Source organism: Osmerus mordax, chromosome 20 (genome assembly GCF_038355195.1).
Source record: "Osmerus mordax isolate fOsmMor3 chromosome 20, fOsmMor3.pri, whole genome shotgun sequence".
Lineage (NCBI taxonomy): Eukaryota > Metazoa > Chordata > Actinopteri > Osmeriformes > Osmeridae > Osmerus > Osmerus mordax.
The window spans coordinates 3,504,578-3,643,676 of record NC_090069.1 but is presented as its reverse complement, the minus strand read 5'-3'; the positions used below and the strand labels follow the sequence as shown (position 1 = coordinate 3,643,676).

At 46.5% G+C, this 139,099-nt stretch overlaps 12 protein-coding genes across 23 annotated transcripts; 5 read left to right on the top strand and 7 right to left on the bottom strand.

Moving 5' to 3' along the window:
* Positions 1–163: 163 nt before the first annotated feature.
* Positions 164–30,095, bottom strand: LOC136964236 (electrogenic sodium bicarbonate cotransporter 1-like). Of its 4 annotated transcripts, none has more exons than XM_067258252.1 (26): positions 29,676–30,095; positions 24,185–24,258; positions 22,354–22,533; positions 20,014–20,149; positions 18,219–18,379; positions 17,879–18,058; positions 16,329–16,405; positions 14,789–14,946; positions 14,455–14,542; positions 13,389–13,543; positions 12,971–13,087; positions 12,650–12,824; positions 11,121–11,254; positions 9,126–9,397; positions 8,424–8,518; positions 8,062–8,247; positions 6,854–6,967; positions 5,838–5,999; positions 5,324–5,502; positions 5,140–5,212; positions 4,115–4,183; positions 3,832–4,005; positions 3,267–3,428; positions 2,953–3,061; positions 2,413–2,486; positions 164–2,306 (listed from the first exon to the last, which is right to left on the bottom strand). In XM_067258252.1, exons 1-25 carry the CDS (start codon positions 29,693–29,695, stop codon positions 2,443–2,445), a joined length of 3,294 nt encoding a protein of 1,097 aa, XP_067114353.1. In that variant the 5' UTR covers positions 29,696–30,095; the 3' UTR covers positions 164–2,306; positions 2,413–2,442. The 4 variants fall into 4 exon arrangements, with proteins under 4 accessions (XP_067114353.1, XP_067114356.1, XP_067114355.1 ...); XM_067258255.1 differs by having other exon boundaries at positions 9,126–9,307; XM_067258254.1 differs by having other exon boundaries at positions 17,906–18,058.
* Positions 30,096–31,462: 1,367 nt separating this feature from the next.
* On the bottom strand, positions 31,463–35,476 carry dck (deoxycytidine kinase). 2 transcript variants are annotated; one of them, XM_067258263.1, is made up of 7 exons: positions 35,337–35,476; positions 34,722–34,837; positions 33,311–33,504; positions 32,996–33,143; positions 32,750–32,865; positions 32,334–32,433; positions 31,463–31,743 (listed from the first exon to the last, which is right to left on the bottom strand). In XM_067258263.1, the coding sequence occupies exons 1-7, from the start codon at positions 35,425–35,427 to the stop codon at positions 31,717–31,719; spliced, it is 792 nt and encodes a 263-aa protein (XP_067114364.1). In that variant the 5' UTR covers positions 35,428–35,476; the 3' UTR covers positions 31,463–31,716. The 2 variants fall into 2 exon arrangements, with proteins under 2 accessions (XP_067114364.1, XP_067114365.1); XM_067258264.1 differs by lacking the exon at positions 35,337–35,476 and having other exon boundaries at positions 34,733–34,742.
* A 922-nt stretch (positions 35,477–36,398) lies between these two features.
* On the bottom strand, positions 36,399–40,203 carry LOC136964170 (MOB kinase activator 1B-like). Its single transcript, XM_067258157.1, has 6 exons — positions 39,932–40,203; positions 38,961–39,127; positions 38,253–38,346; positions 37,836–37,969; positions 37,547–37,710; positions 36,399–37,389 (listed from the first exon to the last, which is right to left on the bottom strand). The coding sequence occupies exons 1-6, from the start codon at positions 39,943–39,945 to the stop codon at positions 37,312–37,314; spliced, it is 651 nt and encodes a 216-aa protein (XP_067114258.1). The 5' UTR covers positions 39,946–40,203; the 3' UTR covers positions 36,399–37,311.
* A 107-nt stretch (positions 40,204–40,310) lies between these two features.
* pus1 (pseudouridine synthase 1) lies at positions 40,311–42,881 on the top strand. Of its 4 annotated transcripts, XM_067258394.1 has the most exons (7): positions 40,601–40,662; positions 40,811–40,963; positions 41,070–41,305; positions 41,396–41,533; positions 41,686–41,788; positions 41,895–42,595; positions 42,698–42,881. In XM_067258394.1, exons 2-7 carry the CDS (start codon positions 40,894–40,896, stop codon positions 42,725–42,727), a joined length of 1,278 nt encoding a protein of 425 aa, XP_067114495.1. In that variant the 5' UTR covers positions 40,601–40,662; positions 40,811–40,893; the 3' UTR covers positions 42,728–42,881. The 4 variants fall into 4 exon arrangements, with proteins under 4 accessions (XP_067114497.1, XP_067114496.1, XP_067114495.1 ...); XM_067258396.1 differs by lacking the exons at positions 40,601–40,662; positions 40,811–40,963 and adding an exon at positions 40,311–40,414; XM_067258395.1 differs by lacking the exon at positions 40,811–40,963 and having other exon boundaries at positions 40,311–40,662.
* A 391-nt stretch (positions 42,882–43,272) lies between these two features.
* noc4l (nucleolar complex associated 4 homolog) lies at positions 43,273–47,129 on the top strand. Its single transcript, XM_067258318.1, has 14 exons — positions 43,273–43,425; positions 43,560–43,680; positions 43,870–43,976; positions 44,168–44,425; positions 44,659–44,761; positions 44,867–44,901; positions 44,979–45,029; positions 45,158–45,269; positions 45,437–45,497; positions 45,662–45,772; positions 45,984–46,147; positions 46,249–46,331; positions 46,431–46,544; positions 46,898–47,129. The coding sequence occupies exons 1-14, from the start codon at positions 43,273–43,275 to the stop codon at positions 47,015–47,017; spliced, it is 1,593 nt and encodes a 530-aa protein (XP_067114419.1). The 3' UTR covers positions 47,018–47,129.
* A 232-nt stretch (positions 47,130–47,361) lies between these two features.
* On the top strand, positions 47,362–50,306 carry vps29 (VPS29 retromer complex component). 2 transcript variants are annotated; one of them, XM_067258158.1, is made up of 5 exons: positions 47,369–47,413; positions 48,261–48,272; positions 49,111–49,302; positions 49,526–49,761; positions 49,882–50,306. In XM_067258158.1, the coding sequence occupies exons 1-5, from the start codon at positions 47,411–47,413 to the stop codon at positions 49,997–49,999; spliced, it is 561 nt and encodes a 186-aa protein (XP_067114259.1). In that variant the 5' UTR covers positions 47,369–47,410; the 3' UTR covers positions 50,000–50,306. The 2 variants fall into 2 exon arrangements, with proteins under 2 accessions (XP_067114260.1, XP_067114259.1); XM_067258159.1 differs by lacking the exon at positions 48,261–48,272 and having other exon boundaries at positions 47,362–47,413.
* Positions 50,302–52,276, bottom strand: LOC136964169 (protein FAM216A). Its single transcript, XM_067258156.1, has 7 exons — positions 52,194–52,276; positions 51,899–51,927; positions 51,465–51,580; positions 51,249–51,375; positions 50,914–51,082; positions 50,746–50,837; positions 50,302–50,622 (listed from the first exon to the last, which is right to left on the bottom strand). Exons 1-7 carry the CDS (start codon positions 52,274–52,276, stop codon positions 50,474–50,476), a joined length of 765 nt encoding a protein of 254 aa, XP_067114257.1. The 3' UTR covers positions 50,302–50,473.
* Positions 52,277–52,470: 194 nt separating this feature from the next.
* gpn3 (GPN-loop GTPase 3) lies at positions 52,471–54,872 on the top strand. Its single transcript, XM_067258245.1, has 8 exons — positions 52,471–52,677; positions 52,990–53,098; positions 53,175–53,342; positions 53,464–53,588; positions 53,750–53,865; positions 53,984–54,080; positions 54,251–54,379; positions 54,535–54,872. The coding sequence occupies exons 1-8, from the start codon at positions 52,630–52,632 to the stop codon at positions 54,598–54,600; spliced, it is 858 nt and encodes a 285-aa protein (XP_067114346.1). The 5' UTR covers positions 52,471–52,629; the 3' UTR covers positions 54,601–54,872.
* Positions 54,873–55,197: 325 nt separating this feature from the next.
* On the top strand, positions 55,198–57,714 carry arpc3 (actin related protein 2/3 complex, subunit 3). The gene is made up of 7 exons (XM_067258667.1): positions 55,198–55,288; positions 55,825–55,924; positions 56,235–56,311; positions 56,679–56,747; positions 56,869–56,995; positions 57,248–57,342; positions 57,517–57,714. The coding sequence occupies exons 1-7, from the start codon at positions 55,283–55,285 to the stop codon at positions 57,577–57,579; spliced, it is 537 nt and encodes a 178-aa protein (XP_067114768.1). The 5' UTR covers positions 55,198–55,282; the 3' UTR covers positions 57,580–57,714.
* Positions 57,715–59,111: 1,397 nt separating this feature from the next.
* On the bottom strand, positions 59,112–61,934 carry ube2g1b (ubiquitin-conjugating enzyme E2G 1b (UBC7 homolog, yeast)). Of its 2 annotated transcripts, none has more exons than XM_067258668.1 (6): positions 61,721–61,934; positions 61,213–61,315; positions 61,033–61,130; positions 60,745–60,923; positions 60,378–60,479; positions 59,112–60,264 (listed from the first exon to the last, which is right to left on the bottom strand). In XM_067258668.1, exons 1-5 carry the CDS (start codon positions 61,761–61,763, stop codon positions 60,393–60,395), a joined length of 510 nt encoding a protein of 169 aa, XP_067114769.1. In that variant the 5' UTR covers positions 61,764–61,934; the 3' UTR covers positions 59,112–60,264; positions 60,378–60,392. The 2 variants fall into 2 exon arrangements, with proteins under 2 accessions (XP_067114769.1, XP_067114770.1); XM_067258669.1 differs by having other exon boundaries at positions 61,033–61,076.
* A 288-nt stretch (positions 61,935–62,222) lies between these two features.
* Positions 62,223–81,000, bottom strand: ulk1b (unc-51 like autophagy activating kinase 1). 3 transcript variants are annotated; one of them, XM_067258663.1, is made up of 29 exons: positions 80,444–81,000; positions 79,747–79,839; positions 79,621–79,662; positions 76,049–76,081; positions 75,404–75,440; positions 74,378–74,551; positions 73,698–73,771; positions 73,497–73,598; positions 72,999–73,057; positions 72,500–72,582; positions 72,266–72,316; positions 71,991–72,082; positions 70,886–71,048; positions 70,650–70,713; positions 70,475–70,561; positions 69,816–69,956; positions 69,446–69,600; positions 69,248–69,325; positions 68,738–68,985; positions 68,240–68,430; positions 67,990–68,105; positions 67,202–67,327; positions 66,567–66,751; positions 66,165–66,355; positions 65,887–66,005; positions 65,594–65,751; positions 65,264–65,399; positions 62,896–65,125; positions 62,223–62,612 (listed from the first exon to the last, which is right to left on the bottom strand). In XM_067258663.1, the coding sequence occupies exons 1-28, from the start codon at positions 80,531–80,533 to the stop codon at positions 65,070–65,072; spliced, it is 3,144 nt and encodes a 1,047-aa protein (XP_067114764.1). In that variant the 5' UTR covers positions 80,534–81,000; the 3' UTR covers positions 62,223–62,612; positions 62,896–65,069. The 3 variants fall into 3 exon arrangements, with proteins under 3 accessions (XP_067114764.1, XP_067114765.1, XP_067114766.1); XM_067258664.1 differs by having other exon boundaries at positions 69,446–69,546; XM_067258665.1 differs by lacking the exon at positions 69,248–69,325 and having other exon boundaries at positions 69,446–69,546.
* A 3,939-nt stretch (positions 81,001–84,939) lies between these two features.
* mmp17a (matrix metallopeptidase 17a) lies at positions 84,940–130,764 on the bottom strand. Its single transcript, XM_067258300.1, is given in 11 exon segments — positions 84,940–86,414; positions 88,169–88,426; positions 88,966–89,118; positions 90,156–90,238; positions 91,682–91,784; positions 92,649–92,825; positions 96,984–97,270; positions 106,049–106,184; positions 106,360–106,492; positions 130,521–130,667; positions 130,669–130,764. Coding segments are annotated over 11 exon segments (1,908 nt in total). The 3' UTR covers positions 84,940–86,079.
* Between the last annotated feature and the right edge of the window lie 8,335 nt (positions 130,765–139,099).

Below are 139,099 nucleotides of genomic sequence, written 5' to 3'. Positions count from 1 at the left end.
TAACATGACCTATTTCTTAAGTTTTCTAAAACATGGTTTGCACAAGATTACTATTCTAAGGATATGCGTTTTTGATAAGATATGATATTCCAAGAAAACATAACATTGAATCTGTAAAAGGCAGATAAATATGCAACTGAAATATTTGATTTAAAACTGACTTTTCAAATATGTTTATTGTACTTCATAGTTTACAGTATACTTCATTGGAAAAAATAAATCATTTGTGTGTCGTATAATTTTCAGAGAATATATGATGGAGCATTCTAGAAGTCTAGGAGTGCTAAGAATTTTGTATCACTGCAAAGACTGCTACTCCACCAAGAAATAAGATCTATGGACACATGCACATCTGACATATGCTTGTTGAATATTTACCAAGTTTGTTTATATTTGTTTTACAGGTGCATCACATTCTGTAAAAGTCAAAGAGAATTAAATGAATCTGATTAACAAAACCAGTACAGTCAAGATATACATACATTAAACATTATGTCCCAAAACAGGAACAAAGTGGAACAATTCTCCAGAATAGGCCTGCAAATACTGTGTAAGCCAGCTGCATTTTAACAGCCAAACTAAAAGGGTGCTCTTTTACATACTCACAATCTTCCACACCACTCCCAACTTCCAACTTCTACAATTTGTATGTGGAATTACCTAAAAACTGCAGCTCATACCATATTCCTGACATTGCATTAGAGTTTTGAATTTCAATGTGCCCCTGTATTAATGTCTTACAGAAAACAAAAATATACAGTTTTTAACCACATTTGGACATATGTACATATTTTGCCTCCTGTGTAGAGTAATCTCTTATATAATTAAGATGAATGATATCTTTGGCTATATTACAGTTTTGATCCTTTTGAAACCATATAAGCCAAATATACATTTTGAATAATCTCGAGCCTTTTTAAGTATTGCAACTGGTCAATTTCTTTTAACAGTGCTGATGACAGATTTGTCTTTATAGTTAAACCAACAAAAATAAAGCTTTATCGCTACAATTGAAAGAAAAATACAAATACAGTATATCTGTAAATGGCAGTGTTTAAAGTACATGTATCTTCTGTTTTTAATCATCCTAGCCCTTTGCATAGAGTACAGACGACAGACCAGTCTTTCTTGCAGGAATGCAAGACACAAGAGTACATCTCAACATTGCATTAACTCACAGTGATTATTCATTGATTTATATCACTTAAAAAAACAACAGTTCTACTAAATCATCACTTCATTAAAAAATATATGATAAAAATGTGTTTACTGAAGATTTCAAAATCTTCAGTAGACAGCTTAAGTAAATACATATTTTTACACCGAAATCTCTTACGTTACCGTTATTGCATTTTCCACTTCAAAATACAGATTTAAAAAAATCTCTGATGAAATTGTGACAGAGCAGAAGCAACATAAGAGAGTGATAGAGCTTGAGATCCTATGCTGTGCCCTTTCAATAATTAAATCAGCATTAGTGATCACAAGTAACTGCATAGCATGCCTTCACCATACTCCTAATACCTGGCACCTACATATAAAGAGGTAGACCTACAAACACAGTTTCATCTGTTTATCCCTACTTCAGGAAAGTGTAGGTGGAAGGTTCATTCAACTTGTGGGAATGATAAAAAAAAAAACATTAGAAAAGAGGTTGCCTTTAAGATTCACACACAGTAGGAAATAGAATAAAATCAAATCATAATTTAGGTACAATAGCTCAACATCTTGCATATTCTTCACAAATATTAAAATGCATCTGTGACGAGGGTATGGAATAAAATAAGAATGAATGATGTGAACATCTTTAACATTCACAGCTCTTTATCTTTATAAAGTATTACTCTATAATACATATAATATGGCCATATGGGGACACTGTAGATTATGAATGTATAAAGTTCACAATTAGCATATGAAAGCTTTATGAATCATTCATAACACCCATCTGAGTATGTGGAGGGTGACATTGTTTGGTGTATCAACAAATTAAGAACTGCCAAAAAAAACTCCCCTCTTTGTCTCTTCCCTCCTTTCCTCTCATTCATAGGGGAAATCATTTTATGAATTGACTTTAAAACTATTACTCAAGAACGATGGAAGGGGGGGGGGGGGGGGGGTGCTGCATTATGAGAGAGAAGGATCTGTGCCGGGCAGGGCTTGTTGAGCTGAGTCTAGTTGGGTTCGTGGAAATGATGGGTTACAGTGACGTTTCTGAGCTCGGAGTCTTCCAGAACCCATTTTCTTCTGGCTCCAGATCTATTCTAATCTGAGGCACCGATATCTTGAAGGGTTTTTTGTCCAGACTGAGAAAGATGAGTTGAAAAAAGACAAACAACATTTAGTTGAAGGAAAAAATCCATACCTACACATTAGCACGTGACTACTCTGGAAACTTGTGCGGGTACTTACCTCGCGACAGTCGGGGTCTCGAAGTAACGCTCAGCACTGCGAGTGTGGGTCAAGGAAAGATGAGGGTTTACCTCCTAGAAAAGAGCACACATATCAACTTGAGACGGCCTTCTTTCTCATAAGCATTCAATTCCACCACAAAAGGACAAAGCAGCAACGAATCGGAAGAGCACACTTTATGAGCAGCTTTCAGAAGGGCTATTTGGGAAGCTGGACAACAAGAAAAATGATTAAGAGAAAAGAAAGTTCAGTGATTTGTCAGAACACAAAATTAGAGATGGGGAAAACCACAGAACAAGGCTAAAGATCAAACATGAGATTAGAAAGGAGTGCGCAAAGCATAGAGAGAAGCAGGCATAGAAATAGACACACCCTCTGCCAAACTCAGCCTTCAAACAGTAACACTCTCTCGAAACTTAGAAAGGCTACCAGGTAGCAAAAAAGTAGAGACTGTAGTATTAAAATACTTTTGAAAGAAGTGAGCATGAGGACAAGGTCTAAGCATTCAGAAATGCCCCTGTGATGGAGGGCGACAGATACCTGGCTGGTACTCACTGACAGAGGACTTATCTCCCAACATGGCCTCTTGTTCCATTATGTCCATAGAGATTTTTATACTGGGGACATTTTCATGGTAGGGGTACTCAGACTGTGGGGGAGGAAGAAACAAATCCTCATTTGGGGATCATGGTATAAAAAAACTAAACAACTGAATGGATGTTCTACAGCGAGGAGAACGTGGCTGGGGACGAAACGAGACTAAACAACGACTTCATCGATAAAGACACCAACAGAGTGATGGAGTGGGGGGGTGGGGTGGGGGAAAGAACAACTTCAACAAAAGAAACGCTTACAAAATCAATTTCGCTGTCGATACTGCCTTTCTTCTTCTTCTTCTTCTTCTCGTCCTCCTTCTTCTTCTTGTCTTTCTCGGGGATGACATCATCCAGGTAGCTGAGATCGTGCTGGGAGAAGAGATAGTCCATGGCCTTCCTCACAGCCACCAAGGCTAAAATCTGAAAGGAAAATACATGTATTATGCCTGTGTGTGTGCGCCTGTGTGCCTGTGTGTGTGCGCCTGTGTGCGTCTGTGTGTGTGCGTGTGCGCCTGTGTGCGCCTGTGTGCGCCTGTGTGCGCCTGTGTGCGTCTGTGTGCGTCTGTGTGTGTGCGCCTGTGTGCGCCTGTGTGCGCCTGTGTGCGCTTGTGTGCGCGTCTGTGTGTGTGTCTGTGTGTGTGCGCCTGTGTGCGTCTGTGTGTGCGCGCGTGTGCGCCTGTGTGTGCGCGCGTGTGCGCCTGTGTGCGCCTGTGTGCGCCTGTGTGCGCCTGTGTGCGCCTGTGTGCGCCTGTGTGCGCCTGTGTGCGCCTGTGTGCGCCTGTGTGCGCCTGTGTGCGCCTGTGTGCGTCTGTGTGCGTCTCACCATGACAGGGAAGACGATGGCGGCCACCGTGGACTTGAGGATCCAGAGCAGGGCCAGGCAGAGCGCCTGGATGAAGGTGAACAAGTGGATCCTCCGCTGGGGAACGTGGCGGAGGTAGATCAGGTCAGGCTGGTGCTTGGCAGGCATCAGGAGCAACTGCAGGCGGTCCATGAACTGACGGACACACACACACACACACAGGGGTTAAAAATGGGACAGGCGTATCGACGACTTTGCGGCACTGCTGCAAACCTTTCTTCCAAGTTGGATCACTGTAGCTCACCTGGACGCCATTGAGAGATGCTACTCCCATGTAGAGGAATACGCCATACAGCACAGGCATGGGGATGAACTGATGGAGAGAGAGAGAGAGAGAGATGGCGTGAGAGTGAAAAAGACTACAAGTCTATATTCTGTGTTTTTCGATTGCCAAAGCGCCTTCTATAACATTACTAGAAAGTCGAGTTACTAGAATGGATGCGTTTAGCTGCTTGACTCTTGGCTGCCCTTTGAGCAGATTAGATTACCAGAAAGTATAACAACTGTTAGCATTTAAGGGTCTGAGCTTTAAGGGTTCTACCCCCCCCCCCCCCCCCCAACTCAAATAAGGGAAACTAACAGGAATTCAAGATCAAGATCAAGACACACTGACGGGAAATAACAGAAACCCTCTTGGCAATTCTGCTCGGAGCTGCAAAAGCCTGATATATTATTCACATAATGAACATCTGAAGACATAATGATAACCCTATTTTAAGAGTAACATCTTGAGGCGAGCTTTTCTATGGAGACAATCACAGATGCGGCGACAGCAACTTGTCACAACCCATTATTACCTCAACCTTCCACAAGGGGGAGGTTCGTTAACCTCAACCTCATCACTACAGTTCTTGCGGATGCTGAGACCATGTAAAACAGTACAGGCTCTGCCGGACAAGAGCCATTTCCCTTTCCGCCTTCAGGAACCTTTTGACCAGGCTTTCTCCTTGAGACATGAGAAAGCCTGGGAACAAGGTTACTTGAAACTCATGTTGATGACTTGGCAGCACTGTGATAGGTAGATTAACGAAGGAATGGAAACTGGAGAAGTGACTGAACTGCAACCTGAAACTACACCCGGGTGAGCATGCTTATTTCACATCGCATTACCTCAACGATGGGCCGAACAAATTGGATTACCGCGAGATTTCCAATGATTTTACATTTATATAGAAGGAGGATTTTCCCCCCCTTAAAAGAAGAAGACAGTAATCTCAAACATGCGTGCGGGAAGCTCTCATGAGAGCTGAGAAGTGGTTAACAAGCTACCTTGAGGATTGGAGCCATGAAGACCGAGAGGCCGGTGAGAATGAAAACAAAGATACCGGTGACCCTTTGCTCCCTGTGAGAGAAAACAAAAAAAACATTAGCACGTATCACACACCAGATGTCTCTCGGGAAATTTCAAAAGGACCATCAGGTGTCATCGGTGGCGCTGCCTGCGTCTTCTCACCTGACGCCCAGGAACTTGGGCTGCTCGCCGGGGGCCGAGGTCTGAGTCTCCATCTTCAGAGAGTCGATGTGGGCGATGGAGATGACCGTCGCCGCCACGTACCACGGCAGGCCCATGAAGGAACACACGATCAACAGCACGGCCACCCAGAACAGGTCCAAGTGGTAGCCTGCTCCTTTCTGGGGAGGGAGGGGGGGGGGGGAGGGAGGGAGGTGTTGAGAAGGAGAACGTTTTTTTTAATGGTGAGATTACAAACCACAAAGAGTGGGAGTTTAGTGGTTTAACAGTTGACCGACCGCTGACACAGGGTTAAGTGCAGGTCAGAGCGTGCGGTTGGAACCCACACATGCAGTTGAGAGAGGGAGACAGACAGAGAGAGAGCGAGAGAGAGCGAGAGAAAGTGAGAAAAAGAAAGAAAGGGAGAACGAGAGAGCTAGTGGGAGAATGAGAAGCTGAAAACACCGAGATCTCACACAAACACACACACACACACACACAAAGAGAGTCCCCTCACCTTGAGTTTGTGCTCCTTCCTGTTGACGATAACGGCCGTGATCTGCTGGTCCATGAACACGAGGATGGTGACCAGCAGCGCGGGGAGCAGCGCAGCGAGGCACACCCACCAGGGGTTGCCTCCGAACGGAGGCACAAACCAGCCACGGTGTGGACTGGTGGGCTGCGGATCAGAGGCACGCACGCAGTCAAGACGCACTCAGACACGAGTCAGATACAAGTGAGTGTACAAACACACAAGCAGTGTACATCCGGATATTCTTAGAAAGAACTGTAGGTGTTTCGCGTAACCGAACAAAGGCAACCTTGAGCAAAGGAGAACGATTTGGTTCGCGCTCATGCCCCCCCATTCTGCCCATATTCTGCCCTCATGAGACGGATCGACCGATAGCCTGGGAGTCAAAGGAGTCGTACATCATTCCATGACAAGCGAAGGGGAAAGAAGGGAAGTATTCGCTGTGGGACCGCACAAAGCTCAGTCTGTCCCTGCAGCAATAAGGCTGGCAGTGTTCTCCACAGCTCCCTTTAATCACCCGGTTATTTGATTCACCCACCCTGGCCTCCCCCCCGCTCCCCACACCCTGGCCCCCCTCTCCCCACCCCCGAGGTGTACCCATCCACCCCTGCCCTCATCCACCCCCTCCCCCTAGCCCTGAGGGCTGAGTAAGGTAAGACAATCATCAGACAGGTTCCTGGGTCTGAGTGCAGGGGGATATCACGTGTCGCTTCTTGCCATTATCTCCAAGGATTACAGAGAAACGGTCCGCACCGCAAAATTGAGCGTCGTTTCCGTGGAGATGAAATGCCCGTGCACCCGCAGAAGCTTTTATCACAATATTTGGAAACCATTTCAAATCCTTAAATGAATCCATTTGTATTGGCTTGCCTGCTTGCCAGAGTGTAATTCACTCCTATTAAAAAGGTTCAGTTGTGTTGGTGTCAAGTGCCGTCGACATCGTTACAGTTGTAGCACATTAGCTCATTGATTGGGTTGTATTATGGAGCACAGGTACTCACCTTGAATTCACTTGGCACTATGAGCTTGGGCGTGTCCACACCGACCAAGGCGTCCACACCGCAGAAGATGAGAATGGCCAGGATGATGGCAAAATCACTGATAAGCTTCCTCACCTAGAGAACAAAGTACCAGGGTCAGCTTTGGCCAAACCTTTGACTGTGAGCGCCTTGGTCCTGTTTACTAGAACTACCCTTGTACCCTTAGTATAGATAGTCCACATATTTAAATTTGAGGTATATGTTTATTGTATGCACCTTCCTGCCAGAGCAAATTCCTTGTCTGTGCAAACTTTCATGGCGAATAAATCCCATTCTGATTCTGATTCTGAACTAACACATCCACATGATCCTCGAGGCTTGGTTCACATCGTGAGATGTAACTCCAACCATGTACATGGGCCGGTTAGGAGACCGTAGCCTTTACAGTTTTGATAGAACTTGATATAAAATGTTTGATCTTTGTTGGGATGGGTCAGAGTGTGTTTTCTGAGGATGTTCACCAGGCTCCTGTAGAGAGGTGTGCGTGTGTGTGTGTGTGTAGGGAAGGGGGGGAGCGGTGTGTGTGTGTGTGTGTGTGTAGGGGAAGAGGAGGGGGTGGCGGTGTGTGTGTGTAGAGAAGGAGAGGTGTGTGTGTAGGGAAGGGGGGGCAGTGTGTGGGTGTGTCTGAGTAGGGTGCGTTTGTGTGCATGTGTGAGGCCCTCTCCCACCCTAGGTCACGCTAGCTAAGCACGGGATGTGCTTTTGGATGTTCCAGTTCTTCCCCATCCCCACACAGATACACCTCTTACACACTCTTTCACGTGAGCCGGCAGACAGACCCGAGCTTTGACCGCCACAGGGTGGTGGTGGTGAGGGCAGGTACAACATGACCGCCACACTCTGACAAGGACCCCAGAGATCACCCGGTGCCGTCAGCAGCAACGACACCTGCCAGCCTCCCGTGACCTCATCAAGAGGACGACAATGGAAAACTGATTCTCCATTGTTAGCAGCTGCCGTCACAGGCCCCCGTGATTGGCTGTGTGTGTGTGGGGGGAGGGGGGAGAGGGGGTGACGTCAAAGGCCCCCGTGATTGGCTGTGTGTGTGTGTGTGGGGGGAGGGGGTGACGACAAAGCCCCCCGTGATTGGCTGTGGGGGGCGGGGGTGACGTCAAAGCCCCCCGTGATTGGCTGTGGGAGGGGGGGGGGGGGAGGCGGCGTCTACTCACGGTGGTGGGGAAGAAGCGGCTGAACTTGAACTGCTTCAGACACATGGAGCACGTGTAGGTGCCCAGGAACAGGACGAAGGACATGAGCGTGATGTCGGGCACGTAGCCACACGCCGAGCCCACCAGCTGCCCGCCGTACGTGCCACACTGCGTCCTGGTGAGGGAAGCCCAGGTCGTGTTCACCGTCTGCAGAACACACACGCACACGCACACAATTACACCGCGTGACCACGGCAACGATCCTCAGGAGATCTTCGGGGATGCGCGACGACGTCCTATCTAAGAGTGGTATTGGTTTGATTGATTAGGTCTGGCCCCATCGACATCTCCCACTAAAACAGCCCATTCCTAGGGCAGCTCACCAGGTCGGTGTTGTTGGCCCAGGGCGCCTCTCCGTCGTAGAGCCCCGTGCCGTTGGCCCAGGGAGACTCTTCGTTGTAGAGACCCGTCATGTTACCTGTTTGGACCGAAACAACAGAGGGGAAACTCGTCACTATAGAAAACCACATCAGTGAGAGAGAGACACAGAGAGAAGGGGAGAGAGAGAGATTTAAAGAGACAGACACAGAAGGAGAGACATAGAGAGACACAAAGAGAGAGATACAAAGAGAGAGAGACAGACAGATGGCATGCAGTATGACTCAAGGTCACCACAGATACATCCTTGACTTGCTTTGGCTAAATGGTAACATATCTCATCTGACCCATGACTCTGCCAGAACACACACTTCACAGGAACAGATAGTGGCAGAGTCAACAGCTTTATCTCCATGACGACACCGACTGCTATGAATTGGCATTTGCAGTGTAAACAACACAAAATAGTCCTACTGTGCTAGGGGGGGGGAAAGGTCAATATTGTCCTGCCTGGAGGAAAAACGGTGGCATGACTTCCTTTGTACGATCTACCTCTGGGGGGCGGATACCGACAAGTCCGAATGAGAACTTGAGAAAGAGGTGACGCAACACGTCCTGCTACTTGTGCTCTAGCCCTCCACTGCGCCTCCTTCTGGCAGAGCCGGGTAAGGGGAGGAGGGGGGGGGGGGGGTCAGGGAGCGCCGTACCGTCCGCGGGGGGCATGCAGACGCAGCTGTACTGCGTGACGAGGTCGGGGTCGTAGTGGGAGTCGATGGGGTTGTGGTGGGCCAGCTTCAGCATCTTCTTGAAGGCGTCGTAGATGAAGATGAAGCTGATCAGGGCCGAGAAGCCCTCCTCGGTGAACCGCGTGAAGTACTGGACCAGGAAGCTGGCGTCCGTGGCCACCAGCACCAGGCAGAGGAAGGCCGACCACAGGCCGATCCAGAGGCGGAACTCCAGGTAGTCGATGGCGTTGTCCCTGGTTGGTTTTTGGGAGAGGGAGGGAGAGAGGGAGGGGGCCGACAAAGGGAGGGAGAGCGATAGGGGCAGAGGGAGGGGCGGAGGGAGGGAACAGAGAACATGAACACGACGTACAACGCGACATCATGTGACAGTGTGCGAGGACAAAGTGAGCTACAAACGCGAAAAAAAAAACAAAGCCTGGAGGCTGCTTGTGTTGAACGTTAGTTTTGTATCAACAGCGATCCTTAGATCACAAGGGCCGGTGCGGTTCAGGGTGTTCCTGGGGGATGTTTGTAAGTTGGAAGCAAACAAAAACGTTACGATAACCACTAATTCCAGGAGACCGACACCCCCCCCCCCGGGACTGATTTCGGGGGAAAAGGTCAATTTTCTCTATCTAAGAAGATTATCTTGTACAGTACAGCGTAGTGACGCATGTACATTTTACCTATCTATATAGACTTTAATGTGGTTCGTTTCGCCTGTGGTTGTCTGCTTGGAGGGTTTGAGTAATCTGATTGGTTGACAAGTCTGAAGGACTCGTCCGGACGGACTGACTGAGAGAGGCAGCCAGTGACTCTCACCATGGAAACCCCCTGAGGACATTGTGGCCTTAGCAGGCTCCATTCACAGTGTGAAATTAATTGAAAGTGAATTATTCATAATGGAACATAACCAGTTGAGTATCCGGTAATGCTAGAAGACTCTCAGAGCACGAACAAAGACTGAGATAAGACAGAATGGGGTCTTCACTTATTAGTATTTGTCTAACGGCCAAAAATGTATCTTCTTTATTGAAGTTGCTAAAGCACAAAGCTAGCGTCTGTACTATGGCAACACTGGGTCTACCTCAGGCTGAAAGACAAATCAATTATGTACATGTCAGGCCCTGAACATTGTGAGTACAATCAGCTTTTGTCGTGTGGCATTTAACCAGGCCGACATAGTTCTGCTGCAGGTTCAACTGAAGCGGGAGCACTCCTGAACAAGAGTCACATGACCCATTGAGAGCAGGAAGAAACTGGTAGACAATGATGCTGCAGTTGTGGGCAGCTGATTGGCAGTTTGTTATTCCAGAAGTAGAATTTGTTTCAGCCAACAGCCAGTCTTTGACTTAATGAAATTCAAGTCGTTTATTTCTTTTTTTTCCCCCCGATTATTTGTTTGCTTCCTTGTTTTCTTTTAAAACGGAGGACAGAGGCAGCATGTGAAAGTATTAAAAGAATATGCGAGTCTAAACAAATATGATAGGCTGGCTACCAAGGGGACTTTATCCTCCGCATCGCTGATGCGGTAACCTCCAGAACAACTGTCACCCCTGATAAACAAACAACCTAACAGGACTAGAACCCAGGACCCTGCTGTTATTTGTTGAGTCTGTTCACATCACTCTGGTGGAGTCTTGTGCCCATGTACCAAGGGTTACATCATCGAGTGCAGACACAGAGCTTGGGAGAAAGACATAAATGTTGTGTTTGGGTGCGAGTTTGAGAGAAAAATAGAGAGCAAGTAAGGTAGAGGGAGAGAGTGAAAGACAGAAAATAGACGGAGAGAGAGATGTAACGTGGCATAATTCCAACCGTTTGTTTGTGACTGATGATAATAATTAAAGTTCTCTGACATGTTCATAATAACGTGAGTTGTCCCCTCACTGTGAACTGTCTTGACAACTTAACCTGAACATTCATGCCGATGATGCATAGCGAATTGAATAGAGAGAGACAGAGAGATACACCCACTTGCTGAAGTTGAACAGGAGCCTTTCGAAGACAAGAACTGGGCCAGTGCTGCTGAGAATGGTGAGGGGCTGGCCAGCCAGCAAACAGAAGATAACCCCCGTCACTGCTGTGCCTAGAAAGCTCTCCAACACCCCCTGGACACACACACACACACAGAGAGAGAAGGACGGTCAGCCATTGTTCAAGATCAAGTTCAAGTTGGTATGCATGTATGGTCATCGAGGGCTGTATGACAGTTTTAACCACTTTTGTTTGAACCACTTTGACTGCCCACAAAGCAGTTCTGGTTTGAGCCGTTCTGAGTTTCCCGAAAATAAACACAGTTACTCCAAGCCTTTGTGATATGAATCAGCTTATTCGGCAAGTATCCGAATGCCAATCCTGAACCGGACAAGCCTGTTCAAGTAGACATTGTGTCATGCATTTACACAAGGGTGTCTGTTTCGAAGCCCGAGGTCTGACGGTGTCACTGTCACTGGGGTGGGGGGGGTGGGGCAGGGGGGTGAAGTGCACCTTTGGTCAAACTCGGTTGCGCTGAGGCTTCTAGGAGAGGTCAGAGGTCAGGTATTCCCCGTTACCTCTTCATCCTCCCACGTGATCGGGGTAAGGACAGGGCCGGGGGGGGGGGGGCGGGGGGGGCGACGACACACAAAGTCATAGTTGTGACTAGGCTAGCTGAGTAATCTGGATCTGTGGTTATTTCAGGCCACAGGCAAATCCCTTGATGCCTGGGAAGAGGGGGGGGGGGGCAAGTGGGGCAGGTGGCTGAGCGGTTAGGGAATCGGGCTAGTAATCTGAAGGTTGCCAGTTCGATTCCCGGCCGTGCCAAATGACGTTGTGTCCTTGGGCAACGCACTTCACCCTACTTGCCACGGGGGGGAATGTCCCTGTACTTATTGTAAGTCGCTCTGGATAAGAGCGTCTGCTAAATGACTAAATGTAAATGTAATGTAAGTGGGTTAGCATGTGTCCTGCTAGCTCCCTGGTTAGAGCCCCCCACATTCCGGCTTTCAGCCGGGCACTGATCTGCTCTCGTCCACCTAACCAATCCAGTCCTCTCCACAGCCGGAGCCCGTGCAGGGATACGGACGCTGGGCCGGGACAGTTAAGGTACCCTGGTCCTCGACCTGCCGCCTTAGGCTGGGCGGACAAGCAAGCTGAGCTGGAGCACCACCTGCCAGAATGTCTGTATCTCTGAACTGCAGCAGGTCAGCCCTGCCCAGGCAATTACACACTCCTCAGGGCCAACCATGTTAACACCCCAGGAACGTGACAATAAAAGCCAGGCCAGGCCAGGCTGAAGGCAAGGTAGGGTTCTAGGAGAAGCAATACCAACACCACAACTAAGCCTTGCACCAGGTCAGCCAAGATTACAAAATAATAAGGTTAGAGTCAGCAGCTCAGAACAATGATGTGGCCAGCATTTGTCCTCACAACTTAGTTGACCCCACTTGTTGTATTGACAACACACTACATAACCCATAATGCACATCCAAATGGATCAAACTGTAATTTCCCTGACACCTCACCTGCATGTTATCTGTAGCGTCTCCCAATAACCCTCCAAAGGTGATTGCATTCGTCACGGTCCCAAGGTAGATGAACAAGATGGCCGACAGAGACTGGATGTGCAACCCGTCGTAGAAATCGCTGGCAAAGAAGGGCAGTTTCCGCTTGATGTCCAGAATGAGGCCGCCACAGAACCTTTAGAACACACGGCAGGTACCAAAAGCACATTCTTTATTTTCCCCAGACGTACTCGGTTTAGAAAGACTGTTTCAGCCACTCGGGGAAGCCATGTTATTGCAGCGTCACTGGGAGTGTGAGGTGGTGTGCTGTGGCTTCCTTACTTTCCAGTGTTCTTGAGCTCGTCTCCAACGCTGTGCCCTCCGCCTCCACCCTGACCACCGTCATGTGGCGTGTCCCCGTTCATCTGTAACCCCTCACCTCCAGCATACATGTTCTTCCTACACACAAACACACACCCACACGGTTAAACAAGAAAATTGATGAAAAAAAAAAAAAAAAAAGATCATGAAGGGGAGTCAGGTGGCTGAGCGGTGAGGGAATCGGGCTAGTAATCCGAAGGTTGCCAGTTCGATTCCCGGTCATGCCAACTGACGTTGTGTCCTTGGGCAAGGCACTTCACCCTACTTGCCTCGGGGGAATGTCCCTGTACTTACTGTAAGTCGCTCTGGATAAGAGCGTCTGCTAAATGACTAAATGTAAATGAAGGTATGCTTTTCATATTGCGTGGCAGTGATGTACCTCTTGTCTGAGGAGGGCAGGGACTTGGGGGGCTCTATCCTGATGTCAGGATCCCACTCCCCGGGCGGCAGGACGATGACCTCATCCAGGAACTCCTCAATGCCCGCCAGCAGGTCCTGTCTGTCTTTAGCCTTGTAGGCGATGTCATGGAACACCTGCGTACGCCCACACGAACAAATATCAGCGGATCAGAAACCATGTGTCTGTCTGCAACCGGTCGACACACACACACACTGAAGTCACACAGGGTCTGTAAGCGTGGAAAAACGCTGACTGATCGCTCCCGCTACATTGCATTAGGTCCACGATCGTGGAGACTGGGCATGAAGGCTGGCCTGGGGCCTGAGGGAACGAGCAAGACATGGGTGAGTGGCATGAGGGTGTTTGTAAACATGCTTTAGACAGAGGCTGAAGGGATAGGGGAAGGGGGGTAGAGGGAGGGGGGGGTAGAGGGAGGGGTGGGTAGAGGGAGGGAGGGATTAGGTAGCTAGGCTATTCTCACAGTTGTCAACACACCACCTCCTGTCTCCTAAGGACACTCGATACATCCTGTTATAAAAGTGAAGTGTGGGAGAGCCGAAATGGGACTGAGACGCCTGCCGCCATCTAAAAGCGTTAAAAGCAACCCTGCTTCTTCAGCATTGCAGACTTCCGAGCATTAAACCCAGATTTCAGACTCCACTTCCTTCCAAGTATTCGTCGCCATTACCCAACCCCTATAATCAGTGTCCAGTGTCCATATATAGGAGAAGGCTTCCCTCGGAGCCTTGGTTGACGCCCCCTTCCCTCTCTCCCCATCTACACCACAGCGATCTGTATGCTACCGGGGAGCTCTATGGCATGTGGATTCTCCTTCCTGGGAGACTTCATTCGTTAATATGGTTTAATGTTGATTGAAGTTACGAACGCACCAAGGCCGGGGCACGTGTCTCATGTGACCGTGGGAGCCGTTCAGGAAACATGCACGCGTCACATGAGGCACACGCACGCGTCACGTGACGCACACGCACGCGTCACGTGACGCGCGCGCACGTCCTTCTCAGTCGTAACCGGCGGGCGGCCTTACCTCGTCCGACATCAATGTGGCGATGGCTCTTCCTATCTCATGGTAGGACTTGGCTTTGCCTTTAGGACCCAGCAGGACGAAGAGGAACCTGTTGAACCACAGTTTAAAAGGAGGCTCAGACTCAGCTATTTGATGATATCAGCGTTTGTGCACATTGATGAATTTCTTAGAAGCAGGACTACGAGTTTCCTGGACCTCGAGACTGAGGACTAAGAAGTCATCTCAGTGACTATCGTCAATTAACGTGTCTCTTTTTTTGTTTTCGCATCAGCTGAGGATCTGGCCAATCCTGAACTTCAACAGGGGGGGTCAAGGGGTCAGGGGGCGGGGCTACCTGGTGGGTACGGGCACCTCGGTCAGAGCCCCCAGCATCACCGCATGCTGCAAACGCACAAACGCCACAAAGGGCGAGTCCAGGAAGTCCACCTCGCCGACCAGGACGTTGGACGCCTCGGCGTCGCGAGGGAGCTTCTTCATGAACTTATTCTTCAGCTGGAGAGAGAGAGAGAGAGAGAGAGAGAGAGAGAGAGAGAGAGAGAGAGAGAGAGAGAGAGAGAGAGAGAGAGAGAGAGCGAGAGCGAGAGAGCGAGAGAGAGAGAGAGAGAGAGAGGAAAAGGAGGAAGGCAGGAGGGGCAAACACTGTAACAACAGTCACTGTAAAGACATTAATAGATGAACTGGACTCTCGTCCTTGACATGCGCGGAAGACATAATGACACCTGTGGGCTCACGCCGCCATCTGTGAGACCACACAGAACTGATTACATCAACTCCCATCACAATCTGGTATTGCAGGTTATATATATGCCCGCAACTGATGTCTTCTCCCTGAGTCACTATGTGATGCTAGCGGGGGGAGAAAGCAACAAGAACAGCCGGTTTCAGATGTCTGTAGGTTATTTGGAGACTAACTGACATTAACAATATTCTTCCCTCATTTTCAGGAATAGTCTGTGTGTGGCTTTAGTAGAGGTGGTAAAGGTAAACAATGTTACAGTTGTTCCCTATTTTGCATAAAACGGGTAGGTAGTGAAAAGTAGAACCACATCGAACAGGCAGAGTCCTTGAATGTGAGAGAATAATTAACTGAGGACTTGGTGGCCACAGCAATTCGACAAGGGAACACAGGTCATTAGCGCTGGCTGTCAATGTAATTCCACTAGTTACTATGTAGCTTAGCAGTTCATGCTTTAACTAACTAGGTCTCTATAGGTTGGATGACAGTCAGAGTGTCTAGTGACAGGATAATAAGTATTCTTTATGCTGATTTGTCAATAATTGCTTGGTAGTGACAGATGATTATTAGCCTGTCAATGATTTGTAAATACATAGTGCTCAGTGAAGCGTCGTATGTTGAAGGTGATCTCGGAGTAAAGCCTGAACGCTTAACCTGGCCGGCCGAAAGAACACAAGTCAGCAAGTAGATTTGGGCGCAAATGAGTTTGACATCAATGTCACACGACGCGGGCCTCTCCTTAGTACCGTTTAAATGATTACAATTGTTGATAGGAAGCAAGCATGCGTACCATTTTGTATGTGTCTGATAAAAGATAGGCAATGTCGTTTCCAAAACCAAAAACAAAAAAGACTGGAGAAAAAGTTAACCATGGAAACTTTGTGGGGCTTTGTTCGTAAACACTGAAGTGAGTCAGAGCCCTTATCTGTTAACACCAAGCCCCCGTTTCCATGAGAGGCTCAGATTATTTTGTTCACAGATGAAGGGCACCCTCCCGTTGCCACACATGTACTTTATAAACGTCTGACCCTGTACTGTACAGTGTCAAATCAAGATTGGAATGACATCACATTTTGTACTGAGATGTTCTCAACGAGTACCCCCCCCCCCCCCACACACACACACACACATTCCTTACCTGGTCCTTCTCTGGCTTGTCGGAGAAATCGCTCAGACTGTTGGAGGTAAGGTTCCTGTGGGCTGTGGTGGGGCTACCTACACAGGAGAGGTCACAACACGGTTAGGGGTTTGGGTCAGGGGGGAGGAGCCTGGAATCACTTAATAAGATTAAATAAGAAGAAGAACGATTCTCCAAAAAGAGTCTCAAACTCAATTCAGAGGAGCTCACAGAGAGAAACAGAAAGATCAGGATACCAGACAGCAGTAGAGGGTTTAAGCTTGCCAGCTGTGTTGGATCTAGATACTGGGCTCTGGCAGGCAGTCAGGCTGCCGTCTGATGTGCTGCCAATTTGTCTCTTATGCCACTTACACCTCCTTGGCACACATAGGCCGTACAACTACCTGGTCTCTGCGCCGTGCCAGTGGGAACGCGCATTAGTCGAGCTAAGCTCCACTCACCTGACAGTTTAAGCGAAATAATCTGTCCAAGACAGCATTAGTTGGGTTGTCTATACGTTTTCTCTGTTCCGAGGTTCTGTTTCTCTGGGCCCGAGAGACTGGGTCCAGTTTGATGCAGCCACGTGAAAAATCCTCCCCGCAAAACACTGACCTGATACGATGAGACCCCGCGCTGCGCGAGGGCCAGTCGCTCTTTACGGGTCTGTTGTCAGTCACACCAGTATTAGCATGCTGGCTCTCACGTATTCAATGTTATATATATATATATATATCATATATATATAACTTCTACCATGCTTTCGGAACAGACTATGTCACATCCAGATTTGTCGTTAGAGTGTTATAACCTGTCGTAGGTGCTATGAGCTGACTTACAGAGGTATCCCATGCTTGAGCTCCGGGCAACTTCGTCTAATGGTTCCTCGGAGTCTCGAGGGGTTAAAAAAGGCACGGGGTGGTCTAAAGGGCTGCGTGCTGCAGGGGCCCGGACGCAGACAGGCGGAGACACCCGGAAAGAAGGAAGATAGGGCAGGGGGGAAAAACAGAGACAGAAAAGAAAAGAGGTGATGGGATCGTTCCCAAACTTAGTGTATGAGGTTAGTGATAGGCTGCAGGTGTGAAGACAGTCGTTAGATGACAGGAAGAGGAAGAAGATTAATAAGACACAGATGAAGATTGACGATAACATTTACAGTTACCCGTGAAGAAGAGACTCAGAATACATGCATTTGAATCCATACATTGAAATCAATGTTTGTTTACAATGTTAAGCTGTTGATCCGTTATTGATTGTTAATAATACATTTCTGGGTTCTCAAACACACACACACTGTGCAAGTAATCCCTCAAGGTTACGTGCACATTGTAAAAAAAAAAAAACAGGCATGCCTTTCGAATCTACAGCCACGCAAATCAATGGACCAGTATCCCTCTTAAACCATGCGTACACACAGTTGGTGGATATCTCTAGAGATTGGCCACAGGATGTCCCCCCCCCCCCCCCCCCCCCCCCCCCAGAGGATGAAATCAATCATGGAGGATACAGAGGCGGAAGGCTGCGAGACAAGGAGGAGGTTAAAAGAGGCTGCACCAAACTGGCCTCGGCATTACCGTTCTCCTGGTTGGAAAACAGCCTACTTGCACTGGACACGGTCTTGCCGATGTCGGCAAGGGAGCGCAGGTTGGACTTCTTGGTCTGGTGGCGGTGCTTCCTTAGCAGCGTGAACATCACCTTCTCCTTCAGGTCGGCCTTCAGCTGCCCGCTCTCTATCTGGTTGTCGGTTATCAGCTCTGGGGGAAAGAAAGGAGGTGGGTGGGGTATCGGTACAGTTCCATGAAGAAGAAGAAGAAGAAGAAAACAAATCATTAGTCCGCCGCAAATCCAATTTTGGTCGAAGCAAAATCGTCTGGGTCTGTCTGGGCTGGGAGTAGATGAGGGAAGCTGTCTTACCGACCACCTGCGGGAGGGTGGAGGCCTCAAGGTCCAGCATGATGGTGCCCTTCTCGATGCACTTCTTCAGTTCAAACAGGCTGTGTAAGGACAGGGTGGCCACGTGGGGCTTGCTCCAACGCTCTCCGCCTTCTTCCACTTTCTCCTCAAACTTGATCCACCTGGGGGGACCAACGCACACACACGGACGCTTGAGGGAAAGAACGATGTCTACAAATAGTGGCACTTTCGGCCCCGTGAGGTGTTGGGACTGTTTCTACTGCAAACACAGAATGCGCTCAGTGTTGTGGGGCGAGTCAAAGGTCGACAGGGAGGAGAAATGACAACAAACAAAAGGCTTGTTTGAGCCCATATGCATACCGCAATAGTCGCCGTTTAAAGAAATCGATGCAGGTGATGCGTGCAGCAGTCATTAACATACTGAGCTTCGTGACATGGGAATATTCTCCCCATAAGCACGGGTTCTAGTGGTCCTGAAAGCGGGGCCATGAACCTCTGCTGGGACACCTTGAGGGCGAAACTGGGGAAGGTCTGTGCCTTGCGAATTTCGGTCCTCTCCTCCCTGACAAAGAGCCATTCTCCCGGGCTGCAGGATGGGGTTTCCTCCAGGGATAGGATGTCCCCTCTGGCCAGCCTCCACCCGCTTTTAAGTCAACCCTCCGGAGGAGAGAGGGGTGGGAGACAGGCTGCTTAGGGGACAAGGAGCCGGGGGCAAATCACATGAGAGATTCAGTTACCCTCCCCTCCTGTGGAGACTCCCCCCGACCCCCCCAGGGATGGATTTCTAGCCCTCAGTCAGAGGATTAGCATGGGTTACGTGGGGACGACTGAGTTAGTGTGTTAAGGAGCCTAATGTTTTGTACCTGGGTAAGTCTGTTACTTGAGTGTGCGTGTTTGGAGGTACACAAGTGTCTTGGCATGATAACAAGTGTGTGACGAAAAGGCGTGTCTGCGCGCGTGTACCTGTGTGTATGTGTATAAAAACGTGAACTCAGCAAGAGTGTTAAGCGTTCAGGGGAAACGCATGTCTGCGTCACCCCTTAAGCCTCTTAAAGAGAATGTGCTCTGTCCTGCCAGGGCATTCCCTCCACCTGAACAACCGTCTACCTCAGAGCCACAAACACAGATGACCAAAACCGCAACTGATCCTCCTCATACCATTCTACTGAATAGAGCATTGTTATCAAGACAACATATTTACTTTCAGACAAAAGATTCAATCTTTTGCAAGATTTCAAAATCGTTTCACAATCCTTCAACCTATGAAAACATCATTGTGACTAAGACTTGTTCCCAGACGGAAGGTTAGCAAAAGTTGGTCCTACCCAGTCCTGTCATGGTGATAGGCTGCTCGTTCTGGGTTCACTGAAGGGACAGTGGAGAGCTCCAGAAACAGATAAGACTGACCGGGGACTTTTCAATGATGACATGCAATTAACGCAGACAACACACAATCCCACGCAATTACATCCATGTGGAAGATTTTCTCTTGGTTTGAAACAGGAAACACTTAGCTATAACATCATCTCTGCGTCAGCACCCATGTCTAACTGTCCGTGCGTGCAGCTTTATGGGTTCCTCGAAAAGGGCACGGGGGAACGCTTCGAGCGCACGACTCGGAGAACCCCGCCCTTCGATCGCATCGGCATACCGCGACCGGCCGTTTTCGACAACACGCAAAGAGCGGGGGTGAAGGGGGCGCGCTTTACTTTTTCGTCAGACCGAGACGTCGTAACACAGGGACAGACAGAAGGGGTGGACGACCTTTGACCCACTCTTCCTTCTCCGGGCTCACCTCGCGGTCTCCTTCCACTCCATCTCCTGTCCATCCACGGCCAGGAGCTCGTCCAGCTCGGTGAAGAGCTGGGGGGGGGTGGGCCCGTCGTCCTCCTCCCCCAGCATGAACCGGATACGCTCCGCAGCTGGGGAGACTTTAGGGAAGGGGGGGGGGGCAGAGGAGAGAGAGAGACCAGTCAAATATTTATAATCGTGTCAATAATTACTCTGAAAAGCAAACATGTTCCAGGTGTGACTGTTCTGTCATTGACGGTCGGTTACCACCTTGACTGCTCCCAGATCAAATAAACCGTGTCTCGGGGCATTTCTGTGACACTTCAAAAAAAACAAAGCAAGTCCTAGAAGAAACGGTGTATGCCCAGAAGGAGGCAAATGCCAAGACAGGCCTGGGGCGTGAACTGTATGGAGAAAAAAAACACACCCTCACCTAATGCGAAAGTGGACTCTTCCGCTTGGGTGTGAGAGCCAGTTTCAGGAAACCCGACTTCCTTCTTAGAAGTCATGCTGACCTGGCACAAGCACTCAACCCAGGTGGGAGTGACTACTGCGCTATTACACACAAAGAAGATGGAAGTCTGGACAACCGTAGTTCAGAGGTCGGCCAATGACCCTTGCTCTAAGTATATACCCTACACACCATGAGTTACTGTACTCCTAAGTGTTTTGAACAGGCCTGTTTTCACTTCTAGAGATTTGTGCAACCAAAGTGGCAAAGTTATAAAGTGTCCATTAAGCTGTAAATCAGCTTGGGCCTATTTCTGTGCAGGGAAGGAGAGTGGGAGAGACCTAGAGTGAAGTTTCCACTGCCTCAATAGAGGAGAAGGGAGGTATATCTCACACTTTAAATAAAACACTGCAGACAAGACGAGAGATTGACAGGGTGGGGTGGGGGGGGGGGGGGGGGGTGGGGGGGGGGGGGGGGGGGGCTTCTGTTGGGTCTGGCAATCAGAGCCCAGACATGAAGAATACTGGAGGATCTGTCCCTGGACAGACTAAGTCTAACAGCCTGGACCAAACTTTACAAGCCACTTGATAAGGCCATATTCTGGTGTGAACAACACCAGTAAGTCAAAAACATTGATAACGGGGCTTTCATTGACTTTAAAAGGTTTGCCAAAATCAACAGGATTAGGAGGATTTAGAGGTCAAAATTATGGAAAAACCAACAAGTTCAAGTGTGTGTGAGTGGGTGTGTTGAGTATGTTGGCAGTATATGCAGTAGAAAGCTTTTATACCATTCTACACCTGGAGCCGTGATAGGAGTGTGGGGACTTTATGACAGTCATCCTGCACGTGAAACTTCACAAATGCCCTTGATTCTCACTTCCACTTTGGTGATAAACAGGCAACCAACCAAATGAACCTCCAGCTGCCCCATTCCTTCAAATGAGCTACCAAAGGAGTTGGACTGTATGACATTCTCTTCACTGCTGTTGAGTCATCAACGTTGAGCCCTATTATCAGGTCTGGACTGGAACTGAAAAACGGCATGGGACTTTGGAAACGCAGACAGGCCCACGGCCGTGCATTATTATTATACATTATTTTTGGGGGAGCATTATGCCGCGGCCGTTTGACCGCCCATTCGGGAACTCTCGCGACAGTAATACCAAGCATTCAGGACTAACAACAAGAGGATTACAGGTGCTGACGGCTATAAGATGAAAGGCGTCCCAGTCAGAAGTGACAGGGCTGGGAATCTCCCTTTTGCTACAACACCAAGCGCCATCTGTCTCCTGGGAATTCAGCTGCTAAAACTGCCTGTCTTCTCAGACTGCATTGTCAGACACAGCCACTGCACCAGAGTATCTTTAATGACATGCAAATGACAACGTGCACTAAGAAAGAGCCTTCAGTGCGTGCACAAACTCCTTTTAGTTCGTCTTTGGGCTCTGCATGAGGCTCTGGTTGCCACGTGGCAGGTAGAATGGAGAGGTATGAAGAGAAGGGGGTTCTAAGGTAGGCGAGTTCCTACAAGTTCTTCTTCACCAAGGGGAGTATAACAAGACGACACGGGAGCTGTCTGCTGTGGGAAAAGGCTGTGTATCAAGGAGGCCGATGTGAAACAACACTGTATACTGGACACTGGCCTAAACTCTGGGGTCTTGGACTGGTGTGGACCTTCGACTACAAGTCTGAATGGATCAGATGTCATTTTTGGTGGATATCTTCAATGTCAATTGAGTGTGATGGAGAATTCGGAGCTGGACTAAAAGGTTCGGCATGTTGTGAACACGTGCGCTCAACTGACTGGCTGACGAATGGTTGACTTCATTCACGGGTCATGTCGTCGAAAGATGCTTCGACCTGAAACGGAAGCGATGAGGTTGGTACTTACTGAGGGGCATGAGAATGTTGGGGCAGGCCTCATCTGCATTCTCGCCGTCCGACTTGTCTCCGCCCTCCACATTAAGCTCCACCCTCTCCCTCTTCTCCTTGTGGCCAGACTTGCGTCGGTGACGTCGCCTGCGGTGGTAGCTCTTGGGCACGTGCACGCCGATGTACACAGTGTGGTGACCTGCCATGGCACAGGGGGATGCAGGTCAGATTACGACAACTGTTACCACAGGAAATTACATTAATCCTGCATGTTGGTAATCCACAACAAAACTGAGGAAATGCACATAACAAACAAGGGTGAGCTCACAGATCCTAGCAAGGCCAGCGAGAGACAGGGTTCTGATCTTGTCTGTGGACACTTTCATGTTAACTGACCCATTAAAAAAGAACTGGCAGGCAGGTGTCGGTTGAGCTAAGCCTGTAGTTTATTCTTCAGAACTAACATCACACATGCCTGCCACACACACAGCCTGCCTATGGTCGGCAGTTTCCCCACGGGTCCATCTGGACCGGATTTGTCCTCCTCCTGACACACTCTGAGGATGTAAATAAATACCAACTACTTCCTGTACAGTGCAGCTCATACAGGAAATGGTTGACCATCTCCAGGAAGTCATTTTGTAGGGAACGCAACAGTCCTGTGCCAGATGTAGAGCAGTCCGTACGGCCAAATATTCCACCTTCTATGTCATTCTCCACGACCACTCATGCAATCGGATCTTCCACAACATCAATAACAGTCCAAAAAAGCAATACAAACAGAACAATAAAGTATGGGGACGATAAAATAACTTTAAACTAATGAAACCACACGTTCAAAGTAAACTGAACACGACCACTCATTGAATGATATGAATAGATTTTTTGGTGTATATCATTTTCATTCTCTCTACGTCCCTTTTCCTTGGAAATGGGTTGGTCCATGACCTGGTACCCCCCCCCCCCCCCCCCCCCCACAAACAGCACATGCAGTATGAAGCAGAGAAGAAACCTCTAACTCTCCCTTTCATTGGGTTTCTCACTATGACAGTACTGTGCAGAGTCAATTAACCTTACAATGGCACTTCCCTTGCAAATATGCTGTAAGTTATCGTAAATACGTTTTAAAATGAGTAGATGTGTATATCACTTCCAGAAGGACACACGACACAACATAACCTGCGAGTTAACGATTTATCTGATACCTGACCTCCTTAAATGTTTTCGGGATGAGTTAAACAAGTTGCTATGTTCCCACACGAGGTTAAGACAAAGTTCGGTTTCAACTCCCAACCCTAGGGGACATGCTAGGCCAGAATCTCACAGACAAGTGAAAGAGCTGGCAGCCATTACTATGTACACACGGCCCCGTCGTTCCTCAAACTGTGAGTAAGTTCTTTGTGTGTACACATGCACTGCAGGTCTGAGAAATATCAGCATGTTCCTGTACGAATGTGTCTGTACACAGAGTGTGAGTGAGTAGTGTATGCGGTATGCTTATGTGCAGTTAGCTGATGGCTAGGTCTGTCCTGAAGGATTATGCTAGTAAACATCTTCACAGGGAGAAAAGAGCGGGTGCCTCCTAAACCAGCCTGCTCCACATCTGGATTTTCCATTCTAATCCCTCTTCGATTTCATCCCTATACTAGCGGGAAAACAATACAGCCATCCGAGCCAGCGACCTGGAGACCAAGACCGGCTGAGTATTATGGGATGGGGCTGGTGACGTGGGCAGCTAACAGCGAGAATTGATGCCTGATTGGGGGGGAAAGCAGATATAGAAGAAAAAGGGAGGGAGGAAAAGGGGGAGGGGGATCAAGAAAGAGTGACCAGTGATCCAGTGATCTCACCTTCAACCTCCTCCGCGTCACAGATGTGCTTGACGAAAGCAGCCCCTCGATCCAGGACAGCCTCATCCTCCACCCTGCATGGACAAGCAAGAAGCCCGGTGAGAACAGGCCACACAGCAGAGAGAGCCCTACGTCAGGCGGCACGGCCCGTGAACCGGTCACAGGTTGGTGTCACTACCCCAGCCGAACTTCTGAGACGATGCTCAGTGCACGCGCACGTACGCCCGCACACGCTGGCACAAACTAGTCCCGTTTATCTTCTGCTCTGTCGTCTCCGTAAGGAGACAGTTTCTCCTGAGTGTTTCAGAAGGCTTTTGTTTGCCAGGGTTGGCTTGTTTTGACACACAGAACCCCCCCCACACACACATTTGGCCACATCTGTCCGTTTTAGAGCCTGGAGGTCAGTAATGCGTTCCCATGAAATATAAGCCTGATAATTATCCCTATTCAGGAGTTGTATTCATCTACATACAATGTTGTTCATCATCCAGCTATATCCACCTATTCTTCTACCTGTTAAACTTGTCAAACTCTCATTGTGAAATTACCAAGGGAGAGGATCCACCTACTTCAATAGAATAATCCCACCAGACAATAAAAATGTATATTATGAATTTCATCTTCAGTCGTTTCCTTTCTCTGCTGCCCATTCGGTTCAGCCAAGACAAAATACAAAAATACTTTTATAAAAACAAAACGGGGTTATCTACACACAGACAGTTATAAAGATACAGGAAAGCAGGAAGAGAGAGGGGAAGACATCCAGGAAACGCCACGAGCCGGAATCAAATGTGCACCGCTGGGTTATGGCTGTAGCCTTTGTGACAACCACATTCTACCCAGTGAGCCACCGGCGCACCCAGTCAAAATACATTGTTACGTTGTTAATCATTATTTAATGGAGCTGGGCAGGTAGTGTGCCCACGTCCTGCATTCCACTTTATTAAGACATAGATGTCATAATCCCACACAGCGTATTTTCCACTTTCACTAAACAGGTTTGACCATTCTTTGGCCCGGCTGCTTGAATGAGGGACAAATGAAGTGGAAAAAAAGAACAGCGATGCTCCACTTCCTGCAGTCTATGCATGTCAGCGAACGTATACATTTCTTCATAGCATGTCTATGCATGCATGTCTGAGCTGTGAGCAGATGACGCTTGCACGGGTGTGTGTGTGTGTGTGTGTGTGTGTGTGTGAGAGGGTGGCGCTGTCAACGTTGCATACCCTGACTGACTGTGCATGACAGGCAGTAGTAAACCGTTTTGGCCAGAGCTTGCTGTAGTTTCCTGCTGTATGCGGAAACAGTGGCGTTTCCTGTAGTTCCCGGTACACTCGGCAGCTGTTCCTTGATAAATCTAACCCTAACCCTTCTCTTCCAAGAGGAGGGGGGGGAACAGTGGCTTCTCGTTCAAGGCCACTCCACACCAGGCCAAGCCCGGCCTCATGAGCACATCAGGACAGCATGGGATGCACAGGAAGTGACACTCTAACCTGCATCCGAGATCCCTCTTGGGAGGTCTGATTTACATCAAACAGAAGTTACAGTCTTTCCGTTTTATACCCATCACTTCCCTAATACACAAACGGATTAGTCGGTCAGTCTTAAGACTGAAAACGTGCATGCGGAGGGATTAGCAGAAACACGATCTGCCCATCGGCGCTGGTATGAGAACCATCCAGACTGAAACAAATCCACCTGTGTCGCACAATGAATGTCTGACATTCAGCTGATGAGGCCCATCTCCGGACGACACTGATCCTGTGACAGCAACTGCGCTGTGCGCCTGTGCGGTTTCTTGCCTACCCTCGTCCTCACAAGTCACTGCTCTCAGAAGAGACCCGAACCTTTACCTCGGACAGCATCACCTTCCCTCACAGCTGCACCCCTGGACAATGTCAAAGTTTGAAAGGGAGTTGGGATGGATGGGTGGGTGGGGAGGGGTATGTGTGTGTGTGTGTGTGTGTAGGGGGGGGGGGTTGGTACACAAACTCCTATATAAACAAAGACAGGAAGGATGTGACTTGTTCCTATGATAGCACTGCAGGCTCTTCTGCATGGACCTTATCCTCCCATATCTAGCTTTGGGATTTTGCGGTGGGGGCAGGAGAGGTGCAGCACTGAAGTGCTGCTCACTGATCAAACGAGAGCTCGTCTGGCTTGTTGCCACGGTGCCAAGCGGCGCCAACACCGACTTGGTTCTTCATTGTTGGTGGAGGACAGGACAGGTTCCCACAAGGCGTTTGGTGATGGGAGGGATCAAAGCCTAACCCCCACACAACAGCTTAGAACGTCTTTGCATCTTTCATAATGATAAAGCAGGGAATGAGAACAAACTCAAAGCTGTCGTAAACCGTAATCTCTTCTTCTTCTTGTTCTTCCTCACTGTCTCTTGAACAGTTTGTGCTTTCCTCAAGGCAAGAGAGTATGCAAGAAAGCTCAAGAGCCTCGAGTGGCTTCGTCACCGTGGACGCCTGAGGCCCCCATTAAGTCAGTATCACAGTCCCCGAGGTGTCATTGACAGCGAGGTCAAGTCTTCCTCTGAGGCACCATGTAAGGAAATGGGAAAATGTCTGCCCTGACAGCTGCCGGCACAGGGGGCAAGGGAAAGTGCCACGGGTGCATAAGGTCAGTTGTCAATGCCTTTCCCCATCAAAGATATAGAAAGAGAGGGGAGCTGAATGCATGCTTTAATTAGGTTTGTAGCACAAGGGTCACCCCGTACAGAGGCTTTGAGTAGTGCCGAGTTGCATTGTTTAAGGTCGCACCACTGGACATTTTCGATGATCGGGTTCTGGATGAAACATGATTAGTTCAACCTTACGGAAACATGGATTTGCGTGGCTTCTCCAAATTGTTTGACATAATGTAACAGACCTCTTCACCCTTTCAGTGCACAGGATCGTTTACAATAGAGACACCAAAGAAAGACATCGGAACTTTGAAAGGGCCCAGATACTTGACTCGAGAACTGTCTGTTTAGGAATTTGACCATCCGCCAAGCCTTATTCTTTGTTTCACTAACAGCTTCTTATTTTAGATACAAACCCTCCAGTAGAACCAGACGTGTCACATTTAGCAAGGCCTTTAGTGCAGCCTTTAACGCAGCCCTTTGGCACTATATCAGTGTAGCTGGGGTGAGGAGGTGGTGGTGGTGGGGGGGGGGGTGCGCCGGGGAAGCAGGTCAAGTAACAGGAAGAGGGCCTTCAGTGTTCGGTCTAACCTTAACCACACAAGCCTGTGAATAGGGGGAAAGGAGTGGAGGTCAAGTTGCATGCTCATTGCCAGTGATATCAGGGCTCAGGACCCCAGTTAATCACTCCATACCGAGGGCTCTGACAGGGAGCACCTTATGCGGAATATGTAGCGGAAGGCTCAGAAGAAGTGTGGAGAGTTTGACATCCCCATTTTGGGGGGGGGGGGGGGGGGGGGGGCGAAAATATATTTTTTTAAAGGTAGATGGGAACCTTGGTAACATCCTCCTGAACCATTTGATAAAATAAAAAAAACATAGTTCATAACCCTTAACTTTATTCATTCAAATGGCATTGATTATTACCAGCGGGGAGTGAATCGAAGTAATCGGATTCAGGCAAAAACATATTCTACAAAGCCTCTTAGTGCTCGTGAGGAATTCTGTGTGAACTCTCACCAAAAGGTGTGAGTACATTAACACATCCACACGGAGCTTGATGTTAGAACAGGAGCATTTGACACCTCTTTCCACACCTTTGTGTGCAGCCGATTGTCGTGTCAGGCTTAAGGTCATCATAGCTGTGGTTTGGCCTGTCAGGCCACCAGCTTGATACCGAGGTATATTACACTGGTCTCCAGAGGTCATTTACACCTCCTGGGATTACCTGCAATACAGGTAGCCTACACTCTCTCCTGAGACTCGGGGAAGAATGAGAGGCAGAAGGATGGTGTGTGGCTTCAAACCAGACCGTGCTACGCCCAGACTTCTCACTCAAGGACGTGTTGGTGACCTCCTGTGCTCCAAGATTAGCATGTCAGTGCGTGAGGAACCGGGATCAGCAGCTCAGAATCAGGAATCGGGATGATCCTCAGCTCCTGACAGCCTGACTCACCAAATCCCACCAACCAGGTCCACCCTGAAGGTCTTTATGTAAGCTCAGCAACCTGCTGAGAGGCTATGTGAGAACCCGAAGCGCACACACGCACGCACAGCTAGCAACAAGCACCGCAGCCGGCCATTAATTATTCAAGACCGTTGCATTGAACGTGATTCCTTGAAAAGTTTGGCAAGTATGTTTTGTCTTTAAATCACTTTATGGAATTTCTAGTAAGTGTGACAAAACTGGATGTGTGAGTTTACTAAATCCTGATACTGGATTCCTGCACGTGAGACGTTGACCAAGAAGAAGCAACACATGGATAAATGGATGGCAAGTTAACGAGGCACTGACTTCCCTGTCCTTTGTCAGCAACCACAATACTCACGACAAAAAGACAGAACAATGACGAATCGTTTGTAACTGTTCTTGGCCAACATCTTGTGTGGCCTTACTTTCTTGCCTGACATGAATTGGAATGGCTAAACCTATAACTTGCGTAGTTTACTTGTCTAATCTAGATGGGTGTTGATAAACATTGTCTCTAACAACACACTTTAAATGACTACACAATATATCCATGCTAAACCCCGTCTTGCAGATTAGACCAATGAACGCCATATGGGAAGGAAGTAACGTTGAGAGGTAACTGAGTGCGCGTGCTGTGCGTAATTATTGCGCGCTCCGCAGTCCACGGACAACAGCCGTGTGAATTTACTGTAGCAAGTATTACACACTCCGTGTGATTTTGCTGGCCCAAAAATAAACTATTGTCGTGGCACATCAAGACAGGAACTTTTTAGAACTTGAAACAATGCCTAGAGTTATTCATGGTATATGGATAATTTAAACTTGACTAAAGATAACTATGTCCGTCCCTCCTCGTCTGATTTAGACGAGAATCTAATTGAATGTGACAGGATCTCGGAAAATAGATTACCGTGACCGCTCAAGCCATAGCCTCACACAAGCGGTGGTGGCGGCAACCTGCGACTTATCCAGACCTAGATTGTGTTAAACTATTGGTATTATTGAGGAACTCATTGTTAAACATTTTATGCGGATGCAAATAGATGCAGTGCGTTAATTTCGTGCTATTTTACAAGAAGTGATGTTGCAGATGTGCACAGTTGATAAGTCTCATTAGCTATTATGCAACGTTCATGAGTCTCAGGTTTACGCATAAATTCATTTGCACTAACGATGTAATTAGTCTGAAATTAGAATGCTTTCCACATAGCCTAAACTACATCTGCGGCTCTGTAACTTCACATTATATTCAACGACCTCATCTGATCTACTATTGATCAGATAAGTATAGGCTACGAATTGCGCATTCTACTTCATATCAAGGCATATGTTGCAATGTTGACACCAAAACCAACTGGAAAGTAAACACAAGACTTAAATATACTCACTTGCTTTTTTCGGTACTCATTTTGCCAAAGTTATGTCCAGCTTTTCCTGAAGTTTTACTCCAAAGGAGTAAGCTACTGAAGTCGACGTACCGTCCTGTCCTCTTGCTCAATAAGTGTTGGCAATATATTGGTTTAGCCTACACTAAGCTATCGACCTATCGATACTAAAGAGTACTTGTTTGTTTCACGATTAATTGGTTAACGTGATTAATGATGTAGGCTAAATTCACTCAGTTTCTGTCAATATGAATTAGTGATAATCACGACAAAAGTTGTTTTGAAATGTTGCACTTATCTGTTCGGAATCAAAGTCATGTTATCGATGCTACAAACTAAACATAAAGTAACACCTAGGTAAGTCATGTTGTTAGACCTAATCACTCCATTATTTGTAAATCCTCGAAATTCAGTTGTAGTTTATTACGCTGTTGCCTAAGAATGAAGAAGTACTGCGAGCCCAGCGTGTCTTTTTCCATTTTTAAGTACCTTCCCTCTTGTAACGTCACGCCACGAGTGGGAGGTAGAGGTCAGAAAACTACGCTACGCTGGGTCGCTATCAGCTTTCAGTGTCTCTCCCCTTTAACTCATTGGAGTTCTGGTCTATGGGACTGATTTATGTTTAATAAAACTTTTTTTTTTACATAACTTTTCAGCTCGAGACCATTGGCCGTGGGTCCTTTTCTTGGAAGACTATTAAAAATACAGTTAATTAATGCAGCGCACACAGCACCCCACTTTCAAATGTACTATATGGTATGTCAGGTCCAATGGTAGGCTACGACGGAGCCATGCAGGGGTAATTGCAGTACCAGTATGTGTGTAAGGGACAAAACTACAAAAGAATTCAAATGGTTTGCTATGTGCCTTCACTCTGTCTTTCTCTCTGCTGCTGAACATAGCACCAAGAGCCTGTCTGTCTGCCTGCAAGTCTGAAGGTCTCCTGCTTTTTGCCGCACTTTTTACCGTCTTGTGTGACACTACAAAATGGTCCGACAGAACCAGAACAGTGATATTACAATAAAAAAGTGATACATTATTTTGATACAATGTAAGAAATTTATTGGCAGCTTATTTACAGAAACGATTTTGTCTGTAATCGTTTTAAAACCCCAATAATACTGTGAGTATATCAGACCCGTGAACATTGGGTAAGTAACACATATTAACACACACAACGGTTAAGTTCACTTGACAAGAAGACATCAATGACTTGGCTACATTTCAGGACTGCAAACAGTAAAGTTCTTCAAGTTCAACCTGTATTTAGCGGTAATTTGTATGCTTACTCTTGAGTCACCTTGCAATAATTATACACATCTACAACACAAGGGTTTTGGTAAACCAATAACTGTAATTTAAACATTTAGGTACCTTATTGCATGGTGAACATCTCTGTGAATCGCCTGTCTTTTGCTTATTCAGCAAATCTAAGGTGATGCAGATGTTCTATGCTACAAAACAATATACCACATTACCTTTTTGAGAAGTGGTAAAATACTGCCATTGGCCCTAGATGGCCCTATGGCGTAAATGGCATAATAGATTTAACTGTCAAATACTGTATATATTAACACTTTTATAGTTTAGCCTGCCTAGTTTAATAAATGCCAGGAATATAATGTCAAAGAAATGATATTGACGTTATGACAACCCCACACAAATTCCGTATCATACTGGACCCCAACAGCAGCAGAATATTTGCTCCTCAAAGTTTAATAGAGGAGCCTTCATAAATAAAACAAGTTAGCAAATGTTGCATTGAAACAGTCAGGGAAACCACCATCATATCGCTCTTAAATGTATACTTTTTATTTCCTTTTCCATGTACATTGGTCATTATAAATAAAACACGCATAAGAAAAAATCTTTACAAAAATGGCCTTGAAGGCAAGTACACTTAGCTATAAGGTAAGTACATTTAAAATGCTTTGAGTGAATGTGAGACATTGTTGTAATGAGAAAATATCCTCAATCCCAGTTTAATCATCCCTGTGAATGTAGTGGCTTCTGTCCTCCAGAGTCACTGATCATCTGCTGAGGTCTACAAAGAGCTGAGGAAGTCTTTGACCTGAAATAGGCACAACAGTTAGCACAATATACATACATTTACATGTATGCATTTAGCAGACGCTTTTATCCAAAGCGACTTCCAAAAGAGAGTTTTACAAAAGTGCATAGGTCACTGATCATAACAACGAGATAGCCCCAAACATTGCGGGTAGCCAAAACATGAAGCATACATTGTGAAAACTAAATAAGTCCCAAAGGGAAGAACCATAAGAGCATGTCGTTGAACAAGTTAAAATGAACAATTTAACAACATGAACCTCAAAAGTGCAATTTGTATGTCACATACAGTGACATTATGTGTGTATAAGTTTGAAAAGACATCATGCATAACGCTGGTATTTACCATCGGCATAAAAACGGTTGCATGCTTTTGGTCAGGCTTCAGTTCCATTAGGGAAACTGTGTGTGTTTGTGCACGTGTTGTTGTGAAGTCATAGAACAGGAAGTTTGAAACAGTCAAGCACCATGTTTTCTTGAAACATAAAAAACAAGCTATATATAGTCCCATCCATTCCTTAGTGCTTACTTCACATAAGTGTTACTTATGTTTATCCAAACATATTTAGAATAAGGTGCAACAAGTCTTACCTTTTCCACCATGTCAGCACATTTGACTTTGTCCCCTTTGAAGTCTTCATTCACGTCCAGAGTCAGAACCGGCACGTTGTTTAGATACTCAAACTCCATACTGGTGGTCAAAAGATCAAAATGAGACATGCGTCATTGACTTCCACAATGCTTATGCAAGCATCTATCGGCAGAAATGATTTTCGACGCGAGGAGGAACTCGCGCAATCCATCTTTTTTAGGAAACGTTCGGCTCACAATTGACCTGAGATACAAACCAAACCGATGTCCCAACTCTTTCTTTATCAAAACACATTCCTGCATCATAAATTACCTGTTAAATACCTATGCCTCTAGTTCCGAGTCCACACTGACAACCCCCCTCTCTCACACACAAACATTCTACAACGTAAGCAGGTCGCGTGTCGGCGCCTCACCTCATGGTTTTGTGCTGCAACCAGCTCTCATGTTTGAAGTGGAGCTTCTCCATATACTCCAGGGGGATGCCCTGCTCCTCCTCTCTGCCTCGGAGGTGCAGCCGCTCCAAACATCTCTACACACACACGCGCAAAGGTTTTTCATGGAATAAGTCTTACTGTTCCGCTTTCCTAGACAGCTTCTCAACCAACAGCACAGGATGGGGAAGTGAGAGACAGCGAGAGTGGCTGTGTGCTTGAGGGTACCTCCGGTGCGGCTCTGAGGTAGATGATGCCGTCCAGCTCAATGTGTTTTCCAAACTGATTGTGGAGCCAGCCATGCCAGTCCTGGTAGATAGCCCACTCGGTGTCGTTAAGACACTCACTCTCATACAAGTTGGCGGCAAAGATGTACCTAAACGGACACAACGCCAGAGCCAAAGGTATCATTTTGAAGTTCCGTCACCACAAGTGAGGAAGAGTGAGAAAAACTTTGTAGGACATCATAGGTCACATCCATTACATTACGGGTCACATCCAGTCACGCTCGCTCCAGACAGTCGTCGATGTCGCCGTCCATACCTGTCGCTGTAGACGGAACGCTCAAAGAACTGGACGGGGTTTTCCGCCTCTCGGAGCTTGCCCTGTGTGGATTTGATTTGAGCGCGTACTCTGCTCATACAGGCGTAGGTCTGGAAGGTGTATGCCCACCTCTCGGGCTTCTCATACATCATCTGAAGGACATTGCCGCCGCTCTTCTGAGAGGTGGTGAGCTCCTGCAAGCAGGAGTTGGGTTACTTCTATTGAGTTCTAGTATAAAAAGACAATCATCATTACATTTACATTTAGTCATTTAGCAGACGCTCTTATCCAGAGCGACTTACAGTAACTACAGGGACATTCCCCCGAGGCAAGTAGGGTGAAGTGCCTTGCCCAAGGACACAACGTCAGTTGGCATGACCGGGAATCGAACTGGCAACCTTCGGATTACTAGTCCGACTCCCTCACCGCTCAGCCACCTGACTCCCTCCATCATGCCACTTGAACCGAATGTAGATGGCCTGGTGAATAAAGGTCCCCTAATAAACCACGTGAGAATGGGCTCTGATTGCACACCAGCAGTAGAAGTCAGTGCAACTCCCAATTGCTCAGCATGGTTCACGGTGGGCTTAGAATAATGAGATTGAAAAAGGCTGACGGTGTGAATTGAGGTCTTGCTCGCGTGTCCTTACACGCCTGGGTATTGATAGATAAGGGGGCTCAGGATGAAGGGTTCGAGAGAGTAACGAACGAGATCGAACGGTTCATCTGGATGTTTAGCTGGGGTATTGTGAGCCAGACCATGTGTATAGGAGGGAGAGCGGAGGGTCTGAAGACTATGAACGGACATGCTCAGCTGTTCAGGGCAGCACCATCTGTTCCTCTGGGTGTGTAATCTAACATACTGACGCAGAGTGGACTAGGCCAGGTGGCAGCTGCATTCAAAACTCAGTTAAATACAAGCGCCATACAGGCGCACACACAGATTCTTGAGTCAAATGCAAAGTTTTGAAAACAGATTTAGCTAGGGTGGGGCACCCAATCTGGATGTTGTGATGAGCCCAAATTCTAAGGTAAATTGACAATGCATTAAGGGATTGTAAATGGCCTGCCCATTCATCCTTAACAAAGCTTCATTAACATGACATTCTCCAGTGACAAGATCCAAATTCCCTCATTATCCCAGGGATTAATGACCAATCTCATCTCATTGCAGATCAATTAGAGGTGTCTCCATGCCAGAACACAGGGCAGTCTTGTGATAAAGCTCTACACACCATAATAATCTCATCGAGTTCTCCAAGGGCAGAGACAGTACAGTCATCAGAGATGGATCAACCACTTATTACACCAATACCTTGACTCTAAATTCTTTGAACCACCTTCAATACAAACCCAACCACTCATTGTTGATTTTCACTCAGATTTAAGGTAAAGTGAATGTTTTATTTACCTCAAACTCACCCTTCTGGGTTTGTACATTGCACCACCTAGCGATTGGTTCAGGTACAACTTCCCAGTCATTGCTCTGCTCCTCCAAGAAGCGCACTAATGTCGATTTGCCCGCCGCTGGAGAGGAAATGCGGAAGTAAGACAATGGATGAATTAAGTGTATTAACGTTAAGGTTATGGATTATTTCCGATACATTTAATGTATTTAACACTTGTATTAACAGATGTCCAGGCAGTTCTACAAATAACCCATAATATGGACATGCGCGTGATCATTCGACCTCATGACAGTATACATTTTCAGCGCGGGACTTTTTGGATCTGCATGTATGGACTACAACTAAAAAAAGCTAGTTTAATGTGGGCCTGTTTTAGGCCTATAGACAATTTGACCAGCCATAACTTTTTATGAAATGACAAATACCGACTTAAAAGATGTTCCGACACTTAACTGATTGCACAAATGTGCAGACTACACAGTAAATAATTATGGTAGCTTATAGCCAATTAAATCATACGTAATTAAGTACAGTGTCATCAAATAACATATCAGAACCACGATTGTGTATTTATGTTGTAACATACTGTAGCCAATGTTGCTTTTTACGCTACTTACCAATATTGCCTTCTATTGAAATTCGCATTATTCTTTTCTCCTTACTATCGTTTACTGGACTAAGACAAGCCCTCTTCTGTGTCGACGGCATTGTTTTAAACGATAAATGTAGACGTTGTCAACTGGCAAATAATTTGCGTCTTGAGCGCCCGTGGTTTGAAGCTTTCGCGCCGTAAGGAAACAGCTGCGAAAGATGTGGCAATTGCATAGCTCCGCCCACATAAATGCTTCCTCTGCCTTCACTTGCCCCGACTGCTCACTTATTCACTAAGCTATTCATAGTCTACAGTAGGAGCAAATTGAGTATTAACAATACCAAAATTACTAACGCTTTCAAAGATCCTCTTTATTTGCCTTGTAAACAGCATTCATTCAATTCAGTAGCTTTGAAAACCCCCTCAACCACATTATTTACAAACGATTCACTTGATTATATTACAGCCAGGGGAATATACACTATAGGTACAGTATCAACTTGTGCCATGAGTATTTTCATAGAGCAAAGAGGCATGACAAATAGATGGCTTTGTTACAATTACAACGTTTCAGGTTGTCTGATGAAGAATCACATTCAATATCTAACGCATAAGCTAGACTAAATGACAACAAAGCATTTAGTAGACTTCGGAAAATATCGTGAAGAGGGTAAAGGCTTAAGTCCCCTTTAAAACTGGGCTAAAACCCAAGGATCACACCATGCTTATAAAATATGCTTTCCAAGAAACACCAAACCTTATTGTATATGCTGTGTGGGTTACATCCCATACATTTCACATCTTCCTAATAAAGAAAAGTTTAGAAAATAACATAAAAAAAAAACAATGAAATTCATTGCTTTCAACCCTTACTGCATACTCACTCTTCATTGCTATCACTTTTAGGTAAAACAAAGAGAAAATAGAAGAGCAAAATCAATTGTTCCCACTTGGAAATTTGTTGTTAAATGGTCAGAAGTACATGACTAAAATAAACAATGCTTTTCATCTCCAGTGTAAAACTAGCATAACAGTTTTTGCATAGTACAATCCATTTTCATGTTGGGATGTCCACGCTTCTGCTCTCTGATGCACAGCACTACCAAACGACCATACAAAAGCATAATACATCACATCTTTCATTGGGTAGTTAAGCATTGCATTGACATTCTGTGCGGGCACAAATAACGTTGCATTAACATTCAGGAAAAAATGGGGGCGAGAATTTAAAAACGTTTTACAAAGTGCTTCATGGCTGGTAAGATAATACAAGACAGAGGCATCCTATGGGTTACAAATGTGGAGCTGATAAGATCATAACTAACCATAAAAAACACAGATTTATATATTGCGCGTGAACTGGGAAGGGAGGAAGGGGGAGGTTCTGCATTAATCTGAGTAGGGCTAAAACTGTCTTTTCCTAGACTAAGTGTTAGGTTTATCCTACAGTAAAAGGTCTACGGTACCAGATGGAGAGTGAACATGAGCCATGTTAGGCACTTGGGAATGTGGAGTTACTGGTGGTTTTAAGGGACTCGATAAGTAAAGGTCTTGTAATTCTATAACAGTAGTTTCAAGGCCTAAGCAGAAGATAAGGTTATTCATTGACTAGTCAGGAAATGTAGTTGGGGGGAAAAATGTCACCAACAACCCATTTGTTCACACTGTTGTACCACTCGAACCTTCCTAATATATGTACCTCTTCACTTGTAGTAGGGATATTCCAATAATTTCAAGATAAATGCAAACAGAAAAGGAATACGTTTCTTGAGGTTTGCCGAAACTGTTAATATAGGTTAATAAATGTACCAGCAAAAAGCTAGCGCTAAAGGGTTAGGCTAACTCCATACCTTATCTCCAGGTGCCTAACAGAAGTACAGGCTTCCTCAATCCTGGCCATATCAAGAACACTTCCTCATGTACTGCATACAATAGCTCTCATAGGGTGGGTATCTGTGCAAACTAAGTATAGACCACAGGCTGCAGGAATACCTCACAGCCTATCTGTCCTTGGTTGTCAGTTTCTCAATCAGCTCCTGTAATGGGACCAACTCTTTCCTGTCAATCAAGCCAAACTCCTGTAAAACACAAGAAAATACAACAGTTTACTTAATCACGTTTTCACTTTAGCCTCATCTCCTTTTGTGCCTGGACAACATTTGAAAATCATCTTCCTGACACTCATCGTCCACAGACAAGTACCCGACACCTCTTTGCATGTGCGGTTTACTTTACCTGTACAAAAAAGATGAAGTGTTTGAACGATGTGTTTAAATGAGCCTCCTCTTGCAGCTGCATGACAGAGTCAAAGTGCTGGTGGTAGATGTGGGCGTAAACCCTAAACAGGCGCTTCAGGATGGTCTTGGCCACCGACATGAAGTTCCGCTTGAAGGGCACACCTTGGGTGAAAACGCAAGAGATCACATTGGAGCCACAGAAAACACGGCAGGGTCTGAGAGCGAGAAAACGCAATTGAGTGCAATAAAATCTTTAACCAAAATGGACTGCAAGACACAACTCATACCTATTTTGGATGGGAAAAGCGTCTCATCATCGAGTTGGTCTTGCACCCAGGTCATTAGATAGTCAATGTACTTGGGAGCTGAACATTTAATTGGCTTCTTGATGTTGGTTCCATCTGCCCAATGGTACTCATACCTATACGAGAGAAGTTGCAATAAGTCAGGTGGCTGAGCGGTTAGGGAATCGGGCTAGTAATCCGAAGGTTGCCAGTTCGATGTCCGGCCGTGCAAATTGACGTTGTGTCCTTGGGCAAGGCACTTCACCCTACTTGCCTCGGGGGAATGTCCCTGTACTTACTGTAAGTCGCTCTGGATAAGAGCGTCTGCTAAATGACTAAATGTAAATGCAATAATCGCATTAAAAAAAAACATGCAAACATCCAACCCGTCCTTCAACGTGTATTTATGCAAACCCTTACTTGAGCCCAGCGGACATGACAGGGCAGCTTTCCTCGGTGCAGAAGTCTGTTATGGTGCCATACAGCATGTTGATCTGGTTGAAGAAATCCACAGCTGGAAAAGAAACACTCGTCAAGGACCCTCTTGTGTGCGCTCAAACATTTATACGTGGCTATACAATAAGAAATGCATGGAAATAGCAGTCTCCGTGTAATATACATGTTGTGTCAACTCCCAGTCACATGCAGAATTATAGCACGGTCTCATGTCAAAGAAGAGATTTATCTTCAAGTCTTCTATCGGAATCGTGGGACCTGCAGTCAAAGCTAGGGTCAGTCTGCTGTTTGCTAATCTCACCGCAGAACATCAGACTTTCCAAGAGTGAGGTCACTGCATGTGTGCTAAACAGGAAATAAGACATCCGCTGGCAGAGTCATTTAACTTGATTTAAGACAGCAAACAAAAGAGCTGGCAGTACAAAGAGGTCTGTCTTTCCCCTAGCCAACACAGCACTCCTTGGAGCGAATGTTAATATCCTCTCCTGACAGTTAACTGAGCTGAAAGTTGACTTTACAGAAGTGAAACACTTGAGGTTGCTGACGCATCTCTGATCCATTTGCAATGTGATACGTGGTTGGGCCAGGGAGTCAGGGAGAAATGTCTAGGGAAACTTCGCAAAGGTCATGAAAATGTGTGCAGAAGATGGAGATGTGCAGATAGCCCCTTACTGTTGACTGCAACCCACTCGTTCAGATCCTCTCCCTGTGGAAGCATGACTGCCATTCGGAGGTTCCCACTGCCCAGCGTAGCCTCTGCGTGTTTCAAAAGCTCATATTGATGAGAGCCCTCTGGTATGTTCTTTTTGGGTTTAAAAGTCTTGGACGGGCGATTGCCACTGTGAGACAATATCAGAGGGGGGGGGGGGGGGGGGGGGGACAACAGAGGTAGTGAAATAATGTGTATAAATGGCATATTGTGTGTTGAGAGAGATATTGATCTACCCTAAGACAAGCCACTCCTGTCCATATTCTGGACACAGTGGCTGTCCCCATACCATACAACATATGATTAATACAAGTTTGATACCAGCACATATGCCTTGTCATGCCTTCATTACAGCTTATAAATACACGTTGAAACTTCATCCCATTGGCTACCCGAGCACGCACTTTGAAGCAGTACTAGTGAGGTAGCCAGCAAAAGCGTAGACAGGGCAAATGCGTACAACCTAGCTTGGTCTATTTCTGGTTCAGCTGAACCTTAAACGTTGAAAAGCACCTACAACTACAGTCCAACGAGAATGTATCTGTCAGACGTGTTATTTTGTAGCAGCACTGGCAGCTTTCCATAATCAAGTGACTGCTGAACTAAAACGCAGTTAGGGTTACCCCAAGTTAGGGCTCATAATATTAGTTAATTTGTAGGCTATGTCAGTTCCTGACATAATTAAAATAGGCTACTCTATGGAAAGAAACAGTCATCTACTATAGTAACCGGCTAGCCATTATTCTAAAATCATAAATATTGCTGAAGAAGCAGACAAACAAAAAACAAAATCCCCAGGTCATTTGTATTGCCAGTTGGTGGGCTCGCTAAATGTCGCTCAGTTCACCCAAAACAAATATCAAAACATTGAAAGAAATGGGTATTGAACTTCCAACACAATGATCCACAGTAAATATCTAGCTAACAAACTTACAATAGAAAGCTCATCTTTCTGAGGACGGGGAGAACGAGGCCTCGGTGTTAAAACTGAAGTCAAGCTGCTGTGGTCAGTAGTAGTAGCTAGCTATAGTCCAGTTGCTGGCCTGTTGTTGCTAGAATCAGAAGATTGTCAAAAACGTGGACTTTAACTTTAACAGTTATACCCTTACAGAAAACGTCGACTAACCACTCTGGAACCACAGGCAAAAATGTACAGCATATTATGAAAAGACGTCGCGGGCTAGCTTCCAGCTAGCTAACATCAGATCAGAGGAGACGTGTGCACAGTGAGTAAGTGCGCGTGCACCCTATTTCATATCCACTCTCGCGATAGAAAGGTTAAAGTTTCGTGTAGCCATGTGTGTTCCCACTTGATGTACCACTAGCTAGGCTATTTACATTACAAATATGTATACTGTAGCTAGCTACTTCTAACGTGCCAGGTCGCAATTGGGACATCCATGTTTGATGATAGTTCGTGAGTGCAGCGTCTAAAAGTTTTTTTCTCTACTCATTTTGCTATCTTGAATGGCTAGAAAAACTAGCTAGCGCAACGCTGTTATTTGATGCTAAGTTTAGTTAGCTCAGATTAGCTTGGTGGGACTGAGGCAGCTGACCTACTTGCCTCCGTTACAGTTCAACCCATCGCTTTACAAGATATGCTGACAATTCGTCCGGTATTGAGTGTCTTAGCAAGTTCACGATTATTGAGAATCAATTGTAAAGGTAAGCCTGGTAGGAACAGTTGTGCTAGACATCTTGTGCAGTGTAGATTCAACTCTGATCTGAAGCCAACTGTAGATTTTACCAATTAACTGACCCTTCTGTCTGTCTAGTGGGAATTGGTCAGAACTTGCGAGTCTTTTCTCCCTAGCTGTATTCCATCACCAGTTCGAGCTCGCGTGATATTGCCATTCTTAAGCTCGTGCAAGCTCCTTGGAACTGACCCTTTGAAAGATGTGCCCAACCTCTGATCTGCCCTCTAAGATATGTGGAGGACAGAATATAAAAGGCAGACTTCTTGAGGGTATAAAAGGCGATACCAAGAGCAATTCCCAGGTATTCTATGTGAGGATAGAGTTAAATGCTCGTTGAGTTATCTCGTTAAGAATGCGTTCTGTATCCTCCATTAGGTTGCCTTAACAAGTGTGTGGGGTACCGTTGGATGATGAGCACCGAGTGTGAGAACATGCAGACCGCCAAGTCATTGAAGCGAGTGGAGGAAGGAAGCGGGGACTTGGGAGAGAATGGGCACATCTCAAAGAAGGTGAAAACTGAGGAGGATCAGGCTGCTGATGAGAAGAAATACCCGAAAAAGAAAGTGGTTCTACTTATGGCCTATTCAGGAAAAGGGTACTATGGCATGCAGGTAGCTATTTTATTTTCAAGTGGTCTAAATTCACATAGATTATCTGTCACTGTCGTTACCTTATGTCTTGGTTTGGACATTTGTGTTTAGAGAAATGCTGGATCTTGCAAGTTCATGACCATTGAAGATGAGTTGATCAGAGCACTTATTAAGGCTGGATGCATTCCGGAAAACCATGGTGATGACATGAAGAAAATGTCTTTCCAAAGATGTGCGAGAACCGACAAGGTATGAACATTGGTGGGCATAGTGTGTAAAACCTCTAATCTGAGTAGTTGCTGTTGGGTATGTTTACTGCATTGTATGAATATATATATATATATATATATATAAATCGAGACATGCTGTGCATTCATTCTCGAAATTGTTTTTTTCGTAAGGGTGTTTCTGCTGCTGGTCAAGTGGTATCGCTGAAATTGTGGCTGATTGAAGAAATTGTCGAGAAAATCAATTCTTATCTTCCAGCGCAAATAAGAGTGCTTGGTGAGATTACATTGTGAAATAAAGTGCGGTTGGAAAATATGAAGCCTTTTCTGTCAGATTCACTGTGGATTACTGGATTACTTTTTTAAAAATTTTTTATCAACAGGTTTCAAGAGAGTTACCGGTGGTTTCAATTCCAAAAACAACTGTGACGCTCGCACTTACTCTTACATGCTTCCCAGTGTGGCCTTTGCTCCAAAGGACTACGACACCCACAATTCTGCCGCCTTCCGTTTAGAGCCAGAGACACTGCAGAGAGTCAACCGCCTCTTTGCCCAGTACAAGGGCACCCGTAACTTCCACAACTTCACATCCCAGAAGGCACCCAAAGACCCCAGCGCCCGCCGTTACATCACGGAGATGTCTTGCGGCGACCCCTTCGTGCGCGGCGGCTCCGAGTTTGCCGTCATCACTGTGCGAGGCCAAAGCTTCATGATGCACCAAATCAGGAAGATGATCGGTCTGGTGATCGCAGTGATGAAGGGCTACGCCGGGGAGGAGGTTCTGCAGAGGAGCTGGGGGGAGGAGAAGGTGGATGTGCCCAAGGCCCCGGGGCTGGGGCTGGTGCTGGAGAAGGTCCACTTTGACAGGTACAATAAACGCTTTGGTGGGGACGGCATCCACGAGCGGCTAGAATGGACCCAAGAGGAGGACTCGATCCAGGCCTTCAAGGAGGAGCACATCTACCCCAGCATTGTGCAGACCGAGGGCCAGGAAGGCTCCATGGCCAGCTGGATGGCCACGTTGACCCTGCACGACTTTGAGGCCACAGCTTCAGGGCTACGGGAGGATAAGGATAAGAAGCTGGTGGGTCAACAAGAAAGCAGAGAATTTTCAAAAGTATATATTAAGAGAATATACAGTAATAACATCCTACGTACTCATGAATCTTTTTTTCCTGTTTTCCAGGATGAAGATGAAGGTGATGGCTCAGACTGAGTCACATGCCAGACAAACCAGGGATACAATGTACTTTACTAATTTGCGGTTTATATATATACAAATTGAGTTTTATTTTAGTCATAGGGGAATGGTTATAGTCAATGGAAATGATTTGCTCAATTATGGAATACAAAAATAAACAATTGTTCTTATAAAGCCAGCTCACAAGTGCAAATCCTTTCAACAACAATTGAGATGTTTTTCAGCTGCATTTCTTTTCTTTTTGTATGAGTTTGTCCGCATGGGTGTAGATGCACTTCATCCTAATGTATTTATTGATTTGCTGAATCAGGTTAGTTACATTAGGAGTTGGAGTAGTGAATGGAGGAATGAGCAGTCCTGCCTAAAAGCAGAAGTAGCATTACTTGCTTTAAGTTAAAATTAGGTATACTTTCTTTAGAGTTTCCTTCTATTTGTGACATGCAGTTGCATTTCATTTTTATTTATTTTTCTTCCCATCACGATCAGCAGCATTTCGTGACCACAAGGGGGCGAAATAACACAATTACTTCTTTTTTTTCAACGAGCGAGACCAAGGAAACATGGCGACGACCAAGAAGCGCAACGTGAGGCAGGACAGCCCTAAAGAGAATCATGCCAAACAACCTAAAACAGATTTAAGCAGTAAAGTAGACGTAATTATTCAGAGCAGAAAGCATGCTAATGATGTTTTTGACATCCTTGAATTTCTTCAGGTATGGAATTTCACCAGTTCTTCTTTTGTACTCCTCTTGTAATCTCATCGCAGCTAACTAACAAGCTAAACTGGCTATGCTACCATCAGAACGTTATGTTTACTACTATTGAAATTTATCTTTTTACTTTTCAGTCAGACAAAGAGAAAGACTTGATCTCTGCCGCAAATTCATGTAGCAAACTTTTCTGCACTTTACTGGAGCGATGCGCCCTGTTTGTGGGGCAGCTGCCCAAGGAAGAGGAGATGTTGAGTGGCAAGTATAATTGTGCACGTAAATCATGTGATTTATATGTTGATGAACATGAAGAACACGAACATGGACGATTAAATTAATCCAAATGACAACAGATGTTTTTATTTGGTCGAGGGTGAAAATACATAGTTTGGATTCATGTGCCACACGCTTCTGTTGACAGCCCTGAGTTCTGTGGTTATATTCCAGGTACCCACACTGCTGACGAGAAGTACAGCATGTTTATGCGCCATCGGTACAACAGTTGTGTGGAGTTGCTTCTGGAACACATTAGCCATGACTCATATCAGATTAAGGTAAATTGTAGGCCTATTCTGTCAATCAGGACATACTCTATACATGAACGTTGTATTGTCCCATTATGAATTTATAAATCCCCCCCCCCCCACCCCTCCCCCAAATATACAGGATCAGACCAGTTTTCAACTGAACCATTATTTAACAGATTTGCAGAAGTACTGAATTGCTTTCCTCTGATCTGATGTAGGAGACCGCTCTGTGTACACTGATGAAGTTCGCAGAGGTAGAAGGAAAGTTCCCTCTTCAGGACTTGGACTGGAGCGAACACTACAGTTTCCCCAGAGACTTGATAAAGGCCGCGGTGGAACGGCTTCTGTCTCAGACGGAGGACATGGCTCTGCTCATTTCCAGGTTTCAGGAGTTCTTGGAGATGGAAGACGTGCGCTACTACGTGATGAGCTCCGTCCGGGAGAACGTGGGCAAGGTCATGGAAAAAAACAAAGGGGTACGTCTGCATCATCAAAGCAAGCGTGAAAACTAATGACTAGATGGCGGTTGTCGCCCAGTTGCCTATGCACTATTTGTATGTTGTTTTGGAGAAATGCTTTTGCTAAGTGAATAAAATGTCGTGGCTCGTTTAGTTTCTGTGACACTTCAAGTGGGGTGCTCTTCTCTTGGGCTTGTGTGTTTATTATGTTGTGCCACTGTTTTTGATTTGCTCCTAAATGGTCTTCTCAGGCAGTGATGCCCGTTTACCAAAACAATGTCTTCATCCTGCTGTCCAACATCATCCTCCCCAGCCAAGAATCAGAATTCACCAACTTTATGGTCAAACAAGAAGGTCAGCCCATGTATTTGTTATTGGTATTATGTACTTAGTAGGCTAAATGTAACACGTGACAGCAATTTTTCAACAATCGTATTATTTTTGTTTTAAATTCAACAGCCAAACACAAAGACTGGAAAGCAGCTAAACTGAAAGTAAGCAGAACCTCCCATCAACATCACATCATGTAATTTAGTCTTATACCAATTCTATTTTGAATTCTCCCCGTCAGGAACACAAGCGTGCATTTGAGCGGATGTGGCTCGGATTTTTGAAATATAAGGTAAAACTAGATTAGTACTACGACATCAATTCTTTAAATATTGTTTCACATTTCTTCTTTTTTTTGTTGCCAGCAGCTGTTCTCATGCACACTGCTATAACATTGAAACACTTCCATCTGTTGCTTAGTTACCGGGCAGCATGTACAAGAAGGTGCTGGTAATCCTGCATGACTCCATCCTGCCTCACATGAGCCAGCCCACACTCATGATTGACTTTCTCACTGCGGCCTATGATGTCGGTGAGTCGCACATGCACAGGACACTGATGGACTGTTAACTGATCTGCTGGATTTGACAAGTTACCGTTGTGCTGTTTGAATGCGCTCATCAAATGAATATGACTCTTACTGCGCAGTAAACATGAGGAGGACTTTAATCATCTTACATTTTCTGTCTTCTTACACAGGAGGGGCAATCAGCCTTCTGGCCCTCAATGGCTTGTTTGTACTGATACATCAACACAATCTGTGAGTCATCCACAAACACAATGACATGCCTTGTCTGTATTTTTCCAGCAGTATGTTCCGTAGATATGTAACTGTGATATTGATTAGATCAGGGTTGCATAACCCAGTGTGGTTTGTGTTCAGGGATCAAGCGATGACACCTACTTTCCTTTTTTTCCCCGCAGGGACTATCCAGATTTTTATAAGAAGCTGTACAATCTCCTGGACCCCTCGGTCTTTCATGTCAAGTACAGAGCCAGATTCTTCCACCTAACCAACCTCTTCCTCTCCTCCTCGTAAGTCCCCGCTTTCTCTCTTGCCACTATTAATGTCTAGCACTGCATTTTCCTCAGCACTCGTAGAGGGTTAGAGAGCGAAGGCTTCAAGGAAGAATATAAATATATATATATATATGTATATAAAAAAAAGATATATTTTAAAGTCATTCTACTTTTGTCATATTACTACTCTCCCTTCCTCACTCTCTTTCTCCATAATCCTTGCCAGTCACCTGCCTGTGTACTTGGTGGCAGCCTTTGCCAAACGCCTGGCCCGCCTGGCCCTCACAGCGCCCCCTACTGCTCTCCTCATGTTACTGCCCTTCATCTGCAACCTCATCCGCCGCCACCCTGCCTGCAGAGTCCTCATTCACCGGCCGAGTGCAGTCGATGGTACTGGTGGTTCTCTCTCTCTCTCTCTCCCTTTTAAGAAGGTCACGGCTTGCATCGGCTTGTCTTCATGCTGATAAATGATTGTGTATTTGTCGTGCTAGTGGCCTGCGATGACCCATACCTTATGATGGAGGAGGACCCGGCCCAGTGCCACGCCCTGGACAGCAGTCTATGGGAAATTCAGGTGTGTAGTTACAGGTTTGGAAAAGAGTCAAGCTGTGATGTCATCTACATACCAGTAGATGGACTCTGATGGATCACTGTCGGCTGTTCCGTTGTACAGACCCTGCAGAAGCACTACCATCCAGATGTGGCCAAAGCTGCCATGGCAATCAACAAGCCCCTGGGTGATAAGGAGGATGACATCAGTGAGCTGCTGGAACTGTCCACCTATGAGGTAGGTTTAACCCTTGTGCTGCCTTCGGGTCACATGACCCAAATGTTCATAACGAACCATCGTTGTGTTTACCCAATACAAAAACAAATGAAAATAAGTTTATTTTAACCTTTGCAATGTGGGGGGTCTGAGACAGCCTAGCTGTTAAAAGAAAATGCTTCACTTTGTCTTTGTATGCGGTAAATCTGTCGCAATACGACGGTGGGTCACAATGACTGATGGGTCAGAATGACCCGAAGATAACACAAGGGTTATATGAGCATATACACTGTCCAGACACCAGAACTGTATATGTACAGCATGCATGCTCTTACTGTGTGTGTGTGTGTTTGTGTGCTCATGCTTGTTCACAGCTAATAGAGCGAGACCTGAAGCAGAAAACGAACAAGGGGGTGCCACTGGAGTTTGAACCAGCCACTGAGCTGCTGCAGGGATGTGGAGGGGTTTTGAGCCGGCACTTCTCCCTGGATTAGAATTGTTGTTTTGACATCTTGATTCACTTCTTCCACCTACATGTATTTCTCTCCCCCATACTCCTTTTTGTTTACTTTTGGTGACAAACTATACAATAAACCGTTAAAAAACGATGTTGAGTTTTGCTTTGATATAATTATCAAACGTATTAGGTAGCTTGTTGAAATTTTACTACTATGTTATTTTATGAGTTCTTCCGAGGTACTTCTTTTGAGTTCAGTTGAACGTATAGACTTTATGGAGCTAGAGCAACACACGAATATTGTCCCTGATTGGCGTTCGTAGGCGTACTCGCATTCAATTGGCTGAGAGTTTGACGTAGTTCTACGCACTTTACGTTATTGTACGTAGTCGCTTCCTGAGTTTGGCAAGCAGATACAGCAGAATAGAAAATGGTAAGTCTTAAGAACCAAAGAATCTCATGTCTGGCCATTTTATTGACTGTTTGTGCTCCAAATTTCAGTTGCTTCAGGCTTAAAGGACAATATGCTATTAGATCGTTTGTGTTTTAGCATTGTTTTGAAGCCGGAACATTGGTCAGCTATTAAGCCCGTGGTGGATGATCACATGACAGATGAAAAAGTGATCAGTAAAAGCAAACTAGAACAAGTTTCAGCACTGTTCACCTTTTCCCACTTGCACGGTGTTTTATTTTCAGTTTATCATTTGATGTCCTTCAAGCATGATGTTTGTTTCTGCGTGTAACAGATAATCAGTCACTCGTATTAGCACTACTGTACTAGACTTGGTAGCTACATCAGCCACATTTGCGAGGCAGTGAGCCACACATTGCGTTTGGCTAGCTTTAATATGATGTCCATAGCTTCAAATGTAGCAACGAACACTATCAAAAAGCAAAACACATTTGACACTGCCTAGAATGCTGTTACTATTTGCTGCTTAGCAGGTCTAAAACTGTTGGTGAATTCCACATTTCAATCACGACAGAGCTTTACGTGATGCTAGATGTGCACCAGACACTGTCACGCTGTTGTGTGGATCACTAACCATCCATTAACAAATTAACTACCATCACCTCTAATCCTTTGGAATGAACACTTACTTAATCCATCCACTTTTCATTTCTAATTTCAGTTTCCCCCTCTTGTCCCACCTGTTTTCTTTTTACATTTTTGATTATGCATCATCGCAATCTCTCTGCACACATCGTGCCTCCCACCTGTCTCACGCTCTCCCCTCCCACCCTCCCCTCCTTCCAATGAACCTCTACGTTGTGTACAGGCTGGTCATCGGGTAAGTCCCCCCCAGTGTGTCCTGTTATTCCTGTCTTCTATTGCTCTGTCGTGCACACTAACAACGGGTTCTGGCTAAGGGACTGTAGAACCACCGCAGTGTCTGCAGTGTCAGCAAGCATTGTGCTAAGATCAAATATAATAAAGCAACATATCATTAAGAATATACAGTAATCTGATTCTACTTATTTTTTATGAATACTCTCCTAACTTTGTGTGGGCTGCTAAGCCTTTAATGTAGGATATACATTAATTCAAATATGTTTAAAACCCCCAGAAATGTGTGAACTGTCATGCTGTGTTTCATAGTTCATAGTTTGTGGTTTGTGCTGTTGAGGCATCCAGTGTAAACTCCAACTATTGAGTGCCCCTGCCCATTTATTTCTAACCCCTATGGTGTTCATGAAGTGAAAGGCACAGTATAAAATAAATAGGCTTATAGCAAAAATGATAATTGTGTAATGGTGCTGGCATTCAATCTCTGGATGCACATTTTCACTTTTCTATTCACTTTTCACTTGTCATTTCAATATAGACTGATGCTGTTTCTGTATATACTTCTAAATCAGATATGAGAATTACATGAAGGAGGTTATTGAAGTGTACTTCTTGTTCTGTGGTATAATGAATGCCTTATGGTGGTTCGGTAGAAAATCAAATCATCCTGTTTGTCCCATTTGTCTTTCCACATAAAGCTTTTGTGGAGAAACAAAGTAAGACTAGCTCTGCCTGTGATAGCCTGCATACTGTGGGCTTGCTCAGAGTGGGCACAGTCCGAAAGCATTCTATTATTTGTCCTAACTTACCGTTTTACCCATTAACTGTCTGTTGCTTGCTAGTTGGTCCTGGTGTTAGGTGACTTGCACATTCCCCACCGATGCAACACCCTGCCAGCCAAGTTCAAGAAGCTGCTGGTTCCAGGCAAGATCCAGCACATCCTCTGCACAGGCAACCTCTGCACCAAAGAGAGCTATGACTACTTGAAGACCTTGGCTGGGGACGTGCACATCGTCAGGGGAGACTTTGACGAGGTCTGTTTCTGCATCAATTTAATTTAAATGTAAATTAATTTAAATTTGATTAATTTAAATTTAAGTCCCATCTACAGTACATGACCTCCTGTCGAAACCATCACCTATATGTTTTGTGCCTTTTATAATATAAAAATGGAAAATGCCGTTTATTAGAAAGGTGAGATGAGAATGATCCGAGCAGATCATTTTAACGTAACTGCTTCGTGTGCCTGTTCCACAGAACCTGAACTACCCCGAACAGAAGGTTGTGACGGTGGGTCAGTTTAAGATCGGCCTCATCCATGGCCACCAAGTGATCCCCTGGGGAGACATGGCTAGCCTGGCGCTGTTGCAGAGGCAGCTCGACGTCGACATCCTCATCTCAGGACACACGCATAAGTTTGAGGCCTTTGAGAACGAGAACAAGTTCTACATCAACCCTGGCTCGGCCACTGGCGCCTACAACGCACTGGAAAGGTACGTGACCGAATAGGTCTCTTGAGATCAACTTCCAGAAGATTCCGTCCCGTAAAGACCTACTGGACGGAGGGGTATGTAATCCTAACGGACGACCACTCTTTTCATGTTTCCTCACAGCAACATCATCCCATCCTTTGTATTGATGGACATCCAAGCCTCCACAGTGGTCACGTATGTCTATCAGCTCATTGGAGATGACGTCAAAGTGGAGAGGATCGAGTACAAGAAGTCCTAAAGCATGTGGACGGAGGGAGGGAGGGAGGTAGAATGGTAGGGAGGGACGGTGGAGGCATGGGTTGTTGTCGTTCACTTTGTGTATCGTTTCATTCCTTTCCACCTGCAGCTCCAATTATGTCATCACAATGCTAATGCTGTACCATAACTGTTTGCTAACTTAACTCAAAAAGAAATGTATGATATCGTTTATATGTCATCAGCATTCGCTTGTATTTGACCATCCATCCTGGTGTCTGTAGAGAATGCAATAATGTCACGTGTGTGCATAATGTCATTAAAGAAATATTTGGTGCCATTTTTTTTTATTTCCCTCATGCAATGAGTTCTTTTAGACGTTGGAATTTTCCTGTAGTTTATCTTATTCAAATTTTTCCCGTAATAAAAATCTCATATCACTGTCAGAATTGTGTTCTCCTTACGTAGTAAGACTTACGGCAGCTGTAATGTTTAAATCAGGCCCAGGAGCGTGTTCTCATAAATCAGGTAAGTTGATGGGGGATGCTGTCAATCCCATGGGATCATACTCTTCCTCCATCATAGACAGTGAGCTCAGGCATTCGCTCAGCGAGTCATCCGCCTCCTCCAGGTCAAAAGGGAGGTCATCCTCCCACAGCTTGGACCCTGGAGCAAAGACACGGACGAAAGCTTTTCGTCGTCAGATAATCATGACTGTCACTAATAATTATTGCAATTACTGAATTGCTGTCAGGTCTCAGTAAGCCACACCGACTGCCCCACACTTACGACCAGGCTTGGGTTTTTTCATTGTGACGACTCTGTTAGCAGTGTGCTTCTTGGCCTTCCTGTGTTTTGACGGCGAGTTGTCAGAGAATGTCCTGTGGCGTTGGACAAAATTGAATGTAGTGACATCGTGTCTCATCGTGTCAGCTTATTCGCATGTCTGGAACCTACCTCGAATGTCGATTGGGGATTTTCGGGAGAGTGGTTTTCCCAGAACGCACAGAACTTTTCCGTTCACGGTTCTTTGGACCAGATTGTTTCTGGATCTCACTCTCATTTTCATTGGGCAGTGACTCAACCTCCTGGTTCCCCACTATGTCATCCTTCACCAGATGTTGGCCTTCGGACAGAAGTAGCACAAAAGTCACAATGCGACAATCGCTAAGTACCAACAACAGCCTTGTCTAAAGTCGGTCTGGGCTTTGCAATTCCTTAGACGAGGGGTGTTCGTGTTCCTACACCGCTTCGTTACGTGTATGTGTCTTTTTCAGGCTTGGTTGTCTCACCTGCTTGAATACACCTGTGCAACACGTTCATATAGTGCTGCTGAATTAGCTTGTGCACGTGCCCCGTGCTGCAGGTGTCTGCAATGGTATGCAGGTACCGCCTCTGACCAGGTGTCAGATAGGAGTTCTGGGAATGACACAGAGATTGAAAATGCCTCACTTCCCATGCATTTACCTTCAAATATTGTTTGATATTTCATATACATCTGGCTGCACCTCTAGAAAGGGGGCCTTTGCTATAGTCTTTGGTATGTGAATGGTTTTCATATGTCGACTGGGTGCTGGCAGTCTCAAGGTTCTTAAACCACTGCTGAGGTTTACACTTCCCGTTGCTGCAAAGAGAGGAATGAAAGAATATCTGACTTTACGTGATCATTATATATAAATCATCAAAAATCTACGCATCCTGTTGGTTGGATTTGTGTCAATAGGTTGATGACCTCATTAACTTAAGGATGACCTAAAGTACTCTAATGGGATCACAGTGGCAGTAAATTATCCTCTTGTTACCAACACTGTCCTTAGACCAATCTCAGGTGTAGTGTTTCCTCTGGTGTCCTTAGATGGCCCCATTAGGTCAACCTAGCTTTGGACAAACCACACAATGTGGCATCTTTTGTCCAAACTTGTTTTGCGGAACGTAAATGTACCTCTTTTGGAGTACTGTAATCCAGTATACCTGCAATAAAGACACAGTTTTCTTTGATTTTGTCCCTTACAGTTGTCCTTCACTACTGCTGTTGTTTCTATCACCACCTACATCACAGATTTGGTTTCATTCCTATTTGTTTTAGTCTATTCTGTTTTGGGCGATATAGTCGACATTGATATGTACACAATTTACGAGATCTACATCATCGTTTAAATACTAATGTTAAAGGTTTTTAGAATCATCAGGAGAAAACAACCAACCAAAAGTCACACAAGACTCAGTAATAGTCTCACCTAGACATGGGGTTGTCCTGTTGATGTCCATGCACGTTGTTGTGGAATTTGACTACGTTAGCAAAAGTCACTTGCTTTTTCATATCAAGAAGCAATATTATTAATTCATAAAATAAAATAAAAAGCTAGACAGAATTATGAACGCCTGTAGCTTGGCCGGACCCAACTGTCGCAGGCTCGCAGCAATCGCACAGCCCACGATTTCAAGGTACGCCGCTGAGCAGAATTGCATTTTCTTTACGAGAGCTTTTTGGCGCAATACGGCAGCTGTACCTACACTCATGGTAAAAAAAAATGGTTGCCTCCTATTACCATGATGTTGATAAGGGATATAAATAATATGAAGGTATAACCGCTTGTGTCGAAACACTTATCCATTTAAAAAAACTTGGAAGGGTTACTGTTACGATAGTATTGTCCGGAACAGGAGTGTCAAATGCCTCGTTACGCACAACTTGTGATGGGCCCGGCGGGCAGCGGCAAGGTACTGTATCTCCCTCAAACTAATGTACTGTAACTTAATATCCAGGTGATGCTGAAATTAGCTAGCTAGCAAGCAAACGTAATTATTATCTCTTAATATCTGATGTGACTGGTTGCAATTACTTAAAATCAACTACACCGTAAAAGTACCAAGTTTGCTTCGATAATTTAAGTTTTTCAACACTTTTGTAATTTCAGTGTGTCCCCTTTTGCATCAAAATACGTTTGAAGCTTTCCAAAACGAAACCTCCTTACATCTTCTCCCTCTCTTTCTCGACCTATATCCATATCTTCCAATTTGTTCCCATTTCAGAGTACCTACTGTACTACAATGATTCAGCATGCAGAGGCTATTCACCGTTCTGTACAGGTAGTCAACCTGGATCCTGCAGCTGAGCATTTTAACTACCCTGTCATGGCAGGTAAGAAACTCTAGTTTTAACGAATACACTTGTGTTTATTTATGGTTCGGTTCACACAATGTTTACTTCTCCGCAGACATCCGTGAGCTGATCCAGGTAGATGATGTCATGGAGGATGACTCTTTGCGCTTTGGTCCGAATGGAGGTCTCGTCTTCTGCATGGAGTACTTTGCCAACAACTTTGATTGGCTTGAGGAGAGTCTGGGTCACGTGGAGGATGACTATATTCTGTTCGATTGTCCAGGTAAGCTGCCAGTTACAGACTATATTCATTCAAGGACAAGGACGGGTATCATATTATCAATGACGAGGATGTAAGAACTAGTTGTGTTTGTTTACTTATGATAATGGTCCTTTGGGTACAGGTCAGATAGAGCTCTACACACACCTCCCTGTGATGAGACAGCTTGTGGAACAGCTCCAGCAGTGGGAATTCCGTGTTTGTGGCGTCTTCCTGGTTGACTCGCAGTTTATGATTGAGACTTTCAAGGTAAAGACCCCCATTGACGCTTTCTTTGACTCACAGTTACGACTTATCAAATCGTGATGTGAAATAAATTATTATACTGAATGCAGTGAACATCTATAATAGACATGATCTGGAATCAGAGCTGCTCATTGAGGCTTGAACCCTTGTATGCTCCTTTCCAGTTCATCTCAGGTGTCATGGCTGCATTAAGTGCCATGGTGTCCTTGGAAATCCCTCAGGTCAACATCATGACCAAGATGGACTTGCTTAGTCCCAATGCCAAGAAGGAGATCGAAAAGTAGGTACCGGTATCAGAGTGGGACAAAAATGGTGTGTGTCTGTGTTGTTTCACAGTATATCTGTCTAGGCTTCTTCAGTCTAGGCTAGTAGTTATTGATCTACCTCCTTCCTATCAGATACATGGACCCAGACATGTATTCAATGATGCAGGACAACGCAGCCAGCATCAGAAGCAAGAGATTTAAGAAGCTGACCAAAGCTATCTGTGGTTTGGTAAGATCACATAGTTCAGTGAATACAAGTCTGGACAGAAATGGCATTACTGACTGTCAAATTGATCCCTTTCTCCTCGGTGAAGCTCTGTGACCTTTATTTTGTATTTAGGGAATGCTCTGGAATGATACTTCCTACTCTCTTACGCTCTCTTACTCTGTACTCTCTAGATTGATGACTACAGCATGGTAAGGTTCCTGCCTTTTGACCGCACAGACGAGGAAGGCATCAATATAGTGTTGCAGCACATCGACTTCTCCATACAGTATGGAGAAGATCTGGAGGTTAAGGAGCCAAAGGTGAATAATGCATAGTTTCCTACTTTCTATATGCACGTGTTGGATAAAGGAATAACATGTAATCATTTAATTGTATATTTTATTGACTGTGTTTAATCATGTGGACAAAACATTATAGTACACTATATTTTATTGTACGTCACGTCTATCCCTAGGAGAATGACGAGGATCCCAGCAACACAAACTATGATGAATTATTCCAAGACAAATCAGAAGGCTGACACAATACTTGGATGAGGAAGAAATGAAAAAAAAAAAAAACATACTCACACTTTGAAGAAGACATTTCAATGGAACTGTAGTATTTATTCCTCAGTTTATTATTTAAGTTGCGGCATTATTTGTCATTCAGATAAAAGGGTATTGCCCAACGACAACTCCATCCAATTAAATTAAACATGTTACCTACTGTTTCTTCAAAACATTGAAGAAACTGAAAGAAAAAGACAACAGTTTTTGAATATATTGCTTATATTTTTTAATAAAATATTGTAAAATGATGAAACGGACTGGTGCACTTTCACAGCTACTGTATAAAGACAAAGGGGCGTTAGTGAGTAATTTCAGATTTTATAAGTAATCCCAAAACACATTTTGCCCAATGCCCCAATTTAATTGTTACGGTTTTAAGTTCTTTTAATTGTAATACATGAGTAATCGTTTCAGTCCATTTGGCACTGAAAATATTCAACTGAGAGTTTTCGTTTGATTTAATAAATGTACCCAATTTTGAATCTAAGCCATAGACCTATTGCTAAACCATCGTTTTGTCGCCATCTTGTGACATTTAAATGCATTACATTAAACCACTTCCTGTAAAGAATTGTTGGGTGGGACAAGCGGAAGCAGTGTCTTACACCACTGACATTTTTCTGAGGAAGAATTACAACATAGCTGTTCAAAATGCCGGTAAGTCTCATTTAAAATCATATATTCCACGATGTTAATCATTTGTAAATGTTTGCGTTGAGTATAGTTTATTTGTAAGACAAGCAACTGGGATTTTCTTGCTGAGCCACCGTATGCTCCTGATTTTACCAGCCACCACTGTACTATTAGCATCCTAGCTAACCAGAAGCTGTGCAAAACAGTGCTTCATTTATAATAGCTACCAACACATAAGAATACCTATTTAACCGATCAGAGAAATTATGATCTTGACGCGCAATCACTCACATTTGATTGCAACTGCTCGTGCTACAGCCACCGTATAGACTAGCTTGCTTACACGTAGCCTAATCTAACTATTTTACTAGATTCTTGAGTTGTCTTGCTTTCGTGTACGCCAACTGGTTATCAATCATGGCTAAAAAATCTCAGGCCGCCCTAAACCATTACAAAAGTACTCTTGCATAAACAATACTGATGTGAGTCAAGTCCTCCTATAGATGATGGCGATCTTTAACTCCTGTCAATTGTGATTTCCATTATGATTTCCTTCACAGGCGTACCACTCCAGCCTGATGGATTCTGACACACAGTTAGTTGGAAACATGGCTATGCTACCCATTAAATCCCAGTTTAAGGGCCCTGCTTCAGACAAGAGTAAGTCTCAAACTTAAAGGTTGTTAAAAACAATGGATAGGTGGCCCTCGAAATGTTGTATATCTTTCATAGTCAACCCCATGCAGATGACTAGACCAATTGTCTGTTTGGACACAACATGTTTTGATTATAGGGATCTATCCTACATCTTATAATACCTTACCAGAAGAAAGCCCTATTTTGTTTCATCACAGGCTAAGATGAAGCTGCATGTTGCTTCCTTATTTGGTATCATGAGTTGGTTTACATCCTCTTCCCTTAATAAATAGCTATTCCTCTTCTGTATACTAACCATGCTCAATTTTAACAGCCAAAGACACAGACATCATTGAAGAGGCCATCTATTACTTCAAAGCCAACGTATTCTTCAAGAACTATGAAATCAAGGTATGGCAGACTACAGTGAAGAGGTTACTATTGCATGTACTTCTACAATTGATGCCCATTTCCTTTAAAGGAATATATTTATATTTTTGTCATGAATACTTGTGCTCGGTTTTGGAGTCACTAAAATATTTGGGCAAGTTAAAAGAAGCTCGGTAGTGTTCTCCCGTGCGTTGTTGGCTGGTTATCCCACATGCCCCAGCTTGCCTTTATGAATGTTGCCTTTGGTGATGCAGGCCATACATAGTAGTTTCACAGCGGTTTAACCATTTCACTTACTGCTCTAAGGCCATGACTGGCCATTGTATGGCCAGTCAAGAGTATCTGTGTATCTGCTTTAACTGGAATTACTTGTGTGTTTGGTTTTCAGAACGAGGCAGACAGGACACTGATCTATGTCACCCTGTACATATCCGAATGCTTAAAGAAGCTGCAGAAGGTACCTGGATCCCACTAAAACAAACTAAAATATATCTACATTAAGCTAGAATCCAATGGTAGTTGATCAAAAACATGTTTTTTTGAATGCTGAACATTCCTTGCTCTCCCTGTGTTTCTAGTGCAGCTCCAAGGGGCAGGGACAGAAGGAGATGTACACTCTGGGCATCACTAACTTCCCCATCCCAGGAGAACCTGGCTTCCCCCTCAATGCCATGTATGCCAAACCCAGCAGCAAACAGGAAGGGGGTAAGGATATTGATTGGTTGGGATCTTGTGTAGTGACTGCTTAGGGCCACTTGTTAGGCAGTTGTCAATTTGTCAAAGGAAAATGGCTTACAAATATCTTACTGGTTCCTTCCTGTAGTTGGAAAAGAACTGACAGGATGTGTTGTACGAATAAATCTGGATGCATCAAGTACTACAAGGCTGGATTTACATGTGGATGGATGTCACAACACAGGATGTTAAGTCATAGATGGATCTTTATTCTGTCCTCAGAGACCATGAGGGCATACCTGCAGCAGATCCGGCAGGAGACCGGACTGAGGCTATGCGAACGTGTGTTTGACCCCCAGACAGACAAACCCAGCAAGGTGAGACCCTGACCTCTGACCTGGCTATCCCATGATAACCAGTTACAGCTAACAGTCAGCTAACAATCATTTGAAAATGATGCGAACACTGAGCCGGCTGAAATGTGTTGACTCTGAACCTCTCTCTCTCTGTCTCTCTCTGTCTCTCTTTCTCTGTCTCTCTCTCTGTTTCAGTGGTGGGTGTGCTTTGTAAAGAAACAGTTCATGAACAAAAGCCTGTCAGCTCCTGGACAGTAGACCACTCAGGACCACCAGTGGTTATTCTGATCTTGATTTTTATACTGAATAATGCAACAATTGCAAAGACATACCATTGTGATTTCATTTATCATGTTAAGCTGGTGCTTGATTCAATAAAACTATTAAAACTTTCGAGGGAAACATTCTTTTATGTAGTATTTTTTACATCACTTCCTACATAAGTACCGCTAGGCTCTACGACTCTGTGAGTAGTTTATTCCAGAACTAAATTCCAGCAGGACAATTAATTGAAGGGTGACAGGAAAAGAATGGAGCGGGAGGAAGACATACGGGAAAGGGAGACAACTGGATTTGAACCCAGGTTAGTGCAATACTACCCAAGCTTTCAGAGCATGCACACTAACCCAGTGAGCCAACAGGGGAGCCTTGCTTTCATCTGGTTTTCTGACAACTTAACTCTGCAGGTTGTTACAACTAGATAGGTCAATGTCAAATTTAAATGTTGCGTGAAGATTGTTACGATCTCTGATAGCTCAGTGGTTAAGGATGTGGGCTACTGTGTGAGGGGTCCTGTGTTCAAGGCTGGCTGAAGGATCTTCTTACAGCAACATTTTTGCTCTTCGACTTATAAATAAAACTCGACTTATAAATAAAACTGATAAAAGGTAAATTTCTTTTTAGACTCCTGTGGCCACATCGCACTGCCCAGATCCCCAACTGTCTTTCCTGGTGGGACAGTTGAGTATCTGGAAAGACAGTTGGGAGAGGGGATCTGGACAGTCGGGGAGTGCGCTGCGGTTACAGGGATCTGGGCACTACGCTCTATGCTGGATTCGAACCCATATTGTTGTGGTTTAGGTCCTTGTTCTCAACCCACTACACCACGGGGTCCCCCTTCTATATACTTGGAAATAACATATATATTACTTAACTGATATCAGTTAAATGAACTATGAATAGGCTTGAGTGAGATTTGATCCAGGGGTATCGTGTTTGGCAGTAGACTCAATGATACATGTGCTTACCCACTGAGCCACAGAGGGTTCCTGCAAAGTTACATTACATTTAGTCATTTAGCAGACGCTCTTACTGTTAAGTTACTGTCTACAAGACAGTGTAATTGCCCTTATGACACTACTAAATGCCAAAGGACAACATACGTTTTTATTGTGGTTTAGGCCCTTGTTCTCAACCCACGACACCACGGGGTCCCCCCCCAATTATCATTGTATAATTCGTACTCTCAACACATACAAATCCCTTTGGCCATTTCATCCAAAACACACATGCTAACCCCTTTGGTCATTGACCCCAAAACACACATACTAACCAGAATGCGAATTATACAATGATAATCTGGGGGGGGTCAATTTATTTTCCAGGGCGTAAAGTAATAGTTACGATTCATGGTTCAGTATTTTCTGCATATCAAATCCATTTCAAATCGCTTCCATGTTCAATTTGCTATTTCAAAAGCTAAGGCTAATTTCACAGAATAACATGAACTTGGTGGTAGTAGTAACAAGGTGTTCATTTCATCAATACCTTCCTCAAATAAATCAAGTCTGGAAGTTGAGAAATGTTTATTAAATCTAAAAGCAAATCTGCATTAAATGTTCAGAAAACTGAACAGAAGACAAGTAGTGCTGCAACTAAAACCACAACAAAGGAGAAAAGGGCAACACCAGTCTGGGCTTCCAACCCATTGAGCCTTAGAAGTTAAAATAAGTCAAACCTTCAGAATGTTATGTGGATCATTTTGCTTCACGATATTAAGGACTTGGATGCAGATCTGTTCATATTCTAGGCTAAATTCATGTACACATGCAGACATTGCTGAAAGGTTAATAGACGTACCCTCAACTATGTACTTGACTTCCAACCAGATTCAGGCTAAAATACACCTTCCCAAACAAAATGGCTGAATTATAGAACTGGATTACAATTTACTCTAATCACGTTCATGGATATGCAGTGCTATCTAAAGACAGGGGGGGTTCTCCAAAAGGGAAATTACACAAAGCACAAATCACATACATGTGGTACAGTTCATAATATTTACATACACAAAAAATAGTATTTTAGAGCTGAGATCTTGATTACAAAAAAATATTCTCTGTCCCTCATTCTTGAGATTCGTAGCTTTTTGGTTTGTCCAAAAGAATATCTTGATCAAAAAAATGAAGAGATGAGTCCTGACACAGTCATTGACATCACTGGAGACAGTTTCCTTTGATTTAAGGGAAACAACTTAAGGCAACAGTGTGTTGAACCCATGAGAAGAGATCAAGGGGTCTTTGCAGAACACTTTGGAGGGTAGGTTCCAGAGTTTAGGGTTAGGGACAAGGAAAGCCATTGCCCATCTGTATCACTTCCTCCTCCTCGCTCCCTATGACCTCAAATGCTCCAACCTCCAAAATTGCATAAGAAATAAGTATAGGATACATGGCTCAGTGGCAGGTCAAAAATAAAGAACAAGCTCTTAAAACAAATGAAAAGAACGTGCATGTTGTTGGTTTGTTGGAATACTTGTCAAAATAAATAAAGAACACACAAAACTGGGCTTACTCTGAGGGATGCATGTTCTGCCTACATCATTTACCTGGTGGTAATCAGATCAGACCCTATTTACAAAACAAAACGGTGGGTATATCTTCCTTTCTATGAGTAAAATACTGGTGTAAAAAGTCTGTTTGAAGAGCAACATGATTGAAAACGAATCTGGGGGAAATTCAAAAGAAAAACGATTAAAATACACGTTTTAATTTTGGAGACAAGAGATTGCTCATTTACTTTCACGCACCTGAAACACATTGAAACGTCAAGACACTTACCGTGAGACAGAAGACCTAGTCAAACGCCATCTCCTGACTTCTCCTCACACAACGTGCCACCTTTCTCTTAAACTCCCCTGTAGGATCCTCTCGCCACTCTTTCTGCAAGGCACAACAAAACAGTCGATCAGAAACCACACGACACATCGTATCGCACGCAGCGACCATGTACCGGTAATCAGAAGGTTGCCCGTTCGATTCCCGGCCGTGCGAAATGACGTCGTGTCTTTTGGGCAAGGCACTTCACCCTACTTGCCCGGGGGGGGGGGGGGGGGGAATGTCCCTGTACTCACTGTAAGTCGCTCTGGATAAGAGCGTGTGCTAAAACGACTACATGTAAATGTGTGGCCTGTGCTGAAAGACTTACAGCAGCGTCCACGTTTGCAGGCGAGTCTCCGTTGGGGTCTGCCAGCATGGAGATGACACTGATCATGATGGTCTCCACTGTGTGGATGGGCAGCCAGCGTTCCTCTGGCTTCTCATAGCCAAACTTGTCCTCCCCAGGCTCGTGCAGAATGGAGATGCAGACGTCCCCATTCTTTGAAACTAACGGGAGGGCAAAGAGGGAGGCTTGGTTAAGATTCCCCTGCAGAGGGTTCAGAATGACGATATCGTGATCCATGTAGACAGCGGCTGTAGCGGGGACGAACGTTACCGTTGGGGTGCCAGATTTCTGTGATGAACTTCATCTTGGGAGGTCTATGGGGGTAGTCATGAGGGAAAATCAAGTATGCTTTGAAGAATCCTCCTTCACTGGAATAAAAACCAGTCGGGTGGTAAGGTAAACAGAAGAGTGAGAATAGAACATACTGCGTCAGTAACTTATCCAACTCACAAGAGTGTATCTTGAGGTCCAATAACGACCACCTCCCACTGGTAGATGTCATCATCGTCTATGAGGCCAGCAGAGAAGCCTTCCACTGGGTTCTTGTTGAGCTCTATATTTAGACACATGTCAAAGACTCGGAAAGTTAAGCATGGCATATCTACTTCTAACTAAGATATAAGTTATTGGCATGCTTGCCGAGCCGAGCTAGCTAGATAGCTATGTGAAATATATGATTGAACGTACAGTAGAAAGCTAGACTACCTGACATTAACCAAACAACTGACAGCTAAGCCATGTGCTTAGCTAGGTAGTTTAGCTAAACAAACACAGATAGCTAGCAGCAGCTATATAGCTTACTAGCTTGTTTGGCCATAAATGTGGATATCTAGCTGAATTACAATGTTGTATGTTTAGCAATGACAACTACAGTATCTAGGTCTAGGACCATTCCACCAAGCTGTGTAGCTATCTAGGGTGGTGCGTGGCTAGCTAGCAAATAACACCGCCTATTTACCTGCCAGTTGTTTTCGAAGCAGCAGGGATGATTGTTCGGTCATTTTATGTGGGCTAAAGACAGCACCAGTAATGTCACCAATATTAAATCTAATTCAATGAATACAAAGTCATGAAACAATATATGCCGACGTTTAAACAAAGCCTTATTGACTGATGAGTGAACAACTCAAGTTACAAAGCAGGCTAGCTAGCAGCTAGCTAAATCCTCCAACAAGTTCGCATGCGCATTGCCGCAATGGTTTTCAACCCAGCGTTCTGTCAGCCTATCCCTTCTGCAGCAACTAAACTGTCTTGTAAATCTGATAGAAGAATAGTGGGATGGAATTAAGCAAAGTAGCATTATTGAACCATTGTTGGCTATACATTCATTTTTATTGAACTAATATTTATAAGAGCAGATTTTGTGTATGAAATCAATAATTATTAAATGAACCGTTGCCCTTTTTAAACAGGCCTATTGTCCCGGAGTAACAAATGAACAGAAAAACAGACAACTCAAATAATCTTCGACAATTTTATTCATTTTATACCTCTCAAAACAAAAGCTACATCATACAGACAGTAAAATAGTGTGTGTAGTTACTTATATTCTCCTACCATTTAATACCTGACAACAGTATTTAATTGATAGTTTGTAAAGTTGGTCTTTAGATGGGTGGGCGCTATGGGAAAATGCTCTCCATGCTTATGCTACACATCCACGCGCACACACACACACACACACACACGCACACATACATATATATATATCTCAATATCAGTTGTTTACAATCCTTATTTACAAGCAATAGAGTGAAGTGATTATGCAACATTCAGATATTTTGAGTAGGCTATATTGAGTGCACAAATGAACAATATAAATGTTTACGATGAGATTCGTTCAATAAATTCTTGAATCAGCCTATATAAATCGAATGCAGAATAATTTGGAGTACAGAATTCGAGTACAGAGTAATTTTGACAAACATTTAATATCACAGCCTTGCATTGTGACCATTACTTTGACAGTTTTCCAATTTATGTTGTATGTTGCTTCATATTTCTGACCAAAATCATCACTGATTATTAAAATAAGACTGTGACCAATGTTTACAGGTGAGACATCATCATTGCCTTACATCAGCCATTAATGAAAAGATTCAGGGCGATCAGTGTGGTCAGTAAAAACCCAACTAGAGACAGGACATTCATTTGGAATGTATAACACAAACTAAACATTGTTTACATGACATTGGCTGTATGCAATATCTGTTAAAACTTTCAGACGCTAAAAGGAAAAATAAAATAAATAAAAAACAAAAGAGACAAATTGCAGGCAAACCAAAAGATACAGACAACAATCTTATTCCTTGCTCTTTTCTGGTCCACACACACAATACAACTGACCAACATTCCAACTAGAGCCATAATGTTTTCCTGACAATATAGATTTGTTTAAGCAATAATTTGGGATTTCATGAATATATCACTGCTTGATAATCAGTGTCTCTGTTCCATTAAGCAAATTATAAAGTGTCTATACGTATCACAAACTCTAGTTCACACATGCACGCACGCTTCAGATATATATGTTGCTACTAACCACTAGAAGAATTAAGGTTAAGGTAGGGAGACGAGGGTAAAGTGTTCAAAAATATGTTGTCAGGGGCAACAACTACAAATAACAAAATTAAATCAGGCAAAAATGCAACGTCCAATCCACTACAATTAAGAAACAACTTCAAAAATCCACCACAATCATCACTCTTCATGACTTTAAAATAACACATAGAAACAAACACATAATAATCAATACAACATAAGTTTTTTTCTGAGTCAAAATTTGCTTTTTAGTTTTTCCCCTTCAAAAGGCACCATTCAAAAGTGTAATAGCTTATGCCACTTCCCTGTCAACACTCAATCACACATCAACATATAACAGAACCATCCAAAACTACTATTAAAATGATTTTATTAGCTAAAATCCATCTAATAAGTTCCTGAACAAAACAGCATGTACATTTCTGAGTCTCATCCGATGACCTTTCTGAACAGTACTTTAGAAAACAAACCTATATGCAATAACACCTATTTTTATTCATAGATGTTAAGCTTTACCCAGTTGATGCACTAGAAAGTTCTGGGCTCTCAGTATTTCGTAACTATGGTCTGATTTCCTTCTGTCAAGCAGCCCTACATTCAAACTAATTGTGATTGCTGCACTCTAACGACACAGAGAATCTAAATCTATTATTTAAGTTGAACTAAAATGTCATATGTAATTAAATATCAATGCCTGAAATGTATAACTCTATATGGAGACTATTCCTTGGTCAGACTAAACCACAAAGCGCCACTCCTGGCATATACTGGTTAAAATAACATTTTGTTTCCTACATAGCTGATTAATGGTGACCGGGATATACAGTATCTCAAGCCTTATGACTCCAAAGCTGTATAAGGAATAGCACTTCCAGCTAGTCTTTCAACATGGCTTCCATCAAATACTTTGGTGAAATTCTTTAATTGGCCCAGTTCCAGTCTGTATCAAAGTACTGTAGCTTGAGTCCAATGGCACTCTGTACGTTCTCATTCTCTCGCTCCATATTAATTGGCTGAAGGAAACATCGACCTCTCTCTGGCAAATAGAGTCGATCACAAGCCAAATGTGGAAAGATAAAGGACTCCCACAACAATTACTTTTCTAGGTCTGTCACTAGAATTGATCTTACTTTTGGTTTCAAACAACTTAAAAGCTAACGACTGTACATTCTGTGACTTCATAGATTTATGCCACAATCAGGTTCAGTCATCTTTTTTAATGTACAATATCAGGAATTCCAAAGGTAAGCTCCCAATGAAATAACTACACAATTTGTGATGACCTCAAAGCCAAATAAAAGAAGGATATATCTTGCGCAAATGTCTCAACTGAGTTTTCTCAGCCAGTCGCCTAATTAATGACTAATCGTTACTGATTGCTTTGCGCGTACTCACTGGTGGGACCAAACTGTGTGGCTGTGTCTGTTTCGCAACGACTGCTGAAAGGACGCACTCAGGATGTGGTCGTCTGTGAGTATGAGACTTCATAAAGCTGTAGAACTGCATGGACACTAATCCATGCAGGGGAATGGGTCCTCTTTAATGCTCTGAGGCAGTCAAGTCTCAAATATTGGTCCAGTGCTGATGCGGTCTCTGTACCCTCCATGACCATTGTCACCTGTCCCATGTCCGGTTCAGAGACCGTTAGAGTGGAATACCGAGATGGTGTGAAGGAGGGTTCGATTAGATTAACTGGGGACGGCGATGGTATCTGTGTTGACGACTGACATCGTGATAGAAGCATCCCAGGGTGCACTGCAGCATCCTCAAACGCACAGCCCCGACTGCAGGGCGGTGAGGCGACGCTCGATACACTCCTTACCTGCAGACAGAGGGGAGCGAGAGAGCGAGAGGTGAAGGGAAAGGGACGGAAACGCAGACGTCACTTCAGACGGCTGATTCATTCGCAGAGGCCAAGAGAAAAAAGGTCCAATCTCGGGGAAGGTGAGGTGTGACTCACACTTGCTGACGCTGAGGATGTCAGTCTGCTCGGTGAGCAGCAGGGACAAGCCCTCCATCAGCAGCAGGGCCTTGTGGTAGCGGAGGATCGACGCCTCGCCTTGGTGGAACATTTCGTCCAGTGCAGCTGCCTGGACCTGGAGGAGACACAACAAGAGAAGATCAGGGGTAACACTTCTCATAAACGTACACTTCCTACACCGATATCACACGGCTGATTTTCAACATATGGCATATGACGCTTGGTCTAGCACGAGGAGAACCTCAACTGTAGCCAACGTCTACGTCAGGACAACTGGGAGTCAGTGTCGGGGAGGAGGATCCGGCTCACCATCTGCACAGTGTGGCTGAACAGTAGCCTCTCCGCTGTGATGGTGTTGATGTGGTCCATGAGGCGGTGCTTCCTGGAGAAGAAGCGCTCCAACCGGGCGTTGAGCACGCGACACGAGGACACGCTGGACTTGTAGAGATCGTTGAGCCTCCTCAACACTGCCGGGCCGCGCGGGGGGGAAAGAATGTGAGAGAGAGAGAGAAGTGGAACAAATCAATGGTTTGTTGTTCTTGTTATAGCGGTCGATTCCTTTGACCCAGGATGTTCCCCAGAACCATGCTGACTGGTCTTACCTTGTTTGACTGTGGAAGAAGGGTAGAGTTTGCCCTGCTTCACCTGTCCGATGGCCGTGCGTAAGGCTGAAGACAGGAGCTCGGCCGTCTTCATGTACAACACCAGCTGTTCCGCATGGCTGGGATATACCAAAAATATATACATGTTTATCTAAAGCCTGTAAATTAATAGCTCTTAAAGACAGTGGTATTGCCAAACAATATTTTCCATATAAAACTGCATACAACTGTATTTGTGTTATTGGCTAGCCTGTTTAGCCAGTAGCTTTGGCTCCTACCTCCACTCCCGGCTTAGGGAGCTGATCTGGTCAGCCACCAGGCTCTGCTGCTGGAGCAGTGAGGGGGGAGGGGTGTCCTCCTGCCCCTCCCCAGGCCCAGGCTCAGATCCCCGGGAACAAGCCACCTCCATCAGACAGCGGGCGAAGTTGAGGGTGAAGCGCAGCCTCTGCAGGGTGTCAGTGTGCTCCTGCTGCACTCAGGAGAGGAGATGGAGGAGAGGAGATAGAGGAGAGGAGATGGCGGAGAGGAAATGGAGGAAAAGAGATGGAGAGGAGGAAACACAACAACAGAGGTCAGAGGACGCTGTGAAAAAAGAAACCCGATGAAGAGGGACACAGTCCAGTTGTGCCCCAGATGCACAACCAATCCCGCCCCTGTCCACACCCCCGCCCCTTCCTAACCTCCATCAGTGTCTCCTCTGGCAGCTCGGGGGCCTCGAAGGTGACGGGGCCCCCCATGTTGGCCGTGATTGGGTCTGTGAAGCTGTAGCGCGGGCTGGAGGAGCCCTCAAAGCCATCCAGATAGGGGCCCGTCTGAGGGTGTCGGCTGGTGAAGGACCCGGCTGGGCTGACAGAACTGGAGGAGCCTGGCAGAGGAGGAAAACGGCCATGGAATTGCTTAGCTAAGCTAACCAACTTATAGTTTAGGAACCACTGCCTGTTATCATTGTACAGTGTCAGTGTCCCTTGAACCTAAACACATTTAACCCTTGTGTTATCTTCGGGTTATTCTGACCCATCAGTCATTGTGACCCACCGTCGTATTGTGACAACTTTACCGCATGCAAAAACAAAGTGAAGCATTTTCTTTTAACCGTTGGGCTGTCTCAGACCCCCCACATTGCGAAGGTTAAAAGAAAATTATTTTATTTATTTTTGTATTGGGTAAAATTGGGTAAACACAACGATGGTTCGTTATGAACCTATTGGTCATGTGACCCGAAGGCAGCACAAGGGTTAAAACGTTTGTATCGGTCAAAATGTACAATGTACAAACTCGAAGAAAAAAAACGCAGTCTTGCTGCTACGCCACTCACCGGAGTACTTCCTGTTGCGAGATGTCTGGGGCGGTGTGCTGCCACTGGATGGGGAGCCCACTGTGAACACCACCTTAGCCGGACTTCCTGAGCCTGCCACCCCTGCCCCGCTGCCACCAGGGGGCCCTGGGGGACAAACAGACAAAGCTAGGCCGATGAGGGAGGCACAATATTGACCGACATGTAATCAAGATCATTCTGTATACATCTGGTGTAAGAGTTTTTGTCAGTTTACCTATTTGATAAAGTTGTACCTACAATTCAATGAAAGCCTTATAGTATAAAAATACAAAGAAATGAAACAATATTAACTTAAACCAAGAGGTCACACCACTGTGAAAACACACTAAGTAAACGTCCGTGTGAGATATGATGTTAGGCAAATGTCCTAGTGTCTGTTATCATCGAAATAAATATAAATTCCATTCTGCCATTTTCCCGACAATGCTCAACAATGTTGACTGACCCACTAAGATAAGCATTTTACCTTATAAAATGTGCTGCTGTTGCAGCCAGTGAACCATAAAGATGACTCAACAGTGAAAGGCTAACACTGCCCTAAAGCAAATCTCTGTATCTTCTCCCGGTGGACTTGCACGTGATCCAAACTTATCTCATCTAGACACAATGTGATCCACGCCCTTTTATCTTGTTTCGTGGTGAAACTGTGCTACAAATAAAGTTCAGGGACTTCTATTCCTACAAAGATGAACCATGCTAACATTCATACATACAGTAGAAACCTTAAACAAAGCTACATTTAGACTGCGCCTGAGGTGAGGGCTTACCTATGATGTCGATGGCTCGGTCAGAGCTGAGGTTCTCAGTGCTGTCCCTGTCTCCAGGTGGTGTCCCGAAGGCAGCCATTAGCAGCATGTCAGACAGACGGCCGGCACTCTGGGACCTGGAGAGAGGTATGACAACGAGAGCGCCACAGAATGCTGAATAAAAGCGAAACTAATCGAAACGGAACCAAAAAAGAACCATCTCTCTCTTTCCTCCATGCCGATTCCCTAGAAACGTTAGACTATCTCTGACCTGCAAAAGCCCTTGCCATCCTCCGCCATGGGTATGTACTGAGCGGCCTGGCCACCAGGGGGAAGAGCGGGCTCTCTCCGGTCAGAGAAAGGCCTGCCGCCAGGGGCTCCAAGGACCAGACCCTGCTGGGCCAGGAAGGTCACCAGGTTGGGGGAACTGGGGGGCTTGGGAAACTCGAACGGAGGGATAGTCTGTGGACCGGAAAGAAGACTGTCAGCCATCACCATGTGGTATAGTACTTCATTCGAGCTAAATACACAGATAGACATATAAAATGGGAGTCAGATGGCTGAGCGGTTAGGGAATCGGGCTAGTAATCAGAAGGTTGCTGGTTCGATTCCTGGCCATGCGAAAAAATGACGTTGTGTCCCTGGGAAAGGGCCTCGGGGGAATGTCCCTGTACTTACTGTAAGCCGCTCTGGATAAGAGCGTCTGCTAAATGACTAAATGTAAATTAAAAAAAGTGGAATGTAAACCAACCCGGGTGTGAGGCCTTACCCTGGAGGGGGAGCCCAGGATGGTGGGGAGGGGGCTCCGCTGCATGAGCTCGCTCAGCCGGGGAGAGGAGTGCAGGGGTCGGATCGCCATCATGCCTGCTTGGGTGACCCCCACTGGGTCCGAGTGCTGCTTCTTGATCTTCTGCCTGCTGCCACGGGCACACTCCAGGAGACAGGGGGCACTGTGGAGCCGGGTGCCCAGGCCTGGCTGCCGCTGTGGGGGCGTCCAGGGGTCAGGGAATAGGGGAGCTGGGTAGGAGGTAAAGGAGAAAGGTTATAGGGTGCACACAACAAATAAACACCCCAAATAAATGACTTGAAACATGAAATGTGTAAATATGAACCAAACACACCCATCCAAACAATACTGACTAAGAAGGACAGATCAAGTTCAGGTTTAAACCCCATGGTCAAATTCGTGACAGAATCATCTTTAGTTTGATCAATTTCTTGTACAAGGTAGCATCAAAGTGGGGTGTGGCCAGAGAGGCAGGGAGGCCCTGGGTCTCACCTCCGCCATGCGACCCCCCGCTGCCCCTCTCTGAGCCTGGCTTGCACACCTGCCCAGGCAGCTCAGGGAGGGTGCCAACTTCACACACAGAGAGGGGAGGAGAGAGAGAGAGAAAGAGACAGGAAGGAATGAGAGAAAGGAGATCAAAAGAGAACAGGATCTCCCTTTCCGGCCGACTAGCGATTGCGACTTCCCTACCTTGAGGGGAGAGCTGGAAGGGCCGGGCCCCGCCTGCTGAGAGTCTGCGGGGGGTCGCTGCTGCCCCGTGGCCCGCTGAGTAAGCTGGAGATGGGCCGGTCCTGACGAATCCCAGAGAGCCTCCACTGCTGCAGCGGTGCACCGCGGTGGACAGCCTGGAGGGGGAGAGAGAGAGACGTATTCGGATGAGAGCACTACTGATAGTTTACAGTGACGTGTCAGGGTGAATTCACGGCAGAAACGGTGGGAAAACGACGACACTGTCGCCGAAAATAGCAAGCGAGCGGGCGTCTGTTTTTTTTTACAAGTTTGCTGCTCATGTGTTATGCAGAGAATTCCCTACAGTGTGCGTGTGTTCGTGTGTTCTGACCTGGGTGAACTATCCTGGCTTGGGGAGTGTAGATTCTGTTCCATACGTTGGTAGTTGTGGACCTGAGTGGGAACCGGAATGGGCACCGACTGGCGATAGTTTCCATAGTTACCACAGTTGCTCGCCGAGAACTCGATCGGCCTGCCAAAAAGAGGAGGGAGCGTTAACTACAATTAACTATTCCCTGTACCCTGCAAAGTATGAACCGCAAAATGGAGAGAATTCTTTGAACAATGACACAAAAGTGAGAGGTTTAGATGGACGTGTAAAGTAGGATGTGAAGAGAAACAAGGGTTATGGTGCTTATTATATGTTGACCAACTGACCCCCTCAGATTAGAATCACCAGAGTATCATGGTTGTAATCGTTTTTTAAACCAGAGACAGCTTTGTTGCCCGGATAATCTGAATTGTCCTACACTGAGCCAGTTGGTTGACAAGTACTCTAAAGCTCTAATCAAGGGAAATGAGCACTGTAATGCTACAATGCTGTTTATTCCACTTGATTAGAGTAGAAGGTTGTAAATAACAAGGAATTAGTACAACACCTTGCTTGACAACGGTAATTGTAGGATGCTCATATATACACTGTCGATAGCTTCTAATAGCTTCTACAGCTGGAACCTTGTGTCCACCATTTTAACCCAGCTCTGGTCTCACCTGACAGGGCAGGGGGACCCACTGTTGGAGGGAGACTGTGGTGGGGTCTTGCCTTGGCTACCCAGTCCACAAGAGGCCAGAAGAGAGCTGAAGAGGGTGAAAAACATTTTTTTTTTATTACCAATAAAAACTTTTAAATGGGGATTGTATTGTGCCAACTGTCCCAAACACACACCTGCTGGTCATCAGGCTGTCCTGCAGCATTTTCCCAGAAGGCTCCTCACAAGTCAGCTCTCCTGCTGAGAAACCACAGAAAAGAAAGGTTAGAGCTAACTGCCCCATTTGACTCCTGCTGTGCCAGATAGATTGTCAGGCTGGAGTGTTCCGGTCTGTAGACCCCCACTCCTCAAACTTAATGATGAAGCTGGGATAGATGAACTCACTCCTGCTCTACACTATGAGTGTGCTTACTGGGAAAGTGAACGGGAACCATGACGAAGTCGTCTGTGTCACAGGATGAGTTCTTGCTGCTGCCGCCCCCCCCAGATGAGTCCTTGAGAAGGAAGCCTGGTGCATCCTGGGTAGGGGAGGCCAGGGGCTTGGCACGGTGTTGCTGGACCTCAGCCAGGGACTGCTGCAGTGGCACAGAGCGGGAGCAGATGACCATTTAGACTATAGCCAACCTTTAGCTCTTTAGCATCCAGCCTATTAGCATCTAGACCATTAGCATCTTGGCTATTAGCATCTAGACCATAAGCATCTTGGCTATTAGCATCTAGAGCATTAGCATCTAGCACAATAGCATCTAAGACATTAGCACCTAACTCATTAGCATCTAACCCATTTCACCCATGTTTCCATTTGAAACAGTCAAAAAACGATCTGTGAATTGCAATTATTCATGGTAAGTTGATTCTAATGACATTTGACCAATATTGGATACGGAAAGATTCAATGCACAAAACCAATCGAAACAAAGAGTCAGTTGGCTGAGCGGTGAGGGAGTCGGGTTAGTAATCCGAAGGTTGCCAGTTCGATTCCCGATCATGCCAACTGACGTTGTGTCCTTGGGCAAGGCACTTCACCCTACTTGCCTCGGGGGAATGTCCCTGTACTTACTGTAAGTCGCTCTGGATAAGAGCGTCTGCTAAATGACTAAATGTAAATGTAACAAACAATCCACACACACACAGTAGCCTACATTTAGCAAACCTGTCTGCCTGACAATCGGTGCCAAAAGGCCCGCAAGCCACAGACCACACCACCATGCTCTAGTATCACATTACGTGGCCTCATCACAGATACCTGCAGTGCTACACTACGCCTCTCACAGTTTAACAGTAGCTGTGGCCTGAAAGGCTTCCATTAAGGACAGCTGGGAGACAGCTGGGAGAACTTTTAGTCAGCTGGTCCTTAAACTCCCCTTTATCTGCAAGAGATTACAACATGGCTGTGCCAAGGCACGGGCCCCATGCATGGCTTATCACAGAGACTCCCCCTCACCATTCCACTGTACTCTGTATGACCTGATACTGTATATATAAACATACACACACACACACACACACACACTAACCGGAGGTGAAGCCAGGTGCGAGGTGGAGGAGCTGCTACAAGAACTGGCTGATGCTGAGCTTGGAAAGCCAGTCATGGTAACGACTGGAGTCGCTGTGGTTAAACACACACACCGAGACACAGAGTCAATAAGTGATAGATTCCCCCCCCCCCCCCCCCTCCCCTAGATGTTTTTCCCCCCCACGTTTTATAAAACAGGACTTTTATAAAACAGATCAGTATCAAAACGCTAACAGATATTTCGATGAGGCTTGGGAGGAACACAGGCAGACTCACTCTTCTTCATCGACGAGCTAGCTTCCAGGAAAGGGTGATGAAAAAACTCGTCTGAAAGAGAGAGGGAACAGAACAACGACATGAAGGGCCGCCACAAAAGAGATCCAAAAAACGGTGTCACCTCATGGAAGGTCTACGGGTGCTCGACTTTCCACCAAGCATCCACTGCACAAGCCTCGGGTCGAAGCTCGACGCATGGATGAGTCGGTGTTGTGAGTGAGGGGTCCTACTGACCAAAGTCCATGCGGTCCTTGTGGTTGCGCTGGAGGAGACCCTGCAACAATTGCCTCAGGTGGCATGAGGACTCTCTGGGGATGCTGGAGAGAGAGGAACACACACACACACACATCAATATAAATGAAACAAGAAACAAGGCTCATGCTCCTACTTATATCTTTAAATCTATAAACGTACAGTAAACTGACCACAGGGCCTAAGTCCTCTTCCACCAAAATAGATTATTCATGTCAGCAGAGCTAATCATAGAGGAGATGATGGTATAGAACAAGAGTGTGGTAGGGTTGCATCATTCTTCCATTAGAACCGCAGAACATTAGTCATCAGTGGAGGTAATGGACTGTAATAATCACAAAGACTGTAATGCCACTATCTATCAAGAAAGGCATTAGCTGATTCGAAAAACTAGAATGGGAAGGGAAAGGGATGGGTGTTTTCTGGTTAGGCGCGCGCACACACACACACACACACACCCACACACATCTCAGAGACTTACTTAGGGCTGAGGTTCTTGTTTTTCTCATAAAACAACCGAAGGTCCTGAGGACTGCTGGCCTGTGGAGTAAGCATCAATTACTGTACTAAATTGTTCTGCTTCGTGAGTGTATCTGTGTTGTGCGTACAAAGCCAACAAAGGTATCGATATGAGAAAGGAATCCTGTTTGGCCAGTTTAGTTTTGTGTGTACAGTACTCTACTCTCTGGAAGAAAAAAACATTCCTGTTTCCTTTGATTTACAGACACCATGTCTGGATCTCCTAAACAGCCTTGGGAGAAACTAGAAAAACAGCCTTTGAACTCTAGCTAGTATTTACCATGTCACATGATCTGGAGGGAAAAAAAGGCAGTCTGCTGGATCAGACAGCCAGAACAGATTACAGTCATGTCTGTACATCCCAAACGAGATAACACAGAAGGAACAAGGAAGCGTGCTCTGACCCGTCGCTCACATCCTCATTCACAAGGACCGAATCCAGGTCGACTTCTGTGCCTACCTGAAAAGGGGCCTTCCCGGTCAGACACTGGAACACGATGGTTCCTATGCTCCACAGGTCCGCCTTGGCGTCGTAGGTCTGAGACATGATGACTTCCGGAGCCTGGTGCACCGGGGAAGGAACGGGGACACATTTGGCAGTGACACACATGAAAGACGGCGGGAGGTTTTGTCAGTGAAAGGATGGGATGCAGGTCCTTACCATGTACATGGGGGATCCGCATAAAGTGGCAGCCATCATGTTGTTCTGGAGGTACCTCGCAAACCCAAAGTCAGCTACAGACAAGGGAAGAGAGAACAATACGCCGTTTAAAACGTCTTCTAAATGCTTCTAAATGACACGCAAACCACATTGGAACACCTCATACTGGTGTTTAACAGCTTATATGTTAGTGGTTGTTCCAAATATCACAAATCCAAGGTAGGAAACAATTAACAAGAGTGGCACTGCAAACAATTCGACATAAATGAGTGTGAAATATTACACCGCTAAAATAGGACACCGGGCAGGTTTTCCCCCTAAACGGGATCTTGTGAGTTTGTGTGTATGGTGTGGGAGCAAAGCAAGTTTCAGCAGACCAATGACGATTATATCACTGTGTTGTGAGTGTGACTGAGCCTGGCTTCATCCTTCACACCAGCAACACAGGAGGATAAATGCCCCAGTGAAAGAATGATGGAAGGAGACCTTTTAAACAGACACCCCGGGTTTCATCTAATCTGTACGAAGGCCTTTATACGACACAGGAGGTGGATGAGCAATAAAACATCTCAATCATATGGAGCTTAATGTGTCTTCTTCCTGCGAGATAAACTCTTACTAAAACTAATGCATTAGCAAACATGATAGATAGACATCCACACACACACACACACACACACCTATTTTGATGCAGGTGTTGGTGGAATGTGACTTGCGTCCCGCAGGGTAGGAGAGCAGTATGTTCTGGGGTTTGAGGTCACGGTGGATGATCCCCTTGGCCTGCAGCACCCTCATGGCCCCTGCAATCTGCTGCAGAAACACCCGGATGGTGTCCTCACTAAGGGTTCCCTTAGCTGTGGGAGAGAGGGAGACAGGGGGAGGGAGGAAGAGATGGGGTGAGAGACATGGGTGAGAGAGAGACGGGGTGAGAGGGGCACCGGAGCGAGACAGGGAGAAGTAGACAACTCATACAAAGAAGAATCAACATCTATTTGACTATTCAAACCTAGGAAAAAGACAGCCCTCTTAAGTACATAACTTTCTATTTTGGTGGGTGTTTCGTGGTCAGCAGCGTAATGTGAAATAGCTTAACAAGCGACTTCATTTGACTTTACCAAATATAACCACTGACTCCAGTCTGGTAAGAATGAGGCATTCTCTTTCTCCTTCCAACTTCCTCTTGCCTGACTAAGCAGACCTTCTTTCCCCACAAACCCCCCCCCCCTTCCTTGCAGTCTCTTCTCCTGGCCAGACATGGTGCTATGTCAGACTCACACCCTCTCCCACAACTGTCTGTCCAATTCAGACGGCTTAGCTCTGGTCCACATCCTCCCAACCTAACAGAAAACACCAAACCTGATCCTGTCCCCCTCCTACGAACACACAGGCACAGGATTCCAAAATAAACAACCCAGTGAAAGCTCTGAAAGTGTTACTCTGAGCTCTGGTCAAGCTTATACAGCCACCCTCATTACTCCGTTACATAACATCCCCTTTCATCCCGGTTGTACTTGAGTATTCTCACGTAGGCTCATTTCAAGAGCCCAATTCGGAAAATATATATTCTGCTCACTCTGCAGATATGACCTACCAGAATGCGACTGCTATGATTGGTCGGCTTTTCGCGTTAACCAAATGTAATAGAAAGCCCATCCAATTCTAGTAAGAGGCTCAGTTGGCTTTGATAAATAAAACAGTTCACTTACAGTGGAGATAGTCTGCCAGGTCACCCCCATTGCAGTACTGGAGAGGGAGGAAAAAATGGGGGGAGAGAGAAAGAGACAGAGAGAGAGAGAGAGAGAGACATACAAACAGAGAGAGAGAGAGAGGGGGACAAAGAGATAAAACAGAATCCGATGAACAAAGCTTGCATTTGCAAGTGGTAACGCGCACCAAGTCTGAATAATTCAAAGACACACAAGTCCTTGAAGTGTCTGACATTATCTGGTCGTATTCTGAGGGTTCTAGGTCGGTTTAGGTGCAGTTCTGTGAGTCTCTCTGTGACGTGGCTTGTAAAAAGGGCCGTACAAATAAATATCGACCGCGCTGACAGAGAAGTGGTCCTGGGAACGTGACGGTGTAGCATTACTGATGCGACAACTCGTCTTGAGTCATTCGGTGGGCCACTTCAAAAACTTTTTTTACAAACATCCAATTTCCCTTCAATCAAAGAGCTTATGAGAAGCTAAGCTAAGTGTTCAATTTATTTCTCTACTGTTGACATTCCCTGGTAGCTAGGAGTCACAGCTCATTACAGTCAGGGCCAGGGACAGACTAGTCTGGGCGAGAGCCTCCTCAGAGTGTACCAGATACAGCAACAGGAGTCACACACAGACAGAAAGCAGGCTTACCTCCATGACCAGGTACACAGAACCGGCTGTTTCCTAAAAAGAGAAAAGACAACGTGAGGAAAGATGGAGGGACAAAGAAAACCGGAGAAAAGAGAGAAAGAAGCATTGCCAGTCACAAATGACAGAAGTCAAATGTTCGACGAGTAATTTTTTTTATATATATATATATATATATATATAGTGTTTCTTTACACTATTTATTTTTGTTTATTGCTTGTGTTTAGTGACATAAGGTAACCTAGAAACAGTTACAGTGGTTCACAGAAATATTTTTGTAACCAAATGCCTTCCTTTAGGTCAAATTCGACATAAATCCTATCCCATGCTTCTCCAGACCTACGAATCTGCAGTCCTTTTGTGTAAAGGTGATGGGTGGAAGGCATGTGCACGCAGGTCGCAGGGGGTTAACATGCACCAGGACAGAGAGGTCAATAGGGTCACTCAAAAAGCCATGCCTGTTGTGACAGACAAAATGTAAACCATGCTAAAGTGATTGGATGAGTCAGCACATTCATTCAGCTAAAGGTGATGGGGATCAACAACCAGGCCGACCAATACAGACCAACAGCTCACAACAGCTTCCTCAAATGCTGTCTTTAGGCACAAGGTAAACGACAATGGAGCAGAGCTTGTTGTGGAAACTGTCGAGGGGAGAGGAGCACTAAAGTCACATCTAATCCTCAGATAATTAGCATGATAGAGTCACGGACATGGGGGTCTACTGCAGATGTGGAAACAGGAAATTTCCATTCAGGAGCTGATAATCTCACCCCACAGCAACTGGGAAGATTAATTGCTTTTAAGGGTGTGGATTCAATGAAGGACTGCAATAAAAAAAAGATTAGACTTCTGCGTGTCGCTTTACTCAAGCGAGCATTGACGGCAATCTGTTTTTATTAACATTGAGCTTGGAACATATTAGATTTTTCAGAGAGGCCTTGACTTGGCCGACAATGCCATTTGAAATCGAGTGAAAGACGTCTGTATGTTATCAACAAAAACCAACACAACAAACAGTTACAAGGAGTACAGAAAACAGAAGGCAAACATGTCTCTCTGTCTCTCTTTCTCAGAACCTCACTGGCACAGGCCTTAGAAAAACAAGTCAGACTGGAGCCCACTTGACAATGCCCTGTTATCACATAGCAACAGATGACCCCTCCGCTCTCTCCTTTTCCTGGGGCTCTTTCGACAGCCAATCAGGACGTTCGGCACTGCTTGATTTCAACGCAAAGCATTGCTGAGTCAGCACTTGTGGAGTTCTCTCTTTCTGCCATGGTGGAGATAACAACCGGACGACATGCCATCCATCCAGCCATCTGGTTTTCATTGTGCTTCGCCTGGGAAACCCATGCACACTGTTCTCACTGTGACGTTGAGTCATTAGCGTGCCATGCTAGCATGGCTCCTGTTCATGACGGCAAAGGCAGAGCAGAGGACCAAAAGCGTCAGCTGCCCTCGGAGGCACGCACCACGACCATGAGGGTGCGTGTCAGCCGTTTTGATGATAGCGGTGAATCCTGCAGGGGCTACGACGTGATAACAGGTCGTGTGTTTGCATGTGTTTACTGCCGGAGCGAGAAAAACGAATAGCGTGGAGGGTGTGACAATTGACTCGGCCTACTTCATCTAATGGGAGCCCGTCCAAATAGGCCACTCCCCGTGCCAGCCGGACAGAATTCAAATCAGCAACTGGGTTACACAATGTGTCACAGCCTTTACACCGGGGACCTGTGACACCATTTTTGTTTTCCCAAAAAAAACAATGAAGCAGTATGTATGTCAAGGTTTTTTTTAGGTTGGTTGAGGGGCAGTTCTATGGGCGTATTTGAAGCCCTCTGTGCAAGCTTGCGTGTAAAAAGGGCTATACAAATACATTTTGATTTGATTTTAAAGCGTACACATCTGATGAATCAGCTTAACCGACAGAACACCAGGATCTCAGTGCGTAACAGAGCGAGCTTACAGGAGAGGCTGGCCCAGACTCATCAAGATGCCATTCTGTCAATGCGGCTGACAACTAGCGAACAATGTTTAACCTCAAATGTTTACATGAGGGAAAACCCTTAGCTTAACAGCACAGTCTAGGACAGTGGTTCTCAACCCTGGTCCTCAAGTACCCCCTGTCAAATGAATGGGTCGTTATCTAGTTATGCAGAACCCTACTAACGACCATTCAGTTGAATCAGGTGTGTTGGAACAGGGAAACATCTCAAACATGCAGGACAGGGGGTACCTGAGGACAAGGGTTGAGAACCACTGGTCTAGGCCACCTCCAAACAGTGATAGAAGCTCGGGTTTATCCCAACAAACAGACTTCAAAACCCCTTGAACTATCGAGAATGCGTCTCTTACATGTTACAAATTGTCCTTTCAACTGACAATAAAGACAACGTGTTTGAAATTCACATCGGGAGTCCCTGGGTGACAGTCATATTATGGAGATCTAAATCTACGTACAATGAGATCATTCAGTAGTTAGCAATGGCACTGATTGTTGTGTACCAAACACATGAACAGCACTGGGCTAAGAAGCTTGTAACTGATTCATGAAGGGAACATTCCTGCTGCGAGACGTCTATTCCCCACCCTACATAATATGTCCCACTGGTTTTCTGATAAGGAAGCGCATGCAAGTATCTTCAGCCGTTGCTGAATAGTTGATTCATTTATGACGTCATCCCTCTCCCGTGTCACCTTCAGTGGCGAACGCATCAAGCACTTAGTTTGGACGCTGTGCACCTGCTCTAACGACCTCCTAGAAGCAGCTCTTGCAGACAGATGGCTGACTATGTGCACCCTGGAGATTGCGTTTGTTTGTGTGTGTGTGAGTGTGTGTTTGTGTGTGTGTGTGCGAGTGGGGGGGGTCTTGAATCCCATTCAGACGCCAGAGTGCATTTGCAGATCTCCACCACATCACCTCCACCTACCACTAGCTACGGAGCAGCTTAACTGAAACAGGACCATCTGCCAGATGGCCAAAAACAATGTATTAGATGAAGGGCTTTCTAAGTAGCAGGCTATAGAAGCCCTCACCATTTGTGTTGTCTCGCCTTTTGACAGAAGTTCTGCCTGTAGGTTAATTAGCCTACAGTACAAGAGACAGGCATTACCTGTGTCATAACAGGTTAGACCAGAGGGCTTTGAAAAACAGCACACATACAAGTCGCCGTCGGTGACTTACTACTACGCAAGTTGTACCTAGACAGCCGTGTCGCCATAGAAACTGCTTTGGTTAGATGAAAACATAGACAGCTATGCAAATATTAGAGCCTGTTGGATAAAAAGGACCCAAGCATAGGTGATGAGGTCCTCAACGTGGTCTAGTTCACAAACACCTAACAAGACCGTATACAGTCCACAGTCTTGGCTACTGGGTCAATGCAGTTCGACTGACACTAAAAGCAATTTCTTGTGTCAAGTGTGCCAAAGTGGGTCAAGTAAAATGAGCATTTAACACCCAGTACACAACTGTTCTACTTAGCCAACATGGACTGATTAGGTCCTAAGAATGAAATGGTCATGAAACAAGTGATGATTATTCAATAACACGATTGACTGACATTACATACCTGAAAGTCATGTAATGCAACGATGTTCTCATGTTTTAATTCCTAGAAAGTGAAAAGAGAGAGCGTATTTTATGTTATTCATTCAAAAAAGGTCCTACAATGTACTCAATATAACCAGCAGCCTACCTTTAGTATTTTGATCTCTTTTCCTAAAAGGGTCTGAGATTTGGCCAGGTTCTTCTTGTTAATGCATTTCACTGCCACCTCCCAGTCATGTTTCTAGGGGCAAACAAACATGTTGATTGTAAGCTCAGTACATTCATGACTATGCAATTTCTAAAGACACAAAATGTATTTGCTTGCATTTTGCATCACATAAGACTATTGTATAACATCGACAGTAACTGGACACCACAATTTGAACACAATGATGGCAATTATTTATATGCTTTTGAGGTGATGATTTCGCACGGTTGAATATTGAGTATTGAGCACGTCACGTCATAACAATTGTCTTTTAGCCCCAAGGATATCATGGAAACGCTTGCATTTGCTTGTGCACGAGAGCATTGGAAAAACATGTTTCGCCCTCACCCCAAATTTAACTAAAGTCCACTACCCAAAAACAACTTAAATTAGTAATAGTGTTCTCATGTTTTTATTTCGCAAATGCAAGCTGTGACGGAACACATCCATCCAGTACATGATTGTTGTTTTAGCCAACGTTTTCTTGCACATCCAGGCCTCTTAAGGTCGTACTGGGACAACAAGCAACATTTCCTCGAATATATTTTTTTATCTTGGATGCGTTCAAAAAAAAATTACCTGGCATGTTTACAACCACCTTTTGACTTACAATAACAATAATCACGGAACTCATTACCTCTCTGTGTCTGCCTTTGAACACCACTGCAAAGGCGCCATGCCCTATCAAGTCCTTTCTGCTGAACTCAAATTTCCCCACAGTCTCCATGTCTCCAGACAGAATTTTACTTCGAGATCAAATGAAAAGGGCCGTATTGTCGCAGGTCGCTCCTCTTCGCTGTCACTTTCTCCTCCGTATAGACGAGACAGCAGGAAAGTTGACCCCTTCTTTCGCTTGCCATCGGCTTCTTTCCCGTGAAAGAATGACTTTCTTCTCTCATGTTAGCAAATGAAATATAAAGGAGTCCAGCTCCTTTCAGCAATTCATTATTCCCATTATTTACTACAGCGTCGACCCTATTATATTCAGAAAATTAGTGTCAAAAAATCTTTGTTGTTCCACCTTAAATTGTTAGCCTTAGGTTTGTTTGTATACAGAGGAAAGCCAGCTTCGCTCAGTCGCAATAAACACAATAAATAAAGTATTAACAAAATGACAATAAACAATCATTGACAACTGCCTGTGTCAATGTTTCCAGTATTTCCAATAAAAAAACATTACAGCTAACAGTCCAATCCTTTTCTATCGCTGGTCCTCAACAAAGACCTTCGCCAGGGAGAGCTTTGGAGACTGCAACACAGCGCATGCTCAGATATACATCTGTATTTTGACGTGTTAAAGGAAGCTGTGCAGATCTCGGCTTCTTGGTGCTTGACGTTAGCCTGCTAACAGTAGCCTGCTAGCGAAAAGTAAAGTAACACGTTCTAATACACAGCAGACAACTATCTCTTTACTAATACATCATGATGAAGTATTCCGTATATTATTTTTGGACGAAATGGAATTGGTAGCATCAAGCATAATTGAAAGTATTATGAATGATCCAGCCCATATTTTCTCTGTGTTTCATATATTTTGTACTTTATTTTTCAAAGGTTCTTACAAATACATTCCTTTCAAAAGGATAATGAATGAGTAGTAGTGAATCACAATACCAAACCGTAAAACGTAGCCGATTTACGAAATTAAAGCAAGCTGTCAAATTCTAGCATAAAGAAAACTCGGAAGACAACATTACAAAAAGGACGACCTCTGGCGGTCGTGGGTATATTGACTACAGTAGACTGTCAAATTGTCTTTCTTGTCCTGAAAGTGAAACTTCAATGATTTTTTATTTTTTTTACAGACTTTGCAAAGTATGGTGGTATGACAACACAATGCTAGAAATACCTAAATGAAACCTCTGCAAAAGAGATATAGAAATCGTGCTTTTAAAGCAGATTCTTGATGAGGTAAGGAAGGAGTGGAGAAAAAGGTTACTTTAACTGCTACTAGAGGATGAGATTGGGAGGTGGGCAGAGGAAATGAAGTCCTGAAAATAGAAATTCAACGAGAAATGAAAAGAGATGGAAAGAAATTCACAGCACAGAAAACCAAGGGGTAAAGACTTCGACATCACAGGCAGGCTAGACAACAACCACGTATCAAGGCATAATCCGATTTTTATTGTCTTTTAAACTGCATTGTAAGTTTATTACATTGCCTACAGTATAACTTTATTCTACCTGAATCCCAATTCAGGCACTCTGGCAGGCCAAGATCCATTGGTGCCAGAAACGTGCGCATTAGTGCTCACCGTGAGAGAGAAGAAGAATGAAGTGCTCGTTAGAGCTGAGGAGAAGCGACAGAAGGCTGAAGATTACTGTCAGAGTTGCCATGCCATGCGTGCCTATCGTCGAGAGCCCTAATGGTACTGCAGTGCACATAGCAATCAGAAGAGGGCAGTAGAGGTTTTCCAAAGTGAGAGCCCAGGAGAATGACAGGTGCAGCTGGTGTTTCGGAGGGCATGGCAGGGAACAAACGTGAGGAACGTGGAGAAGGGTGATCGGTGGAGGTGATTCAGCATGCCCCAGCTTCTCCTGAAATGTCGCTGGTTCATGATTCTCCTCCACACACACACGCACACACACACACCCAAGCACACACACACATACAGAGCAAGTTAGAGTGCATGTGTGTCTGTGTGCCATTGGAGTAGGGTGATCCTAACTCCATCTTTGTGCTACCTCCTGAAACTCCCCCTAGTTTAGTAATCACCTCACGCAACTTCCGATCCCGGCCAGTCTTGCCTCGCAGCGAAGCGTTTGCCCAGCCAAGCCCTTGTGACCGAGCACTTTCAATCGTGCCCTCGTCAAAAGCTCTTCCCCCCCAAAGCACTAGCCTATGGAAAGCATAGCGTGATTAATGCCATGCATGAACCATGCCCACAATTCTGCTCAGTGAAACACACAATGTAAAAAGGCTTACACACACACACACACACACGCACACACACGTGGCAGTGAACCAGCCTCTGTAGGCCCACTGTTGGGGGGAAGATTTGGTCGAGTGGTGGTGGTGTGTGTGTGTGTGTGTGTGTGTGTGTGTGTGGGGGGGGGGGGGTTTAGATCAAAGTACCTGAACTGGAGGAAGGTGTATTAACTCAGCCAGCTGTGTACTGTCTGGGGTGTGTGTGCCGCGCCAGGGGGAGGAGTGGAGAGAGGGGATCCAGAGCATGGTCCTACTTTCTGGTGAGGAGCTGGGGAAGAGGCAAGGTTGTTTCTCTCTAAACATCTCTGACAACTGCGGAAGCCAGACGTTAGTCTGCGGTGTTGCACCTGTGTACCAGAACATCTTCGCTCTCGTTCGAGTCGCTCCGGAGTTTCCACGCGGGTGAGTTCGCCGTGCATGAGAAAAGCAGCCACACAGCACATGAGCATGAGCCAATCGGTTGGGTTCGTCCTGCAAACGCATGCATCCAATGCTGTTGACGATCCAGCCCCTTCTTCCTTTGCAGTGTGTGTTTCGGGGCAGACGGCCAATCAAAAGAGCAGTTGTTGGAATTTCTTGTAAGCTTCCTTCATACCTCCCCAAATCAATACCTTCACACATGCTGCTCCGCCGGTCGTTGTTCTGGGGTTGACTGAGAAGCAGCATTGTGATGCCCCGGCAGGGGTGGGGAGGGTGGTGGGTGGGATTGATTGGTTCTCCCTGTAGCGTCCCCAAGCTGTGGTTTGATGCATGGACTCTAGGCGTCATCACGTGGTTAAGACTAATCACAGCAATGCTACGTGGATACCCCACCCCCCTTTCTATTAACCCCCCGCCCCACACACGTAATCAGTGGTTAGATGTGAGGCACCCACCTGTTGAACCCTAGGTCCCTGGTCCGCCTGCAGGTGGAAGCACAGCTGGGTGAGGAGGGGAGGAAGTGAGACGGAGGAAGGTTCCAGAAGACAAATCTCTCCAACTGTTGAAAGCCCACTGTCACGGACACCCTCTTAAGCTTCCCAATTGTACCACCTTCCCATTCTCTCCGTGTTTTTTTGGATGTCATTGAGCTGGCATAACAAAACCTCTCTTTCCATTTTATAAGAGAGTAATTATTTTGATAGGCAAGAATCTGCTTCCTGTCTGCACAATGGAAGAACGTTCTGTTTCTGGCATTATGGTACTCGTAAATAATTGAATGATGACTCTCTCTCTCTCTCACAAGAAGTGTAACTAATAAGCCTTCACAATGGCACTCTTGTACAAGGATCCTGTTACAATAGGGAGAGTCCATATTTACCAATCTAACACATTCAATCCATGTGGGGGGACTGAATTTGGAAATAGGCTTTTAAAAATTTGGATCGAAGGAGTCTTCCTCCCCATGCATCCCTATTAAAACTACCTTCCCCCCTTTTTTCACCTTTCTCAGAATACCCATGATCCTCCACAGGGTTCCATCAACGACTCATTAATTAAAAACCACCCAAATGAAACGAGTGGAAAGCACTGGAACATGACTCGTCTTGCTGCATGGGCCTGTGGGCACTGCTGCTCCTTGGGTGGCATGGCTGGTGCGCCTTGCCAGTTAATTAATACCACTGAAGTGTGGCATGAGGAAAGAAATGCTGCTCTAAGCGAAAAAGAAATAACTCCATTTCACCTTAAAAAAAGGAAAGAAATTAGTTTGGTATTACTGTTTGGGTTGTGGACTAAAGCGCCTGGGTGGAATAAACAGAGTCCATTTAAAACTTGTCTGTCTGTTTCAAATATTATGTTTAGCTTCAACGCCCATGGTCCATCGTGCACGACTTTTTACATTATCCTTCAGTCAACGTCTGTGGTCTCACATATTTTCCATTTCCGGAATCAACATTGTTTAAACTTGCTCTCAGAAATCAGTACATCTCGAAGACAAAGCAAACCACGTCATTCCTTGAACAAATAAATCACAGACAAACGAAGTATGGCTTTTTAAACGTGATGGGTAAGATTTTAGCTTTCAAACGTGATTGGCAAGATTTGTTATTGTTTGCATAAATAACAACCGGCTAGTACATGAGCTAATGTGTTACAGAGCAGGAGAAGATGAGAGCGTCTGCCAGGCGATGACTGTGGCTATACTGTCGCCAAGTCCCCTTTCTGCCCGGTCTTCCTAAGGCTCCAAATCACTGCACACCCGCCACTGGCTGTCATATCCTTCTTTATTTTTCTATAAAAATACTTCACCTTAGAAAACACGGTTTGAAATGTACACAGTAATTTTTTTTTTTTTTGCAACTGCCATAGAACTTTCATCTCAAATATATCTGTATACATATATATATATATAGACTGATGTAAATATATCTTAACAGTTCTAGGAAATCCAGCTCTCCTCAGGAGGTCGGTGGAGGAAAGGTCTGGCCGCGGCGTCTCTGGTCCAGCCTTCCGGAACGTGCTCTCTCCTGGCAGACAGTCGACGTCGGAGGAGACCAATCCAGACAGAAGAGCGATCTTCCACTGATTGGTTGCGAGGAGCGAGGGGATGGTCCGTGTCGCCAGTGGAGACCAAGGCATCGTGACAACCACCTCATGCGCATCTCTCAGCCACAATCCCGTCCGTGTTTACTACAAAAATACATGGTAAAGCGCTACCTTGGTAACCAGGTGCTTTACTTGGCTGCTCTCTCTGATAAGGAGACGAGAGAGAGAGAGATACAGGTGCAAAGGTCACAAAAGGGCAAGTGAGTGCAGTCGAGGGAGGACTGGGTCTTAAGAGGAGGCATTGATCCCGATAGCCCTGATGCTGGAGACCCAGTGAATGAGCCAGTGCTTACTGGAGCAGAGTGTCTATTCACCGGGATGAACCAGACATTACCGGTGGAGTGATGAACCAGACATTGCCGGTAGAGTGAAGAGAGCTCGGCACCAGTCCAGTGGGGTCTGTGTGTGAGGATGCTTAAAGCACTTGTTGTGATTGCAGGAGCGAGGCGTCCGGGGCGAAACAGCGTCTCAGCCGTTTACCCGACAAACTGCTGAGTCACACTTGGGAGAAAACTCTTTTGTTGTAAACTTCATTCATTCAATTGAGATTTTCCAGAACGATCATACATCGCAATGTTTCCAATTCAATCCAATCCAAAGTGACCTTTAACATTTAACGACAAAAGAATGGTTTGAAAGGAACCGGTATAATAAATAACAGCAGAAAAGAACAGTAATACCAACGTAGATATTCAAAGAGTAACAAACAAGGTTCTAGACTGGACCAACAGTCTTGTGATAGGCCAATCGCTTGCCCTGAGGCCACCGGCTGCTTTGCTTCCTGTCGCGACGGGAAGCCCCTCCCCCCACTGCTTCCATCATAGAGGGGCCGAGGAGAGGGCGAGGCAGAGTGTCCAGAGAGTCGCCAACAACAAGCAGGCGGCGGAGGACGAGAGAGAGGGCCGCGCGCCCAGGGGCGAGGCCGAGTCGGAGGTGCAGGAGCAGACCTCGAAGCCGTTCTCGGCGTGGTCGGCGGGGTGCTGGCTGTGGAGCCTCGTGTCCGTGGCGTTGGCCTCCGCGACCGGGGAGTCCGACTGCATGTCGGTGCACACCAGCCAGTCCTTCCCTATGGGACGCGGGTACCCGGCCTCCACCTCCATGTCGCTGCCCACCACGCGCCAGTACTCCTTCCCCTTGAAGAAGTAGGACGAGCCTGGAGACAGGGACACAGGGTGAGGCTGCGTGAGAAGGGAATGGAGGAGGAGGAGGGGGGGGAGTATGACGATCGCTGCTGCAATGGCGATACATCACGGCCAACTGACTGTGTCAGTGGGTCTCTGTTCGGGAGTTTATTTTCTCTCTGCGGCGTCAACTCTCTCTCTTTCTCATCCTCATTGCCGTGACCTAATCTATGTCAATCCCCCGATAATTCTGTTCGTTCTTTCCCTGTTGCTGTCCCTTACTTCCCTCCTGCTCTCTCCCCACCTGTCTCCACACCCTTCCTCCGTGTCACTATCTCTCTCTCTCCCCCGCGCCTCTCTCATCCCGGGGGAGTGATATGAGTCTGGAGAGAGAGCGAGAGAGAGAGAGAGAGAGAGAGAGAGAGAGAGAGAGAGAGAGAGAGAGAGAGAGAGAGAGAGAGAGAGAGAAAGGGAGAGAAAGGGAGAGAAAGGGAGAGAAAGGGAGAGAGTGTGTGTGTGAGGGGGAGTGAGTGAGAGAGAGAGAGAGAGAGAGAGAGAGAGAGAGAGAGAGAGAGAGAGAGAGAGAGAGAAGATTGGTTCTTTGAAGTGGCTCCAGTTCCCAGGCCTCCAGGTGTATATCTGTGTGTGTGTGTCTGTGTGCTGGTGTGTTTCCCCCCTCGGGGGGCTGCAGGGCTATGTGGGGACTGTCGCTTTTGCGCTTGGCCCTTTACTCACACACACATCAAACAACTTGGAGCAAGACCTCTGGAGCTGGCACACACACTGAGAGGAACACCTGGTAGGGAGCGCTCACACACACTGCTACGGGGGGGAAGAGAGAGAACGGCTTCCGCACACACTGCATCTAACTGGGCCAATGTGTGTGTGCAAGTGAGTGTGTGTGTGTGTGTGTGTGTGACTATCTGTGCATGTCGGTGCCTTGCGAGTGTGCCTGTGGAGTTTGAGAACTGTGTGGACGTGCGTGCGGCTAATTCCGGCGACGGAACGCGGTGTAAAGAGACAGCAGTGCTAGTTTCATGTGAATGTGCTCGGTGTGATACGACTCGTGTTTCCTATTTACTCATGTCTAAGCCGCTGAGTGTGAGCACCAATCAGTTGGTTCCCTAGCAGACAAAAGCCTTGTGCTGCTAATGGCCTGGGATACAGCAAAAAATCTTCCCGCTTTAAGACCTAAGAATTAGCTGGAGCGTAATGCGCTAGCAGCATGAGATTTTTACACACTAACACACACACACGCTTGCATGTGCTCTCACACACACACACGCACAAATGTGCCTGTGTGCACATTTGTGGACTGCAGGGGCATTTGTGCACATTTGTGCACATACATTACATGTTATGTCAGTATCAGGTTTATGATTGAGTATCATCCAGACTGCGAATATGATTGAGTGTCCTGTGCTCCACCCTGCTGTAAGTGTTGTGGAAACAATCAGGGGTTTCTCAAGTGCTTGTCATAATCAGTAGATCAGCTCAAGCCTTATTATCTGTTCACGTCTTCTGTCTCATTATGAATTCACATATATTTACATTCACATTTAGTCATTTAGCAGACGCTCTTATCCAGAGCGACTTACAGAAAGTACAGGGACATTCCCCTCGAGGCAAGTAGGGTTAAGTGCCTTGCCCAAGGACACAACGTCAGTTGGCACAGCCGAGAATCGAACCAGCAACCTTCGGATTACTAGCCCAATTCCCTAACCGCTCAGCCACCTGACTCCCTATATATACGTTCCTACATTTGTTCTCGTCCACCCACACTCACCATCAGACCACCGCATGGCATCGTCCAAGTTGGGAGGGACCCCCTTCCACAGCAGGCTGTCTTTAGGGTAGCCCAGGTCCATTCGCCGCAAATGGTCGTCATAGCGCCAGTAGCGGCTGTCTTTGAAGAAGTAGGTTTTGTCGTTGTGGAGCCACACGAACGCCGCGTCCACGCCCTCCAACGGCAGGCCGAAGTCGCTGATTGGCCGAGGGTAACCCTCCTCCACGTTGTTGTCCTTGAACACCCAGTACTTAAGACCTGTGGCCATGGAAACACTGTCAGTCAATGTGACGAGAACAACTTTATTGATTCCCAGTCCCACGACATGAGCACTGCCAAAACTATACCCTGAGGGGAAATCACCAGACCAGTGTTTCTGAGAGGAATTCTTTGTAATAACACTGTTCCTTTGATCTGTTTTCTAAAAAACTAAACTGGCAGTTTGACTGAACAGCGTGACTTGTTGTCCTTGCTATTGAGCTGCAGACGTCTGCCCTTCGTCATCCACATAGAAAATTGTCAAAGGACCTACCAAGGTTTTCTGTACACGCCTGATTCTTTATAGTGTTTGTCTCTGAATTCTCATCTCTTTAACCTTCATCAGAAACATATTTCTCCTGAAGAACTCCTGAGTCCCTTGCTAATCTCCCATTTCACACACACACTCTCTCTCTCTCTCTCTCTCTCTCTCTCTCTCTCTCTCTCTCTCTCTCTCTCTCTCTCTCTCTCTCTCTCTCTCTCTCTCACACTCACTCACTCACTCACAAACACACACACCGACACAGGCACACACACACCTTTGAAGAAGACTATCTTGTGGTCGCCGGGTCTCTCGTAGACGGCATCGACGCTGTCCAGGTTGGCGGGCAGGCCCCTCCAGAAGCGATGGATGTGGGCGGGGCGAAGAGACACCAGGTGCTTCTCCCGAGTCAGACGCCAGAAGTACTTCCCTGAGGAGAGGAGAGAGAGAGAGAAAGGGAGAGGGAGGGAAAGAGAGAGAGAGAGAGAGAGAGAGAGAGGGAGAGGGAGAGGGGGAAAGAGAGAGAGAGGGAGAGGGAGAGGGGGAAAGAGAGAGGGAAAGAGAGCTCGAGGTCAGCTGACGTGGGCGTCTGCTCGCGGCGTAGGATCGCCGCAAGCAGGATGAACGAGCGTTTGACGTGTGCGATGGATGATAGTCCTTTGGGGCACTGCAAACTCCTCAGCTCGGGCCTCTCCCACTCCTCGTCCTTGCTCACCTCTTACTCTTTCTCTCTCCGGTTGACAATTATAGATTAGGTAAGACTTTCGTAAACCTTCACTCTGCAACATGTTGATTTGATTCATTTGCAATGTCAATAAATATGCATTTCATTTCACTTTACTTTGACCATATTTGCTCTGATTTAACTCAGTTTAACAGCATATTTGGTTAATATTGACACACATGTTCAGTTTACCCCTCCTCCTTTAAACATAGGGGAACAGTTTTGGTTGTTGGGCCAATATACAACCCCCTACAGATGTGCTTGCATCTGCATGCTGTGTGTTTATATGTATTACTTACATAAGTGTGTTTGTTTCCACTGTTGTGAGAACACAAAGCCCTACAGGGCAGAGGTGCACATGCCTGTTCTGCATCGTGTTGCGTTCAGGTGCTCAGCTTTCTGCCAAGCTGTGTCTGGTAAGGGTCATTCTAGTCAGCCACTCTGTGCTCCACTGCTTCGGTCTGACGCTGTGACTGAGATTTTCAGGTTTTGATGCCCCGAATCATCCCACAGGCTGGGGGGGGGGTCGGGGGGGGGGGGGGTGAACTGGCAAATATTCCCCCAAATATTTACCCAATTAAAATCATGCAGAGCTAAAGTCTGTCGCTCCAGGACGAGAAGGAACCAGACCAGAATGTGGGAACTTTCCGGTCCCGGGAGGAGCTTGTTATGGAGAGTGTGAAGGAGTGTGTGGAGCCCTTCCCCCATTCTTTCCGACCCGTCTCACACTGGGTCCACGGTACCTTTGAATAAGAAGGCCTCCCCTCGTATCTGGGCCACGGCATCAAAGTGGCTGCTGCACCGGTCCGGGACGTCTCTGCCTGGCCTGCGAGCCGAGTGAAAGAGGAGATAAGGAGGAGAACAGAGGGAGTGAAAGAGGAGATAAGGAGGAGAACAGAGGGAGTGAAAGAGGAGATAAGGAGGAGAACAGAGGATGTGAAAGAGGAGATAAGGAGGAGAACAGAGGGAGTGAAAGAGGAGATAAGGAGGAGAACAGAGGGAGTGAAAGAGGAGATAAGGAGGAGAACAGAGGGAGTGAAAGAGGAGATAAGGAGGAGAACAGAGGGAGTGAAAGAGGAGATAAGGAGGAGAACAGAGGGAGTGAAAGAGGAGATAAGGAGGAGAACAGAGGGAGTGAAAGAGGAGATAAGGAGGAGAACAGAGGGAGTGAAAGAGGAGATAAGGAGGAGAACAGAGGGAATGAAAGAGGAGATAAGGAGGAGAACAGAGGGAATGAAAGAGGAGATAAGGAGAACAGAGGGAGTGAAAGAGGGCAAACAGTTGGTAGGACACAGACAAGAAAAAGTCAGAAATCCCTTTGACAGAACGAGAACGACTTCTTTGACCCGCCCGCGTCCCACCTTGCTACAGCGCCCGTGTGAAACCGCCCACGACCTTCGGTAGCACTCACGGCCGACCCGTTTATGTCCGTCCCGGCCAAGCGCTCACGCGTAAGCGTTTGGGAGCGCGCGTTCGGTTGCCGACCGCCGTCGGCCCGGAACGTCAGCGGGGATACGATCGCCCCGGCACATATGCCGTCCTCGCCCGTGTTATCCCCCTGCTTAATGACTGATTTAAGCCCCTGACACGTTGGCCATGCTAATGACGAGGCAATTACCACAACAGGGCCGCTTCTGTGTGCGCTCACTTGCCCTGCTCCTTATTAACAAAGCTCTCTATTCAGGCCTTATTAACACCGAGCAAGCTGAGAGAGGACTATATTAGTGACCTTTGTCGGGCAAAATCAACCTTCCCCGCACATCACCCGTCGAGAAATAACGCACGCAGAAAAGTCCAAAAGAAAAAGATGCACAAAAAAATTCTAAGAAACGAGGTGCCAAACAGACGAAAGAGACAAGGGGAGAAGAGCACAAACTATCCACTTGGCGCTCGTCAAGTATCAAGAATCTATAACGTGTTGACACTTGGCTGGAGTGGTGTGTGTTTACTCTTGAGACAGTAGGGGCTGACAACGCCTGCTTTGGTACTCCACGCACGCAAACAGAGCTGTACCGTGCCGTGACTGGGGAGCAAGGTGAAATAAGAACTGCTGCAATCTCTGAGTCACCGTGATGTCCACACTGACTGACCCGACGCACAGATCAGGAGATACGTTCGAAGGAGAGCCACTAAAAGAGAATGTGTATCTCTGTGTTTGTGTGTGTGTGTGTGTGTCAGTGGTAAAGGCAAAGGAAAACAAAAAAGCTTTTGTGAATAATGTTGTACTTGCTTGTGCTTGTTTGTGTGTGTGTGTGTGTGTGCCACTTACGGGACGGTGGATCTGTTCTCCGGAAGGTCCAGTAGAACCGGAGGTTCTGCGGTCTGGGAAGGGTCACCAGGCCGAGCAGTGTGGGACACTGAATCTCTAACACCTGGGGGGGGGGCACCAAAATGTCAAAGGTCAGGTCATCTGGTGTGGCAGGGATACGATCTCCATGGTTTTCTACATCTAGGGCTCACCTCGCTTGCTCTCTCCTGCTTTTCCCTTGCGTCATTCCTCACTTCCTGTCATCTTCTCTCTCTCCCGCCCTCACTTTACCTTTCCAAACCAACACCTCCAGCCCTACCACCCCTCCAACTCCGACCCTGCCGCCTCTTCAACCCCTCTGTCCTCGCTTCTCCCTCCCTCTCTTCTCTCAGTAACATGTCGCACGGTGATAAGCGGGTCGTACACGACAGGCACGGCCAATTAAAACCTTCGCCTTGCTCCTGCTCCAAGCAGACGGTCCATCCAAATCAATAATTCACGCTTTACCAAACTAATCTATTCCGCTTCCGGCACGGGAGCCAAGGGCTCCTTCCTCGCTGAAGGATGAACTTCCCTGTCCCTCCAGAACGTCTGGGTGATTACGGGAGACAAAGAGTGGAGCGTGGGATTGCAGGGTAGCCTGGGTGTGAAGATAGGAATGAATGCATACCTCTGCGATTTTCTCCCTGTGTTGTGTGCGTGTGCGCGCGTTTGCGTGTGAGTGGTTGGCTGGCGGGCTGCCAGAGGGGTTGATCTGTGTGTTTAGCAGGGTGGGCGTGCGAGAGGCGGGGGCACTGGGGGTATGGAGGGATAGATAACGGAGAGGTGTCGAGAGGAGTGGAGGGAAGGGGGGGAGGGAGGGTTGAGAAGTCAAGGGGCGAGGCAGCAGCGGAGAGAGCAAGAGAACGGGGGAGGATGAGTTCGAACCGATGGTAAGACAGAAAGTGATCGCAGAGGTGACGTTCGGACGCTCGGCTGTGGTGCCTACCGTAGAGTTGCCACACCCGGACCTTGTCCTCGTAGGGGAGGTCGTACTTGAGGGGGTCGCCCACGGGACCCTGGTAGTACGGCCTCATGATGGATTCCATAGCCGAGGTGTGAGCCAAGCCGATGGCGTGGCCGAACTCGTGGACCGCCACCGCAAACAGGTCCATCCCATGGGAGTCTGCGAGGGGGCAGAGAGAGGTGAGCAATGAGTGTGGTATTGAGATGAACAAAACGTCCAATTATAACACACAATGTGCAACAACCCAAAAAAAAAGGCCAATATCAGTCGACAACAAAACAGAAACTCAAGTGAGTTATCCAGGCTGATGCTTTAAAAAATTCAATTTCAATATTTACCCCATAGACATTCATTACCAAGTTTCAACATCCGCTAAGCCTTCCAAACCTTGAATGGTTTGATTCAAATCAATTATGCTTGTTTGATTGTTATAACAAACCCAGGCTTGTATTTGCCAAAGCCTTGAAAACAACTAAATTGTCCGTGTCCACTTTGACTCCTCTTCAGTTGCATTCACGGAGGACAAACAGAGAAACACAGAAGCCTGACGCACTCTCAGGCACACAGCTCCCAGACCTAGTTAGGGCCAGACCTGTCTCTCAAACTGGAAGGGCGGAGAGATAGAATTGTAGTCCTCTATCCCTAGGGAGGCCTACTTCCCCTGCCAGGTTTGATAGGGAGGTGTCGGCAAACAACAAAGTCTCCACGTTTGGCTTCGCTGAGCAAAACTAAGTATGGTGACCTGCGGCTACAGTTAGAGTTTTCGATTAGGGTTAGCTCGCTAGCATGGCGCAGAGGGTTAGCAAGCCACAGCCGGCTGCAGCTTTCCCTGGTTGGCAGTTGCGATCTGGCTCCGAGCTAGATTGGCTACATCTCGGCAATGCCCGTAGCGTCATGCTCAGAAGATGACCAAGAAGGTAGAGGTAATGAACATCTGTGTCGTCATGGCAACCCAGAGCAGCGTACGGCACGTCGTCTGCAGGTGCACGGTGGAAGAGAGAGAGAGAGGGGGGGGGGGGGGGGGGAGGAAGTGGAATGAACTTGCCCTTGGTTACCCTCTGTGTTTAATGGCTGTGGTTATATGAACGAGTGCCTGTGCCCACAGTTAGACCAGGGTCCACACGGGGGATGTGGCTGATGGAGGATCCATTAAGTTACTTCGGAAGAGGACACCCCTGCTGTTAAAAGATGCCTGTTGGGCCTGACCCCAGCAGGGGGTCGAGAAGAGAGAGAGAGAGAGAGAGAGAGAGAGAGAGAGAGAGAGAGAGAGAGAGAGAGAGAGAGAAAGAGAGAGAGAGAGAGAGAGAGAGAGAGAGAAAGAGAGAAAGAGAGAAAGAGAGAGAGAGATGGATGGGAAATAATTGAGATCGGGCATTGACAAAAAAAGGGGAGGGAGAGAGAGCGTGAATGTGTTTAAGTGCAGGCCAGATGGAAATTGTGAGGAGAACTGTACTGCTGCCAGGAGCATGCTGGGCAGGGTGGGTGTAAGGTATATGAGTGTGGAGGATGCTAACTTGGAGCTAGCTCGCCTTCTAGGACCCTTCTGTAAGAGCTCTACTGTGCTCTACCCTAAACCGAGTCGGAGTCATGATCAAGACTAGAGTGTAGCGAGGCCGAGACCAGAGCCTCACATCTCCTTCATTGGGGTGAGGGTGCAGGGGGAGACTGTTAACTGTTAACTTTGGGAGAGGTGCAGCTCGCTTCCTTCGAAAGGAATCAATTCCCTCTGAGAACTGAGAGTTATGTTTCTAACCTTTACGTGTGACATGTAGGCCTACAGATAAGAGATCTCCTGGAATCTCGTCAAACCTTAAGCCGCCTCTGATACGGTTTAGGGGACATGACTTGGCTAGTCAAGGCTAGCATGCTCCCTGTTTTGCGGCTAGCGTTCAGCCTGTTTGCGGCTAGCATGCAGCCTGTTTGTTCCTAGTGTGCAGCCTGTTTTGACCAGATACTCATAAACTCCCCATGCTATGAGGGACAGCGTTGGGAGACTAATGACTGACAGCTTGTTAATGAGGATGATAATGGAGCGTAGTAATTCCTCCTTCTACCCTATCATTCTCCACTCCTTCTCTCCTCTCACTCGTCTCTCTCTCCTTCCTGCTGCATTAATTTCTCTTTCTCACACACGCACACAAACAAACAAACTGACACGCACACACACAAGCACTCACACACAGACTGCAGCCGGATTGTGTATGTCATCAAAAACACACCTGCTTAATGAGACTTTTGTTTCAGCCACGATAATCAGTCTGCATTAGCGAGCAACCGGCGGAGAGATGATTAATAAAAGCAATCTGTGCACTGTCAAAGCAACAACAGCCATCCCCGGGGTCCCACTTATGTGACCCCTAGAGCCTGTCCACCCCATTGGATGCCTCCCCTGTCAATCAAACACCATGGAGCAGTTACGCTCTCTCCAATTTGCTAGCAACGCTTCTACTGCCCAGTTTGAATTATATGCCAAATGTTCACTTTCGTAGCTAACTCTCAGAGGATGAAAGTTATAAGGTACTGCCAAGAAGAATATACTTGGATGTGTTTCCAGGGAATGGTTGAGGGGGGGGGGGGGTAAAGTGAAAGCAATTACTCAAGCTCGTATTCCTTTGATGAAGTCTATCCTTCTTAAGAAGATTAGTGTTCTGAAATATGCTGAACAGTCAACAATTCCTTTTCTCTGTTTTGTCCTCCTTCCCGACCTTACAACTCGACAATGATTATCTGATTGTTAGAAAGTTGCAGAGACAACAACCTTGGTTCAACACCATCTAGACATAATTGGGCCAGGTCCTAATTTGCCCTAAAGCTAGCTGCCTCAAACCCTGCAGTCTTACAAGATTAGAGCCCTGGTGTTAGGCCAACGTCGAGGCAGTTACCACGGCGTGACCGCAATTCGGACCACACCTGACATCCAGCGCATGTTCACCCTGACCCGTCCTCAGACCGAACCCAGGCCATTCTCTTTGCCACAACCTCACGGTAAGTCGGGACCGCGTCATTAAACAGTACAGCGCTGTTACTATATCCTAAGAGAAGCCCAAGCCTCTTTCTGGCGACAGAGTTGTTTGTGGCGTCTCTCAGGCAGGCCGCGAGACGCGGGTGTCGACCTGACAGACTGTGACGCCGCCAAATTGAGTGTTGTTTAATGAAGCCGCTTCCCCCGCGCCTCAGTGATTCACGTCTGCCACCAGAGAGCAGAAACAAGCGGCGACAACAAACACCCGCAAACAAAGAACCATTAAGACTCCCTGTTCGAACCAAACTAACGGAGGAGGGAGCAAATACCAGCTAGCTCGACGGCGACCGGCCCCTTAATTATGGTCTGCAGTTAATTAGCTGTTTATCTTCGTCATCATCCTTGTCGTCAGCCTCCTCCGCGTCGCCCCCCCGCGCGCTTCATGATTGCAAATTCTCCTCCTCTCATCCCTTTTTGCCTCGTCCCTAAACACCCCCAACCTCTCCTCATCAGTTTCCGAGGGGAAACCGCTTTGGCGCGGCGGGTAGCTTTTCTTTTTTTCTTTCTTTTGAAAACTCCCCCTGTGCCCCACTTCGCTGAGGTCCTCCCTCGACCCCCTCCGACCCTGATTGACCCCCCCTCCCCACAGCCCCCCTACTGTGACCCACCGGCCAGGCCCCCGTGTAAACAGCTGCTGCCAGCCCCCTCTTCTTCTCCGCCCTCTGGTCCTCCTGTGGTCTGGTCTGGTCTGGAGTGATCCCTAATTGGAGCATACTGAGCTTCTGTCCAGGAACATATGGGCCTGAGCCTCCTCTGGACAGAGGGTGGGGGGAGGGGGGTGGTGGGGGGTCCAGCAGGCCCCAGCGCAGGCTCACCAGCTGGGTCAATCTGTATCCCACAACATCCCCCCCTCCCTTCCCCATTCCTCATCCACACCTCAGCCTCCTGGGCCTCGTCCCAGCAGGATGGATGATGTTTCTATCTCTCCTTGTCAGACAGATCCTAAGAGGCCCGAAGGCAGGGGGGGCCTCAAGTGATTAGACATATCTCGAGCATCTCGCACGTCCCTTCACCCCCCCTCCCTCCCCCCTCCCCCATCAGTCTCTCACGACGGACGGGAGAAGAGAAAGGAAAGAGAGAAAGGGAAGGAACGGGGGGGGGGGCAGTTGATCAGCTGGTCGAGTTAATGATTAATGAGCGCATCTGTGGGGGGGTCCGGCTAGACCTGCTGTCTGACGGACCCAACCTAGATTCCACCGAAACCAATAACACGTGTGAATGAACACCACACACACACACGCAAAAGTACCGAGGCACACACACACGTCTGGCATCGTCTTTCATCGCTCTCTAACCTGGTGATCTGAAGGTCCAGGCCTCCTCATCGTCGAAGTGGGTGTCCCCGGCCGTGAACCTCTCCCCGGGGAAGAAAGCGTGGGCCACCGTGCCCCCCGGGCCGTCGAACGGGTAGCCGTCGTTGTGATCGGCCTTGGTGAAGTCGATCTGGATGTCGGCGTCGCTGCCCGCCACCTCGTGGAAGTTGAGGGGGGCGATGTCGCTCCAGACCTTGAGGGCGTAGTACATGAGGGCCCGCACAGTGTCCCTGCCCAGCAGGGCAGACTCCTTGGGGAATGTCCTCACTCTGGGGGAGGAGGGGAGAGAGGGCAGGGGAGGAGTATAGTAGAGGAGAGGAGAGGAGAGGAGAGGAGAGGAGAGGAGAGGAGAGGAGAGGAGAGGAGAGGAGAGGAGAGGAGAGGAGAGGAGAGGAGAGGAGAGAAGAGAAGAGAAGAGGAGAGGAGAGGAGAGGAGAGGAGAGGAGAGGAGAGGAGAGAAGAGAAGAGAAGAGAAGAGAAGAGAAGAGAAGAGAAGAGGAGAGGAGAGGAGAGGAGAGGAGAGGAGAGAACAGAAGGAGAGGGGAGGACAGAAAAGGAAAAACCAGAAAGCAGAAAAGAAAGGGGAAAACGAAAAATGAGAAAAAAGAAGGGAGAGGACAAAAGCGAGAGAGGGGAGCGGGTGAACCAAAGAGGGCGAAAGGAGAAAAAAGAAGAAGGGAGACGAGGAGGGAGGAGAAGAGAGGAGGAAGGAGAGGTCAGAATTAGAACTACAGTTCCCACAGAGCCCGGTAGCAGCCACTGATCGTTAAGAGTTTGTTAGCTGATGGCAGATTGCTTGTGTACTCGCAGCTCTGCTCCCCTGTTTGCAGACTTCCAGGGATTGTATCTGCTTTCCATTTCATGGCTAGGTGAGCCCTCGCAGCAGAACAAAGATTGACCACCCCACTGGAATGCCCTTGTACGTGTCCAAACTGAACTTCGGAGAAAGATCGCAAAATGAGAATTGCTTCGAGCTTACTCTAACACCCTAACAGTCTCTCTCTCGCTCTCTTTCTCCTCTCTTTCCCTCTGTCTTTCCTTTTCCCCTTCTCTCCTCTTCTTCCCGTCTCCCTCTTTCCCCTAATGGTATAATACTTCAGATGGATTGCCTCAAAAGTAGGCTGTCGTGTTCACTCAGTCGCTCTGTCTGTCTCCTCGGAGTAGACCCCAGCTCCAGTTTGAGTGTTTGGGAGGTGTGCCCCTCAAACACACCCTAAACCCTCTACTGCCAGGGCTGTCGGAACAGTCTACCCGTGGTTGCCAGGGACTGGGCTGCGGATCGATAGAAATTTAATATCAAGTTGACCTGTTAAAACCGAGGCCCACTAGGTGTCCTGTGAGATATCTTCCCTTGCCCTTCCCACTGTGTCCAGACTGTTACATTCCCCCAGCTCTTATAACACACCCGCAAGTGCATCACTGTGGGTGCAAGGGCGCTGGTAGCGTAGCAACACGACTGTTAGTCAAGGTTGCAATGTAAATCCTCCACAGTCCTCAGCCCATTCACATGCTCAGTAGAGGTAATGCCAGGGTCAAGTGTGTGCGTGCGTGTTTTCGGTGTGCTCACATTGATCGTGTGTGTATGCGTGCGTGTGTGCGCGGTGAGGCGGAGTGTGTGTCGGCGGGGACCGTGGGTGAGAACAGTGGTCCAAGGTCGGAAGAAGGTTCTGCATTACAAATGAGCTCTGAGCTCCGCTTTACCCACTGCCTGTCTGGCCAGTTACATGAAAAACACCTCGCCCATGATGACCTTGCTGTACCTGCCTGTGAGGGTAGAATCCCAACACGCACACACACACACACACACACAGATGCAACTCACACACACACACACACACACAGAGACTACACACGCAAACGCTGAACATACGCACACATATGCTCCACATGCGGCAACAGCGTGCCAACATCCTTCGAAACACGAGATGATCCAGGAACAGTCCTGGCTGGATGGGATTTTCTCAGCATTTCATCATGTCGTTGTGTAACTGGAGCCATGTCAGATAAAAAATACAGATTTATCCACACCCACATCGATGTTGCGTGAGTCTTGTTCAAGCGAGCACGACATGATTAAACTGAGGGGAGACTAAAGCTGGATTCGGTGGAACGGCGAGACAATGACGTTGATCTGACAACATGCAGCGTTTTGCGTGCGGGCGGCGGAGAGACCTTAACACATGTGTAGCTGTCCGCTGTGACTCCCGCTTCTCTCAGTCACCCTCCTGTGACTGATACGCCTTCACACTCACGTTACACCCTCACACTCACCATTCCTACTGTGACTGTTACAGCCTCACTCTCGTGTTACACCCTCACTCTCGTGTTACACCTTCACTCTCGTGTTACACCCTCACTCTCGTGTTACACCCTCACTCTCATCTTACACCCTCACTCTCACAGCTCCAGAAGAGATCTGTATCTAACCACTACATGTGACATCCCTGCAGGCCAAGACACATTAGCGGGAAGAATAGCTAGTATGTGTCCGTGTGTGTGGGTGTGTGTGGAGGTGTGTGTGTGATGACCATTATCATCATTATCTCCCATAGAACCAGAATAGACCTGCATTAAGGTGGATAAGGTCATTAGCTAGCCACAGCTGATACCACCAGCTATTCTACCATCCCACTTAATTAGGCCATGCCAGGCTGACCCAGCAGTGAAAACCTTCATTTGATGGATGACTAAGTGCAGCCTGACCATTAGGTAGGTGGACGGCACAAGCAGGTCCCTGACCTGCAGCAGAAACACAGTGAAACAGCCACCGGCAACTCCTCTGACCCCAGTCTCTGCCAGAGTTGACTTTTCATTAACAAGTCCAGTCACATACTGATTCCCATAGTCGTACTGAAGGAGTCAGATTAAGAGCGAGCTGGAAAATTCATGGAACACTCAAACTCATTTGTGGTTTTTCCTCTTTAATTTCCTACTTAAATCTCTCAGCAGGAATCCTACACCATGGTTCAGTGGCCCCAATACAATTTGAGTTTTTACCGACGCAAGCTTCACAGACATTCTTTTCAAAGAGTAAACCGCAAAGACAAACATAACATAAAAAAGATACTCATGTATGTGTATGCGCACACACACACAAATACACACACAAACAATGTACACTCTTGGCTAAAATGAAAAGGCTTAGCATTAGCCTCTCTGCGCTCGGATTGCAACAGGTCTTCTGTGCTCCTCTCAGGGATTTCAGCCAGATTTTTCAAATGGTCCCGATCTACATTTACATTTAGTCATTTAGCAGACGCTCTTATCCAGAGCGACTTACAGTAAGTACAGGGACATTCCCCCGAGGCAAGTAGGGTGAAGTGCCTTGCCCAAGGACACAACGCCAGTTGGCATGACCGGGAATCAAACTGGCAACCTTCGGATTACTAGCCCGATTCCCTCACCGCTCAGGACACCACCTGATCTACCTCCCCCTGACTGGGAGAGAGACACTCCAATTACAGTCACACCTCAGCGACCACTGGCAAACAGACTGCTGGGACAATGACACACACTGGGTGTGTGGGTAATTCAAAGCCAGCAAGAAGTCACCGTGCAGAGCTGGGATTTCCTGTATTGTGTCCTTCAGGAGAACAGTTCCAAAATGCTCGCAGTCAGGGGTCGGCGTGAGAACAGAATGCATGGCGCTTGGCGTGACAAAAATGAACGGGGGGGAAAAAACTGTGATTTGTTCCGGAGTTCCTAACGATTGCACTTTTAGATTGGGTTGCGTGAGGTGTGTTGACCAGGACGGTGTCTGTCCTCGCCCGTGTTTACCTCTAGTCACGTGGAGCTTGGGGGTTCATTAGAGCGGGGGGGGGGGGGGGGGGGGGGGGGGACACAGAAGCTCTGTTGTTGTCCCTTCTCCACTACCTTCTCTGGTCTGCTCCTCTCTTGTCTAGTGTCCTTCTATCTGCTCTGTTTTGATGCTCTGCACCTCTCTGCTACTCTCTGCTCCTCTCCTCTCTGCTCCTCTCTACTTCTCTACTCTCTGCTCCCCTCCTCTCCGCTCTACTCTGCTAGTCTCCTTACTCCGCTCCTCTCTGCTCTGCTGCTCTCCTCTCTGCTCCTCTCCTTCACTCCTCTCCGCACCCCTCTGCTATATTACTCTCCTCTCTCCTCCTCTCTTCCTCTGCTCCTCTCCTCTCCTTCTCTCCTCTCCGCACCCCTCCGCTCCTCTCCTCTCTGCTCCTCTCCTCTCTCCTCCTCTCTCCCTCTCCTTCTCTCCTCTCTGTTCCCCTGCTCTCCTAACGGGTTGGTTGATTAATCTGACTGCTAACGAGCAGAGACTGTCTGCTGAGTGATAATGGGCTAACAGTGTTTGATGAACTGTGCTGAGTCTGTCTGTGTGTGTGTGTGTGTGTGTCTGTGTGTGTGCCTGAGAACGTGTGTCCACACAGTGGGGCCTGAGGTGTGTGTGCCTGCGTGTCTGTACGTCTGCGCTCGAGCATGAGCACGATCATGTGATCATCATGTGCAGAGGAGAGAAGGAGAGCCGGCCATGTGTATTTGCGTGAGAGATTGCGAGTCGCAATGAGGACTCTCTGACTCCTCTGCCTGACTAATGCTCGAGGTGTCTCAGGTTCACATACTAACAGCTGGGCCTGCCAATCCTTGATCTAACCAGCCAATTAATCTTCACCTCAACGATAATCTCCCCTATCATATGACTGGACACATTTGACTTGGACCAATTTCGGACCTATTGTAGCATCTCACACATTGCCCAAAGGCCAGTCCCAAGTCTGAAGACATCCAGGATTCGTTAACCCTTTTATAGTCCCATGCGGTGCGGTCTAATAGGGGGAGTTTGGGTAATCTGGGACATTTTTTGCATGCATTTTCGGGCACTAGTTAATCGGAGATTCCCGATTAACTAGTGCCCTGACCCTTTCTGTGACACCACACCAATCACCTTTTGTGATTTCAGTCACACAACATCCATGCTAAACCTAGAGTCCAAGTTATGTGGACTAAACATTGTCATAGCAGGGAAGAAAACGTTCTGTGGTTTAGGTGTCCCACATTACCCAATGTCCCAGATTACCCGAATTCACCCGACCAACTGGGCTACGAAGTCAGTCATTTCAACCCAAATATGACTAGTGTCATGGAATGAAAACAGTAGTTTCGAAAAACACGAGACAAGGCTCCGGCTTGTCTGCAAGTCTTCTTCTCAAATTAGCTGAATGCTTTGGAACTGGCTCGGAGGTGTTGTTGTGGTATCGATCCTGAGAATGTTCCTGATGGAGTGGTCTCGCCCCCTGGAGAGGAACCGTCAGTATCTCCTGTCTGGCTAGCAGAATAGCCCTGAAAAATAGCAGTCCGTCTGTTCAACTACAGCAGAAACTGGACCTGCTACTCCCTGTTCCAAGCCCTGTCTTCCTCTCTCGTCTCATGCATACAGCCCGTGCTCCTTTGGGTGTACATGTGCACGGCGTGTCAATGACTGTGTGTTATTCCGAGCCGCAGTCAATCTGACCCCCCCCCACACACACACACACACTCTTCACATCTCTCCCGGGAGCCCTGTGCTCCAGCTCCAGACTCCGACCACAACCTCTCTCGAACAAACCATTAGACAGGGCCGTCGCCGAGGTTGACCTCTGACCCCTCCCACCGGGGTCGGTTAAGGCCGGGGGGGCCGTCGCTCTGCAACGATGCCAGAGCCGACAGGAGACAAATCGATCAAGGAAGCAGCGCAGTAAGAGATCCTCCCCCCCTCCCCCTCCCTTCATCTGGATTTAAAACCGTCTCCCCTGCAGACGGTTGCCAGGAGACTTCTTCTGGGTTTCACACTCCCTCGCAGGGTAGCGTTCATTTCCGTCATCGAAGGGAGTGAACGCAACAGACTACCCAGAGTGTCATTCATAAAACATGACCGCCTCTGTTATTTCACCATCTGTATTAATAGAGACAAACACCCCCCCCCCCTCCCCCCTCCATATCCTAAAGCGGCGAGCTATGCCGATTGTACGAGTCAGAGAAGGTGTGAATATTAACCCCCCCCCCCTGCCGGACGGTCAAACTCATCAGAACTGAGCAGGACATGGAGAAGACCGACACGAGATGCGCCGCCCGTAGATGAGTGAGGAAGGGGGGGGGGGGGGGGTAAGGGGAGGCTTAGGGTGGGGGGAGGGGGCAGGCGGAACCCCCATCCATCGCACGCCGACTCCACCCCCGTACAGTAACATGCGCACAGCCTCAATCCCGCAAAAAATGCATCTCCCCCCTCTCTTCTCCTCGCGGACGAGCCTCATAGCGTGTGTAAATTACCATGAAGACGAGCCAGATGCTCTCTCTCTCTCTCTCTCTCTCTCTCTCTCACACTCTCTCTCTCTCGCTATATCTCTCTCTCCACCAGCCCTATGCCGGGCTCCATCTACGTCCTGGACAGATGTCGAAAGCTGCCGTATCCTCCTTCCAACGCCGTCGTCCCACTCTCAAACCATCGCCCCTACGCCCCCGTCACCCGCATGCCCTTGTGAACTCCAACACATCTCTTTACGGTCTAACCGGTGTAAACAGAGCAATTCCTGTGTAGTATCTCAGGCCAACCAACCCAGCTCACCCTGCCCTGACCCTACACACCCATCCATCAGGGGAAAAACATCAACAGCAGCAGCAGCGCTAGTCTGTAAACACTGGCAGCATGTCCCTGGGCGGACCTCACGTATGTAATAGGACAGCTGTTTGTGTACTGTGCAACTAAATATACGTCGTCTTTCCAGAGTGTACACATTATAAGTGGATCCAGCCTATTCGGATTGGGCAGTGCGCTTCATTTAGTACACGTCAGGCAGACAGGGACCGCAAGGCCCTACGTAGTGTGGTCCGTTCTGCTGAGTTCATCATCGGCAGGAAGCTCGCAGCCCTACAGGACACCACACAAGAGGCCTCAGGAAAGCAGGCAGGATTTTAAGAGACTGTTACCACCCATCCTTCAGTCTTTTTACCTTGTTGCCTTCTGGCAGGCGATACCGAAGCATTGGGTCGCGCACATGCAGACTGGACAACAGTTTCTATCCAAGGCCATCAGGCTTCTGAATGGACATTGATATGGACATTGATTCACTTCATACTAGTCACTTTACACACTGTCACTTTCAGCTACTGGTTGCACTATCAGTAATATTGTACTTCACTTTGTTTAGAATAGGTTTATAGGGTTAGCAATAGGTTAATATGTGTATTTAGGGTTTAGTATATTGTATTATTTATATTTATCTGTATATTTAGGAGGTTTACTTATTTACAGTAAGCTTAGCATAGATGTAATTTATGTTCTGTGTACTTATATGTTATGTTATGCCAGGTGCTTGTGTTGTCTTGTCTTAAGAATTTCATTGCCCAGTCTGACCTTGTGTTGTTCTGTGCATATGACAATAAAAGACTTGAACTTGAATGTCTGAAGCATCCTTTTCTGTGTGCTGTGGTGTACTAGTATGTAGTGTTTGGATGTAGTAGGGTAGTGTGAGGGTGTAGTGGGGTAGTGTGTTGGTATAGTGGGGTAGTGTGTGTTGGTGTAGTGGGGTAGTGTGCAGGTGTAGTGGGGTAGTGTGTGTTGGTGTAGTGTGGTAGTGTGTGGGTGTAGTGGGGTAGTGTGCGGGTGTATTGGGGTAGTGTGTTGGTGTAGTGGGGTAGTGTGTTGGTGTAGTGGGGTAGTGTGTTGGTGTAGTGGGGTAGTGTGTGTTGGTGTAGTGTGGTAGTGTGTTGGTGTAGTGTGGTAGTGTGTTGGTGTAGTGGGGTAGTGTGTTAGTGTAGTGGGGTAGTGTGCGGGTGTAGTAGGGTAGTGTGTTGGTGTAGTGGGGTAGTGTGCGGGTGTAGTGGGGTAGTGTGTTGGTGTAGTGGGGTAGTGTGCGGGTGTAGTGGGGTAGTGTGTTGGTGTCGTGGGGTAGTGTGCTGGTGTAGTGGGGTAGTGTGTTGGTGTAGTGGGGTAGTGTGTTGGTGTCGTGGGGTAGTGTGCTGGTGTAGTGGGGTAGTGTGTTGGTGTAGTGGGGTAGTGTGCTGGTGTAGTGGGGTAGTGTGTTGGTGTAGTGGGGTAGTGTGTAGGTGTAGTGGGGTAGTGTGTTGGTGTAGTGGGGTAGTGTGTTGGTGTAGTGGGGTAGTGTGCAGGTGTAGTGGGGTAGTGTGTTGGTGTAGTGGGGTAGTGTGTTGGTGTAGTGGGGTAGTGTGCAGGTGTAGTGGGGTAGTGTGTTGGTGTAGTGGGGTAGTGTGCGGGTGTAGTGGGGTAGTGTGTTGGTGTCGTGGGGTAGTGTGCTGGTGTAGTGGGGTAGTGTGTTGGTGTAGTGGGGTAGTGTGTTGGTGTCGTGGGGTAGTGTGCTGGTGTAGTGGGGTAGTGTGTTGGTGTAGTGGGGTAGTGTGCTGGTGTAGTGGGGTAGTGTGTTGGTGTAGTGGGGTAGTGTGTAGGTGTAGTGGGGTAGTGTGTTGGTGTAGTGGGGTAGTGTGTTGGTGTAGTGGGGTAGTGTGTTGGTGTAGTGGGGTAGTGTGCAGGTGTAGTGGGGTAGTGTGTTGGTGTAGTGGGGTAGTGTGTTGGTGTAGTGGGGTAGTGTGCAGGTGTAGTGGGGTAGTGTGTTGGTGTAGTGGGGTAGTGTGCGGGTGTAGTGGGGTAGTGTGTTGGTGTAGTGGGGTAGTGTGCGGGTGTAGTGGGGTAGTGTGTTGGTGTAGTGGGGTAGTGTGTTGGTGTAGTGGGGTAGTGTGCGGGTGTAGTGGGGTAGTGTGTTGGTGTAGTGGGGTAGTGTGTTGGTGTAGTGGGGTAGTGTGCGGGTGTAGTGGGGTAGTGTGTTGGTGTAGTGGGGTAGTGTGCGGGTGTAGTGGGGTAGTGTGCGGGTGTAGTGGGGTAGTGTGCTGGTGTAGTGGGGTAGTGTGTTGGTGTAGTGGGGTAGTGTGCGGGTGTAGTGGGGTAGTGTGCGGGTGTAGTGGGGTAGTGTGCTGGTGTAGTGGGGTAGTGTGTTGGTGTAGTGGGGTAGTGTGCTGGTGTAGTGGGGTAGTGTGTTGGTGTAGTGGGGTAGTGTGTTGGTGTAGTGGGGTAGTGTGCGGGGCTGTACCTCCAGGACAGGTGTCTCTTGTTCCACTTGTTCTGGGGGGCTAGGCCACGCCTCCTGCGGCCCGCTGTCAACTCGGACTCTGATAGGTCGGGCAGGGAGCAGCGGGGGGTTTTCATTAGCCCAAGGGTGGCTGGGTCTGAACACACACACACACACACACACACACACACACACACAGCGTACATGCACATAAGCACACACACATATACACACATACACAGACCATTATACACACCGCAAATATATCAGTATACAATATCATCATGAATTATACGTCGCGTACACGCAAGCACGTTCACGCTCACACACACCTAACACCCCGGTCTCCTCCAGTCCTCCAAACTTCTGCATGGCTTTGATGGCTTTGGTCAGAGCCTCCTTGGTCTGCAGCTGTCCTGTTACAGGGTCAGGGGGTGGCAGGTACCCAAACTTACTCAGCCAATCCTGAAAGGGAACAACAGGAAGTGTTAAGGGACATTCCCATCGTTCCTGACCTCTGGAAAGTTGTGACGGTATATATAATTCCGCGGACGGGCATGTGCATTTGTTTATGAATGTGAGAAATGTCTGCGTGTACTTGCGCATGTGTGTGCGTGATGTGCGTCAGAGTCTAAGGTCGTAAACAGGCGTATCAGCGCTTGTAAACCCGGGTTTGAAATACAACGGCCTCTCCACAACACATAAACCGGACCGAGACTGTGAGTGTACCGTACGAGCCCAGGAAACGGTCTGTGCTTGAGCCTGACACGGACGCTGAGAGAGATAAATCTGCAGTGGGAGTGAATCGTCCCCTCCCGCAGTATGTGCCAGCTCTAGACTCCTCATATCACGCTCACGCCTGTTCTCCCTCATCAGCTCCATAGGCAGACAGACCTGGTCGGCTTCACATGGGGTTTTGATCGAGGCTGAGAGACCGAAATCGATGTTGGGAGACGAACACTTTCTCATTGACAGCCCACCGCAAATTCCATTAGCCAAATTGCTTTGTGCTTACGCCGCAGTCCTGCCAATGATGTGTGCTCCTTCGTCCACGGTCTCACCACGGGAGGTCAAAGCCCCACACTGGGAGACATTTCTGGATCGGTTCATGACTCATTCAGCTCATTCTGACTAATCAGAATGTTTATCTGAAAAATCAACGTCTAACTCTCTCAGTCGTTTCAACATCATGACATAATCAAACCATTAACACAAACCATTAAAATGTAATAACACACAAACTCAATTGAATAAAACTCGGTAACACTTTATAATAAGTCAACGCTTTTTGGCATTTACAAAGTGTTAACTAATAGTTAGTTAATCCTTTATAAAACATTTTGAAACATTAACAATACATTATTAAATAGTTAATAAGCTTATTATTAAATGCTATGTTAATCATTAATAAACACTGTTAAACATTATGGATTTGATTCATAATACAATTCATAAGGTGTTTGATAACTGCATTACCATACTTTATAGACAGCTTGTTAATATAGTTGCAAACCAGTAGTTTATAATCTGTTAATGGTACATGAGCTGGTATAGAAAGCATTAGCAAATGGTGAACAAACCATTTACATTACCTTTACAAAGCATGAGTAAATAACTAACAACATATTTACTTATGTCTTTAATTAATGTACGCCAAGTCGAATACATGATGTACACTAATACTTAGCAGATGTCTTAACAACTATTTTATAAACACTTACTAATGATGCAACTTGTGATTAGTAATGCAAGTTATAAAGCATTTACTAACTGTTAGTTAAGGCTTTTGTGTTATTTATTAAGGTGTTCTTGTCCATTCTCAAACCTCACATTCACAAAGGTATCATAACAACTATTTTATAAACACTTACTAATGATGCAACTTGTGATTAGTAATGCAAGTTATAAAGCATTTACTAACTGTTAGTTAAGGCTTTTGCGTGACCTAATCTAAAGTGTGAACTATCTATGCCTTATTAAACATTTATAAGTTATTTATTAAGGTATTCTTGTCCATTCTCGAACCTCACATTCACAAAGGCTGAACATACGTTTCTCAAAAGGAAACAGACACAACACAATGTGATACACAAAATTACTATTTTATTGAAGTAATGACAGGCATGTGTCTTACTAACTACAGTACTTAGCTCTACTAGCCGAGAGTGACAGCGGTCGATACGTTATAACCTCAGTTTGATATTTCCCGGCATGACCGAACGGTCGAGGTTAGTAAGTTGTTTAATATATGGCATTTTTAGCTCTTTTCATTTAAAACATGTCGTTTTGTTCAGCTCTACTCAAGTCTTCACACGGTGTGTTTCAGGTGTTAGCACCTACAGTACCTAGCAACCAATCTGAAATCTGAGCAACCAAACCTAGCAATCTGCCTAGCGCTTGTCGTTTATCTCTCTGTGTTCACACTTTTCTGCTCTTTTAGAAAGTTAAGAATTTCCTCGTCGCTGTTGATGTCTTCATTGTCATCTGGATAGTAAAACTCCTCGATCGCGCTCATTTTGAAGGTGACATCAGCGGAGGGCAATAAGAATACGTATCAGACCGCAGGTCAATGCGCGCATAGAATATAAAGACTTAATACGCGGCTGGCATGACTACCCATTAGCCAATCAGAACGCTCGTACTGTTGTTGCAATTGAACCAATATGCTGTTCTTATTGGTTCAGAAGACGTTCTCAAAAGAGTTGTTGATATGTTGCCTTGGAGATGTAGTGACGTCACCAGTACAAGTGCAGCTGATTGCTCTGACAAGATGGCGTCTGCTCCAGATTCGCCGTGTTTGATTTGGGATCTTCCCACGTATTGTTGTAGTATATAAGAAACCAAATGTTTACTCTTCGACAGGTCATCAAACGCTTTGTCGCCTCAATTTGTCAAAACGATTTGTTTGTTTGTAACCCTCGACCTACGGTCTCGGTTAACAAACGTTTAAACAAATCTCTGCTTTCAAAGGCGTTTGCAGACCTGTCGAGGAGTAGCTAAACATTTGCAGTTTATTACAGCCATTTTTTTAAAATAAAATACAGCTTTGGGTAACCAACTTTTATACCAATTCTACTGCTTCTTAATGGAAATAAAATACTATTTTATTACCCAGGTAAATAAATTAACAGCTATTTCTTCTAAAAAACAAAAACACAACATCTATAGGCCTATAGTCTTTCTATAAATGCTTAATAAGGGATAAATAGTTCACACTTTAGATTAGGTCACGCAAAAGCCTTAACTAACAGTTAGTAAATGCTTTATAACTTGCATTACTAATCAGAAGTTGCATCATTAGTAAGTCTTTATAAAATAGTTGTTAAGATATCTGCAAAGCATAGTGTACATCCTGTATTCGACTTGGCATACATTAATTAAAGACATAAGTAAATACTTTGTTAGTTATTTACTCATGCTTTATAAAGGTAATGTAAATGGTTTGTTCACCATTTGCTAATGCTTTCTATACCAGCTCATGTACCATTAACACCTTTTAAACTACTGGTTTGCAACTATATTAACAAGCTGTCTATAAAGTATGATAATGCAGTTATCAAACACCTTATGAATTGTATTATTAATAAAATACATAATTTTTAACAGTGTTTATTAATGATCAACATAGTGTTTAATAATAAGCTTATTAACTATTTTAAAAAGTATTGTTAATGTTTCAAAATGTTTTATAAAGGATTAACTAACTATTAGTTAACACTTTGTAAATGCCAAAAAGCGTTGACTTATTATAAAGTGTTACCTAAAACTCTTTTTAAATAAAGTACAACATTCGTTTTGGAGCACATGACTTCACTCTTCAGATGTAGAAGAGATTTAGAGAGAAAGAAAGAGAGAGAGAGGACACGAAGGAAGGTTGTTAAAAATCTCAAATCAAAAAGTGCAAAAAGAGATCATCGTGCGAGTTCCTGGAAGTGTTGATGCTGCTAGCCGCCGCTCGACACAGTTAGCAGCTAGCGACTTGTCATGCTAGCAGAATGTTGTCACCCCCTCTGTGTTGTCACACCTTCAGAAGGCCACTGATGCTCGCTGACTACAAACCCTTTTGAAAAAGTCCCGGGCCCTGAGAGAGCCTGCTGTCTGACCTAGGCCAGACACACTCTAACCAGTCTACCACATCTGATAGGTGTAAAAGGCTACTGGAAGCAAGGGGTGAAATATGAAATGAACTATTTTAGCAGGCTGTCAGCATCAACGCGAGTGTGTCGACTGTTGGCCAGGGGTGGGGGCCAGTGGGGGAAGGGGTTCAGAGGTTTCCGTCGGGTTCCGGCTTCTATTTTCAGGTTCTGCTGACGCGCGTATCGTTTTTATGCAGTCCGGTTGCAGAAAAACCAACAGCATCTGTTCTTTAAGGAACACTTAAATAACCACGGCAGATGTCGAAAAGACAGGCCGAGTCAAGGACACGAGCCTCGTTGGGGATGTCGCAGAGGTGCCGTTCTCTACGCGTGGATTCGTCACCACGCTGAGCCTTTCACGAGCCTACTTTACTGACACCCAGGGAGAGAGAGAGAGGTAGAGAAAGCACAGGGAACGGTGGACACAGCGTAAGAGGAGGAGAGAGAGCGAGCCCTGGGAGACAGAAACACGGACGGTGGGGAGGATGAGGGGCAGCGTGGATGGAGGAAGTAGTCCAAATTGTTTGCGTGCGTATGACTGTGTGGACGGTGAGTTTGTGCGACTGTGCGAGTGTAAGGGAGAATGATGGTGGGAGGTCGAGAGAGAGCTGGAGAGAGGAAGGCAAACAGAGAGAGAGAGAGAGAGAGAGAGAGAGAGAGAGAGAGAGAGAGAGAGAGAGAGAGAGAGAGAGAGAGAAGGAAACGGAGAGGGAAAGATGTGGAGGGAGACAGAGAGAAAAGTGCGTGCCAAAGAGACGGAGAGAGAAAGACAGAACAAGTATGTGTGAGAGAGAGAGTTAGCTGTTAAAAATGACAGTGACAGAGATAGATGCAGTGTGAAATTGCGCTCTCTAAAGCTGCGATTAACAAAGGAGAGGATGCCTACAGATGGCTGAGACTAGCGTCCGCCTTTAATCACACACACGCGAACACACACGCACACACACACAGTCTCATACACAAAACACACACACATATGCATATAGTCCTACTTTACACAGACCATTAGTCAGATTCCCATGCCTGTCTAAAGTAAATCTAGCATATACTCTATGTTCAATTGTGTCGGTAGATTGTTATATTATGTTTTACGATTGTAATTTTTTATGTACTGTACTGAGTGCAAAAAAGGTTGCGTGAAAAATAAATGGATTCTTCTTCTTATTATGTTCTCCTTAAGTTCTGCCTCTTGTCAGATATGCCAGAGTGGCATCAGCAGAATACATGAACCCTGACCAGGTTCTGCTCCTCCTGTGAGCGCCCCCCCCCCCGCCCTGTTGAAAAGTACCTATGAAATGGCGAAAAACATGCGTGTGTGGATGTTGTGTTCACGTCGGGATGCCAATGTATTGCTTGGGATTTTCACGCAGGGATTTCTTCCCTGTCGTGTCGTGTAGGTCCGTTACGAGCTGTTCTCCTGCGCCTGGTGAGATCCTAGACTGCATCTCCATGGGAACGCTATTATCTCCCTAAGCTCCAACCAAACACCGGGAGATAAGGACACCTGCGCCACCTCGCCTCACAGCACACACACACACACTCAACAAACAACAACTCACCTCCTCCGTGTACAGACGCACGCACACTGGCACATACACACACACCCTATATCACACGCCTGCTGAAATGCCTGGAAACATGTAGAACAGTGTGGAAACTGGGACACCTGGTCAAGATTTGCGACTGTCCGGTGAATACTGGTGGAACAGGAAGCTATGTTTGAACAGCCCTTTTAGACAGTTAACAGAGTTAGCCTACTCCATGACCAGATCTTCATGGATCACAGTTGACCCAAGGACACCACTATCCTTAAACTGTCCAGAGATGTGGATCCAGGTGTGTGTGTGTTTGCGGTCAGAAGAAGGTCAGTGTTCTGTACTGTCAGGAGCCCTGCGTCATCTAATATAACTGTCTGGGATTCTACACTGATGGTTAGGTCAGTGTGGGATTACCCCGTGTGTGTGATTGTGTGTGACTTAAGAGTGTATGTGTGTGTGTAAGGGACTGAGTGTGTGTGCGTGTGTGTACACAGAAGCCTCAGGAGAAGGGAGGTGTATAACCTCACTAACAAGCGAAAAAGCATTTCAAAGAAAGAGAAGAGAGAGAGAGAAAGATAAATGGTCTGAAAGTTGTGCCCACCTTCAAAGCATTGTTGTCTTAAGAACCCCTCAAATAGGTTTGGTCTGTTTACCCAAACATTTGTTGTTTGTCAACAACAAAACAAAATCAACAACTGGGCTCATGCCACACACTCCCAGTTTGAGAGGAAACGTCCTGGAACAATTGCTCCTGTTCAGGGGTTTGCAATGTGTGTGTGTGTCTGTGTGTGTGTGTGTCTCTGTGTGTGTGTGCGCCTGTGTGTGTGTGCAAGTTTCCTACTCAGAGCGTTCTGCAGAGTGGAATCTCATTTGACCCAAGGAGCTTTATATTGATGAAACCAAGCAAGAGGATCGATCAGGAACGTCTCTAGGCCTTGTGTCCTTCAGTGCTTTGCTGTTCTTGAGTTCCTAGCCCCCCCCCCCCCCTGCTGCCCCCCTGCAGCCCCCAGCCTCCCCCACCTCCAAGATGGTTAATTAATTATTTGCACTAATCAGGGACAGCTTTTGTTTGATTGTGTTTATTGTCTGATTGGTTGATAACAAAATCATTGTTTCCCCAACACTATTTGTGTTCTGCTTATCGAGCCACTTAGGTTGTTTGTTGCAACTTCAGATTAGCAACTAATTAAATGACGAATAGATGTATTCATTCATTGACAAAGAACACGTACAAAATCTGCTTGTAATAACCATTAAAATAGTTGTAGATCTTTTTCTCGTTTCTTGTCCTCCTTCTTTCTCTCTCAAAGGAGAATGTGTCATTTCCATGGTGTAGTCTGGACTTCCTGAGGTTTGACCAAACATCCAAATATGTTGCTCGTCTTCAACTCTTCGTCTCTCTCTCTTTCTCTCTTCCTTCTCTCTCTGTCTCTTTGTTCCTCACACTTCCTTTATATTCCTCTCTGCTACAAGAGTGTGTGGTGTAGTCTGTACGTGTGTGTGCTATGGTCTGGTTGTGTGTGTGTGGTGTAGTCTGAACGTGCGTGTGCTATGGTCTGGTTGTGTGTGTGTGGTGTAGTCTGTACGTGTGTGTGCTATGGTCTGGTTGTGTGTGTATGGTGTAGTCTGTACGTGTGTGTGCTATGGTCTGGTTGTGTGGTGTAGGGCGGTTGTGTGTGTGGTGTAGTCTGTACGTGTGTGTGCTATGGTCTGGTTGTGTGGTGTAGGGCGGTTGTGTGTGTAGTGTAGTCTGTACGTGTGTGTGCTATGGTCTGGTTGTGTGGTGTAGGGCGGTTGTGTGTGTGGTGTAGTCTGTACGTGTGTGTGCTATGGTCTGGTTGTGTGGTGTAGGGCGGTTGTGTGTGTGGTGTAGTCTGTACGTGTGTGTGCTATGGTCTGGATGTGTGGTGTAGGGCGGTTGTGTGTGTGCTATGGTCTGGATGTGTGGTGTAGGGCGGTTGTGTGTGTGGTGTAGTCTGTACGTGTGTGTGCTATGGTCTGGTTGTGTGGTGTAGGGCGGTTGTGTGTGTGGTGTAGGGCAGTTGTGTGTGTGGTGTAGGGCGGTTGTGTGTGTGGTGTAGGGCGGTTGGGTGTGTGGTGTAGGGCGGTTGTGTGTGTGGTGTAGGGCGGTTGGGTGTGTGGTGTAGGGCGGTTGGGTGTGTGGTGTAGGGCGGTTGGGTGTGTGGTGTAGGGCGGTTGTGTGTGTGGTGTAGGGCAGTTGGGTGTGTGGTGTAGGGCAGTTGGGTGTGTGGTGTAGGGCAGTTGTGTGTGTGGTGTAGGGCAGTTGGGTGCTTCAATCAGAGAGGTGTTAATGTGATGCAGCACCCAGAAGGCGCAGGGAGAGCCTACTGGTACCTGCCACAGTAAACAGCTGCAAGTCAAACCACACCCCGACACACTGGCAGGACAATTAAACTCTTGTTCAATAATCACAGCTCTGTACAGTGCTAGAAAGTCAATGATTGTCTGTTTGAGTGTGTGTGTCTGTGTTTGTGTGTGTGTTTGTGTGTGTGTCTGTGTGTATGTCTGTCTGTCTGTCTGTGTGTCTGTATAATGTAAATGTAAATGACTAAAATGTGTGTGTGTCTGTCTGTCTGTCTGTGGGTGTCTGTGTAATGTAAATGTAAATGACTAAAATGTGTGTGTGTGTGTGTGAAAAGGAGAATGTTGAAGAGCCAGTGAAGAGGCAGCCCAGCAGCGGCTCTGCATCTCTAAATCCCATCCAGGTTGGAGCCAGACTAGATCGCTCATCAGGCCTCGTTTCTGCTCACCGTCTGTTGCCTACGGCAATGCTGTCACTCTCCCCACCAAGGCCTTAGCCCTTATCTAGGAAGCAGCCTGCCAGCTAGTCAGCCAGCCTGTCAGCCAATCAGTCAGTTAGCCAGTCAGCCAGCCTGTCAGCCAATCAGTCTGTTAGCCAGTCAGCAAGGCAGTCGGCCAGCCTGTCAGCCAATCAGTCTGTTAGCCAGTCAGCAAGGCAGTCAGCCCAGTGGGTTTGGACAGCCACTCCTGTCTAACCACTACAGCTGCGCTGCACAGGCCCAGTCCACAAGACTATACACTACAGATCATACGGCAACAACCTGCAAACAAGGGCCGTGCGGAACAGTGGCTGTGGAGTTAGGGACACCCAGTGACACAAAGAGCCATGCTCCGGCTTTCCAGTCACATCCCAACAACTAGCAGGAGAAGAACTACAAATCCCCTGAGTCTGCGGGAATTGCCAAATATTCGACCCAATCCCCCTCCATGGTCAGAGGTTCCATTGAGAGCCCAGGTATCAGGATTTGGCCGATTATAAAGTGAAATCCTGGTAATTGAGCTACAAGAGGTTGGTGGTGGGTGTTGTTGTCATCGAGACCTGAGGCTCTGTACATGCTGTGACAGAATTGAGACCTACAGCAGCATCTAACACTCTGGGGGCATAGAGCAGCCTCTAGCTGTGTCAACACACACACACACACACACACAGACACACACACACGCACAGACACACACAGACACACACGCACAGACACACAGACACACACACACACACAGACACACACGCACACGCACACACACACACAGACACACACGCACAGACACACAGACACACACAGACACACACACACACACACACACACAGACACACAGACACATACGCACACACACAGACACATACGCACACACACAGACACACACGCACAGACACACACACACACATATAGACACACACACACACGCACACACACACACACACGCACAGACACACACACGCACACACACACACACACAGACACACACGCACAGACACACACACACACACACATAGACACACACACACATATACATACACACAGATAGTTAGACACACCCACCGACATACACAGACACACAGATCAGTAGACACATACACAGACACGTGGACACACACACTCAGATCGCACGGAAATATCTGGACAGGAAAAGTGACAGGAAACGACTTTCCCTCTCTTCTGTCTGTAATCCCTAATCGCAGCTGCTGTAATCCTAATCTGCCGCTAACATGCATCTGAGCATGATACACTGGAAGCCGAAACAGGAAGGAGCTACGAATGTCTTCTCTCTCTGTCTCTCCCTTTCTCTCTCTCTCTGTCTTTCTGTGTCCCTCTCTCTCTCTCTCTCTCTGTCTTTCTGTGTCCCTCTCTCCCTCTCTCCCTCCCTCCTTCTATCCAGCTGCACATCTGGTCAATTGCTCATGTCCACTGGCGTGCTCTGATAAACAGGAGTGATGTCATGATTAGACAGGCCCTTCGGAGACAGCGAGGGGACACGTGAGAAATGGAAAGAGGGAGAGCGTGGTGAGGAAAGACAGATGCATCATGTTCAGTACATGCCTGTACAGTGTGTGTGTGTGTGAGAGAGTGTGTTTGTATGTGTGGTGTGTGTGTGTGTGTGTGTGTGAGTGTGGTGTGTGTGTGTGTGGTGTGTGTGTGAGAAAGACAGAGAGGGACAGAAGAAGCCCCATAAACAGCCTTCTGTGTGTGCGCGCGAGTGGAATGCCAGGATCACACATGTTGTCAGAGGAGACCGAAGGGGGGGAGATTGACTCGGCCGACAAGGGAAGACTTTCTCTGGAAACCCCCGGGAGGTGAAGGGTCACGACCCCATCCCTTCCTGTCATCCCACTGTCCCCCGTCAGGCGGTCCCACTCACCACACCACCGCAACCGCCCTCCAAACAGGATCTGTCCCTGTGTCGTCGCCCCCCCCCCCCCCCCCCCCCCCCGCGTCTGACCTATTCAATTCCACAATGCCCTGCTCTGTGGGGCCCTTGGTCACCAGCTGCAGTGAGTCCTTCATCTGCTTCATTGACAGGAAGTAGGTCCTCGCGGCAGACTTAACCCTGCGTGACCTCACGTCTCTCAAAGCGCTCCCTGGATACGGCGGACAAATAGTGTTTTCTCCCTTGACCGCTCTGCATTCCCGGGTCACTTATAAATATGTTTATACCGGGCTTCTACATGTTGAACATAGTGATGAACCTTCTAGAGTACATGTACAGCAATAAACACAGAAACACCGAAATATAGAGACATGCATACAGACATACTGAGGTGTAAAGAAATTAAACATAATGCTTTGGAAAAACATTCACATGGAGGAAATCGACTCACAATGTGTTTGTATGGCTGTCAAATTCTATTCCTGTGTGGGTTTACAATTTAGTTTTTAAGTATTACACATGATAAACCATTCTAGTTCCTGCCTGAAGATCCTCTCCCAGGAGATATCAACCGGATGTTCTTGAGCTATAGAACCCTTTTCATCACAGCCCTCCCAAAAAATACTTATCACGCTTCACTAAGGCAACACATCTCACATTCTTCAGATTAAGGGCTTCAGAAGATTAATCTCAGAGAAATTGTTTTCTCAAAGCTGAATGCAGTCTGCTGCATCCTGCAAATATACAACAGTGAATGTTTACGTGAGAATGCTGGCAGAGCTGAGACCTGCTAAACACTCTGTGTGTTGGATAGTAACCACTGCTTAGTGACAGATGATCTAACCTGTGTAAGTAGAGAAGCGGGAGAGGAGAGAGGGAGGAAGAGGAGGCAAGAGAGAGAGAGAGAGAGAGAGAGGAAGGAGAGGAGGGAGGGGGGAGAAGAGAGAAAAGAGGGGAGGGAGGGAGAGGAGGACTATTAATGTCTAGGAGTGTTTCACAGCCCGAGTGAAACGTTTAATCCAACACCAGCAGATTTGCGATGGATTACAAGTCTGCAAACGTGTGAATTAATCCTTGATGCTATCTCAGGTCTCTGAGGCTTTTGGTTTCTCGCCAAACTGTATCCGAGTTGGTTAAAGTGCAGTTGTGTGTGTGTGTGTGTGTGTGAATTTGGGGAAGATCTCAGATCTTCCACACCTCGTTGTAAAAAATCCAAAATTCTTATCAAATAACTAATTTTATCAGTGTGCAATCCCTCAACAGAGGCCCATTCTAAGGGATTACATAGTCTCTACCGTGGGTACATGCTAGCAAAATAAAACATGAGCAATGACAGAGTGAAACTCTTCCAACTTCTGACTTGAAAGATTGGAACTCAGGTTCAAGATGTGGCCTGAAGGCATGATTGCGGTGTGGTTGGCCACAGTGGGTGAGTGTGTGGAGGGGTCTGTACAGAGCAGAGTGTTGAGTGTGTAAGTGAAATATAGTGCTATGTGTGCATTATGTCGACAGCATAAGTTGACCCAATGGGTCGCATGTGATCAACAGAAAGAGTGAGCGAGGTGCTGACATACACAGAACTCTCTCACACGCACACACACGCACGCACGCACACACAAACGCAACCGGGAACCAAGGGTTGAGAGGATTCAACTAGCAAAGAAGCGAAGCAGGGAATGGAAACCAAGCAAGCAAGTCGTCCAAAGCCTCCATTCCATCAAATGGTACCGGATAGAGAGGCTGGAGCGTGGACAGAACCGGGGGGGGGGGGGGGTAAAGGTGGATGTGAGAGGGCGATGAATTACATGGAGGTGCATATCAGCACAAGGGTGGACCTCTGGCCGGAAAACAAACAAAGGCTTCCCTACAGGACCAGTCCTTCAGTCAGGTAAAGGGTGATTGTCTTTCAAAACAGAACCGTGAAATCCATTCCACTAACGAGAATGTGACATTACATACTGTATACAACGCTATGTCATCGCCAGAGAGAGAGACAGAGACGTAGAGAGAGAGAGAGAGAGAGAGAGAGAGAGAGAGAGAGAGAGAGAGAGAGAGAGAGAGAAGGACAGAGAGAGAAACAGAGGTACATGGAAAGAGAGAGACAGAGACAGAGATAGAGACAGAGAAGGACAGAGAGAGAAACAGAGAGGTACAGGGAAAGAGAGAGAGAGAGACAGGTCTTCACGTTCCTGTGCAGACACTTTGTACGACCTAGACGAAGGCAACTCGAACCGACGCGAGCGCTCCAATCAATAACACCAAGCCCTTTTAGGATTCCAAACACAACTCCATTAAATACACACCTCGGGTGAGTCATCAATCATACACCAGATGGGAAGCTTCCAACAAGGAAGTGCGGAACACACGGGGCACACACACACCCACTCTCTCGTGTGCGCACACACACCAGCACGTATGCATAAGTGCACGCACTCACGCACGCTTAGATCCACCGAGAGGATTTGTAATCCACAGTGAGTGCACACTTGTGAGAAGCTTACACACCTCGCCCTGTGCTAATGCACACTCCACACGCGCTGTGTACATTACAGACATAAACAGAGTAACAGGTAAGCTCACTGCAACTGCTGAAAACCAATTATCTGGATCTCCGGATAAAAGGACCTATGTTTGAACAGGAGGATTCATGAATGTATAAAACGTGCCATTAAGTGCCCTCAACCAGACAAAGCCCGTATTATGTGTGTGACATACCACCCACATACACCTGTTATGAGCCTGCTTCATCATTTCAATGGGGCTTATGGGTAAACAGAGGATTAGACAGTACTGTTTTAATAAACTCCATTTGATCCGTGTACCATTAGCCGTTGGAACCTTCCGGAATATGCGTTGTAATTTGAATGGCAGTATGAAGAGGATGTACAAGCGTGTATGCACATTAGAAGTGCACACTTTGATTTAATATCCATTTACCTCGCCTACTCCAGGAAAGCGGCTCTACAGTCCCAAGCGGACATTAAAGTCAGCCGCGTGCTTACCGAGCCGCACAATTTGTATACGCTAACAGGTGTGAATATCACTGACGAGGGTTGGGTAGGCCTATGTTAAGCGCTCGCATGCCCTTAGCGACAGCGGAGGGCTGAGCGCCGGCGAAACGGACCGCATCTTTGCTGTGTGTTTATGTTGGCGCGCGTCACTGCATATGCGCGAGAATGTGCGCATGTGGACGAGTGCGTGTGAGAATGTGTGTCTGTGTGTGTGTGTGTGTGTGTGTGTGTGCCCTCTACATAGACCACAGGCAGTAACACACATACTTTGCTGTGTAGTGCTTGTATGTACAACATTGTCTAAGAATCGGTTAAGTGTGAGCATTGGCCATTGACTCACCACAATGAAGCCAAGGTGAAATCTAGACTGAAAAAAGAGAGCAGAAACAGGCTAAGAGAAATATATTAAGAGAAATAGAAAAGAAAGACAGAGATAGAGAGATAGAAGGAGAGAGTCAGTGAAAAAAGAAAAGGAAAAAAAGACCTTTCCGTCCCTTCGGTGACATGAGGCTAATGGCTATCAGATGGCATCGACCAGTGGTAGTCCACACTCATGGTGACATACCAGGCGACTCATTAAAACACTACAGGGGAGAGAGAGACCGAGAAATTAAGAGAGAGAGAGAGAGAGAGACATAGCATATAGAAAGAGATCTATATAGCAGGTTTCTTACACTGTCTCCCCGCGTGGGGCTAAGCCGGGTCTGTTAATGGGTTGTCTTCCACTCGATGAAAGCTGCATTGAAGCAGGCAAGTGGAGGAAGGATGGAGGGCGGCTGGAGAGAGAGAGGGAGAGAGAGGGAGGGAGAGAGAACGAACGAAGGAACGCTGGTTTCAGCGGGGCAGCTGTTACTCTGACCGACAGAGGTTTTCTATCTCCGAACAGTAGCGAAAGGCAAAGCCATAACAAAACACCACCTCTCCACGCGAAAAAAAAATCTGATCGATCAATGAGCTCCTTCATTTACTGGCACCTCTCCTTCATCCCCCCCCCCCCCCTCCACCCTCTTCTTCCCAGTTCCGAATCCTTCCGTGGCAAGTACTTACATTGAAATAAAGCCCACATACTCACATCAGAGTGGCTCAGTTAATCAACGTTTTACATGTGTGCTTGCGAATGATCCCCATCAGGATTGAGCACGGAACGATAAACAAGTCAGCTTGAGTTCAAAAGTAAACTAACTGGGCCGTCTGAGCCCATTTCAGAGACGCCCCTTAAACAGTGGTTTCATTTCGTTGCCAGAAGTGCGTCGAAACCTCTACAACCTCTTTGATGTTGCATCTTTTATTTGGGGAGCAATCTGACATGGCTTTGTGCCAAAGCCCACAACACAAGGAATGAATCAAGCTCTAGCAGTGCCCCAACTGTGATAGTTGTTCCATATGCCATAGAGAGAAAAGAGAGAGACACGCACGGTTACACAGAAACACTATAGTCTACCTAGGGGGCTTTCCAACCAACGTGCATAACTGAGAGAGACAGAGAGAGCGACGGAGAAAACGAGAGAGGGAGAGAAAGAGGGAGAGAGAAAGAAAGAGAGACCGAGAGAGAGACAGAGGGAAATTTTTAAGCGAAAAATAGGGAGAAACAGAGACAGTAATAAAGAGAGAGGGCGAGAGACAGACAGAAAAATGGGGAGAGAGATTCTGGGAGAATGCAAATATATCAGTTGCTTGGATAAAATATGTGGTAACACTTTAGATCCAGGTGCTTGTAAAATATGTCAGTTCATAGGTAATAAGACCTTCGTAAATCGGTAAGTCTTATTAACACATACTATTAATAAGCTTATAACATTTTAATCTCATAAGGGACTTATTACCAATTCACTAACTCTTATCTCATCTTACGATGACATTTACCCTAACACTAGCCTATAATAATATTATTAACACGTATGTGGTCTGGTTAACACAAATTAATATGAAATAATTAATTAATTATTTATTAACTAACACTTATTACAAGCACCTGGCTCTATAGTGTTACCAGATATGTTTTTGCCTGTGTATCATTTACAGTGCATGTGTTGCTACAGTTCATTTTCACGTGTAGCCAACACAGGCACACAGAGTTAGAAGTTAACTACTCCAACTTCTATATCCAGCTCCAGAATGTGTTGGTCTCGGTGTGGGTAAGTATGTATGCATCTCCGTCTCTTTGTGGATTTCAAGTCTGCCAGGTAGCAGTGGGACAGCTGACATGTGCTGCCACGGCAACCAGCACCATGGAGACAGATATGTCGGGCCCAGACTGAGCCGTGAGGCCCCTCATGACAACGAACACTGAAGAATGGTGGCAACTGCTCCAAAACACACACGCACGCACGCACACACACACACGGAGAGAACACCAAATACAAAAACCCTCACTCACAATGGAAAGCTACAGGACAATCGCCCCTCCCCTTCCCCCCCCTCAGGCTAGCTCTACCGGATTTACCAACACAATCTCCACACCCAAGCTCCTAACCGCGAGCAGTGGCTAAGCTAATTACACACCCTCGCGTTTTGCCCAAACTGAAGGTAGGCCACGGCTGACACACAGGAAACAGAACACAACCCCCCCCCCCCCACAGGGCCAGAGAGTGCTGTGTTCTTTGTGGCATCTAGTTTTGATGTGTTCCCTGGGTACTCAGGGTTTACACGCCTCCTGCAACAGACCCACTGTAGATCGGCATCACACAGACCTCTTATGGAGCACGGCTTTATCAACAGGCAGCTCCTTCAGCAGGGGGCTGAAAATAAACACGAACAAGTGGGAATGAAACTCCCAAACTGAAAATTGATTTGGACCAAATAGGTTGGAGAAAGCCATCGCGTGTTGTCCAGGCAACTGCTACCTGACACCCCGAGAGCGAATTGCTGCAAGAAATGGTGGCGAAGTTCAAACTTCACATGCTCCAAGGCTACAGTCTCACAAAGGTAATGCAGCATGCTGGGCTTTGACCGAATGCAGGGTAGCACTTTCTGTGTGTGTGTTCGTGTGTGTATGCATGATTCAATTGATCGGGTGCCGATGGGTTTCCTAGATCTCAGTGAGATGGGCATGCACAGCTTCCAAGGAACCAGGGTATGTTACATACACGCGTTATACATCTTATGTCATCTCTTGATCACTGACATCTCCTCCTGGTCACTGACATCACCTCCTGGTCACTGACATCACCTCCTGGTCACTGAAATCACCTCCTGATCACTGACATCTCCTCCTGGTCACTGACATCTCCTCCTGGTCACTGATATCACCTCCTGATCACTGACATCACCTCCTGATCACTGACATCTCCTCCTGGTCACTGACATCACCTCCTGGTCACTGACATCACCTCCTGATCACTGACATCACCTCCTGGTCACTGACATCACCTCCTGGTCACAGACATCACTTCCTGATCACAGACATCAACCCCCTGATCCCAGAGCCTTCTCACCAATGACTGCTAATAACATCTTCACAATCTCTTCTTTCTGTTCTTCTTTTGCTCCAGTGGGTGTTGGACAGTGACACCATCAGGATGTTAGCCTAGCCTAGCTTAGCTGCAGGGCATATACTGTCAAACCTTAGCTCCAGTCTCCTGCCCCTGGGGCGACCAGCACAGTGACAGTCTGACAGTCTGACGCTGGCAAAGGGTAGATCAGACGCTCATGCAAATACTGTACGTCTACTGCGAATCAAAGAATTGGTCCAGTCCGCGCCCTCAACGACAACATACAGTTTATGCCTTTATGCTTAAAAGATACATTCGACATTTCACATCCGCGCATTTACACTTCTGGGAGTTACGGCACAATCCATATTCACCGTCTTGGACTCACTCAACAAACACATAGTATCTTTCTGTTTGAATAGGTGCACTGTTTTGGGGACTGTCTCCCGGTGTAATTTATTCATAGTCTGACATATCGGCATTTGTTGAAACAGAACCATTTAATTCCAAGGTGAATCAGACTCTTATTAAAGCAGCACAGTGGTGAGGTGGAAAGGAGGTTTGGGGCTCCAGATGTGAGCTGCAGGCAGATGGAGACAATTGATCTGAGTAAATTGATAATAACACGGAGGCGAGCACAGTAGGACGGTTCTTTATCGTCTTCACCTTACGCAGAAAGTCCTGATTTGGTCCATTACAGTGGGCTGCTTAACAATAACCGAGTACAAAAAAAAATTATCCAAAAGAAACAGCAGAAAAACGGATTTCAGCTGCATGCATGCACTGTAGGCTGCAGGAGCAGGAACGCAATGAAAAAGTTCTTTTCCCATCCACTTTGATGATTTTTCAAATGAGACAGGTTACTAGGAGAGGGATATTCCATGTAGATAAAGAGAAAGTTCAAGTTCAAGAAACAGAAAGATTCGGGTGTGGGGGGGTGGGGGGGGGGGGTAGAGTGTGTGCTGCGGGGCTTTTAGGTTTATATAAAGACAATAACTCAGGAAAATCATTAAAAACCATAATAACACAAAAGGGAACATTGCTTCCAGGGTGTATGCAAGCATCAGGCTGCTCATAATCTCTTCGTCTGCAACAAGGAGAGCGTGTCCGACAGTAACCCCGCATTAAATGGACGTTCTACATTCTAGCCCGGTCCATTAATCCAGGACAGTGTGCCAATAACCACCCATCAGATCAACACTGAGCAAAACTCAGATTAATAATCCCAATAAAAAAAAAATAATGGAACTGATGATGCGGCACATGACTTAATGAACAGTCAACCATTAAGGTAATATTGACTGGCTGGGTTATGAAGTGCCAAGAGGCTCCGTGCTGCAGAACCATGCATCTTCACAGTGACATGTGTCCCAGCAAAAACACCAGAGAGGCATAGAGAGGGAGGGGGAGAATGAGAGAGAGAGAGAAGGAGGGGGAGAAGAGCAGTGCTGTGAAGAGAGAAGAGGGAGGGAGGGGCATGAGAGAGTCTGAGGGGGAGATTCAGGCTTTTTTTCCATCGTGGAGAGGCAGCGGGACAGGGGCGTGCGGGGACACTCTGAAGCTGAGTGGAGGGTTGAACGGGTCAAAAGAATTCTCCGGAAGCACAAGCTATTTCTATCATGACTGACCTCTCAGCTGGGAGGGAGATAGTTGCTATTTCTCAGGGTGACTTCCAACGCCCTTGACTATAGAGGCAGGAATACATTCATGGAAAATCCATTTTGTCAGTTGAGGGTATGGTCAAGTGTCAGAACCAAGGGCGAATCTCGGAGATGATCAATTCTTGGCTTCATTGCTAGCCATCCCACTTCACATGGGCAGACTCCACTCATTCCCATTAAGACATCTTCTTATTGACCTACAGCATGCACCGCTGGTGTTGCCATGGTGTTGGAATTTTCAAGTGCACAACGGAAAAGAGGGACATTGTGTTCGCCAGTCAAAGAGGTTTCTGCTGGTTTAATTGCAAGTAGGACAGGCCCATAGTAACTGGAGCTCTGTGCCCGTTTCCCAGAGGAAAACTCGGGACTGAGAAAAAACGCAAACAACTAATTGTTGCGCTAATGAGGCATGCTCACATAAAACATCTCTCTCCAACGTGTGGTTAAATGTTCCTCTTTAAGAATATCCTAACTCTGTTGATCTCTGCAGCTTAGACGGCACTCGACGATTTCAACCTCAGCTTTCGAAAAAAGAATGCATAATGCTAATAAACAGGCTTCAGAGGCACAACCCCCACCTTCGCTGTCTGGGTTTCTCAGGTACCTGTAGAGAAATGAGGTCTCATCCTGAGAACATTACACGCAGGCTTGAAGCTGATTCTACAGTGCACTTCAAACACCTCCACTCCCTAAAATCATCTCTCTGACGTTCCCTTGCATCTGAGGGAGCTCTTTTTCCAGCTTCTCCCCCCCCCCCATCCTTTGCTGTCTCTCTGTCTCTCTGTCTCTCTGTCTCTCTGTCTCTCTGTCTCTCTGTCTCTCTCTCTCTCTCTCTCTCTCTCTCTCTCTCTCTCTCTCTCTCTCTCTCTCTCTCTCTCTCTCTCTCTCTCTCTCTCTCTCTCTCTCTCTCTCTCTCTCTCTCTCTCGTTCTTGTTAAGAACTGACAAATGCTAATGAGGGACAAACGGCAAGATCACCTGCTGTGTGGCTCCGTACAAACAAAGAAAACAAACAAACGTATTAAAAGCCAATGGGTGCTGTCAGCATCAGATCAGCAACAGAATGGCTTTTAAAATCAGTTTCGGCGTTTCTGATCAAAGCTCATACTGGCTGTTTGTATTGTCACACACACACGAGGTGCAGAAGCAACTACATACACGAAAGAAACAAACACACACTCGTGTGCACATACACACACACAATTTTGACCAACGCCTGCAAGCAATCTAAGAGGAGCTTTTGTTGATTCTTTGGGGTTTCCTTGATGTTAAGTTGGGGTTGTCCATTGCCAGATTAGCTTGCTGTCCGATGCTATTTTCAGACACGGCAAGCAAGCCAGCGCAACACCAGAAACCACAGTAATTACAAGAGTTCCTCTGTCTTTTGGCTAGCAATGGAGAGTAGTCCCTTGATCTGGTGTGGGGCATGGAGGGAGGGGTGGCCCGCCACTAAAATAGGACTGGGGAGCCACATGGAGCTGGTTAGGGGGTTTTCTATAGGGGAGCAGCTTGAAGTGGAGCAGCTTAGTTCTAAACCTCAGCTGAGAGTTTGAATCAGCGGGAGCCAATGAAAACGGCGGAGGATCGCGTGCGGCTCTGTTGCGGAGAGCGATAAATCCGACTCATTCGCCCCCCACTTCTCTCTTGTCCCGCACACGTCTCCCTTCCCGGGCACACGCAATCCGTCCGCACGGCGGCTCGCATTCGTCCTGGCGACTGTGAGCGCGGTGACATGGATGGTCAGCTGCCTCTGCCTGGTTGCCTATCAGACATACGATCGCAAACATAGCCGCTTCGTGTGTCATAGGCTATTTTGGTGCAGCGCTGTTTGTGAACGTGCCGCTACGCTTTCGCAGCCGTATTCCTAGATCGCGTCAGCTCTTGAACTTGTCATCTCTATGACCCGGAACTGAACAGTATCCGCTAAGGATATACCTTGTGATATATATATCTGGATACCCCTGTCCTCTTGCTGATTGACAGGGTCAGGGCAAGGTCAACCCAGCTGCCAGGCAGCAATCCCAGAAGGCCAAGTTCTCACACTGCCAATGAGGTGTCAGGACCATAAGAAAACTCACCGAAAAGGCCTTTGAGGCGGTCTGAAACCCTTCAGCATATCTGAAGATCTCCTTCTGGACAGACAGTCTCTGCACCTTTAGACACTCAAATAAGAGACGGAAAAAAAAGATCCCACTTATCAGTATGACTTCTTTTTCTTTCTTTCTCTCTGTCTTTCTTTCTTGGAGGAGCAATATATTATGGGATGCAATGCTACCCTACTCCCTCCAGACATCGTTCCTGAAATAATGTCCTTGGCCTTGATCAGAATACCCAGGATGCAGTGTGATGCCTATGGGGTCACAGTCATCCAAGTGTTTTCTGAAAGTAGAACAGAGGTGTTGAAAGTATTCCTACAACTGATGGTGTGATTTGAGTGAGAACAGCAAGGCGAGGCTGTTATTTTCAAGTCTAATTCAGGCAATCTTTTTTTACCTCTTCACAAACTTTACCAAACTCTGTAGCTGCAGGCTGTGGATGACAATGACAATTAGGTAAAAACGTCTCCTCTCCACAGGTACAAATCTCTCCCTGTAACATTAGCCCAGAGACAGGGCCATCCAGAACAGGGAAAGAAACGGTATTGATTTTGTGTTTGCCACTCGTCTAAGTGGTGAGGCAGGCTTTTCTTTTTTGGGCCGCGCATTTTTCGTTTTCGCCTTTTCTGTTTGATTGCTCCTCTCAGAGACACGTGACCAGCTTTCCTTCCCTTCGTCGATCAATCCCATTCCTATCGTCCCCCTTTTTCTTCCTCTGTCTTTGACTTACTACAGTAGCCAGGTGGGGCCGGTGTAAAACACATGTTTTACATTTAGTCATTTAGCAGAAGCTCTTATCCAGAGCGACTTACAGTAAGTACAGGGACATTCCCCCCGAGGCAAGTAGGGTGAAGTGCCTTGCCCAAGGACACAACGTCATTTGGCAGAGCCGGGAATCGAACCGGTAACCTTCGGATTACGAGCCCGACTCCCTAACCGCTCAGCCACCTGACTCCCAGAGTCAGGAGCGGAAGGGAGGGAATCACAAGGTCAGATGAGAGGATGTGATACTGCTGGACTCCCGTTTTGACTTCAGGCCGGAGTCCTAATGTGGCTGCTGGTGCTGGCTGGCGTGCCCGGCTGGGGATGAACTCAGGTGATGGAGTCAGGTGGCTGAGCGGTGAGGGAATCGGGCTAGTAATCCGAAGGTTGCTAGTTCGATTCCCGGTCATGCCAACTGACGTTGTGTCCTTGGGCAAGGCACTTCACCCTACTTGCCTCAGGGGGAATGTCCCTGTACTTACTGTAAGTCGCTCTGGATAAGAGCGTCTGCTAAATGACTAAATGTAAATGTAACTCAATATTTTGGGGCAAAAAGGGAGGGAGTTGTTGCTAATGGTTTTGCGGAGGGAGGGGGGGGGGGGGGGCGAGGCTGGGGTGGGGGCATCCCGCGCTCTTCCCCCCTCCACTCCAGTCGAGAGGGGACCAGATGGTGCTCTCATTAAAGAAATTACAGCAAAATGAGATTCTCTGCTTTAGGACAGACACAAGCTGGTGAGGAGGTGTGGTCTTTATCGTGCTGCCTATCTCCAGGAGGGATGGGGCAGTCAAAAGTATCGTTTTAATTTGTGAACTGTACTTCAAACACTTCGCTTAACTGTATTGGCTACTCGTCATAAAAAAAGAACCTTGAACACTATTAATTACGTTTGGAAACCATGAATGCCCAGATGAACTTGAATGCAATACTGTCCCAGATGATTAGATGCAATCTAGAACTTTCTCAACTCCGCGTCTCTCGAGATGTGTAGGACAGATGAAGCGATCGTTGAGCAGAGTTCTGTGTCCGGTGGCAACCACAGGAGGCTAGCGACGGAAGGATCAAGGAGACGAGCAGAGGAGAGATGATTACTTTTCACAAGTCCATTTAAGGAGTCCCAAGTTACTTGTTATTCACCGTCAAGCGGTTCATGTTCAATGATAACCATAGTTCCCCCTCATCCGAAAATGTTCTTATACCCAAGTCTCCAGTGTGTAGCTGTCTTGGGAGTTGTGCTTAAGTAAGGGTATACTTTCACCAGAAAGACGACAGCTCAGCTGCCTTCCCCACCATCGCCCCAACCCCCCGGAGTGAGGACCTGTCTGATGCAGGACTCTCCATCCTTCTGCCCGGTCATGTACCAGCCCTCCTCCAGCCCAGCTGGGCCTCACCTGCTAAGCCAGGCAAACACCCACACCATCTCTTTGTCTTGCTTTCCTCCACACACACACACACACACACAAATACACACACACACACACCCTCCTCTCCCACACACTCCCACAACATCTTTGTTCACACACGCACACTCTCCCTCACACACACACACACACACACACACACACACACACACACACAGGCTACATACATACACCCCCACCGCCAAATCCAAAAACACCCACTCCCAAGTGTAAACTCCCACTTCATATCACTGCACATCCACTACGAGTTCCCAGTTAATCCGTGTTACGCAGCCGATCTTTAAAGCCTTGTTCTGTGGTTGGTTTTGCTGACTCTGCAGATCGGATCCTGCTAGCCCTCTACCTCCTAGATGTCACAGTAATGAATGGCCAGTGATTGGCCAACCTGTGACCAGCAGGGTTAGCACCTGCTCTATTACATCCCAGTGACCAGACCTCCACACAATAACACGCCAGCAATTAGACCCTCCCCTGTCTTGAATGTGTCAGCTCCACAGAGACTCAACTCTGTTAACAACAGTGCTGCAGTAGATAATAGCACAGAGACATTTCAGCACTTAGACAGCTATAGGGAGCCTTGGGGGGGTCGTGAAGACATGAAAAGACGCTTTGGGCTATACTTGCCGAAATCGGCAAAGCCATGGCGCAATATTTTCAAGCGAGTAACAATGGGAGGAGTAGCTGACATGTTTCTTGTTACGCATCAGAGAGAGATGGAGAGAGAGATCAAGTAACACTATCACAAATAGCAATCAGGATCATGAGCTGCCTGACTATTTTACAATACTCTCATTTCTCTACATCATTAGTTTATTTGTATCTATGATTCATCGAAAATTGACTTGAGGTTAATCATTGTAATCGTAATAATAGTTTTATTTTATAAGAGGTACTTGTACACCAAAAGTATCTCCACAACTCGTCGGAACTGTCAGCATCCTTACGATGGTTTACATGACTCTGTAGACGAGCTTTCGATCATCATTCAGTGTAGAATATTCCCTGCTGCCAGTCGTAGTCTATATTTGCCAAGACCTCATTTCATTTCTTTCAGTCTGTTCCTCCCTCTAGCTGCGCTAAAAGCAAATGTCTTGAAAAACTTCAGTTCTCCACAAACAAACAAAAAATGTTTCAAGCATGAGCAAGGGTTGACTATTGATTTAATTTATGTGTAATTAATACGAGCTTCACGTGCGTAGTCGACCGACTTCAATCAGTCTGTAATTATATGCCCATCGAGTCAGACAAATATAGCCTACATCCACACTAATATTTGTGTAAGATTTTCCGATGTAAACTCTTAATTAGTACGTATTATGTAGGCATTAATCAGCGATCCGATACGCTTAGCCTACGGTATACCATCCCTGTTCCCAACTAACTACTTTAGGTTTTTATTTCGGCTCCCGCGCACCTTAAATACGGGCACAGAAAATGCCCTTTACAACACGCTGCGCCCAAATTGCATGATTGCAGTAATTTCTCCTATAATACAATCAGCTACATCTATTATATCCCCGAGTAAGCACAATCTCAATGCATACTTGGCAAGACGATATTCGCCATTGCCTGTCTTGGTAGCCTAATTATTTATAGCTATAAACATTCAGTTTGAGACCCAAAATAATATGTTAAAAGTTAGGCTACCTATAAGGCTATCCAAATCATTTGAGCCCTTTTCACCACGATACCCACATGTTCCGTCGAAGCGTGATAAAACATTCAGTGTGAAAAGTATCAAAAGATACACTTACCACCCCCATATCCATTTGTTCGGCTGTTAGAGAGGGTGCTGCTCGCGCCTGCGATAAAAACCAAAACATGGGGAAAAGAAGCATCTCTGGAGATATAATCCCAACGCGGAGCGCGGATTTCCAACTCCGAAAAATCTGAGGAATTATGGCCCCGCCACTCGCTGCTCCTGCAGCACTCACAAACCTGCCCTGGCCGCCGCATCCACCAAATAAATGACTCCGGTCCAGACAAGGCTACTCGCATAAGCAGTTGAATTTCCTTTGAAAAATGAAGGTGTACCGTACTGTGGCGCGCAAACACATGAAACACATATCAGATAAAGCCAAAGTCGAATACATTTCCCGTTTTGATCAGTTCTCAAAATTACATGTCCTGCACCTTTCGACTCATATATTCAGACTCAAAATGTGCACACAAACGGATCTGATCGAGGCAGGGACTGAAAACCACAAGGATATCCATGGAGCTGAGAATTCCCACGTTTCAACGTTGTGTCTGCAACACAGGCAAACGAAGGTAACAGATCGTGCGCTCTGCGCCGTTCATCGGAGACCGACTGACGCACGGGAAGAGTGGAGAAGAACTTAGCCAGTTCCACACAGGGAGGAGGGAGGCGCATTACTCAGTCAGTCCAGTCAAAATGATCACTGTGAAGGCAATACAATTCGTGACGTGGTCTGAGGTTGCACGCCAGATTTGGTAATATTTTGTTTTTTAAAGCACTGGACCTCATTGCTTGATATTGGACGGGCATACGCAACAATCTCACACAAAACCATTAGCCTAGCCTACAACTTTTGTCTAGGTGTTTAGCATACAGCTTGGTTCGGTTTTATCTGAACGTGGTCTGATCGAGCGTTTTGTAGTTTTCAAAGAATAGGGAGATCAAAAAGAGCGAGTTTGATTTATATGCATAAGATGCGATGCGAGCTTCGCGTGAAGTGAACTTTAACCCCGTCACGAACTTGTCTTGAGAAGAGGCTCACCTTCTCACCAGCTGGAAATAATACCAGCCATACTTTCAAATTCAACCGTGATCTTTGAGATCCCCCACCGGAGATACCAGTAAACTTTAAATATGTAGTAAGATTTTCTATCATGTCGTTCTAAAGCACCGCTATTGATGGTGGTAACCTTCGCGTGCTCATGAATCATAAATAGTTCAATCATTTAAAATGTCAAGGAATCATTTCGAATGCTAACTAATCTCAAGGTAAGATTTATTAGTCTGTCTCAAGGTAGGACTTTGCTTCTTGAAAGGCGAAATTTGAGTGACCCTGAGTAAATTTGCTACTTACTATATCAACAGATTTACACAGATACTTTTTCTGCATAATTTACCCATCTTTTGGAAAATGAAGGGGATAAAGATACAGTGCATGATAGGATACATTCTTGAAGTCGAACACGAGCAAGCAAATTCTCATCTGGGAAAAGGCTTTGCTTTGCAGCAGACCCGACCCGTTTTCAATCTGGCTGTAGTATATTTTAGTCATGTATTTAGCTAATAAGGGCTTAAATAGCGTAGAGTCCACTGAATCTATCCATGGGTTTCTATTTTAAACACCGTTCTTTTGAAACAAACACAAACAGAGCAATCATTATTTTTTTAACAGTAGAGTATTTAGTGAACCAGTGTTAGATGTTATGTCAGTTTTTGGTCGGTAAAGACCAAGATGCCCACAATGTACAAGTGAGTGTTCCGGGAGCCACTGACACCCAATTAAATATACATATATTGCCAGCAGCAAACTCCTTAGACTGAAAAAGGACTGTTTGCCTCTGAAATACAGAGCTCTTTTCCTTTCCACCCCTCATTACTCTGGCTTTTCAAACAACATCACAGAAAACCACAAACTAATTTACAAAACAGCAGAGATCATCACAATTACACCAAATCCGAATGTTCACTGCAGAACATAGACAATCAGAACATCCCTATTCTTCCAACACGTGAATCATCACACTCTGCTGTAAAGGTTGTTATGATAAATTCACTACAGGCTTTACCTTATAATGTTCAAAGAGAATTGGAAACAGATGAATAGTGTGTTACAATTCCACTATTTTATGCTGTTGCTCACTGCTGGATTCTTCATATCTTCCCTTGTTATAGAATGAATGCGTTATTACCCAAAATTATAGTTAATTACAGATTTGGGTATAGTTAGAATAGGCAGAGGAGGCATTTGTAGTGAACTGCTTGGACTTCTTTGATTATCACAACACAATACCAGTTATGCTCCTGTAGAATGGTCAGCAGAACCCACAGCACTAAACACCACCTCACAGGAAGTACTGTATGTAGAAAGGAAGTATTCTCTCAATCACCTTACGCCATTGCCCTTGTTAAGGCTGAAACTACTAGCCTGTTTAACTTCCAACTTTTTCTATGTCTCAGAGATGGTATATCCACCAAGTGAAGCATTTTTTATTTATTTTGTATTTTGTTTGGGGTTCGTTTTTTTCGATCGGGGAGACTGAGTCTGTGTGTAATTGTGTTTGTCATGCTGTGCACCTCAACCTGCTCCATTCGGCACCGGTACCGCCTACTCTACCCTAATGGACATTCCCTTTGGACAGGTTAAGAGTACAGTATTTGAAAACTCACAAACAAATACACACGAAATGTCAACTGGGTATTAATTAATCTCTTTGGTTTTCATACCCAAGTTAAGTGTGTATGTATGTGTGTTTGTGCAGGCACAACATATGTGAGTTGGGTATACTGAAGTGTTGCCAAAAGAGCTCAAGGACAAAAACATGCTGTGGACAAAAAATGAATCAAAACCTGAACACTTGAAAACCTAGCTTTGTACACAAGTTGTCAAAGTTATAGAGTTAATGAGAAACATTGATATCTGAATACCCTATTGGGCTTCATTGCTTTGGAAATTCAGCCCATTTTAACGATCAGACATAAGCAATCTACCACGCTTTCAGGATTCTGAGAGCAGCCTCGGTGAAGTCTGCTGTTCCATTGTTGAGATCTACACACAGATGAAGCCAAGTCACATTATTTCACCTTGTCGCTTCTTTTTATTCCCTCAGGAACAGTTCCTCTGTGGAATCTTTTCTCATTCTTAACAGGCTCTCTCACTCCATTATCATTGAGGCCAGCGCAGCTGTTGGAAAGGACGTCACCTTATCAAAACGAGTCCGGTGGAACCTTCAATACCTCACTCCCCCCAAAAAAGAGCCAAAGAATTTGAAAAGAAATAAAGTACTGTTATAAACATCCAACCTACATTTATCACACAACAGCAAACACACAATGCACTCTCTTTTTTTCTTCGAGTGCATGTACGTATGTGTATGTTTGTGTGTGTGTGCTTGGGAAAACTTGTTGGAACTGTGCATCAAGGAAGAGACAACAAACAATTGTTTCCATGGGCTTCGCAACTGCTGAATCAATGGTAGGAACTATGAAGACAGTATAAAGTCATGTGGTCATTGATATTCTGTTGTGTCAGTGCGCTTCACAGATGTGGTGGCCGACAAGGGACACATGTCAAATGCAGCTATTGGTCCAAGGCAATAGTTACTGATGAGTCGCTATGAATTCCTAAGAGTGTGCCAATCATTTATCCGTGGTTGACACTATTGTTCCTGCAACCTGCTGCCACACCACACTCAGCAAACTCAGAACGGAACACAGCAAGACCTCATTGTCTGATGTGCGGCGAGAAGAAAACCGCGACGTCAATATTTTCCCAACCTCTTCAGTACAGTGCGTACCGCCCTCGCTTCGTTCATTTAAAACCCTCAAGACGTGCTCCCCCTTGCAGATGAGATTGCGTGTTTTTTTCTTCTTTCTCCCTTCCAATCAAAGACAGGAAATTAAACAGGTCGTACATGGCAACAAGGCCTAGATTGGATCTGACGGGCTTGTCTGTGTCGTGCAAGACTGGAGATGAGGGCGGGGGGGCAGGTGCGGACGGTGAAGGGGCTGTGCCGTTCTAGGCAGGGGGGTCCAGTGCCTCGTCCAGACAGACTGTGATTTATGGCCTGTGGTGTGTGACCCTCTATGCCTGCTCAATGTCACCCTTCAGCTCCTCTGTGATAGCAGCTGCCAATGAGGCGTACATGTGAGCTGTGTGCGGGCGTGTGTTTACGTGAGTGTGGAGGGTTATAGGTTCAGACGTCTAGGGGAAGATACCCTTGTGGAAGTCAGTAGACACCTGAGCTGCATCATAAATACGTGAGCTGCCACAGCTTTGGCATACTAACATGCACTTTGTGGCTATAATGCGAACCACTTTGGCCCTTTCTGAGATATGCTGTGGTCCTGGGGAAGATGCTACCCGTCGTGTCACGCAGAGAAGCATGGAGAAGGTTAGCTGCTTTTTGTGTATTCCTGTCTGTTCTGTCCATTGATATCCTGATTGGCCTCACCGCTAACCTTCTCGAATACAATGAACCTCAATCAGTAATCTTTGTCCATTCATGTTCTCAGTGACTTTTATGCAGGGCGATTTAACAAGCCCAGATGATAGAGGAGTATTCATCTTGGGGGCCGAACGCTATTCTCAGCAGGGCAACTGTATGAAAAGCTAGTTTAATCGCAGAACATGTACTCTCCCCCCTACTATGGTGACAAGACCTTCCCTTCTCCTTCTGTGTCTGTAATTGGTTAGATTTTCTGTTAGTGCTACCCACATCACCATCCTCCACCTGCTTGCTCCGACCTGCGTAGCGTATCTTTGGAAGGGTGTATGAGGTTTAATTCAATTCACCTAATTGATCCCGTAGGAAATTCATGGGCTCCGATAACTGTGTGCACGATTACAGAATTTGAACAAATAGAGGCAACATGTAGAGAGAGCACAAGAGCAGCAATTAAATGTTGAATTGAATATGCCTAGGAAGATAACAGAACACATATCTGTATTCATGTGTAAAAACAATGCTGTTGTCTTTTTTCTTTATCTCTAAACAGGCTTTCAGTTACTTAGCCCCTCCCTGCTTTCTCGCAGCCATAGTGTCGGTTACGGCAACCATTAAAATATTAGAGCAGCCAGCTCACCTCCACCTCCTCTGACCTCGTTACCGCCATGCGTTTAATGTGAGACGACGCCCTGTGTTAGCAGCTTGTTCCTCTGATCTGTAAGTCTGGGCCGTAAGCCATCAATGATTTAGATCAGCATGTAAGGGCTTTTTTGTCCTCCTTTCCTCGCCTCTCCGCTTAACCCCTTCCTCGTCTCCTCTTCTTCTCCTTCTCCCTTCCCAGCCCCTCCCCCTTCCTTGCTCTCCTCCCCGATCCTCCCTTCTTAACCCCTGACCTCTCCTCCTCCCATCTCCTCCCATCTCCTCCCTTCCCCTTCAACGCTCTCCTCGCCTACCCCCTCTCCTCTCCACCCCTCTCCTTTCCTCCTCCTCCACTGAAGCTGCAGGTGTGGAACAGGTCCCTCCTCCATCACTCTGGCTCTATCAACCCCGCTCTGGCTTCTGACAGACGCAGTTTAGACGGAGCTCGCTCTCCCTGTCAGCTCTCTCTCAACCTGTCACGCCTCGTGTCGGCCCCCGTGCTCGCTAGGATTTCCATACAGCTGATCTAATCCAAAATACACCTTCCCCGCCTTCCTCCCTCTCCCTTACAGTTCCTTTGTGTGACAGTCCCCCCCCCCCCCCCTCCGCCCCACAGCACCCCCACGTTTAACTCGTGATCAATGTCATGAACCACGGGTTGCCTTGCAACATGATGCGCCGTGTAAGGCCCCCGTCTTGTTTGGTATTGAAATATAAAAGTGATTTATGGAAGAGTCGGAAAACCATGTGCTAGCATCCCTCGGAACAGGAAGCCTGCGCCACCCAGGCATTCTCTCAATCATTCTGCCTTTAATTAATTAGCTAATTAATCAAATTAGGCTCCAGAGCTGATTTATGGCACGTTTATGGATTAGGCGTGATGAAACAGGACCCAGAGGATCCAACCTCCCACCTCCCCACCAGGCCCTGTGGGAAAACAGAACGAGACAAGGTCACATGACATCCATGAATCTCTCCATTTATCTCGGATTTCATAGCAGATAGTGTTCCGCCCGTCGCTAGGCAGGGTTCGCGTGGGCCTTTGTGACATGCAAAACGACAATGGCTCATCTTGCAATACATCATTAGTGACAATAGGGGTGATTAGGCTGTTGATTTCATCTCTGGCCTTAACCCCAGATCTGACTTTGTATAATGAAATCTGATACCCAGGGCTGACGGATGGCGGGGGGACATCACACGTGTTTCAGATGCTCCACGTTGGCCCTGCCCTCAGAGCTTTCCTCCTCTTCCTCAGGTCTAACAGTGCAGCGCGGGGCGGACATGCAGAAACAGCACAACGATAGAGAGATCATAAAATAACTACCGTACGCACACACACACACACACACCATAGGCATGCACCTCACATCTCATTTACATTTACATTTACATTTAGTCATTTAGCAGACGCTCTTATCCAGAGCGACTTACAGTAAGTACAGGGACATTCCCCCCGAGGCAAGTAGGGTGAAGTGCCTTGCCCAAGGACACAATGTCATTTGGCATGACCAGAATCGAACTGGCAACCTTCGGATTACTAGCCCGACTGCCTCACCGCTCAGCCAACTGACTCCCTCCCTATCTCCCAATGGTAATCAGAGTATAATGTAATCCCTACATTCCCCGCGTGTCGTGCCCCTCCCACACACACACACACACACACACCACACACATCTTCTAGATTAGCCACTGTGCTCCGCCGCGCGAGACAGCGGCTCCTCTACACGTCTGTACCAGCTAAGAGGTAATCTCATCACTCTGCTCCCCCCGCACACACACAGCCCTTACTATTCGCAGTGGGAGCACACACAAACAGAATGAAACAAATAAAAATACGCACGGCACAGATTGTCCTCCGATTCCATTTGCAATCCATCTGAAAGCGGGCGCGTGCGTGCGCGAGGGCGGGTGTGTATCAGGCGCGGCCAGTTAGCGTCGCGCTGGTCTCCCCCAACAGTAAGATGGCGCGACGACCCTGACAGATAACAAACGGCCTTGCCACGGGGGATGCACGAAAGCAATGCATCTTGGGAATTGATGCGCCAGTCATGCCTCCGACCACCTCCATCCATCCAATCACCCCCAACCTCCCCCGCTCCCCTTTTCCACATGCAGCATCCCTACCATCCACAGTGCCAAATCTCGTGTCATCATCAGTATTTATCAGAGTGAGCAGCCTTTGAATAAGGCCCCGGCACTGCTTTTCCCCCGCAAAGACAATGAACAACAAGCCGTGTTTGCTGTGCACACAGCAGTAGCAGTTGAAAGCGGAGATCCGTCTCACCTTTTTCTGCACGCAAACAGATGAGGCCGATGCAGAGCTGTGCGACGCAGCTCCCTCTCCATACAAACTAGATTAATTCCTCGACGTACAACTTCATGAGGTCCTAGTGACTTAACCCTTGTGTTATCTTCGGGTCATTCTGACCCATCAGTCATTGTGACCCACCGTCGTATTGCGACAAATTTACCTCATACAAAAACAAAGTGAAGCATTTTCTTTTAACCGTCGGGCTGTCTCAGACCCCCCACATTGGGAATGGTTAAAAGAAAATTATTTTTATTTGTTTTTGTATTGGGTAAGATTGGGTAAACACAACGATGGTTCGTTATGAACCTTTGCGTCATGTGACCCGAAGGCAGCACAAGGGTTAAAAAAATAAAAAAATAAAAGAATGCATAAGGGCGTAGGCTAATTATGTAGTGTGAAAACAGCTCTCATTCATACTTCACTCTGGTATTTAAGTATTTGGTACATGGTTCCAATCCCAAATATTTCGGGGAGTGATGTGGCACGGAGCTGGAATGAGGCCATGGAACGTACCGAGGAAGCCAATTAAGAAGGCTAATATTAGCCGCTAACAGTGGAAAAACAGTGGGGTTAATAGCTTTTTAGTTATTCAGCTAATTACCAGCCCACAGCTTCCTCACAGCCCAACAGAGGATGAGCCTAAGGTGCTAGTGTGTAAAAAAAGAAACCCTAATTGTGTCAACATTCCCTGTTCTGGCACCCGTTCTGCATTTGGATGGGAACCAGGTTTGCCTAAACCCCAGCTATTATTTTTACTCTCCTCCAACTGCAGGTTTTATACTTCAATTGTCTACCCTTTTTCGGTGCTCAACAGTGCTCGTAAAAGCTTGAGAGTACGCCATCACTTACTTAAAGAAGAGGGTTACTGTGCCGGAGGTGCAAAGTTTGACAGCTTGTTGGCAGTGTAAACCGCATGGTGTGTTAGAAGGCAGTGGCTGCTGGTGGGGCAGACAATGCCCTAGTCGCTGGCTGAATACGCCAACACAGGCACACCCTCTGGTCACTGTGTGGGCAGCCATGTTGTTAATGGAAGCAAAAATCGTGGCTAATACTCCAGGGTGCTAATTTAATAATGCATCCCACTGAGCCAAGCGCAGTCGCTGGTATAGTAACTCTTTCGAAAAGCAGAACCCCAACAGTCAACATACATTTACAAACATTCCAGTAACTGAATTGATGAAGAAGGAACCTACAAAAGGGTTCACATTCCTGATACCTGAACAAAGTCTTCTGAAT

Bases quoted from the DNA above. Each gene is read 5' to 3' on its own strand.
- noc4l (XM_067258318.1), top strand. From the start codon at position 43,273: ATGGCGACGACCAAGAAGCGCAACGTGAGGCAGGACAGCCCTAAAGAG. The intron at 44,902-44,978 runs GTAAGCAGAACC...TCTCCCCGTCAG, and splicing joins GGAAAGCAGCTAAACTGAAA to GAACACAAGCGTGCATTTGA. The intron at 46,148-46,248 runs GTACTGGTGGTT...TTGTCGTGCTAG, and splicing joins CCGGCCGAGTGCAGTCGATG to TGGCCTGCGATGACCCATAC.
- gpn3 (XM_067258245.1), top strand. From the start codon at position 52,630: ATGCCTCGTTACGCACAACTTGTGATGGGCCCGGCGGGCAGCGGCAAG. The intron at 52,678-52,989 runs GTACTGTATCTC...TTCCCATTTCAG, and splicing joins GCCCGGCGGGCAGCGGCAAG to AGTACCTACTGTACTACAAT. The intron at 53,343-53,463 runs GTAAGCTGCCAG...CTTTGGGTACAG, and splicing joins TATTCTGTTCGATTGTCCAG to GTCAGATAGAGCTCTACACA.
- pus1 (XM_067258394.1), top strand. From the start codon at position 40,894: ATGTGCCCAACCTCTGATCTGCCCTCTAAGATATGTGGAGGACAGAAT. The intron at 41,534-41,685 runs GTATGAACATTG...TTTTTTCGTAAG, and splicing joins GATGTGCGAGAACCGACAAG to GGTGTTTCTGCTGCTGGTCA. The intron at 41,789-41,894 runs GTGAGATTACAT...TTTTATCAACAG, and splicing joins AGCGCAAATAAGAGTGCTTG to GTTTCAAGAGAGTTACCGGT.
- ube2g1b (XM_067258668.1), bottom strand. From the start codon at position 61,763: ATGACCGAACAATCATCCCTGCTGCTTCGAAAACAACTGGCAG. The intron at 61,316-61,720 runs GTAAATAGGCGG...GTCTAAATATAG, and splicing joins GCTTCGAAAACAACTGGCAG to AGCTCAACAAGAACCCAGTG. The intron at 61,131-61,212 runs GTGAGTTGGATA...TTTTTATTCCAG, and splicing joins GGACCTCAAGATACACTCTT to TGAAGGAGGATTCTTCAAAG.
- ulk1b (XM_067258663.1), bottom strand. From the start codon at position 80,533: ATGGAGACTGTGGGGAAATTTGAGTTCAGCAGAAAGGACTTGATAGGG. The intron at 76,082-79,620 runs GTATGTAATGTC...TTCTCTTTTTAG, and splicing joins TTGCATTACATGACTTTCAG to GAAACAGCCGGTTCTGTGTA. The intron at 72,083-72,265 runs GTGAGTCTGCCT...GTTTAACCACAG, and splicing joins TAGCTCGTCGATGAAGAAGA to CGACTCCAGTCGTTACCATG.
- arpc3 (XM_067258667.1), top strand. The intron at 55,925-56,234 runs GTAAGTCTCAAA...CAATTTTAACAG, and splicing joins GGGCCCTGCTTCAGACAAGA to CCAAAGACACAGACATCATT. The intron at 56,748-56,868 runs GTACCTGGATCC...CTGTGTTTCTAG, and splicing joins GCTTAAAGAAGCTGCAGAAG to TGCAGCTCCAAGGGGCAGGG.
- LOC136964169 (XM_067258156.1), bottom strand. From the start codon at position 52,276: ATGAAAAAGCAAGTGACTTTTGCTAACGTAGTCAAATTCCACAACAAC. The intron at 51,581-51,898 runs GTACATTTACGT...CTCTCTTTGCAG, and splicing joins ATTACAGTACTCCAAAAGAG to CAACGGGAAGTGTAAACCTC. The intron at 51,376-51,464 runs GTGCAGCCAGAT...TGTCATTCCCAG, and splicing joins CAAAGGCCCCCTTTCTAGAG to AACTCCTATCTGACACCTGG.
- LOC136964170 (XM_067258157.1), bottom strand. The intron at 37,970-38,252 runs GTAAGGGTTTGC...TCTCTCGTATAG, and splicing joins GTCATGTCCGCTGGGCTCAA to GTATGAGTACCATTGGGCAG. The intron at 37,711-37,835 runs GTATGAGTTGTG...TTTTCACCCAAG, and splicing joins GCTTTTCCCATCCAAAATAG to GTGTGCCCTTCAAGCGGAAC.
- LOC136964236 (XM_067258253.1), bottom strand. From the start codon at position 29,695: ATGAGTACCGAAAAAAGCAA. The intron at 9,398-11,120 runs GTGGGTGTATCT...AAAACCAACCAG, and splicing joins CTCCTGTTCAACTTCAGCAA to GGACAACGCCATCGACTACC. The intron at 6,000-6,853 runs GTGAGTACCTGT...TCTGATCCGCAG, and splicing joins TAGTGCCAAGTGAATTCAAG to CCCACCAGTCCACACCGTGG.
- vps29 (XM_067258158.1), top strand. The intron at 49,303-49,525 runs GTCTGTTTCTGC...CCTGTTCCACAG, and splicing joins TCAGGGGAGACTTTGACGAG to AACCTGAACTACCCCGAACA. The intron at 49,762-49,881 runs GTACGTGACCGA...GTTTCCTCACAG, and splicing joins GCCTACAACGCACTGGAAAG to CAACATCATCCCATCCTTTG.
- dck (XM_067258263.1), bottom strand. From the start codon at position 35,427: ATGCCGTCGACACAGAAGAGGGCTTGTCTTAGTCCAGTAAACGATAGT. The intron at 32,866-32,995 runs GTACCCTCAAGC...GTGTGTGTGTAG, and splicing joins ACCTCAGAGCCGCACCGGAG to AGATGTTTGGAGCGGCTGCA. The intron at 32,434-32,749 runs GTGAGGCGCCGA...TTTGACCACCAG, and splicing joins TTGCAGCACAAAACCATGAG to TATGGAGTTTGAGTATCTAA.